Source organism: Vipera ursinii (genome assembly GCF_947247035.1).
Source record: "Vipera ursinii genome assembly, chromosome: W".
NCBI lineage: Eukaryota > Metazoa > Chordata > Lepidosauria > Squamata > Viperidae > Vipera > Vipera ursinii.
This window is the reverse complement of record NC_139522.1, coordinates 31,108,151-31,252,329: the sequence shown is the minus strand read 5'-3', so window position 1 is coordinate 31,252,329 and position 144,179 is coordinate 31,108,151.

The following is a 144,179-nucleotide window of genomic DNA, read 5'->3' as shown; positions in this document are numbered from 1 at the left end:
TCCCCAGCAAATCCTTTCGCCCAGCGCCCGGTCAGGTAAGTCCTCACCCGTGATCCTCCACCCCCGTGCTCCACCCCCACACCCCCTCCCGGCCCCACCCGGCTCTGGCCCCCTCCATGGCCGCCAGCGGCCGGCCCCTCTAGCCACCCGGGTACCACAGCGGGAACGAGCCCGTCCCCCAACAGACACGCCATGAAGCTCATCGGCACCTGGGCAGAACCGTCCTGCGCCTGCGGTGTCCCGTCCCGCCGGAAGTGGACCGGTCTGTCGAAGCACCCTGGTGAGCCGTGGGAGGACTGGCAACAACAGGTGGGCTCCCGAGGCAGCGGCCGCCGTCCGACGGCTGTGCGCAGCCGTGCCAGCCGTTCCAGTGCTTCCACTGGTCATGCCGTCGGCTGGGGTGTTCTGCGCAGGTGCGCCAGCCATTCCGGTGCTTCCGCCGGTCATGCTGTCAGCTGGGGTGTTCTGCGCAGGCGCGGCGTCAAACGGGGACAGCTGCGGTGGAATGGCCGCCCAACGAGCCTCCTGAGCCTCCCGAGCCGCCGAGGAGTAGGGTGGGTCCGGCGAACCGTCTAGGCCCCCGATGCGCAGTTCAGGGGGGCCGTAGGGGCGGAAGGCCCCCCCTCGAATGTCGGCCCCACGGGGCCCGACATGCTGTCCCCTCTACGAGGGCCCCACCTGGAATGCAAGGAGAGAGGGTTAAGTAATCAGTCACGCGTTCTGCGGTCTCCCCTTGGGCCCCACCCGGCTTCTCTGGATATTTCCGGTGGAATGCTCGGAGAAGACAAGGTGCACACACATCCCCTCCCCGCACCCAGGTGGCTTCCTCCATAGGGTATGCCTTCCAGGGCACCAGATATTGCACCCGCCCCCTCCGTTTCCTGGAGTCCAGGATCTCCTGCACTTCGTAGTGGTCACCGCGTACAGGCCCTGGGCCGCTCTCCCCCACCACCACAGAGGCAGTTGTCGCAGGCTTCAACAAGCTACTGTGGAAGACGGGGTGTATCCTCCCCAGGAGGGGGGGTAACCGGAGCCTGACGGTGACAGGGTTTACTACTTGTATCACTCGAAACGGCCCGAGGTACTGGGGCCCTAGCTTCTTGCAGGGAACCTGTAACCGCAAGTACTTAGTAGAGAGATAAACCAGATCACCTACTTTAGGGGGTGCGAACGGCCTTCTCTTCCTGTCTGCCTGCTCTTTGTACGTCCCTGCAGCCCGCTCCAACACCTTCTTCACCACCCCCCATACCTCCTCCAATTGGTGCATCCACTCCCCAGGTGTGCAGGACGCAGGAGCGCCCTGGTCACAGCCAGCGATGGGAACGAATTCGTAACCAGAGACCACCTTATAAGGGGAGAACCCAGTGCTGCTATGCACTGCGTTGTTGTAGGCTACTTCCGCGAAGGCTAGCAGGTCCACCCATTCGGACTGCTGGTACGAGACGTAACAGCGCTGGTATCGCTCCACCGCTGCGTTCACACGTTCTGCAGCCCCGTTCGTGCTTGGGTGGTATGCTGAGCTCAAACCTTGTGTCGCTCCGATGTAATGCACGAAGTCCTTCCAGAACCGGGCCGTGAATTGCACCCCACGGTCCGAGATAATACACCGTGGCACCCCGTGGAGGCGATAGATGTGCTGTACAAACATCCAGGCTAGCCGACGGGCCGAAGGCAACCCCTTACAGGGGATGAAGTGTGCCTGTTTCGAGAACAGATCCACTACTGTCCACAGAACGTTGTAACCCCTGCTCTCCGGTAGCTCGACCACGAAGTCCATGGCGATGTCCTGCCAAGGCCGCACGGGGTCCGCCACCTGTTGCAGAAGCCCTGCTGGTTTGGTGGTGGAGGGTTTGGTGGTTGCACATATGCGGCACCTCTGCACATAGTTCTCAATGTCTCGTCTCATGGTTGGCCACCAGAACTGGCGGCGGGCCAAATGTAGGGTCTTTACAAACCCGTAATGGCCTGCCTGCCTGGCGTCATGGCACTGATAGAGCGCCTGGTCCTTCACCGTTGCCGGTACGTACAACTTGGCCCCGTGCCAGGCTAAGCCGTCTCACAATGTAAGCGTATCAGGGTGCGCCTGCACCCATTCGTTGGTTGCCAGCGCCTCCTTGCAGGCCTGCAAGAAGTCATCCGTCAATGCGTGGGCCATGTGCTCCGTCCCCTCCATTGGGCAGGGTGGTACCAGTGCCTGTACTACCTCCTCTTTCCGGCAATTGTATTGAGATAGCCGTGACAAAGAGTCCGCCAGGAAGTTTCTACCCTTGGGCACATACTTGAGCCGAAACCGGAAGCGCTGGAAGTACTGGGCCCACCGCACGTGCTTCGGGGACAGACGGCGGGGCGTTTGCAGGGCTTCCAGGTTCTTGTGGTCCGTCCACACCTCGAACACCTGGCTAGCCCCCTCAAGAAGGTGTCTCCACGTCCCCAAGGCCTAGCGAACCGCGAAGGCCTCCTTTTCCCAGATAGCCCAGGCCCTCTCTGCGGTGGTCAGCTTCTTGGAAGCATAAGAGCAGGGCCGCAGCTCTCCCGTCGCATGCCGCTGCAGTAGGACAGCCCCAACGGCCACGTCGCTTGCATCGGCCTGCACTACGTAGGGCAAGTCAGGGTTCGGGTGTCGTAGGAAGGGCTCTTTAGCGAATTGGGTCTTGAGCGTCTTGAAGGCTCGCTGGCATGCAGTGGTCCATGCCAGCTTTTGCCCTGGCCACGGCGGTGTTGCTGTTTGCTTTGTTCACAGCAGATCCGTGAACAGCAAGGCGATGGAGGCGAAGCATGGGATGAACTGTCGATAGAAATTCGTGAAACCCAGGAAGCTCTGCAACTGTTTCCGGGTCCACGGAGCCTGCCACTGTTGGATGGCCTCCACTTTCTTCGGGTCCATCTCCACCCCGTTCGAGGACACCCGATAACCCAAATAGTCCAACCGGGGCTTGTGAAACTCACACTTGGAGAGTTTCACGTACAATTGGGCTTCCCTCAGTTTGGTCAATATGCACCGAACCAGGGTGACATGTTCCTCCAGCGTCGACGTATATATGAGGATATTGTCGAGATAGACCAGGCCCCCCCGGTACAAATGATTATGCAGAACTTGATTAATTAATTGCATGAAGACTGCGGGGGCCCCTTGCAGACCAAACGGCATCACCCTGAACTGAAAGCTCCCCAATGGGCAATTAAAGGCCGTCTTCCACTCGTCACCGGCTTTGATCCGTATACGCATCCCTGAGGTCTAATCTGGTTAATACCCGGCACTTGGTCAAATGGGCCAGGAGGTCCTTCATGAGAGGGAGGGGGTATAAGTGCTCCACGCATACCGCGTTAACCCCCCGGTAATCCACACACAGCCTAAGAGACCCGTCCTTCTTCTCCCTAAACAGGGCGGCTCCTTGCAAGCCTTCTGCCATGGCACACAAAGCAGAGAAAGAACACAGCAGAAAAGCCGAAGGGCCGCGACGCTAGGCCAATGCTGGCTTACTGTCAAAACTCGTCCTGCAGCAGGCAGAACGAAAAGCCAAAACAGGAATGAGAGACCTCCACTACGAGCTGAAAACGCTTTATTCTTCAAGGCAGCAGCCCTCAGCAGAAAACAAAGCCAGCGTTGGCCGCTACCTGCAACCAACGCTGCTATATACATGCTCAGAGCATACACCCATACTCCACCCAAACACGCCCATGGCCTTCCATTCCCTATATCCACTCCGCCCCTCCCCGGCAAATCCTTTCGCCCAGCGCCCGGTCAGGTAAGTCCTCACCCGTGATCCTCCACCACTGTGCTCCACCCCCACACCCCCTCCCGGCCCCACCCAGCTCTGGCTCCCTCCGTGGCCGCCGGCGGCCGGCCCCTCTAGCCACCCGGGTACCGCAGCGGGAACGAGCCCATCACCCAACAGACACGCCGCGAAGCTCATCGGCACCTGGGCAGAACCGTCCTGCGCCTGCAGTGTCCCGTCCCACGCTCCGGGCCACTCCGCCGGAAGTGGACCGGTCTGTCAAAGCACCCCGGTGAGCCGTCAGCTGGGGTGTTCTGCGCAGGCGTGGCGTCAAACGGGGACAGCTGCGGTGGAATGGCCGCCCAACGAGCCTCCTGAGCCTCTCGAGCCGCCGAGGAGTAGGGTGGGTCCGGCGAACCGTCTAGGCCCCCGATGCGCAGGTCAGGAGGGGCCGTAGGGGCAGAGGGGCCCCCCCTCGAATGTCGGCCCCAAGGGGCCCGACAGCTGGGGGGTGAAGACCTTGAGCATTTTCAGGCTCGCCATCTCCTGCTCCTTCGCGAGCTGCCATTTCTCCTGTTCTTCGATGGGCAGCTCCTGGATGTCAGAGAAGGATTTTGGGGTGACCACAACACTGTTGACGGACGCGATGTGCCCAATGTCGATTCTCTTTGGCGGGATCCCTTTGTTGGACCGCTTTGATGCCCTGATGACCAGTAAATGTATGTGAGGGGGCCAGCAGGTGTCATAGACATGCATATATACGTTCAGAAGACCAAACACAAACGCTTACACAGAAGGTTGTGCCGGTCAATGGGAACAGGTTTGGTGAACAGGTCAGCTATCTGGTCAGTTGTATGACAATGCTCAACATGTATAAACCCCATTTTGGCAAGCTGCCTGACATTTTTATAGCGTATGTCTATGTGGCGGGACCTAGAGCCCACTGCATATGCCCCCGAGATTGCAATTGCAGCCGTATTATCCTCTTGAATTTGGATGGGCAGAGGAGGAGGTGCCCAGATGCTCGTTATCAGAGCATTGAACCAAATCAAATCATTGGCCGTGTCTGACAGGCTGGCATATTCCGCCTCGGCCATGGAGCAAGAAACAAATTTTTGCTGCCTAACATGCCAATGGATAGGACAGCCATTTAGCAATATGAGGAAACCAGAGGTGCTCCGTCTACTCTTACTGTCGCCAGCCCAGTCTGCATCCGAGTAAGTGGAGAGCTGGGCCGTCTTCCGTTTCTCTGGCTCCAGCACAAGGAGAGCATCGGTCGTGCCCCTGAGGTACCTAAGTACCCTCTTAACAGCAGTCCAGTGGAATTCTCTTGGGTGTTCCACATGCCTGGACAGTAGATTCACAGCTAAAGCTATGTCAGGCCTGCTCCAATTGCTGATATATAGCAAGGAGCCGATCACAGATCTGTAAAGCCTATTATCTGTGAACTCAGGACTGTCCTTGTGAGTGTGATTGTAATAGTCCAGGGGTGTCAAACTCAATTTCATTGAGGGCCGCATCAGCATTGCGGTTGCCCTCAGAGGGCTGGGTGGGTGTGGCCTGGGTGGGCGTGGCCTACTGGGTGGGTGTGGCCAGAGTGTGTATGGCCTACTGGGTGGGGGTGGCCAGCTCTACATCGTTCGCCTCAAGGGTGCCTATGGGGGCCTGGGCAGGAGTGGGACAGATCTGAGGGTCTCTGGCAGGAGGAGGGTCTCTCGGCCAGGGCCAAGGCAGTGGGGGCCGTTCCCTCACTGTTTCCAGGATGGCTTCGCGGGCCACATGAAACCACTTCACGGGCCAGATCTGGCCCCCGGGCCTTGTGTTTGACATGTCTGTAATAGTCACTTTGTATCGGGCTACGCGTTGGGTTAGATTCTGCCATTTTGCATTTGGCCAATAACTCCTCAATCTTTTCTTTCTGAGATAGGGCGAACCCCCCCTTAGTGGCCAAGATGTGCACACCCAAGTACTTGTCAACCCGCCCCAAAGATTTCAGGGTAAACTTTTCCCCCAGGGCCTTGGCAAATTCATCACACCCTTCCTTGTCAGGCCCTACATATAGGAGGTCGTCCACATAAACTAACACCCGTTCTGTGGTACCCTTGGAGTTGTGTGTGAAAACACATTCATCTGCATGGGATGCACTGAAACCAACTCATTCTAAACTTTTTCTAAGGCAGTCGTACCATAGTTTCCCCGACTGCTTGAGGCCATATAACCCTTTTCGGAGCAGCCATCTATTTCCCCCTTCCTGCTGGTAGCCAGGAGGGGTCCTCACGTAGATCTGCCGGTCCAAGTTGGCGTGGAGGTAAGCCGTCTGGATGTCGAACTGGAAGACTTCCTCCCCCAGAGCGGCTGCAGTTACGAGGGCGGCCTTGACGCTCTCTGCCCGGACGGTTGGGGAGTAGGTCTCTACGTAGTCCTCCATGTAGCGCTAGGCGAACCCCTGAGCTACCAAATGGGCCTTATACAGGTAGAGGCCATTGGCAAGTGGTTTGGCCTTGAAAACCCACCTTGTGCCAATGACTTTCCTCTCCTTTGGTGGTTGCTGGGGGGTGAAGACCTTGAGCTTCTTCAGGCTCGCCATCTCCTGCTCCATCGCGAGCTGCCATTTCTCCTGTTCTTCGATGGGCAGCTCCTGGATGTCAGAGAAGGATTTTGGGGTGACCACAACACTGTTGACGGACGCGATGTGCCCAATGTCAATTCTCTTTGGCGGGATCCCTTTGTTGGACCGCTTTGATCTCCTGACCTTCTGCCACACACCGCCCTTTTCTTCTGCGGGTTACATGTCTGCCGGCATTTCATAATTGGGACGTGTAGACCCTCGGTTCCAGGTGCTGGGCATCATGGGTCTTTGAGGTGTCGCTGGGGGTGAAGACAGCGTGTCTTCCCCCTTGGGACTGGACGGCTCATCCTCCCCATCTGAACCAGGTAGGATGACATCTTCGTCTTGTTCCTCACTTTCGTCCGTGGCAGGTGATGTCGTGGTCGGTGTGTCCTTGCTGGGTCGGTTGACATATGGGCTCAGATCATTTGAGTGAATTTGGGTCCAATTGGAGTCGTCTTCGAAGGAGGCAGATTGGGAAGTCACAGTCCTGCCCCCCTCTCCCAGGAACCGGTAGGCCTTGGAACCAGGAGCATAGTCCAAGAACCTCAGTCTCTGGGACACAGATCTCCCCTTCTTCCGCAGCTGCTTGGGGATGTGCACCCAAGCGTAGGAGCCAAACACACGCAAGTGTCCCAGACTTGGTTTCCTACTGTGGACCAGGAAATATGGGGTCTGGTTCACAACACTGCTCCAAGTGCGGTTTAAGGTGTAATTGGCGTATTCCACCGCCTCTGCCCAGTATGATTCTGCGACCCCAGCGTCCGCAATCAGACTACGCACCATAGTTTGCAGGATTCCATTTCTTTTCTCTGCTACGCGATTCTGAGCAGGAGTGAAGGGCGCTGTAAGAAAATGGCGGATGCCCTTACGCCTTACCCAGTCCTGGAATTTTCGGGACATGAACTCTGCCCCGCGGTCGCTCTGCAGTTGTGCGATCTTGGTCTTATACTGGGTCTCTACAAGGTTGTACAGTGATTTTATGGCGTCAAAGGCTTCGGATTTTTCTGTGAGGGTATACATGTGGCCGTACCGTAAAAAATTGTCAACGGCAGTGAGAAAATACTGTCTTTTCCCTAGTGATGGTGTGAATGGCCCAACCAAATCAACATGTACTAGTTGGTATGGGTATTAGGTCTTACGCAGTGACACCTTAGGGATGGGGGCAGCCTTCCTCTTTGCCCTCTTACAGATGGCACAGTCCAGGAACACCTCACAATCCTTGAGCTGGACTCCCTCAGCAAACTCTCCCATCTTTTTAACCACAGGGAAGCTTGCATGACCTAATCTTATCCTGGAGCGGCTTCCCCACTGATACCCTCTTGGCTCTGGTTGCCTTGAGCGGTGCTTTGGGTGCCTGCTGAGGTTCGGGTTTCTTGTCCACACTGCCCTTGAAAAGCCGTGGGGCTGGCTGAGGTGGCTTGGGTGAAATCGCTTTGGCCTTGCGCTCCTTAGATAGCCTTGGGGCTGGCCGTGGGGCCTTTCTCTCTTTCCGTGCGCAGGCCCCTTCTGAGGTGGCACCCGGTGGACTGTCCTCTGTGGCTGGGTTCTCAGGGGAGAAGTATGGCAAACCATTTATGATGGCAATACTTCCAATGACCCTCTGGTTCCGGGTGACATGACCTCCCCCTTTGTGAAATAAAACTTCCACCTTGTCATCGTCACATAATTTGATAATGCTTAACAGATTGTTGGCAATGGAGGGAGCATGCAGTACCCCTTCAACATTTCCTAGTCCGGGTACAGAGACAGTGCCCTCCCCAACAACCAAAGCCTTATCACCATTGGCCACCTTGACAGATGAGTTAATTTTCTTGCTGCTCTGAGTTGTGCTCAGAGTTGTGGTGCCTCCTGCTGGCTCGCTGGGTGGTGGCTCTGGCGTATTCTCCTGCATCTCTTCGCCTACTGTCTTCTTCAATGAGCCTCCCTGTGAGGTAGGACAGAGTCATGAATTCCTTCGTTGTCCCCTCCAGTGAAACAATGAAACTGCTCCAATTTTTGTCCAGGGAAGACAGAATGACAGTGACCATGTTCGCCTCAGGTACAAGGTAGTCTCTGGACATCAGTTCTGCCCTGAGCGCCTTCAGTTTTCCCAGGTGCTCGGCCATGTTAGCCCCAAACCTCAGTCTGGTGGTGTAAAACTCAGTTGTGAGTCTGGTGATCGAACCGATGCTGTCACTGTTGAATAAATTGTATAATAACCCCCAAACTTCGCCAGCTGTGAGCCCATCTGGAATGCTGGGGTACAAGTTGCCATTCAGTGAGCTCAGTAGAGTGGTGTATGCTTGTCTATGGTACCACTCTTCTTGGGGTCCCCAGGGAAGAGGTGGAGGATTCAGAACCATCTCTAGAGTCCCATCCTTCAATAGACATACCTGCACATCTCTACTCCAACTGCTGTAATTCTCCCCCCCAAGGCGCAGTCTTTCAAATTTATTTGGGAGGGCAGAAGCAGATGAAAGAGAATTTTCCTTAGCTCTTTGTCCAATTCTATATATCTGGGAGCTCTCCATTGAGGTGAATGGAAGAGGGATCCCTCTGCTGGCAGGTAGAGGTATTTTTCTCTGATTTTTGGATGGCCCCGACTGGGCATGCTCAGAGTTAATTTGAGCCAGGATTTGGGCCTGAAGAGGGGCTGAAGGCCGCAGAAGCCCCGAAGATTCCTCCTGAAGCCCCCCCGACACTGGAACACTCACCGGGGGGCAAAGACTGCTGGATGGGGCCGGGATAGCCCAGAGATGCCGTGGATTGCCCGGAGGAGCCCATCGCTGGTCCTGAAGACCCTGGAGGCGGCTGAAGACAGCGCTGGAGGAGGGGGCCTCGTCCGGAGGCCCCCCGAGGACCATCTGGCAAGCAGGGCGTCTGGGCGGTGGCGAAAAGTAGGCCGGAGGGCCCGGGAGTTCACTGGGGGCCCTCTGGGGTTGCAGGACGTAGCTGGGAGGCTCCAGGCCGGACACCTCCTGGCAGTTAGGCCCCGGGGAAAGGGTTGGAGGCCTCGGAGCTCCTCCGGGAGGCTCCTGGGGGTAGCGAGGGAGGCTGGCTACCCCCGATGTCCATTGCTGGGCCTCGAGGCTTGGCTGAGGCCTATCAGACCACGTTGGTGTCCTGGGGGCCGCCATCTTGTTTCCGGTTCACCCCAGAAGTTGCAGATCACAGTTTGGCGGGAAATTTCCCGCTGAAAGCTCCGGGCCCCCGGGATCCCCCATGGTGGCCGGCGCCATGTTAGGGGGCCTCGTGGGTGCTGGGGAAGGACTTACCCGGTGTCCAGAGGCCCCCTGCGCTGGCATCCCTCGTGGAGAGGCTTGTGGCGTCCTTTGTGCTGCAAGGAACTTTAGGAGCAGCTCCTTGCGTTCCTGATCAGTCATCTGGTCCACGTGGCGCCTGTCTTGGGCCTGGGCCGTTTCTGCTGCATCTGGGCAGTCTTGGGTGGACTGCAAGCCTTCCATGCTTCCCTCTGTGGCTTGCAGCTGTAGAGAGGTATGCGAAGGGGTCCCTGGCGCTCCGCTGGGTCCTCTGGGGAAATAGAGGTCATCTGTGCTCTCACCTGCAGCGGAGCTTGCGTCAGGGGCTGGATGCAGGGCTGCCGTTCTTGATTGAAGACTCCTGGTCACAATCGGGGATCTCCTGCCATCCGTCTCAAATGGGTTCTTGCTGGAACCTCCAGGCATCTTGCTTGTAGCTGCTGGCTTGGAAGCGTTGCCTTAAACCATCCTCTCTCTACCAATTTGTGAGATGGCCTCACAAGATCGATGGTTCGTTAAGGTGCTTCCAAGTAAAAAGAGCAGCACGCAGGGATGCGATAAGATTAAGCTTTATTAACGATAGAGTAAAGAGAAAGAGCTCCCTGGCATGGAGGCATCCATGCCTGGATTGAGCTCATGGATCAGCAAGCAAGCAAGCAGAAGAAGGAACAAAGAGAGCAGAGAGAGCAGCCCCTGAGCAGAGGTTTTTATAGGGGGTCCTCAGCCCCTCCCTTACCAATTAACTCTCTCCAATGGGGCTGCAGGGGCCAGGGACCCCTGACCCACCAGTGGGAGCAAAGATGCCTCTTTGCTCCCATCTGATGACCTTTTTGGGGAACTGCCATGGCTGGCACAAAAACATCTAACAGTATTTGAGTTTTAGCTTCAGGATCTGGCCTTCTAAAGGGCAGTCAGGGTTGATCTCCTCTTGGACTGACCGGTTTGATCGCCTTGCAGTCCAAGGGACTCGCAGGAGTCTTCTCCAGCACCATAGTTCAAAGGCTTCAATTCTTTGGCGCTCAGCCTTTCTTATGGTCCAGCTTTCACTGCCATACATTGCAACTGGGAAGACCATAGCCTTGACTATACGCACTTTTGTTGACAGGGTGATGTCTCTGCTTTTTAGTGTGCTGTCTAGATTTGCCATGGCTTTCCTCCCCAGGAGCAAGCGTCTTTTAATTTCTTGGCTACAGTCCCCATCTGCAGTGATCTTGGAGCCCAGGAAAATAAAATCTGTCACTACCTCCATTTCTTCCCCATCTATTTGCCAGGAATTGAGAGGGCCAGATGCCATGATCTTGGTTTTCTTAATGTTTAGTTTCAACCCAAGTTTTGCACTCTCCTTCTTCACTCGCAACAAGAGGCTCTTTAGTTCCTCTTCACTTTCTGCCATTAGAGTGGTATCATCTGCATATCATAGGTTGTTGATGTTTCTTCTGGCAATCTTAATTCCAACTTTTGATTCATCTAGCCCTGCCTTTCTCATGATGTGCTCTGCATATAAGTTAAATAGGCAAGGCGACAGTATACAGCCTTGCCGGACTCCTTTCCCAATTTTGAACCAATCAGTGGTTCCGTGTCCAGTTCTCACTGTTGCTTCTTGGCCTGCATATAGGTTTCTCAAGAGACAAATAAGATGGTCTGGTATGCCCATCTCTTTAAGAACTTGCCACAGTTTGTTATGATCCACACAATCAAAGGGTTTAGCATAGTCAATGAAGCAGAAGTAGATGTTTTTCTGGAACTCTCTAGCTATCTCCATGATCCAGCGTATGTTAGCAATATATTTCAGTAATGCAACTTAAAAGGGGAAACTAATATATGAGATAGACTCATTACATGCAAAGCAAGATAGTTCAAGCCATGATTTGTCATAATTGTGATGATTATGGCTTAGAGCTCATGAAAACCCCAAATCCACAATCTCAGGAAATTAGAATATTGTGAAAAGGTGCAATATTCTAGGCTCAAAGTGTCCCACTCTAATCAGCTAATTAAGCCATAACACCTGCAAAGGGTTCCTGAGCCTTTAAATGGTCTCTCAGTCTGGTTCAGTAGGAATCACAATCATGAGGAAGACTGTTGACCTGACAGTTGTGCAGAAAACCATCACTGACACCCTCCATAAGGAGGGAAAGCCTCAAAAGGTAATTGCAAAAGAAGTTGGATGTTCCCCAAGTGCTGTATCAAAGCACATTAATAGAAAGTTATGTGGAAGGGAAAAGTGTGGAAGAAAAAGGTGCACAAGCAGCAGGGATGACCGCAGCTTGGAAAGGATTGTCAGGAAAAGGCCATTCAAAAGTGTTGGGGACTTTCACAAGGAATGGACTGTGGCTGGATTCAGTGCATCAAGAGCCCCTACACACAGATGGATCCTGGACATGGGCTTCAAATGTCGTATTCCTCTTGTCAAGCCGCTCCTGAACAACAAACAACGTCAGAAGCGTCTTACCTGGGCTAAAGAAAAACAGACCTGGTCTGTTGCTCACTGGTCCAAAGTCCTCTTTTCTGATGAGAGCAACTTTTGCATCTCATTTGGAAACCAAGGACCCAGAGTCTGGAGGAAGAATGGAGAGGCACACACTGCAAGATGCTTGAAGTCCAGTGTGAAGTTTCCACAGTCTGTGTTGATTTGGGGAGCCATGTCATCTGCTGGTGTTGGTCCACTGTGCTTCATTAAGTCCAGGGTCAACGGAGCCGTCTACTAGGAGATTTTGGAGCACTTCATGCTTCCTTCCACAGATGAGCTTTATGGGGATGCTGACTTCATTTTCTAGCAGGACTTGGCACCTGCCCACACTTCCAAAAGCACCAAAACCTGGTTCAATGAGCGTAGGATTACTGTGCTTGATTGGCCAGCAAACTCGCCTGACCTGAACCCCATAGAGAATCTATGGGGCATTGCCAAGAGAAAGATGAGAGACATGAGACCGAACAATGCAGAAGAGCTGAAGGCCGCTATTGAAGCATCCTGGTCTTCCATAACACCTCAGCAGTGCCACAGGCTGATAGCTTCCATGCCACGCCACATTGAGGCAGTAATTGCTGCAAAAGGGGCCCAAACCAACTACTGAGTACATATGCATGCTTATACTTTTCCGAGGTCCGATATTGTTCTATGTACACTCCTTGTTTTATTGATTGCATGTAATATTCTAATTTTGTGAGATTGTGGATTTGGGGTTTTCGTGAGCTGTACGCCATAATCATCACAATTATGACAAATCATGGCTTGAACTATCTTGCTTTGCATGTAATGAGTCTATCTCATATATTAGTTTCCCCTTTTAAGTTGCCTTACTGAAATAAATGAACTTTTGCACAATATTCTAATTTTTCAAGTTTCACCTGTATACCCAAACATCACATTATACCCAAAATTCCTTGCCCACTGAATCATACAGTGTTTTACATGTTCATTTTCCAAGTTCAGTTTTAATAATGTTGTATAGACCTTGGCAATTATATGATCGTCACTACCACATAGTAGGATTTCCAATTCATTTTTAGTGAACTCAACACCATGGCCTTTTTTGTCTAGTTTAAATCTTTCCTTCATTTGTTTATATGTAAACCAGTGACAAGCGTGACCTTCTAATTCTAATTCTTCCCTAGACTTAAGGATGGGGTCTCCAGAATTGAAAGATACTATTTTACCATACGTCCACCAGTCCGGTTTCACCACCGTTTCTTTTCTAAAAAAAGCTTCTTGGGGGGACACCCATAGGGGCAATTTCATAAAAAACCTTGTTTTATATTTATTCCAAACTCTTAACATGGCACGTCTAATAAAGTGATTATTAAAATCAACATTTACTTTAACTTTATTGTACCATAAATACCCATGCCATCCAAACCTTAATTCATGGCCTTCCAAATCGAGCAGCCTCTTATTCTGAAGGTTCACCCACTCTTTTAACCAAACCAAACAGCATGCATCAAAATACAATTTCAAATCTGATAAACCCAGACCCCCTCTTTCCTTGGCATCTTGCAATAACTTATATTTGATTCTTGGTTTCTTTCCTTGCCGTATGAATTTAGAGATATCCCTCTGCCACTGTTTAAATGGAATGTCCATTGCAAGTATTGGTATTGTCTGGAACAGAAATAGCATCTTTGATAAAACATTCATTTTAATTACTGAAATTTTGCCCAGTAATGATAAATGTAATTTGTCCCATCTTTATAAATCCGTTTTTATATCATTCCAAACAGGTACGTAATTATTTTGAAACAATTTTATGTTTGTATTTGTCAGTATAACCCCCAAATATCTCACCTTTTTCTCAACCTTGAAACCAGACCTTTTTCTCAATATATCACCATCCTGGGAGGACATGATCTGGATCAACATTGTTGTTTTCTGTTTATTTATTTTAAAACCTGCTAGAACCCCAAACTCATTTAATTTCCTCAACATATATTCTATCTTATTTTTGGGGTCCTGTAGGAATATAAACAAGTTGTCAGAGAATGCTCTCAATTTGTAAACTTCTTTCTTGATATTTATACCCATTATTCTCTCATCTTGTCTAATGTCTCTATTCAAAACTTCCCTTTCACTGAGGCTGGAGTCAGTGCATCAAGAGCTACCACACACAGACAGATCCTGGACATGGGCTTCAAATGTCGTATTCCTCTTGTCAAGCTGCTCCTGAACAACGAACAACGTCAGAAGCGTCTTACCTGGGCTAAAGAAAAACAGACCTGGTCTGTTGCTCACTGGTCCAAAGTCCTCTTTTCTGATGAGAGCAACTTTTGCATCTCATTTGGAAACCAAGGACCCAGAGTCTGTAGGAAGAATGGAGAGGCACACACTGCAAGATGCTTGAAGTCCAGTGTGAAGTTTCCACAGTCTGTGTTGATTTGGGGAGCCATGTGTTGGTCCACTGTGCTTCATTAAGTCCAGGGTCAACGCAGCTGTCTACCAGGACATTTTGGAGCACTTCATGCTTCCTTCCACAGACGAGCTTTATGGGGATGCTGACTTCATTTTCCAGCAGGACTTGGCATCTGCCCACACTGCCAAAAGCACAAAAACCTGGTTCAATGAGCGTGGGATTAGTGTGCTTGATTGGCCAGCAAACTCACCTGACCTGAACCTCATAGAGAATCTATGGGGCATTGCCAAGAGAAAGATGAGAGACATGAGACCGAACAATGCAGAAGAGCTGAAGGCCGCTATTGAAGCATCCTGGTCTTCCATAACACTTCAGCAGTGCCACAGGCTGATAGCTTCCATGCCACGCCGCATTGAGGCAGTAATTGCTGCAAAAGGGGCCCAAACCAACTACTGAGTACATATGCATGCTTATACTTTTCAGAGGTCCAATATTGTTCTATGTACGTTCCTTGTTTTATTGATTGCATGTAATATTCTAATTTTCTGAGATTGTGGCTTTGGGGTTTTCATGAGCTGTATGCCATAATCATCACAATTATGACAAATCATGGCTTGAACTATCTTGCTTTGCATGTAATGAGTCTATCTCATATATTAGTTTCCCCTTTTAAGTTGCATTACTGAAATAAATGAACTTTTGCACGATATTCTAATTTTTCGAGTTTCACCTGTACACATTAAACATGACAACCAGGAAGAGAATGGAGTAGACTGAAAGGATATCAGGGGATTTAGAGCTCTTAAAACCATTTTTTGATGAATATACAGCCAAGACACATGACCTAATTCAGAACTTGGAAAGAAGTATGCAGGCTAAATTTGATGCTTTGGCAAAAGAGTTGCATGGTGAAATACAACACTTGAGAGAGTAAGAAGGTGGAAGTGAGATCTGACCTTTTGGAACATGAGATGGAGAAGGTAAATAATTTGCTGGAAGGTGATTTGCATGAAAATGCAATTTTGGAATGTCAGATAAAACAGTTCCAATTTAGATTTCGAGCTATTCCCGAACAGTCAGGAAAAGACATTAGATTAAGGATGGTTAAAGCCCTGAGTCAGATGACCAATTGGGAAGAAAAAAATATGAATCTAGACATAGATAACGTATTCAGTGTAAACTCCAGATTTGCTACTATAAGAAGATTACCAAGGGATGTGTTAGTTCACTTTGTAAGAAGAACAACTGTAAGTTAAGTAGAAGTGGGTGGAGGGGCACAGTAGCTAAGTCCTTGCTGATTGGACCCTCTTTGCTTTTAAACTGCCAGAGGCCGCCGGGAAAAGCTACAAAACTGTAAGTTAAGGAGAAGTGGGTGGAGGGGCACAGTAGCTAAGTCCTTGCTGATTGGACCCTCTTTGTTTTTAAACTGCCAGAGGCCGCCGGGAAAAGCTACAAAACTGTAAGTTAAGGAGAAGTGGGTGGAGAGGCACAGTAGCTAAGTCCTTGCTGATTGGACCCCCTTTGCTTTTAAACTGCCAGAGGCCGCCGGGAAAAGCTACAAAACTGTAAGTTAAGGAGAAGTGGGTGGAGGGGCACAGTAGCTAAGTCCTTGCTGATTGGACCCTCTTTGTTTTTAAACTGCCAGAGGCCGCCGGGAAAAGCTACAAAACTGTAAGTTAAGGAGAAGTGGGTGGAGGGGCACAGTAGCTAAGTCCTTGCTGATTGGACCCTCTTTGCTTTTAAACTGCCAGAGGCCAGAGAACTTCCGGTTGGTCGCCATTCCTATCGGATGGGAGAGTTCCTTGCTCTGGAAATCTCTGTTGTGACTCAGGGCCAGCCTGTGGGTCCGACAGCCGGCTCCGATGTATCGGATGACTCAGATGTGGGGGAGGAGGGAAACGAACCGGCTGATGATGATTTGGAGGCTTTGCAGAGTCCTCAGCCGGGGACCTCTTCTCAGCTGCGTGAGCCCGAGAGTGCGGAGGAAGATGACCCACAGCTGGCCCTGTTCAAGGACGCCCGACGCAGGAGGCAGTCGAGCAGGAACAAACAAAGAAAGGCTGTGAGACTCCTCGGGAGGAGGCACAGGGAGACCACGCCCTGAGCTCTCTATAAAAGGAGTGTTTGGGGAGGGGCTGGTTGCTGAAAGCAACTTTTCCGCTTGAGAAGACAAGCTCTTGTGTTTTTGTTAACTGCGTAATTAAATCTTGGCAGATGCCTTTTAGCCTTGGAAGCTCTCCAGTCTCTTCTTCTTAAATAGGGGTTTGCCTTTACAAGGCCAGAAGAGGGCTGGTTCAGAACAGTTTGCTTTCAGCCCCCACCCCTTATTACTACGATGGAGCAGCTTCTTGCCGAGAATGCCCAGCTCACTCAGCAACTTACTTTGCTGGCAGCTCAGGTGGCTCAACTGCAAGCTCAGGTACATGCTGCACCCCCACCCAGGAGGAAATGTCAGACAGCTATGCCGGATAAATTTGCTGGTAATCCAGAACTGTTTCCTGCCTTCCTGGGACAATGCCAGCTTTTTATCAGCGTGAGAGCAGTTGATTTCCCCACTGACCGAGATAAGGTGGGATTCGTGTTGAGCCTTCTGTCGGGAGATGCAGCTCGTTGGGGCACGCCTCTGTTGGCACAGCCTAGCCCTTTGTTGGATAACTTTGGGGGGTTTTGTGACCATATGCGCCTCATGTACGAGGACCCGATTAAGGCGCAGACTGCCACCCGACGCCTGAAAGTTTTGAGGCAGGGTCAGCGCCCTCTACAGGCCTATATCAGCGATTTCCGGCTGCTTAGCCAGGATTCCGCCTGGAATGAGGCTGCGCTCGTGGATGCCTTTCAGGATGGCTTGTCAGAGGAGATGTTGGATGAGCTGGCCCGCGTGGACATTCCCTCAGATCTGAATGGGCTGATCCATCTTTGTCTGCGGATCGATGCCCGGTTGCAGCAGCGAAAGAGTCGCCGTGCCACCCCACAGACCCCTGCCGCCCCTGTTGTGCGTGAGCCCCCAGTCCAGAGGGAGGAGCCAATGGAGCTGGGTGCCGCCAGGTCCCGTCTATCGGTGACGGAAATGGACAGACGACGATCGGGGGGGTTGTGTTTTTACTGTGGGGACCCTGGACATTTGGCTGCTTCTTGTCCAAAGAAGCGTCAGCGGGCATCAGTGACCAAGCCGGCCCTGAGAAAGTCCCCTGCTTTGCTGTCGGGAAACGGCCCGAGCCCGATCTAGACGGTGTGAAAGATCGGGCGACCCACAACGACCACGCCGAGCGATGCCATTCCGACGGTGCCTGTGAACCTTCACGGCATTTGATTTTGGAGGCACGTCTGATCCTTCCTGGCAAGCCAGAGGGGATTCCGGTCCATGCCTTAATTGACTCTGGGGCTACCACTAACTTTATGGATTCGGCCTTTGTGGCCAAATGGGCTGTTCCCCAGTGTCCAGTGGATCCGCCCATGCTTGTGGAGACCATCGATGGTCGAGTGCTCCTGTCCGGGCCTATTACGGCCGCCACGCAACCCGTGTGTATGGCCATCAGTACCCATGTGGAGGCCATTCAGTTCTACGTCACTTCGGAACTGCACTTCCCCGTGGTCTTGGGACTGGCGTGGCTCCGGGCGCATGATCCACAGATCTATTGGTCTCAGAACTTGGTCACCTTCCCAAGTTTGCAGTGCATGGACCACACCCGCCATATCTGTGCCGGCCAGGTGGAGGGTTCCCCAGGGGTTTCCTTGCCTCCCGAACTGTCCGACTTTGCTGACGTGTTCAGCGAGTCAGAGGCGGACCAATTACCCCCGCACAGGCCCTACGACTGCTCCATTGACCTAGTCCCTGATGCGCCTCTCCCAGTGGGGCGTTTGTACTCCATGTCGGAGCCCGAGTTGGCTGCATTGCGGGACTTCCTGACAAAGAACTTGGCTCGTGGTTTCATCCGGCCCTCGTCCTCGCCAGTGTCTGCGCCCGTGCTCTTCGTCAAAAAGAAGTCGGGCGAGTTACGGCTTTGCTGTGACTACCGGAAACTCAACGCTATCACGGTGCGTAACCGCTACCCGCTGCCCCTCATCCCCGAGCTCTTGGACCGACTCCGGGAGGCTAAGATCTTCACGAAACTGGACCTGCGTGGAGCTTACAACCTCGTCAGGGTTCGGCCGGGTGATGAGTGGAAGACGGCGTTTGGTACTCGCTATGGACATTTCGAGTACACGGTGATGCCGTTTGGCCTGACCAACGCCCCCGCTGTGTTTCAGCATTTTATGAATGACATCTTTCGGGATCTGTTGGACCAGTTTGTTGTGATTTACCTGGACGACATCCTGATTTACTCCCCGTCGCGTGAAGCGCATCATCAGCATCTCCGTCAGGTCCTGCAGCGCCTCCGGAAACATCGGCTGTTTGCCAAGTTGGAGAAGTGCCAGTTCTACCAGGTGACCATTGATTTCTTGGGCCACCGCATTTCTCCTGAGGGCATCGCCATGGAACCGAGTAAAGTTGAGTCGTTGCAGAGTTGGTAACCCCCGTGTCGCGTGAAGGATGTTCAGCGACTTCTTGGATTTGCCAACTACTATCGGACATTCATCCCTGGCTTTGCTGCCTTGACAGCCCCCCTCACCCGGCTCCTGCAGAAGAAGACTCGGTTCCAGTGGAATGCCCCCGAACAACAGGCGTTCCAAGCTTTGAAGGACGCCTTCATGAAGGAGCCCATCTTGAAGCATCCTGACCCGCAACGGCCGTTTGTCGTGGAGGCGGACGCCTCCGACATTGCCATTGGGGCCGTGTTACTCCAGGCAGCGACGCCCAACGGTACCCTTTTCCCTTGCGCATATCACTCTCGGAAATTGAATCCCTCGGAGCGCAACTATACCATCTGGGAGAAGGAGCTGCTGGCCATCAAGGCGGCGTTCGAGGCTTGGAGGCATCATCTGGAGGGGGCGTGGCATCAAATCGAGGTCCGGACGGACCACAAGAATCTGGAAAGCCTGCAGACCGCTCGGAATTTGAACCAACGCCAGATCCGGTGGTCCCTCTTCTTTGCGAGGTTTGACTTCCGGGTGCGGTACATACCAAGCGGGCACAACCAGAGAGCGGATGCTCTGTCCAGGAAGCCCGAGTACACCCGAGTGGAAGACAAGCTTCCGCCCAGGACAGTGATCCCCGTCGAGTCTTTTGCTGCGGTGCGGGAGCCGGTGGATATACGGGCTCGGATCCGGGAGGCGCAGCAGCAGGAGGCGTGGGTGGCTCAGCGGAAGGAAGAGGTGGGGCCAGATTCGCCTTGGTCGGTCACGGATGGACTCCTGTATTATCGTGACCGGCTCTATGTTCCAGGAGGGCCACTCAGGGGACTCGTCCTCAGCCAATGTCATGATAACCCGGCTGCGGGGCATTTTGGCCTGTTCAAGACTCTGAACCTGGTCTCCCGTACATTCTGGTGGCCCCGAGTCCGACACGATGTCCAGTCTTATGTCACCTCCTGCGTCCCATGCAGGCAGGCCAAGTCAGCGACAGGGGCCCCGCCTGGTTTACTGCAGCCTTTGCCAACGCCCAAGAGACCCTGGGGGGCTGTGTCCATGGACTTTCTGACGGATCTACCCCCATCCTCCGGCTTCACGACAGTGTTTGTGGTGGTGGACATGTTGACCAAGATGGCGCACTTCATCCCCTGTCGCGGCTTACCGTCAGCTCGTGCCACTAGTCGCATGTTCATCCAACAGGTGTTCCGGCTGCACGGCCTTCCCGATAGAGTCGTCTCCGATAGGGGGGCCCAGTTTACAGCCCGCTTCTGGCAGGAGTTGATGCGGGCGTTGGACATTAAGGTTTGCCTCTCGTCCGCGCATCATCCTCAGACCGACGGGGGTACCGAGAAGGTCATCGGCATCTTAGAGCAGTATCTGCGCTGCTACGTTAACCTGCAGCAGGACAATTGGGTGGACTATTTGGCCATAGCCGAGTTTGCCTTTAACAACTCGCAGCACACCTCCACGCAGATGACACCGTTCTTGGCCAACGTGGGTTATCACCCCCGGTTTTTCCCCCTTTCTCCCGTGGACTCACCGGAGCCGGCAGCGAACGAATTCATGGCGGAGTTACAGGCGATCCATCGGTTGGTGCGACGGCAGCTGGAGAAGGCCAAGGCCGACTACAAGAGGTTCGCCGATCGGTCGAGAAGGGATACGCCTCCATTATCGGTGGGGGATCGGGTCTGGCTGTCCACCAGGAACCTACCATCCACTCGGCCGGCGAGGAAGTTGGACCACCGTTACCTTGGACCGTTCCCAGTCGAGGCCGTCATCAACCCGGTCGCCTATCGTTTAACTCTGCCACGTTCCCTGCGCGTGCACCCCGTCTTCCATCGGTCCTTGTTGGTCCCCGAACAACCGGCTTGTCCACTTCGCCAAGCGGAACCTCCCCCATCAGGACCTCGTGATGGCGACAGCACCCCCGAGTACGAGGTCGCCAGCATCAGGGATTCCCGCTGGCTGAAAGGTCGCTTCCAGTACCTGATCGAGTGGAAAGGGTACGGGCCGGAGGACTTCACATGGGAAGACGCGACCGCCGTTCATGCCCCTGCGTTGGTGACTGCTTTTCACGAACAGTTCCCATCCCGACCGCATCCGGATCGGCAGACCCGGGGGAAGGGCCCTGCGGTGCGGGATAGTGTTGTGACTCAGGGCCAGCCTGTGGGTCCGACAGCCGGCTCCGATGTATCGGATGACTCAGATGTGGGGGAGGAGGGAAACGAACCGGCTGATGATGATTTGGAGGCTTTGCAGAGTCCTCAGCCGGGGACCTCTTCTCAGCTGCGTGAGCCCGAGAGTGCGGAGGAAGATGACCCACAGCTGGCCCTGTTCAAGGACGCCCGACGCAGGAGGCAGTCGAGCAGGAACAAACAAAGAAAGGCTGTGAGACTCCTCGGGAGGAGGCACAGGGAGACCACGCCCTGAGCTCTCTATAAAAGGAGTGTTTGGGGAGGGGCTGGTTGCTGAAAGCAACTTTTCCGCTTGAGAAGACAAGCTCTTGTGTTTTTGTTAACTGCGTAATTAAATCTTGGCAGATGCCTTTTAGCCTTGGAAGCTCTCCAGTCTCTTCTTCTTAAATAGGGGTTTGCCTTTACAAGGCCAGAAGAGGGCTGGTTCAGAACAATCTCCTGCGCGTTGGAGGAGGGGGACACCGCAACAGCACTGCTATCTTCAGCGCGTGAAGCTGCAAGTTCCAAAGGACGTGGAACGACCAATTTCTCCATTAGAAATTAAGAGAATTTGGACAGTTGAATACCATGAGTAGAAGAATCTTAAAAACAAAATTTGGACTTGATTTGGATTGCGGAAGGGAAGCTAAAAACGGAGGTTGGTCCCTTTCCACTGCGACAAAACTGAAAGCAATTGCCTGATAAGCTGCAGCTGTAAAAAGACTCGAGCTTTTAAAACCTCCAAGCTTCTAAAAAAAACCCCTCCCCTGAAGCAGGGTGAGGGGGAGAGAGACTCTTTAGACTTAAAGTCCCTGCGAAAGCTGTGGAAAAAATATATATAAGTTAAGCCGACTCTCTTCCTGGGAGGGAGACCTGGTCAGGCAGCAGACTCCATTGTGATGCAATAAAGAGATCGGAAGTCTTTGATCCTCGTTTCCTATTGGAACTTTTGATGTTACTGTGACGGTCTGAACTGTTGCAATCGAACCTCTAAGGATTAGACTTGCTACATACTGACTTTTTTATTGGCTTTGTAACATAAATTGCTTCAAAAAAAAAAACCCGGCTGACTGCTAGTGACAAAATAGAGTCCTTGACATTTTAAACTGTTGAGCCTTTAGTTTATTATGGTTGCGGAGGCTACAACTGCACCAAAAACAAGAAGGAAACTTTCTGCCTCCCCAACCTTTGAAGAGGAAGTGCTTAAAATGTTAAATACATTAAAGGAGGGGTAGGATAGATTGCAAGAGACACAGGATAAACATACAGAGGAATTTAAAGAGATAAAAAAGGAAATTGGCTTCCTGAATAAGGAAATTCAACAGGTTAAGACAGAAGTTTCAGAAGTGGATACAAGAGTTACTCAATTGGAAATAGGACGTGTCCAGGATTTGGAAAGACAACAGTACCAAGCCCAGGTAGCAATTGCTTTCCTGCAGATGAAGGAGAGGGAAATGAACTTAAGAATTCGAGGGTTTCCCGAAATAGAACAAGATAACTTAAAGGCAACAATAATCCAGGAATTTGAAGCATCGTGGGATTTGACAAAAGAAGAATTGGAAACAATAATAGTGAAGGCCTATAGATTTGGAGCGAAACCAAAGAAGAGAGATTCGAAATTTATAAGTGATTGTATGGTGGTTTTTCAAACTAAAGAACAAAGAGATAAAATTTTGGGACTTCACTATCAAAAGAATTTGAAAGTCCAAGAGCAACAGGTGGTCCTTTTTAAGGATATCCCAAAAATTTTCTTGGATTTAAGAAGCAAATACACAGATTTGGTTAGTGCCTTAAGAAAGAAAAGGATCTATTTTCGTTGGGAATTCCCCGAAGGATTATATTTTAAATATCAACAGAAGAAGATTCGAATTCGAACATTGGGAGAGAAGGAAAGATTTCTGGAGAAGAACGTAAAAGATCTCGAATTGGAAGCAGGAGCAAGACCTGGTCCATAACTGGAATTACCACCTCTTTTTGACGTAGGGTTGCTAGCAGCCAGGGCAGGAGCTAAGCTAAGAGCAGTACAGTAAAACAATATGGCACTAAGAATTTTATCATGGAATGTGAACAGTTTGTTGAGAAGGCCCAAAAAACCATAAGAGACTATTTTGAAATAAATTTGAATACAGAGGTAGAAAAAAGGGTCATTTGGGACGCAAGTAAGGCGGTCATGAGAGGTTTTTTGATTCAACATAATGTAATAAGGAAGAAGGCTGCCGGGAAAAGCTACAAAACTGTAAGTTAAGGAGAAGTGGGTGGACGGGCACAGTAGCTAAGTCCTTGCTGATTGGACCCTCTTTGCTTTTAAACTGCCAGAGGCCGCCGGGAACAGCTACAAAACAGTAAGTTAAGGAGAAGTGGGTGGAGGGGAACAGTAGCTAAGTCTGGCAGTTTAAAAGCAAAGAGGGTCCAATCAGCAAGGACTTAGGCGCGCTGTAGCAGCCCGCGCGCCTAATGGCGTGCGAATCATATAAAAAAAATCAAAAATAGTGGTGGTATATTCAGGGCAAGTGCATCTGAGATTCCTTTCATCTCAGCATGTCTGGCTTAGTTCAGTGCAACACTTGTTTTGCAGCTGACTTTCGCAGCACTCTTTTCAAACTTGGAAACTGTCCTATATGTACACAAATTACTAGTCTACAAGGACAGATTATTCATCTAGGGTCTGTAATCTGCGCTCTTCAGGCAGAAATTAGGTGTTCAGTTCAGCCCTCCTACTCTACTGAGCCTCCACGCTATCAGCCCCCACTACCGCAAAGATCCTGCAGGAGAAGGGCAGTGTGGACAACTGTGGGATCTGGCAGGGTGAGAGCTGTGAACCATAAACCCAAAGCTTTACCTGTGTCCCTGCATAACAGATACAGTGCCCTTGCTGACCTTAACAGGCACATTAAGGAAACAGGTCAAGGTAATTGTGATAACTCAAATAAGCAGGGGACCATGGTCCAAGATGAACTTGTTTCTGACAGGGAGAAGTGTGAGTCAGGTATTACACATCAGTCATGCAAGAAAAGAAAGGTACCCAAATAGAGAAGCCACCTTCTGGTTGGTGACTCAATTATAAGGGATGTAAATTTAGGAAAGGATACAGAGGTTTCAAAAGAGGTCAGGTGTCTTCCAGGTGCTACTGCCAGTAGGGACAAGAAGCGTATTTTCAAAATAGTCAACAATGCCAGCAAAGTCTGTGATGTGGATGCCATTGTACATCTTGGCACTAACAATCTGTCCCAAAACGATGTACACTCTGTGCAGAATGATTTCCAGAGCTTGGGGCAGGAACTCAGCAGAATAGGCTGTAGGCTCACTTTTTCAGAGGTCTTACCAGTGTATAAGGAGCAAAATGGAAAAGGCCACGAGTTAAACTTAAGATTATGCAGGTTACTCGTGAAAGAGGTGGTCTTAAAATGCCTAATCTTAAATTTTATTATGAAGCTGCTACGTTGTCAGGAATAAGTGACTGGATTAATTTGACACAAGGGAGATTATTAAATCTTGAGGGCCACGACTTGTTATTTGGCTGGCATGCATATTTGTTGTATGATAAGAAGGTAGATAATGTGTTTAAAGTGCATATTTTAAGACAGGCATTGTTGAGAGTTTGGAAGAAGTATAGACATAAGTTAGACTACAAGATGCCGTTGTGGGCAATCCCGAAAAATGCAATAGAAAACATAAATGTTGGCTTCAAACATGATGTGACTACGTATAAGGAGATCTTAAGCTTGGAAAGGAACGTCTGGTGTTTGAAGCCGTACAATCTCTTGCGAGATGAGAAGATCGTTCAAACTTGGTTTCAATATACTCAGTTACGTGCCAGGTGGAAAGAAGATCAGAAAATTGGTTTCTCAATGACCGATGAAAATTTGATAAAGCAAATTAGAAACCAGGGTCCAGCAGATATCAAACGGATATATCTTGCATTGATAGAAATTGACTCAGAAACAGAACTTGTTAAAGAATGTATGATAAAATGGGCCCAGAATATTCAAGAAGTTATTACAATGGACACGTGGGAAAAGATCTGGGTGAGGAACGTAAAATTTACGCAAGCCCAAAACCTAAGAGAGAACTTTTATCAAATGTTTTATAGATGGCATTTAGATCCTAAAAAGCTTGCAAGTATGTATCCGAATTATCAACCTAAATGTTGGAGGTGTGGTGGTGAAGATGCAACGTATTTTCATATATGGTGGACCTGCAAAAAGGTTAAGGCTTTTTGGATAAAAATTTGGTGGAATATGCAGAAGATCTTTAAGCAAAGGATAAAGTTTTGTCCGCAATTGTTTTTATTGGGCATAATTACAGATGCTACTGTTGTGGACATTAAGTTGATGTTGAACTTAATTACAGCAGCAAGACTCTTAATAGGTCAATATTGGAAAAAGGAGGAACTGCTGACTATAGAAGAATGGACACTAAAAGTTTCTGACCTGGCGGAAATGGCAAAGATTTCGGCTTACTTGAAAGATCATTCGCAAGAACGTTATATTATGGAGTGGAAAAAGTGGATTGATTATATCCAGAACAAATATGGGACTAAAAAGTTTCATTTAGCATTTGAATAAGTCTTCTTTTTTTCCTTTTTATATGTAATATTAGTATTGCTTGTAGTCATTTCATATGAGCTAGAGTGCGATAGAATTAATAGTTTATTGTTGTTAGCATATGGATGTTTATGATTGTTCTTTGTTTTTATACCTTGTACTTAGCTCTGGGAAGTCGGGGGGGGAGGGGGGAATGGGGGGGAGGGATAGGGAGGGTTAGGTAGGGGTGGGTGGAGGGAGGGGGGGATTGTTAAAGATAAAATGTACTGTAAAACTTTTCAATAAAAAAGAAAGAAAAGGCCAGCGTATAGCAAAATTTAATATGTGGCTAAAGGAGTGGTGTAAAGGAGAAGGCTTTGGTTATATTAGTCACGATGTCTGTAGCTGGTCCAATGAAAAAATGTACAAAAGAGATGGTCTGCAGCCATACAAGAAAGGGACTGAGTTACTTGGCAATAAATTCACAGCTTTTCTGAAGGAATATTTAAACTAAACAACGGGGACAGTGAGTTAATTGATACAGAACATCACTGTCCCCGGCAATCTAAGAAAATAGGGGAACTTAGGCACCACACAAGTTATGTAGCAAGTAAACACAGGGTCAGTCATAAAGGACTCAAATGTCTGTACACCAATGCGCAGAGTATGAACAGTAAGCAGGGTGAACTAGAAATTCAGGTAAATGAGGGCGGATATGATATTGTTGCCATTACAGAAACATGGTGGGACGAAACCCACAAATGGAACACACAGCTAGAGGGATTTAAATTATTTAAAAGAAATAGACTAAACAAAAGAGGAGGTGGAGTTGCTCTATATATAACAAATAACTTTATCTCTACAGAAATAGAGCACAACAATGATGAAAATTGTAAACTTGAATGTATTTGGGTCAATATAAAAGGGGGAAAAATGACATTGCCATAGGTGTATATTATAGGCCGCCCAACCAAGCAGAGGAAATAGATGAACTTTTTGCTAGGCAGTTAACTTAGGTATGTAGGAAGCGCATCACAATAATAATGGGGGACTTTGATTACCCTGATATCAACTGGGAGACAAATTCTGCACCAAGTGGAAGATCTAACAGATTCCTGACAAACCTAGCAGACAATTTTCTCTCCCAAAGGGTAGAGAAGGGAACTAAGGGATTAGCCATGTTGGATTTAATTCTCACTAACAGAGATGAAATGATAGAAAGTGTCAAAGCCACAGGAACCTTGGGGGGAAGTGATCATGCAATATTGGAATTCAGCATTATGGAAGCACAAGCAATGGAATGCAGCCAAACTAGAGTCTTGGACTTTAAAAGAGCTAGTTGCAATAAACTTAGAGAGACCTTGGGAGGAATTCCATGGATGAGAGTCCTAAAGGGGAAAGCAACTCAAGAAGCTTCGGAAATTTTGAAAAGTGAGATAATAAAGGCCCAGTCTAGCACAGTGCCAACAAAGAGGAGAAATAACGGCTTTCAAGGGAGGCCAGCATGGCTGCATGGAGAACTCTCTGATAAACTGAAACATAAAAAGGACAAGTATAAGAAGTGGAGGGAGGGGCACATAACTAGGGCAGAATATCAGCAAACGGCCTGTGCCTGCAAAGATGGAGTGAGGGAAGCTAAGGCTCAAAATAAACTGGGGCTTGCGACCAAAGTCAAAAATAACAAAAAAGCTTCTTTCAACGTATAGGAAACAAGAGAAAAGTTGGGGAAATGATTGGTCCATTAGTGGGGGAAAGTGGCAGGAAGGTGATGAGCAACAGGGAGAGGGCAGAACTATTTAACTCGTTTTTTGCGTCTGTCTTTGCACAGGGGGAAAAGGCAGTCCAACCTACCAGGACCAGTGCCATGGAGAGCAGAATAGAAACGCAAGTTGAGATGGGCAAGAAAGTGGTGGGTGAGCACCTGTCCAGCCTGGACGAGTTCAGATCACCAGGACCGGATGGATTACACCCCAGGGTTCTCAAGGAACTGGCAGACGTGATCTCAGAACCACTGAACTATATTTTTCAAAGATCCTGGAGCACTGGGGAACTACCAGAGGACTGGAAGAGAGCTGATGTAGTTCCCATATTCAAAAAAGTGAAGAAAATAGATCCAGGAAACTACAGACCTATCAGCCTGACCTCAATACCTGGGAAGATTCTGCAAAAGATAATCAAACAACAAATCAGCGAACACCTTGATGCGAACAAATTTATCACTAAAAGCCAACATGGGTTTGTCAAAAACAGATCGTGCCAGACAAAACTTATTGCATTCTTTGACCAAGTGACAAAACTAGTGGACCAGACGAATGCTGTAGATATAATTTACTTGGACTTCAGTAAGGCATTTGATAAAGTAGATCACAACCTACTACTTGATAAGATAGAAAAATGTGGGTTAGATAGCATCACCACCAGATGGATTCGTAGCTGGCTGACAGACCGTACTCAGCGTGTGGTCCTCAATGGAACCGCATCTACATGGAAGGAAGTGTGTAGTGGGGTGCCCCAGGGCTCTGTTCTGGGCCCAGTGCTCTTCAACATCTTCATCAACAATTTGGATGAGTGGATAGATGGGGAACTCATCAAATTTGCAGATGACAACAAGCTGGCAGGAATAGCCAATACTACAGAAGATAGGCTTAAGATACAGGAGGATCTGGACAGACTCGAACACTGGGCACTATCTAACAAAATGAAATTCAATGGTGAAAAAAGTAAAGTTCTACATTTAGGCAGGAAAAATCAAATACACAGGTATAGTATAGGTGGTACCTTGCTCAATAGTAGTAACTGTGAGAGATCTTGGAGTCCTAGTGGACAATCACTTAAATATGAGCCAGCAGTGTGCTGCAGCTGCCAAAAAAGCCAACACAGCGCTAGGCTGCATTAACAGAGGGATAGAATCAAGATCATGTGAAGTACTAATACCACTTTACAATGCCTTGGTAAGGCCACACCTGGAATACTGCATCCAGTTTTGGTCACCACGATGTAAAAAAGATGTCGAGACTCTAGAAAGAGTACAGAGAAGAGCAACAAAGATGATTGGGGGACTGGAGGCTAAAACATATAGGGAACGGTTGCTGGAATTGGGTATGTGTAGTTTAATGAAGAGAAGGGTGAGGGGTGACATGATAGCAGTGTTCCAATATCTCAGGGACTGCCACAAAGAAGAGGGAGCCAAGCTATTCTCCAAAGTACCTGAAAGCAGGACAAGAAGCAATGGATGGAAACTATTCAAGGAGAGAAGCAACCTAGAACTAAGGAGAAACTTCCTGACAGTTAGAACAACTAACCAGTGGAACAACCTGCCTCCAGAAGTAGTGAATGCTCCAACACTGGAAGTTTTTAAGAAGAGACTGGACAGCCATTTGTCTGAAATGGTATAGGGTTTCCTGCCTTAGCAGGGGGTTGGACTAGATGACCTCCAAGGTCCCTTCCAACTTCTTCTTCTTCTTCTTCTTCTTCTTCTTCTTCTTCTTCTTCTTCTTCTTTTTCTTCTTCTTCTTCTTCTTCTTCTTCTTCTTCTTCTTCTTCTTCTTCTTCTTATTATTATTATTATTATTATTATTATTATTATTATTATTATTATTATTATTATTATTACAAGAGATATTGTTTTGCATTGCCATTTTAAATCGAAACTGAGAATGGAAAATGTGGTTACTATTGTTCTGAAGGAAATCACGTTGAGAATTTTGAGAAAAAGGAAAACCTATGCTTTTCTTACCGATATCTTAAAGAAGAGAAAGATCCCCTTTCGTTGGGATAAACTTGAAGGAGTGATATTTACCTATCAGGAACAAAGATTCAGACTGAACTCTATAGAAAAAGCCAAGGATTTTCTGATTAGATATAAACTAATTTTAGAGTCAGTTGAGGAACTGGATGGAGACAAGAAACCTGCAGCAGAACAACGCCAAGAGGGTAGTATGGAGATAGTGGTACAGGAATCTGTTACTTTGTGCAAAGATGGAGATTAAGGCTATCACCTGGAATATTAATGGGGCAAATGCCCCATCCAAACATAAAAAATTATTTCATTATTTGAGGAAACTTAATGTTGATATAATTTGCCATTAAGAAACAGGTTAAGAAATATTTAATAAATAAACAACTAGGGGAGGAATTTATTTCTGCTGGCTTAAAGAAGACTACTGGAGTTGTTTTATATATAAAACCCCAACTTAAACCTAAGCTACTTTTAGTAGATGGCTGTAGTAGATTTGTAGTAGTGGAAATTGAGCTCAATGGAATAAAATCAATAGTAGTAGGCCTATATAGGCCAAATGATGATAAATGCCACTGTGTAGACAGGGCCTGCACCAGGTGAAGGTTCCTTTCCGGCTGTCCTGGGACTTTCTCCACCCATGCCGATGGGGCTGCATTGCGGAAGGGAGATGGAAGCTCTGATTCCCTCCTGCTGATCCGCCCAGCCCCCTGCCTGGTGCCCCTTCTATGCAATCCTACGTGACTGAAGTGTGGATGAGAGGCTCGGCCGGCGGGGGGGGGGCGGCTTTCCTCTGTGGAGGTGTCCTGGCCCTCCCATACACCCCCAGCCAGACCCCTTCGCCTTCCCTCAGCCGGAACCTGATGACCCCCCACCCTCCTTCCCCCTTCCCAGTCGACCCCCCCCCCCAAGCAGCCCATCCTAACCAAGACAGAGGGAAGGCAAGGCAGATAACCAGTTGTTAAAATGATTGTAAACCCACCACTGGTCACTTCCAAAGGCCGCTCACTCACTCTCTTGCCAAAACTGCTCCTTTTATAGGTTCCCTGACCCTGCCCAGCTCTTGTAGCTGTTCCTGGACTACACATGTGTGGAGAGGGGGAGGGGAGCAGCACGGCAATAGCGTGTGTGCCCACAGGGATGGCTCTGTGTGCCGCCTGTGGCACGCGTACCATAGGTTCACTACCACTGAGATAGATCATCATCTAAGGGGATTAAAACCTCCCAGGGTAAACTACCGGAGATTTTCTTCAACATGATGGATAACTTAGCATTAATAGACTCATGGAGATATAAAAATGGTTTGGCTAGAGAATATACTTTTTTCCAGAAAGACATACAGTATGTAAAAAGAAATTAAAAGATTATTTTGATAATAATTTAGGTAGGGATACAGCTTTAACAACTGTGTAGGATGCAAGCAAGGCTGTTATGAGGGGTTATTTTATACAGTATAATTTTCTAGAGAAGAAGAAATCCCTGGAAGAGATGCAAAAAATACTAGATGAGATTAGGCAGAAAGAAATTGAGTTGCAAAAGACACCTACAGTATGGATATAAAAATTTCACATCAAATTAAATTGTTACAGCAACAATTGTCTATATTAACAGTTCAAGAAATAGAAACAAAAATGAAGTATGTAAAACAAAGACATTTTGAATTTGCAAATAAACCAGGGAGATGGTTGGCATATAAATTAAGGAAGGAAAGGGAAAAGTGTATGATTGAGAAAAAATTGTGAAGGGGATAAGGTAATAACTGATAACAAACTTGTTAAAAAGATATTCCATAATTTTTATTCTAATTTGTATAAAAACAGGAGTTAGATAGGTCTAAAATAGATGAATATCTTTTAAGACAAAGGTACCTAAATTATCACAATCCCAGAGGCAACTTATGAATGACCCAATAACAGTCTTCGAAATATCAGAAGCTATTAAAAAAATGAAACCAGGTAAAGGTCCAGAACCAGATGGCCTTACAAGTCAATACTATAAGTGCTTTGAGGAGGAACTTCAACAGCCACTAAAGGACATAATGAATGATATACTTCAGGAGGGAAGGATACCTCAAACATGGAAGGAAGCCAATATTGTGTTATTACCGAAGGAGGGTCAGGATCCTACAAAGACAAAGAATTACAGACCAATTTCACTACTGAACAATGACTTTTTGCTGCAATTCATGAAGATCAAACTGACAGTTAAGGGACAATGGGCAAGCAAGGGTAGTACAAATAGTAATAGGCGCCTTGAGTGCAATCCCAAAACAACTGGAGCACCACTTGAAAAGCATTAGCATTGACAAATTCACCATTAGTCAATTGCAAAAGGCGGCCTTCTAGGAACTGCTTCCATCCTGCGAGGATATCTATAATACCATCAAACATCCACATCTGCCTATCCCAGGTCCTTGGTAAGGACTCGATAGGTAGACAAAAATGCCAAATCCAGTCTGAACATCTGGCTGACTGTGCGATGATCACTAATAATAATAAAAGTTGGAAGGGACCTTGGAGGTCATCTAGTCCAACCCCCTGCTCAGGCAGGAAACCCTATACCATTTCAGACAAATGGCTGTCCAATCTGTTCTTAAAGACTTCCAGTGTTGGAGCATTCACAGCTTCTGGAGGCAGGTTGTTCCACTGATTAATTTTCTAACTGTCAGAAAATTTCTCCTTAGTTCTAGGTTGCTTCTCTCTTTGGTTAGTTTCCATCCATTGCTTCTTGTCCTGCCTTCAGGCGCTTTGGAGAATAGCTTGAATCCCTCTTCTTTGTGGCAGTCCCTGAGATATTGGAACACTGTTATCATGTCACCCCTCACCCTTCTCTTCATTAAACTCTTCATTAAAAGAGCCTTGGTGGAGCAGTGGGCTAATGCCTCCTTAAGTAACACCAGCTGCCTGCAATTAGTGCAGGTTCGCATCTCACCAGGCTCAAGGTTGACTCAGCCTTCCATCCTTCCGAGGTAGGTAAAATGAGGACCTAGATTGTTGGGGGCAATAAGCTGACTTTGTAAAAATGCCACTTGGGGGGGGCGAAAGCCCTAATAAGCAGGTATATACATAGAATGAAGGCTATTGCTAAGCACATTGTGCTTTAGATTGTAAGCTGCCCTGAGTCTTCGGAGAAGGGCGGGATATAAATGGGATTAAAAAAAAACCCTAGACATACCCAATTCCAGAAACCATTCCTTATGTTTTAGCCTCCAGTCTGCTAATCATCTTTGTTGCTCTTCTCTGTACTCTTTCTAGAGTCTTCAACAGCTTTTTTACATCGTGGTGACCAAAACTGGATGCATTATTCCAAGTGTGGTCTTACAAGGCATTGTAAAGTGGTATTAACACTTCATGTGATCTTGATTCTATCCCTCTATTAATGCAGCCTAGCACTGTGTTGGCTTTTTTGGCAGCTGCAGCACACTGCTGGCTCATATTTAAGTGATTGTCCACTAGGACTCTGAGATCCCTCTCACAGTTACTACTATTGAGCAAGGTAACTCCTATATTATACCTGTGCATTTGGTTTTTCTTGCCTAAATGTAGAACCTTACTTTTTTCACCATTGAATTTCATTTTGTTAGATAGCGCTCAATGTTCAAGTCTGTCAAGAACCTTCTGTATCTTAAGCCTGTCTTCTGGAGTGTTGGCTATTCGTGCCAGCTTGGTATTGTCTGCAAGTTTGATGAGTTCCCCATCTATCCCCTCATCCAAATCATTGATGAAGATGTTGAAGAGCACTGGGCCCACAACAGAGCCCTGGGGCACCCCACTACTCATTTCCTTCCATGTAGATGCAGTTCCATTGAGGACTATACACTGAGTATATCATTGAATACTTACAATACCACAATGAGAAAAAGGCAGCTTTAATATTCCTATATGCAGAGAAGGCCTTTGATAATTTAAATTAGGCTTTCATGTACAAAGTTCTGGAAGAAATGGACTTTAGAGAGAGCTTTATTCAAGGTGTTAAAGCTATTTACACATCACAGCAAGCAAAAATTCTTATTAATGGTGATTTAACTGATCCATGTGACATTCAAAAGGGTACGAGACAAGGATGCCCCTTGTCTCCCTTGTTGTTTATTTTGGTGTTGGAAGTTTTGAATAGAGACATTAGACAAGATGAGAGAATAATGGGTATAAATATCAAGAAAGAAGTTTACAAATTGAGAGCATTCTCTGACAACTTGTTTATATTCCTACAGGACCCCAAAAATAAGATAGAATATATGTTGAGGAAATTAAATGAGTTTGGGGTTCTAGCAGGTTTTAAAATAAATACCGTAAACAGAAAACAACAATGTTGATCCAGATCATGTCCTCCCAGGATGGTGATATATTGAGAAAAAGGTCTGGTTTCAAGGTTGAGAAAAAGGTGAGATATTTGGGGGTTATACTGACAAATACAAACATAAAATTGTTTCAAAATAATTACGTACCTGTTTGGAATGATATAAAAACGGATTTATAAAGATGGGACAAATTACATTTATCATTACTGGGCAAAATTTCAGTAATTAAAATGAATGTTTTATCAAAGATGCTATTTCTGTTCCAGACAATACCAATACTTGCAATGGACATTCCATTTAAACAGTGGCAGAGGGATATCTCTAAATTCATACGGCAAGGAAAGAAACCAAGAATCAAATATAAGTTATTGCAAGATGCCAAGGAAAGAGGGGGTCTGGGTTTATCAGATTTGAAATTGTATTTTGATGCATGCTGTTTGGTTTGGTTAAAAGAGTGGGTGAACCTTCAGAATAAGAGGCTGCTCGATTTGGAAGGCCATGAATTAAGGTTTGGATGGCATGGGTATTTATGGTACAATAAAGTTAAAGTAAATGTTGATTTTAATAATCACTTTATTAGACGTGCCATGTTAAGAGTTTGGAATAAATATAAAACAAGGTTTTTTATGAAATTGCCCCTATGGGTGTCCCCCCAAGAAGCTTTTTTTAGAAAAGAAACGGTGGTGAAACCGGACTGGTGGACGTATGGTAAAATAGTATCTTTCAATTCTGGAGACCCCATCCTTAAGTCTAGGGAAGAATTAGAATTAGAAGGTCACGCTTGTCACTGGTTTACATATAAACAAATGAAGGAAAGATTTAAACTAGACAAAAAAGGCCATGGTGTTGAGTTCACTAAAAATGAATTGGAAATCCTACTATGTGGTAGTGACGATCATATAATTGCCAAGGTCTATACAACATTATTAAAACTGAACTTGGAAAATGAACATGTAAAACACTGTATGATTCAGTGGGCAAGGAATTTTGGGTATAATGTGATGTTTGGGTATACAGGTGAAACTTGAAAAATTAGAATATTGTGCAAAAGTTCATTTATTTCAGTAAGGCAACTTAAAAGGGGAAACTAATATATGAGATAGACTCATTACATGCAAAGCAAGATAGTTCAAGCCATGATTTGTCATAATTGTGATGATTATGGCGTACAGCTCACGAAAACCCCAAATCCACAATCTCACAAAATTAGAATATTACATGCAATCAATAAAACAAGGAGTGTACATAGAACAATATCGGACCTCGGAAAAGTATAAGCATGCATATGTACTCAGTAGTTGGTTTGGGCCCCTTTTGCAGCAATTACTGCCTCAATGTGGCGTGGCATGGAAGCTATCAGCCTGTGGCACTGCTGAGGTGTTATGGAAGACCAGGATGCTTCAATAGCGGCCTTCAGCTCTTCTGCATTGTTCGGTCTCATGTCTCTCATCTTTCTCTTGGCAATGCCCCATAGATTCTCTATGGGGTTCAGGTCAGGCGAGTTTGCTGGCCAATCAAGCACAGTAATCCTACGCTCATTGAACCAGGTTTTGGTGCTTTTGGCAGTGTGGGCAGGTGCCAAGTCCTGCTAGAAAATGAAGTCAGCATCCCCATAAAGCTCATCTGTGGAAGGAAGCATGAAGTGCTCCAAAATCTCCTAGTAGACGGCTCCGTTGACCCTGGACTTAATGAAGCACAGTGGACCAACACCAGCAGATGACATGGCTCCCCAAATCAACACAGACTGTGGAAACTTCACACTGGACTTCAAGCATCTTGCAGTGTGTGCCTCTCCATTCTTCCTCCAGACTCTGGGTCCTTGGTTTCCAAATGAGATGCAAAAGTTGCTCTCATCAGAAAAGAGGACTTTGGACCAGTGAGCAACAGACCAGGTCTGTTTTTCTTTAGCCCAGGTAAGACGCTTCTGACGTTGTTTGTTGTTCAGGAGCGGCTTGACAAGAGGAATACGACATTTGAAGCCCATGTCCAGGATCCATCTGTGTGTAGGGGCTCTTGATGCACTGAATCCAGCCACAGTCCATTCCTTGTGAAAGTCCCCAACACTTTTGAATGGCCTTTTCCTGACAATCCTTTCCAAGCTGCGGTCATCCCTGCTGCTTGTGCACCTTTTTCTTCCACACTTTTCCCTTCCACATAACTTTCTATTAATGTGCTTTGATACAGCACTTGGGGAACATCCAACTTCTTTTGCAATTACCTTTTGAGGCTTTCCCTCCTTATGGAGGGTGTCAATGATGGTTTTCTGCACAACTGCCAGGTCAGCAGTCTTCCCCATGATTGTGATTCCTACTGAACCAGACTGAGAGACCATTTAAAGGCTCAGGAACCCTTTGCAGGTGTTATGGCTTAATTAGCTGATTAGAGTGGGACACCTTGAGCTTAGAATATTGCACCTTTTCACAATATTCTAATTTTCTGAGATTGTGGATTTGGGGTTTTCATGAGCTGTATGCCATAATCATCACAATTATGACAAATCACGGCTTGAACCATCTTGCTTTGCATGTAATGAGTCTATCTCATATATTAGTTTCCCCTTTTAAGTTGCATTACTGAAATAAATGAACTTTTGCACGATATTCTAATTTTTCGAGTTTCACCTGTAATGTGATGGGAGAATACGTGGATAAATGGTTTACAATTCACATTAAATTATAACCTAAAGGAAAATTTCTATAAAATGGTGTATCACTGGTATTTAACACCAGATAAGTTATCTAGAATGGATAAAGGTATTTCAAATGAATGTTGGAAATGTAAATGTAAAGAAGGGCCTTTTTATCTTTTGTGGTGGACATGTGATAAGGTAAAGAAATATTGGAGTAGGACACATATATTAATGGAGAAAATTCTTTAAAGACTAAACCAGAAACTTTCCTTCTGGGCCTAATGGAAAGAGAACTGGGGAAAAAAATTGGAACTCTGATTTTATATATGGTGATGGCAGCAAGACTGCTCTATGCACAAAATTGGAAGGATGCCTCGATTCCTACCATGGATGAATGGTTACAAAAGCTGATGGAATTAGCAGAGATGGCCAAATTGACTGTGCTGATAAAAGAAAAGAATATAAGTATTTTTGTTTCTACTTGGAAACTGCTTCTGGACTTTGTCCTTGAGGTGGAAAAAAATGATATCATGATTTTGGGTTTTACCGATTAGACTGATTTGCCAATACAGGAATAATTTAATTTAATTTAATTTAATAATATTTCTATACCGCCCTTCTCCCGAAGGACTCAGGGCGGTGAACAGGGCAAGAATAAAAATACAGGGTTACAAAAGTTAAAACAAGATTAAATAAATGCCCATATATTAAAATACATCTTAAAAACCCAATAAAATAACAATAACAACCCCCCCCCCCAATCCCCTCATCAGGCCAGGCCAGCTTGTTCAAAAAAGTATGTTTTTAGCTCGCGGCGAAAGGAGCTAGTGCATACAACTATAGAAATGTAAAAAGTTGAGATTTGATTTTAATGTCTGATTTTACTGCAACAGAGACAGTCGGAAGTCAATGCCTTTTGTTTCTCCCCCCCTTTCTTCACACCTTTTTTGTTTTCCGTTTTTCTACTGTTGTCACCTACTATTTGCTTTTGTATTTTCACATTTTATGTTATAAATGAATAAAACATAATAAAACATACTTAAATAATACTTAAATAATAAAGTATTAAGAACATGATGGTCCCACCATCACAACTTCTACATCCAAGTGATTATGTATTCCACCTGTTGAAAACCTTTGTTTTAGATCACCATTTGATAAATAGGGCACAGGAACTGCAGCAAGCTGTTCTGTAGTCATTAGCAGAATCAATTTCCCATGCATTCAGAAGACAGTGTTTCAACTATGTGGGATCCAGTGCAATGACTGCCAGCCTACTTTTTTTTTTACATAATGGATCTTGGGACTTACCTGGAGAACCACAAAGGATTTGTATCAAGTCATCATAAAGGATAAGTGTTGCAGGACGCTCTGGAAGCAGATAGAGACTTACAGAAGCATAAACTGCAAGGGAAAAAAACCCAAATTAATATAAAACTCCTTTTGTGGAAAGGAAGTTGGAGGCTAACTCTAACATACACCCTAACTTTTGAGACACACTAGAAATAAGGGATTTGTATTGGGGGCAGATGATGAAAAGAAAATCTGACCTAAATTATGAGGAAGTGTGCATGCTTGTATAGACTGGTTTTATCTTTTACAGTGGCTCAACTGAATTCTCACTATTCATGTCAAGGTTCCAACTAATGAAACTAAATAAATCAGAACTTGAGGCTTGAAGTTTCCTCAAAGCACATGTTTATTGGATACATAATATTGGCAGAGTCAAAAGTGAAACCAACTCTAAAATTCCCCCCAGGGATTCAATGTAACTAAATGTAACAGTTCCCTCCCTCCCCTCTACTATACTAGTGATCATGCTACCCAATGAAAGCAATTGGCGGGCTCCGTGACACTTCTTCTCTCCACCTTCCAGCTCCTGTGGGAATGACCTTGGTTCTCACAAGACTGCTTACACTGAACTAGATACTGTAACTTTCCTTTATACAATCTAGAATCAACAATTTGTTTTATCTCATAATGGGTGTCACCCTCTACCATAATGGGACCTGGGGCAGTTTGAGGTACTGCTGTCAATGTTGATTCTATTAATGGTTTCAACAAACTGCAATGAAAAACTGGATTTATTTTCCCCAAGAGTCGTGGGACCTTTAGCTCCACTGTGACAGGGTTTATGATTTTTATGATGGGGAAAGGACCAATAAATTTAGGACTCAGCTTTTTACACGGTAGTTTTAACCTTAGGTATTTGGTTGAGAAATAGACCTTCTGCCCTATATGAAAGGGTTTCTGGGGGGATCGCCTGTTATCGGCTTGCTCCTTTTGAATCTTTGCAGCTTTGGCTAAGGCATGTTTGATGTTTACCCAAGTGCTCTGCATCGAGTTTACCCATTCGGTCAGTGTTTTTGAGGAGGCAGGTTCTTGAGGGTATTCAGGCATGGGAAGGAACTCCCTGCCTGTAGCTACTTTAAAAGGAGTAAGTCCAGTATTGCTGTGCACAGTATTGTTGTATGCCACTTCAGCAAAAGGCAACAGATCTGCCCAGTTAGTTTGCTGATAGTTAAAATAGCATCTCAGGTATTGTTCCACCATTGCGTTCACTCATTCAGCAGCTCCATTCATACTCAGATGAAAAGCTGAACTGAGCCCCTTGGTGGATCCGATCATCTTCATGAACTCCCTCCAGAATATTGCTGTGAACTGGACTCCTCGGTCTGATATAATTCTCCTGGGTGCTCTGTGGAGTTGGTAGATGTGTTTTAGAAATGGTTTCACCAGTTTCTGGGCAGAGGGAAGACCAGGGCAGGCTATAAAATGAGCCTGCTTTGAGAAAAGGTCAATAACAGTCCAAATTATGGTATTTCCACTATTTTCAGGGAGCTCAATGATGAAGTCCATTGCAATTTCCTCCTAGGGCTGGGATGGTTCCGCTACCTGCTGTAACAGTCCAGGGGGCTTTCCTGGTGTCTTTTTCATGGCGGCACAGATGGCACAGCTCTTAACATAGCTTTCAATGTCTTTTTTCATTCCGGGCCACCAGAACTACTGTCTTACTAAGTGTAAATTCTTTAAGAATCCAAAGTGACTGGCCTGCTTGGCATTGTGGCATTGTTGCAGGGCTTGGACCGAGAGGGTGCTGGGGAGGTACAATTTGGAAACTTTCCATGCTAGTTCATCTCTACTGTATAAGTTAACAGTTGTCTATTCTCTTTGAACCAGGGGTTGGACTTCAGTTCAGTTTTGAGTTTCTGGGTCAAGCTGATGTCGGGGTTGACGGATTGTTTTTGGGCTTGATGTCTAGTGGTGAGGAGAAGGGATGATACCGTTTACCACTTCCTCTCGATGGCTCTTGTACTGTGACATTCTAGACAAGGCATCAGCTAGGAAGTTCTTCCCTTCAGGAATATACTTGAGAGAGAAGTTAAAACAATTGAAATGTGCCCATTGAACCTGCTTGGGGGATAATTTACATGGGGTTTTAAGCACTTCAAGATTCTTATGGTCAGTCCACACTTGAAAGGGTATCTTACTCCCCTCTAGGAAATGATGTCAGGTTAGCAATGCCCATCACACTGCAAATGCCTCTTTCTCCCATACAGCCCAATGCGGCTCTGTGTCAGTGTTTCCTAGAGGTATGCGCGCACAGTTGCAGGTCCCCCTTGTTATTTTTCTGAAGCATAACTGCTCCCACTGCAACATCGCTGGCATCCGCTTGGATGACGAATCCCCCCAGGGATTCAATGTAACTGAATGTAACAAATTGCTCCCCTCTACTATGCTATTGATCATGCTACACAATGAAAGCAATTGGCAGGCTCTGTGACACTTCTCTCCACCTTCCAGCTCCCATGGGAATGACCTTGGTTCCCACAGGACCGCTCCGTGTTTAGTCTAACAATACTTTCAGTGCCCCACTTCCCCCCAAACTATGTGGCAAGTTAGAACGACAAAGATGGCTTCAGCCAGGTTTGTTTCAGAAATTGATAATTCAAACAGTGGATTAAGCATCCATATTTGCAAGAGATAACTTGTGGCTTCAAGATGCTCACTGCCTTTCATTTTCTTCAGCTACAATCCTTAGGAGCAATAATTTCCAAATGAGGAACATTCAGGAAAGTTTTTTTTTAAAAAGGAAAGTCAATGATGCCAAAAGGCAGGAACAATCAGACAATGAAAGCCTCACACCTTTTTAATGTGCACTGTACATATATAAAAAGGGGCAGGGCTTCTTTTGTCCTCTTGTGACTGTCATTTTGACACTGTTGTGAAACAATGCCACTGCCCTGTTCGAAAAGCAAAGCACAGTTTATTGGTTCAAACATCACAGTAAATATTAGTTAATTTTATATTCAAACTTACAAGATGAAATACTAGCAACTAGCAACAACCTGTTCTGTCCCAGCCTATGTGAGTCCTTGTTATGCTCACAAGGAGAAACCCCTCTTCCAAGAAACAGGCAGGAACCGCAAGAAAAAAACAATCCCTTTTATTCTCACAGACCTGAGTCAATGTTCAAGGCAAACAAACACAGTCCACAGAACCTCGATCCTCAACATGAAGGGTTGCCTTCAGCAACCAGCACCTTCCACACCTTCCCTTTTATAATTCAGCCAAGGCGTGGCTTCCTAATGCCTTCTCCTTTGCCTTTGGAGCCACCCCATTGCATTACTCTGTCCTACTTGCTTCTCTTGCCTGTGCATTCCTGCATCTGGGATTTGTCCCAGCTGTTCTTCATCACTGTCCAACTCAGGCTCCCAGCACAGCCTGAGTGCGAGTAGAGGGGCCAGGCTCCTTGTCCAACTGTAAGTCTTGGAGCTCCTCAGAGCCTTCCTCTGACTCAGGCCCCTACTCCTCATCTGATTCCTCAGACTCAGCTACCAGATCCACTGGCTGGCAAGGAATCACAACACAACCAGCTGAAATCATTCCCAATTTTGGTTTACTGACCACACGATGTTACTAATTCAAACATTAGTCGTGGTGGTGTAGTGGTTAGAATGCAGTACTGCAGGCTACTTCTGCTGACTGCCAGATGCCAGCAGTTCCACAGTTCAAATCTCACCGGCTCAAGGTTGACTCACCCTTCCATCCTTCCGAGGTCAGTAAAACGAGGACCCAGATTGTTGTGGGCAAGATGCTGACTCTGTAAGGTTTAATTTGAAAGCTAACTGAAGTATTATGTTTATCCATCTCTTTTATTACTAGTTATCAGAGGAGGAATGTTTGGCTTCCTGTTTTTTTCCTTAAATTTTCTCAGTCTAATAAATTATTTACAGATCCAATAATTTAAAATAATTTACTGATCCAGTAATCTGATAGTAAGGGGAAAGCTTACTGGAAATACAATAGGAGAGTAAGAATATTGATTAAATCTACAATAGATTTTGAATATTCTATTCAAATAGAGCAAGTCTGTAACAAGTCAACCCATATTTTAATTAAAATTTGCAAATGGGTTTGAAAAATCTGATTCAGACAATTTCCTCAATAATATCTTATATATATTTTAGGGGACTTCCGGGTGGCGCTTCAGCGGTGTGGACAGTCGGGATTGACCGCCAGCCTTCTGATTTTGTTAAAGCCACGGAGCAGCCGACGATCAGCTGTTCTGTGGCTTAAAAACCCTTTCTCTCGGGCGAAGAGGGGAAGGCGAGACTCTGGGTAGGGGTAGAGCTCCCCTAGAGCCCCAGAATGTTTATTCTGGGGCTTGAAGGGCGAGAGCTCCCCCGAAGCCCGGAAAATACACCGGATCGGAGGACTTTTCTGCTTTTAAGCAGAACAAGATGCTGAATCCACTCCTGCTGGATTTGTTTATTATTTTGAGTAATTGATGCAGGCGGAGCAGATGCGGGAGCAATATAAACAGCAAGTATAAGACTTTAACTCTGGAACTTCAACTTTTTTCCTGTTTCAACGATCATTTTAAAAAAGAAGAGGAAGATGGCACCTGAGTTATTCTTTGTAACAAGAATTGAAAGCGTCTGGCTGGTGTGTTATTTTTTCTTCAAAGTGAAAGTGATTGTTTGGATATTGAGGAGGAATATGCAAAGTGGATTCTCAGAACTTTAAGATTTTGTTAAACTTTGGAGCTGATTATAAGACTGGGATATTTAATAGCTAAACTACAATAGCAAGTGGGGCAGAAAAGTGAAAGTGTGCAACAAAAGTTAATTAGGTATTAAAATGGCTTCCAAACCACCTAGAATTCCCGTTTCTAAAGGTCCGGGGGCATCCCCTGTTCAGCAATCTGGAATTCAATCTTTGATGTTACCTGCCGCAGCTGTTGCACCTGCACTGACTTTAAAAGATTTACAAGATGCTTTAAAAGATGCTTTAAAACTTCAGTCTGAAAAAATATCTGAGCAGGTGGCAGAACTTATTGAAGAAAAAAATAAGGAAATACGGGAGGATATTTTGATGGCATTTCAGGGGCTCTCAGGTTGTATTGAGAGTCTGGATGAACGTGTGGAAGAAGTGAAATAAAATAAACTGATGCTGGAGGCTAAAATGTGTGAAGTTGAGAATAAAATGGAAAAAATTGATGATGAAGTGGTGATGACACAATATAGAGACATGGAGTTTGCCCTGAGGATAAGAGTTTTAAAAGAGAATCCACAGGAAAATCTGGAGGAGATGTTGGTGGATGCTCTGGCACCTATTTTGGGAATTCAACCGGAAGATTTTTTTGTGGAGATAAAGTATTCCATGTTAATTCTTGGATTGCAAGGCAAAGGAAACTGCCAAGAGATGTGGTTGTGTATTTTACAAAGAGAAAGATCAGAAATGAGATCATTCAAGCTTTTTACAATAATAGATTTAAAGTGGCTAATCAAGAGGTTTTGATTCTGAAAGAGATTCCCCCAAGAATTTTGAGAAAAAGGAAAGATTTTGTTTTTCTGGCAGATGAATTAAAAAAACAACAGCTTCAGTTCAGATGGGAGATACCAATGGGGATTGTGGTGAATTATGCTGGAGTAAGATATCATCTTAATACAGTTCTGAAGGCACGTGATTTTGATTCTAATGTATTGAAAGCAGGTTTACCGCCATCTTCAGAAGTCAAAGGAGGGAAAGAAGAAGCTAAAGGAGGAGGAGGAGAAGAAGGAGAGAGACAGGTACAAGAAGTACAGCAAATCTCGGAAAGTGTGCAACCCCAGGTTTTATTAGAAGAATCTAAGATTCAAAGAGTGACACGGGCTGCATCTAGACATAAGGAACAACAACAACAACAACAGAAACAGTGTTCTATAACTACAAGTCAGGAATCTACTTCTAGTGAAGCAGTGGGAAGAGCTAGGCCAAAGAGGCAGATGCTTATGGATCTGCAAGAAACGCTCCAAAAGCTTCAAGTCGCAAAATATGGCGACAAAGTTTGTAACATGGAATGTTAATGGATTAAATTCACCACAAAAGAGAAAGAAACTATTTCAGTATTTGAAACAATTTAAAAATGATGTTGTATGTTTGCAAGAAACGCATATTCGCGCATCTGATCAAAAATATTTGATAAATTCTAGACTGGGTATACAATTTATTGCATCTGCTCCAGAGAAGAAAAATGGAGTAGTTATCTATGTAAAGAAAGACTTAACAGCTAATTTAATTGAAGCAGATAAACAAGGAAGATATATTATAATTGAACTATTAATAGAAGGGAAAAATACTTTTAATTGGAGTATATGCACCTAATCAACAGCAAGGAGAATTTTATAAACTGTTACATAATAAAATAATTCAATGGGATCATAAATCGAGTATTTTAATGGGAGATTGGAATGGAGTGTTGGATACTCAGAAAGATAAAAAGGTTCTTTTAAAACTACTCCAAGCCATGCTAGATTGCCAAAATCTTTTTTTGATTTGAAAGATGACTTGGAATTGTGAGATGTCTGGAGAGAACGAAATTTGGAAGAAAAGGATTTTACTTTTTTTTCTAATAGACATCAATCTTTTTCTAGCATTGATTTTATATTAACTACTAATATAAACAATTATGAATTGTTATGGCCAAAAATACAAAAAGAATTAGATAGTTAGAAAAAATTACAATTCTCCTTATTGGGAAGAATTGCAGCTGTGAAAATGAATGTTTTACCTAAATACTTATTCTTGTTCCAAATGATACCTATACTTAAAAAAGACTCAAATTTGGAGGAATGGCAGAGAGGTATTAATAAATTTATTTGGGCAGGGAAGAGACTGAGAGTTAAACTTAAGATAATGCAAGATGTACGTGAAAGAGGTGGTCTTAAAATGCCCAATTTTAAATTATACTATGAGGCTGCGGCATTATCATTAATTAGTAATTGGTTTAATTTAACACAAGGGAGATTACTGAATATTGAAGGATATGATTTGTTATATGGTTGGCATGCTTATTTATTGTTTGATAAAAAAGTGGATAATGTTTTAAGACACATATATTAAGATATGCCCTGTTGCGAGTTTGGAAGAAATATCGTTATAAGTTGAATTTTAAAATTCCAATTTGGGCAATACCTAAACATGCGATAGAAAATATAAATGTGGTATTTAAGCATGATGTGATTACATATAAAGAAATTCTTAGATTGGAAAGAAATGTATGGCAATTAAAGCCATTTAATATTTTAAAAGAAGAAAAGATAGAACAAACTTGGTTTCAGTATGGGCAGTTACAAGCTAGATGGAAACAGGATCAGAAAATTGGTATTTCCATAGTAGATGAAAATTTGGTTAAACAAATTAGAGATGAAAGTCCTGCACATATAAGAAGGATATATAATGCATTGATAGAAATAGATTCAGAAATGGAACTTATTAAAGATTGTATGATAAAATGGGCCCAGAATATTCAAGAACCAATAACGAAGGATACTTGGGAAACAATCTGGGTCAGAAATGTAAAATTTACACAGGCACAAAATTTAAGAGATAATTTTTATAAGATGTTTTATAGATGGCATTTAGATCCTAAGAAATTGGCATGTATGTATCCAAATTATCAGACTAAATGCTGGAGGTGTGGTTGTGATGATGCAATGTATTATCATATGTGGTGGACTTGTGAAAAAGTTAAAGCTTTTTGGATTAAAATTTGGTGGAATATGCAGAAGATATTTAAGAAAAAGATAAAGTTTTCTCCACAATTATTTCGGCTGGGTATTACTATAGACTGTACTGCTATAGAAACTAAATTGATGTTGTATTTAATAACGGCAGCAAGACTTTTGGTAGCGCAATATTGGAAGAAGGAGGATTTGCCTACTATAGAAGAATGGACTTTAAAAGTTTTGAACCTGGCAGAAATGGCAAAAATTTCAGCATATTTGAAAGACCATTTGCAACAAAGATATATCTTGGAATGGAGAAGATGGATTGATTGTATTCAGAATAAATATGGGACCAAAAAGTTTCATTTAGCATTTGAATAAGTAGTAGATTTATAAGATTTATTATTATTTAGTTATTTTTAAGGAGAGTTAAAGTTTGATAGTATTTAAAGTGTTATTATATTTAGTTAGCATATTATAGTTTAAGATTGTTAGGGTTAATACCCTGTATTACACTCTGGGAAGTCGGGGGGGAGGGTGAGGGAGGGGAAATTGGGTGGGGGCGGGGGAGGGGTGGGTCTTATGCTTATAATGTATTTGTAAAAAATTTTAATAAAAAAATATATATATTATATATTTTTTCTAGTATCACTCTGCCATCATGGGTGTTTCAAAACCTATCCTCATTAGTATTATATAGCCACAATGATGAGTGGATGACTCTGGAACATGCTAAAAATCACTAGTGGGAGAGCCCAGAATGATGGAGTAGAGCAGAGGTCCCCAACCTTTTGGGCACCAGGGACTGGTTCTGTGGAGAAAGGTTTTTCTGCGGACCAGAGAGTGCATGGTTTTGTGTGCTGCCTGCATCCCACAGATGGGACTTTGCTTTTTACTGGCATGCCGTGGCCTAGTACCAGTCCATGGGCCAGGGGTTGGGGACCCCTTGCGTAGAGGTAGCATCTGTTGTTAAGAGCTCCTTCTATAGCCTCTTTTTAATTTAATTTTTAAGTGGCTCTTTTGCTTTTATATTATTCCATTTTATTTTATTTTCATCCCTTTTACTCTCATGCCGGAGACCTGTATTTTTACTGTTTTTACTGGAGACTGGTATTTTTATCATCTATGCCATGGGAAAAAGGAAGAAGAGGCAGCACTTACATTCTGCTTCTCAGACTTCACTCAAGCCTACTAAATAGCTCAAAGCTGACAGACTCCTAAAAAATAAACAGCCACTTGCCATAAGTAACCAAGCCACTCCTACTTTTCCTGATAGCCTATCAAACAGATATGACCTCCCCCCTTTACAAATGGAGATGGAGAGCTCCCAAGTTTTAGATCTTTCTGCCTCTATCCCTGAGGAAGCTTCCCTTTCTCAGATTGCAGCCATTTGTCCAGCTGCTGCAAGACTTATTTTTTACATCTTTTTTATTTTATTCAAGACAAGGTTAAAATATTAAACTCCAAAAAAATCCAAAAAAGGACAAAAAGAAACAAAATGATCAAGACATTAAAATAGAAAAAAGTGTATCAAAAAAACCCAACACATACTACATAGACATATTATCCCCCCCAACTGAATACTGATTAATACATTACTATGACATTGGTTCTCACCCCTTGAGAAACAGGCCCCCTCAAAATTTTTAAAATGATAATTCTATTTGCAAGTTATTGACCTGTCTTCTATATATTTCAGTAGTGACAAAATAGTTAACAGGAAGAATACTACTACTAAAAAAAACCCTCTAAAGTTTCAAAACTGTCTGTTAACAAACTGTTATTATAATCCACTCATAGAAAGTTTACCACAGCATCTTATCTATCCCAAATCATCCCAAAAGTTAAAAATAGTTTGTCCTGGATCAAATATCCATGTTTCTTTCTTAAAACCATCTCTTATCAATTGTCTAATTAAATATAATAGATTCAGTCTCCACAATAAATCTGTCTTCCCATCAAAGTCCAAATAGAAGTGGTTTCCAGTTAGGTATAATTTTTGTGATTCAGGGTCAGCCTGTGGGTTCGGCAGTTGGGTCGGACGGCTCAGAGGAGGAGGAGGGGGGTGTTGAAGAGCTTGCTAAGAATAATATTGAGGCTCCACAGAGCCCTCAGCCAGGCCCCTCCCACCTGGTCATGACGCAGACCCAGCTGTGTGAGCCTGACAGCGTGGATGAAGATGACCCACAGCTGGCCCTGTTCAACGACGCCCGACGCAGGAGGCAGTCAATCAGGAGTAAACAGAGGAAGGCAATGGGGCACCTCAGAAGGAGGCAGAGAGAAGCCACGCCCTGAACTGTATAAAAGGGGAATGCGTGGGAGGGCTGGTTTGCTGAAGGCAACCGCTTGAATAGCTCCTGTTTCATGGTTCGTGTCTTGTTCTGTTTGCTTTTGTGTCAATAAATTTGGCAGGTTTAGTTCCAGCCTCTTGCCTTCTTGTAAAAGGGGTTGTCCCTGCCTTTTCTGCAGGGCCGGTAGCAGGCTGCTACAGAACAATAATAAATCCATCCAGTCTCCCCCAATCTTCATAGAAAAAGGGAATTTGTCACTTCCCCATTCAAACAGAGTCCTAATATTGTAGGGATATATAGGCTTAAACCTCAGAGAAACATGGAATCAACTCAGTTAATTCTCCAGCCGTGAGAATATTTCTTTGGTCTGGAACTGGATTGAAGTCTTTTTGTATATCTTTATCCAGAGTTACATGCCCCAGCATATTTTGCACCATCATTATCGTCTCATCAACCTTTTTAGAGAGACATTCAGGTAGAAGCTGCATACTACTCAACCGACTTTTCTTAGGTTTCAGCCACTTTTCAGCCATTCCTTAGTTTGTGAAACTTGATCAGGGAACAAAGAACACTGAAGCAAGAAGGAAACTGAAGGGATGTTTTCTAAATGTTTCTGTATATTTCAATTCAAGGTTAAAAAAAATTCAAAAAAGGTAAACTCCAAATATTTTGCAAATTCAAAAAGTACAAAAATCCTGTAGTGAGAGTCTAATATTGAAATAAGTCAAATGAAAACTCTTAACCCTCCAAAGTTGTGCTGTGCTTCCTTAATGGAGGGAGTTATCCAAAACAACATATATCAAAGGGGGAACCAAAAGAAAAAAACAGATTCCAGCAAGAGGTTGAAATTAAACAGTATCCAACCACTGATCAACTTTTAAAGCAAAAAACAAAATAAAACAATAAATTCAAAAAGTGAAAGTTAAGATCCCAGGCATTCTTAAGAAAACAAAACTGCTGACAGGAAGATGTATATGCCCAGTGACTTTTCAATTGCTTCCAGAGGGAACTGGAATCTTCAAGACTCCCCTTCTGAACTGGGTCCATGGTTGTTCAAAAGTCCTCTTGGGTCATTCCTAAGTGCTCCCATTCAAATCCAGGGAGCAACACTGCCAGAGAATCAGCTTTGGCAGTAAAATCAGCAGGTTGTCAGTAAAAGAAAAGAAAAGTTCTTACTGTGTAACAGCCATCTTGGGGAGGAGCCACTGCAAGACTTATGAAACAAGGGGATGAAGACTTAAAAAATAAAAACTGTGATGACTCCCCTGGATGCTTCCTCAGACACCTCTCCAGATGCTAGTTCGGAGGAGGATGAGCTGGTCCCAGGCACATAAGGAGGGGAAGCAGCTAAGGGCTATGAGCAAGGAGTGGAGGGGCCAAGCACAGGGGAGTGACCAGACCAGCAGCCAGCTGAGCTAAAGACAGGAGAGGCACAGCTGCATCTGGGAAGCCCAGAGGCTTTGGGTGGAATGGGCACACAGCTGCAGCTGGTCAGTGGAGATGAAGAAGAACTGCCTCCTCCTGCCGATCCGAGAGAATGTAGGGCTGAGGAGGCAAGCACAACGAGTCAGCAGCCTCACTCCTCTTGATGGGCTACACCAAGAAGCAATTATTTAGCTCAGCAAGCGGAGTGAAACAATGCTGGGAACGTGTGTTCTTCAGCCATTGTGATTCTTGCCTTGAACTTCAGATCATGCCTCTTCAACTGTGGATTTGCCTTTGCCCTGTAGACTTGCCTTTGCCTTGGGGACTTGCTTTTGCCTAGTGGACTTGCCTTGTCTTTGTGCTGTGGACTAATCTGGCTTCTTTTGAGTATCCTGTTGAACTCATTGGGGTTTGGCTGATGCTGGCAAAGGGAATTGCTGGGGAATGCTAATTCAGGCTTGGAAGCCTTAATAAAGACTCCTAACACTTGTGGGGGGGGTGTGCGAATGCGTGTGTGTGTGAGTGGAACAGCACAAAAATGTTACTGACTTTATAACCAGACAAATGTTACTGACTTTATAACTAGACAAGGCATACTGATGACACAAACAGTATTGTCAATTTTTGAGCTCCTGACCACAGTTAACAACAAAGTGAACACTTTAAAAGAATCTTTTATTAAGATTAAACATAGCCATCCAAATACCTCTGCTGAGTCAGTTAAAACAAACTCATGCAGAGGCAAGTGTGATTCAAAAGCAGATAACAGTGGTGAAAAGGTGGATCCTAAAGTTGGAACCTAAAAGGAGAGTAAGGAATAAGCTAAGAGATCAAAGCCTACATCCAGAAAAACATATAACAAAAGTTCCATGCCCCCCCCCCGGTAGCATTGCATGAATCATAACTGTTACCTACAGCCAAATCAGATTACTTTACAAGTCCAAAATAATAGAGGAAATAGAAGAAAATGGGGTTCCAGAAATGCAGCCATCATCTCCCTCAGTCAGCTTCTACATTGTGAAAGGTATATGGTCGATCTGAAAAAGGTTGAATGGCTCCCATCCAGGAGAGACTCTAGTCTAAATGTATCCTTCTTTCATTCAAACATTGTACTATTGCAGAGTCCTCCGAAAATGGTGAGCTGTGCAGTGGAGCGATCTTTTTCTCCTGTGGACAAACAGCTGATTTTGCCCTGAAAGCCAGTTCTTTGGTGGCATGCTACCCAGATTTGAATGAGAGCAACTAGGAATGACCCAAGACAACCCTCAGACGACCGTGGGCCTACCTGGGAAGAAGAATCTCAATGTTTGCAATTTTCAATGGGAACAGCCTGAGAGTTGGTCTGCATCTTTTCCTTTCAGCTGTTTATTTTAAGGACCTGCCTCAGCTAAACCTCCCAAGAAAGCAGAACTCTTGAAATGTGCATCATTTCAATAGGAACTTTTATTGGGGTTGCTGACTACAGGGAAGCTGTTAACTATGTTTTGGGTGGGAATGGTTACTTTAAATCTATTGGTTGCCGCCTAAAGGCAAACGTATATATAGCTGTTCAGCAGCCACTAGGGCTGCTTCTGTGGTTACTCAATAAACATGTTTGCTGTTCCACTGCTCTGCCTCGTCAATGCCTAACCAAACCAAGAACATAACAGTGGGATGTGCTGCTTAATCGAGAGAGCCTGAAGTCACTAGGGTGTGAGGCCAGCACCAGAGCCTGGCAAGAACTACGTTCCCCCCCCCTCGGTCTGCCAGCAAGCCATGCTGGAGACCGCCACACCCTGAGGATCCATCCTAGGTCCAGCACAGAAGCCAGTAGCACAAGGCATTGCGAGCAAGAAGCAACTCACTATGGCAAAAGTGGGAAAAGTGAAGGAATTCGATGTGACACACCCTGAGAGGTGGAGTTCTTACATCTCTCACGTCGAGAATTACCTCCATGCTAACCAGGTTAGCAAAGACGGGATGAAGGCCGCGAGACTCCTGTGCGTCTGCGGCCCGGCTACCTGTTCTGTTCCAGCCTACGACTGTCCTTGTTTGTGTCAAGGACAACCCCTTTTCTTTTAATCAATAGGCTGGAAAAACCCAAACCTTTTTATTTATATACAGTTCAAACACTTAAGTCCAAAAAACAACAGAATATTTTCCTGAGCAAATAAATGGTTCAAACAGCAAAAACAAGAGTTAAACAAGAAGTTCAGCAAGAACACAAACAGACCAGGATTTCCTTTGGAGTTCTACAAACGGTTGCCTTCAGCAACCAGCACCGTCCACACCTTCCTCTTTTATTAGCAGCCCCAAGGCGTGGCTTCTCAATGCCTTCTCCTCCTTTCACTGAGTTACCACATAGTCTTTCTCTGATATGCTCTGCTAAGCTGCCTTCTAAATCAAGCGTCTATAAATACATTCATCTGTGAAGCCTCAGAGTCTGAGTCATCCTCCCCACACAGCTGAGCCTCATACAGAACACGATTGGAGGGGCCCGGCTCTTCCTCTGACTGTGAGTCCTGTAATGCCTCAGAGCCTCCCTCCGACTCTGAAGGCTCTCCAAACCTCTCCTCTTCCTCCTCAGATCCCTTGGACTCAGCTGTTGGGAGCACAGGCTGACACAGAATCACAACACTACCTTCGACATAGCCAAGAACCTGTTTGCCCCTGCTCCACTCGAGTCGGTCACCTACACGGATCTGAAGAAGAAGCTCAGGGACCACTTTGAGCCGAAACTATCCATCATAGTGTGGAGGCACGCATTTGAGCAGCGGGAAGAACAGCCTGGCAAATCTGCAACAGAGTTCATAGCTGCCCTCCGACAGGCATCTCGGCTGTGCAACTTTGCAGACTTAGAGGAAAGACTGAGGGACCATTTAGTCTGCGGACTGAGAAACCGAGAGCTCCAGCAAAAGCTGTTCGCTAAGGAGACCCTCCCACTCCAAGATGCCTTGAGAAAGGTGACGGCCAACAAAGCTGCCAGAAGGGCCGTTAAAGCGTTGCGGCCCTCCAAGAGCACACCCAGCCCAGAAGTTGTCCACCATGAGGACGCCAAGTGCACAGAAGAGTCTGACTTGGACTTCAAAGTCGATCAGCTGTGGAAGCAACCAGAGAGGGGACAGAGGCCAGCTGAGAAGGCAGTTCCTTTCCCTAGATGCATGGGCTGCAGAGGTCGCCATCGACCCTCAGAATGCCGATTCCAAGCAGCAACGTGCCAGGCATGTGGCAAGCCAGAGGGATGGTCCACCAAAAGATAACAAATACGCATGCCCAAGATGGCGGACGTGCTCGGCTGAGCTCCGCGAGCTCCAGCTGCTAGGCGTCCCTTGGGAGCCCCTCACGAGCCCTGAGGCTTTCTGAGATGGGGATTGGGGGTTTGTGGTAAGTGGCAGAGAGGCAACTAGGAGGTTGATGAAGCTGGCAGTGAATAACTTGGACTCCTGTTCTCCAAGCTGCCCGGCTGCTGGCCCTGCTGTCCTCCGACTGTTTCCTCTCGCTGTTCACCTTTTCCGGACTGTCTGTGGCTGCTCGTGTCCGGCGCCGGCGTTTCCTGCTGTTTCGGGCCGTCTGGGCCGCCTTGGCGTTCTCGGGCTGGCTCTGGTCGGCGAGGAGGACGCCCGTCGGCGAGGAGGATGCCCGTGAGGCTGTTCGGGTGGCGGCGATGATGGCGGCGACGGCGTGGGCGTCGGCTTCGGCGCTGGTTGCGGCCCGTGCGGTGGTCTTTCGGGCCGCGCTCGGTGGCGGCGGCGGCCCGAGTCTGGCGGCGACGGCGATGGCGGCCTGTTCTGGGCGCTCTTGGTGTTTAACAGCTGATGGGACGTTTCTGGGGCCTGCTTTCGGGCCGCTTCCGTCGGCACCGGCGTTCTGGGACTGTTGCCCCGTCTGCGGGGGCCGGCTGCTGGCTTTGGTGCTTTTTGGGCTTTTGGCCCCTCTTGCCGGCGGTGGGACTCCCATGTTGCCCAGGCCACCTTGGGCCGCTTTCGGCGGCGGTGTCGCCCCCGGGCCGTTTTTGGTGGCGGAGAGGGCGACTATTATTCATCTCGGCGGTGATGGTGGTCTCTATCCTTGCTTCGGGCCGCCTTTTGCGGCGACGGCGTCTTCGGGCCGTTTCGGCGGCGAAGAAGACGACCGTGGGTCATCTTGATGGAGCAAGAACGACACGGGCTTCCTGCACCGCCTTTGGACTGCTTCTGCAGCGATGACGGCGACTTCAGACCATCCCTACTATCCTGGCCTGCCTACCCTTTTTGCCTTGGACATATATACTTATCATCTTCCTGCCTACCCCCCCCCCCCCTCTCCCCTTGGATTTTGGACACACCTGGGTACTGGCCACGGTGGGAGAGTGGCCTGACTTTTCCATCTGCAGCCCCATAGAGGTGGGAGCTCTATGGGGTTTGCCTACCCAGAGGATATCTGGTCCACCCCCAGGAACAGAGTTGCAACCCGTCGTGAGAGGGCGGGGGGCGGCCTGTCTCTGGGGGCACCCAACTGAGTGGCAGTGAAGTTGGGTGGGGACCCAGATATCTGTCTCCATGTTTCGATCCTCCCATGGACATAACTAATGGGATGCCTATCCTGGACTTGCTAGACCCATGCGACAATACACCAGCACGGACTTGTACGCCCTCAGGGGTGCCCCCCTCTCCTGGGTGCAACCCGCCTCCTTAAACACTCTTAACCTCGATGACGGGCCCGAGTTTTGGGACCCTGAGAGATGGCTGGGCAGGGGCAGGGGCCGTCAACACAAATTTAATAGGAGGCCTCTGATTACTTTTTTATCGAAATTTTTATGGGGTTAGGGAGAGGGGTGGGAGATAGGGGTTGTCTGGCTATGGGGGGTGGCCAATCAACCATGGCTCAGGCCAGACTTGGGTCTGACCGTGCGGGGGGAGAACAGGGTGTGGTTGCCTCCGGGGCTCATGAGCGGGTCGTGGGATTACCGATTCCCATGACGGGGAATGGCAGCAGGTGGATAGACAGAGGGCCGTATCATTACCGGGAGGGCCGTCTCCGCTATTTGCAAGTGGTGAGGCGCTCCGACCCTCTGCCTCTTCCCCGAGGTTCCGGGAGCGAGGATGTGCAGCCTCCTGGGCTCCGGCTGGTGTACCTGAATGCCAGGTCCATGGTTAACAAAGCTCCCCTCGTTAGGGATTTAGTTGAGGGTGAGCACGCGGACCTGGCTTGCATCACGGAGACTTGGTTTGGCCCAGAGGGTGGGGTCCCTTTGGTTGACCTGTGCCCACCAGGCTTCCGGGTGCTACACCGGCCACGAGCTCATGGTAGGGGTGGGGGTGTGGCGGTGACTATTAGGGAGACCTTATGTCCGCGGGAGACCACCGTTCCTCAGATAGTCGGGTGTGAGTCTCTCTTTGTGAGATTTGGTTCTGGGGCGCAGTTGGGCTTGCTGCTGGTGTACATTTTGCCTAGTCGCGCAGCGGCAGCCCTGCCCGAGCTGCTCGATATCCTCTCGGGGTTGGTGGTTGAGTTCCCCAAACTTATAGTTTTGGGAGACTTCAATCTACCATCCCTGGGAGGCTCATCTGAGCTAGCTCGGGAGTTCATGGCTTCCATGACGGCCATGGACCTGACGCAAGTAATTTCTGAACCAACTCATGAGGGAGGCCACACCCTTGACCTGATTTTCTTATCTGGGCGGTGGTTGGATGATCTTGGTGGGGGCTCTCCATTTATTATGCCCCTGTCATGGACCGATCATCACCTCCTGTGGCTGGTCTTCCGTTTTGCCACCCCCCCGCCGAGGGGGTATGGAGCCAATTATATGGTACCGCCCCAGACGCTTAATGGATCCTGATAGATTCCAAGCGGTGCTGGGGTCCCCACCTGCCTCCACTGCTCACAACTCGGCGGATGCCTTAGTGGAAGCCTGGGAAAGGGCAGCCACTGAGGCACTTGACCGGGTTGTACCCTTGCGGCCCCTGACCCGGTGCAGATCCCAACGAGCTCCATGGTTCTCCGCGGAGCTCCGGGAGATGAAGCGTCGGAAACGGGGCCTAGAGAGCTGCTGGAGGTATAGCCGATCTGAATCCGACCGGTTGCTGTTAAGAACCCATATTAGGTCTTATCTCGCAGCGATGAGGGTGGCGAGGTGTAATTACTTCTCTACCCTCATCGCGTCCGCAGATAATCGCCCGGCCGCCCTGTTTAGGGTGACTTGCTCCCTTCTTAATCAGGAGGTGAGGGAGGATCCCTTGCAGGGTCGTGCCGAGGAATTTAGTCAACATCTGTCGGATAAAATCGCTCGGATTCGGACCGGTTTGGACTCCAGCTGGGCAGAGTCTGGCGATCAGGACACGGGCGGTCTTGTCGAGGTTATTTGGGAGGAGTTTGATTCTGTGACCCCTGATGAAGTGGACAGGATTATGGGGAGGCTGAGCTCCACCACATGTTTATTGGATCCGTGCCCTTCCTGGCTGGTCTATGCAGCTAGGGAGAGGACACGAGGCTGGCTCCAGGCGGTTATATCTGCTTCTTTGAGTGAGGGTTATTTCCCCACCGTCTTGAAGGAGGCGGTGGTGAGACCTCTCCTCAAGAAGCCTGCCTTGGACCCAGCTGTATTGAACAACTTTCGTCCAGTCTCCAACCTTCGCTTTCTTGCGAAGGTTGTTGAGAGTGTGGTGGCGCATCAGCTCCCTCTGGTCCTGGATGAAGAGGATTATTTGGACCCTTACCAATCGGGTTTCAGGCCCGGGTACAGCACGGAGACGGCATTGGTCGCTCTGGTGAATGATCTCTGGAGGGCTCGGGATAGGGGATATTCCTCTGTCCTAGTCCTATTAGACCTCTCGGCGGCTTTCGATACCATCGACCATGGTATCTTGCTGCGGCGTCTCAGGGGATTGGGAGTGGGAGGCACAGTTCTTCAGTGGTTCTCCTCCTATCTCCTGGGACGCTCGCAGTCGGTGTTGGCAGGGGGGCAGAGATCGGCCCCTAGGTCTCTCGTTTGTGGAGTTCCTCAGGGGTCGGTTCTCTCGCCTCTCCTGTTCAACATCTACATGAAACCGCTGGGTGAGATCATTCGTGGTTTTGGAGTTGGGTATCATCAATATGCCGATGATACCCAACTTTTCATTTCGACCCCAAACCACCCCAGTGATGCCCTCGCTGTGATGTCCCGTTGCCTGGAGGCGGTTCGGGTCAGGATGGGGAGGAACAGACTTCAACTCAACCCTGACAAGACTGAGTGGCTGTACATTCCGGCATCCCGGGACATTCAAAATGTTCCATCGCTTTCTATGGGGGGTGAGCTCTTACCCCCCGTGGATAGGGCTTGCAACTTGGGAGTCCTCCTAGATTCACGACTTACCTTGGAAGACCATATAGTGGCCGTGACTAGGGGGGCTTTCGCCCAGGTTCGCCTGGTGCGCCAGTTGCGGCCCTATCTGGTCCGGGATGCCCTGTGTACGGTCACTCATGCGCTCGTGACCTCTCGCCTAGACTATTGTAATGCTCTCTACATGGGGCTTCCCTTGAAGACCACTCGGAGGCTCCAACTGGTACAGAATGCGGCCGCGAGAGTTGTCTTGGGAGTTTCCCAGTACTCCCATGTTACACCTTTGCTCCGCGAGCTGCATTGGTTACCAGTTGTCTTCCGGGTGAGGTTCAAGGTCTTGGTTATGATCTTCAAGTCCTTACATGGCATGGGTCCAGGATACCTCGAGGACCACCTGCTGCCGGCGTCAACTCCCCTCCGCCCTGTGCGTGCCCACAGAGAGGGCCTCCTCAGGGTGCCTCCGGTCAGGGAATGTCGACTGGTGGCCCCCAGGGGGAGGGCCTTCTCTGTGGGTGCTCCGGCACTATGGAACCAACTGCCGGTTGAGCTCCGGATGGCATCGGACCTCCGATCCTTCCGTCGCGGGTTGAAGACCCACTTGTTTGAGTTAGCTGGTCTGGCCTGATGGGGAATATGGGTTTTTAATTGGTTTTTATTATTCTATTATTGCTGTATTTTAATTGGGCATGGTTTAATTCTCTTTTAATTTTTGTATAGCTATTTATATATGCCCTGTGAACCGCCCTGAGTCCCTAGGGAGAAGGGCGGTATAGAAATCAAATAAATGAAATGAAATGAAATCAATGCATTCATGAGAGGTACCGGGGGCCCGGGGCAACACCAAGTAGGCTTTTGCTCCATCCGGAGGAGCGTGTTCCGCACTGGTGCCTATCGCCCCCTTAAGCAGAAGCTTAGACTACAGGTCAATCTTCAGGTAGTTCCATGCAACATGGAACTGGACACAGGGTCAGCCCTGTTAATTTCCCAGGAGACATTCAGACACATTTGCAATCGCAGCAGCAGACGGGCCAAACCTCAGCCGTCTAACCTACTGCTCATGGACTTCCAAAACTCCCATGTAGCGGTCAAAGGCGAAGCCACCCTTTGGGTGCAATTCAAGGGTTTTGAGGGTCCACGTGACATCATAGTGGTGGAAGGCCAATGCGCAAGCCTCATCGGCCTTGATTGGTTTGATGCCTTGGGCATCCAAGTAAGCGGCATTCACAGGACACAAGCAGCAGACCTGTCTGCAGTCTGCCAAGAGTTTGCTGATGTCTTCAGCTCAAGTTTAGGGAAGGACAAGGGTCCTCCTATCGCCCTTCATCTTGATCCTACTGTAACCTCAATACGGAACAAGCCTTGTAGAGTGCCTTTCGCCCTCAAACCCAAAATCAATGCAGAGCTGGACAAGCTCGTGCAACAAGGGGTATTGCAGCCTGTAGACAGTGGGGTGTGGGAGACCCCCATAGTTACGCTGCTTAAGGCCAATGGGGAGGTGTGCATATGCACAGATTATAAGTGTACTATCAACAGGGCACTTCAACAGCACGCATATCCGGTGCCAGTAGTCAGCCATATTTTGGCGTCACTGCAAGGAGGCCGCATGTTCGCCAAATTAGATTTGGCGCAAGCCTACCAGCAACTGCCTGTGGACGAGGCCACAGCAGTTGCCCAGACCATTGTCACCCATAGGGGGGGCCTTCAAGGTGAAGCGCCTACAGTTTGGGGTGAGTGTAGCCCCAGGGCTTTTCCAGGGAGTGATGGAACAAATGCTCAAGGGCATTCCAGGGGTGTGCCCCTATTTCGATGATGTCCTCATAGCTGGGGAATCAGTGGAGATTTTGGCCGAATGGCTTAAAGCCATCCTTCAGCAGTTCTGAGAAGCGGGGCTGAAATTAAAAAAGGAGAAGTGCAAGATTGGGGTAGACTTGACTGAGTTCTTCAGTTACCGGATAGATGCCACAGGCATTCACCCGGCGGATTCAAAGCTAAAGGCAATCCAGCAGGCTCCCAGCCCTAAGTCTAAGGGGGAGCTTCAGGCCTTTTGGGGACTCCTGAATTTTTATCATGCCTTCCTCACACACAAGGCCGCAGTGGCAGAGCTGTTACACCGGCTCTTGGACAAGAAGGCCCAGTGGCAGTGGACGAGCATCCACGAGAAAAGATTCGTGGCAGTCAAATCACTGCTGTCTTCAAACTCACTACTCACTCACTTTAGTGAAAAGCTGCCTGTCTGCATTGCATGTGATGCATCACTGTATGGGGTAGGGGCAGTGTTGAGCCATTTGAGGCCTGATGGGAAACAGACTCCCATTGCTTACTACTCTAAGGCTCTGTCATCAGTGGGGTACAATTACGCTCAAATCGACAGAGAGGCCCTGGCCATAGTGGCCAGCATAAAAAAATTCCATGGTTACTTGTATGGCCACCATTTCACGGTCTTCACGGACCACAAGCCACTTCTAGGGTTGTTCATGAACAAGCAGACACCTCAGATTCTGTCCCCATGAATGCTGAGGTGGTCTATCTTCCTTTCAGCTTACAGCTACGAGCTGATTCACAAACCAGGCAAGGAAATGTGCCATGCAGATGGCCTTAGCAGGTTGCCCCTGCCTCACATACAGCCAGACACCGCTCCGGCTGCGCGCATCCTGGCTATCCAGGAATTGCCGGAGTCTCCCCTTCACGCTGGAGAGATGGCTGCAGAAACAGCCACTGACAAAATGCTTAGCTGCGTGTTGAATTGGGTGCACACACGATGGCTGGACAAATGTCCAAAGCCGAAATTCCAGTGTTTTTTCATGAGGAGAGATGAGCTCTCAGCTCATAAAGGGTGCATTCTTTGGGGGAGTCGGGTCATAGTCCTGAGTTCTTTAAGACCCAGGGTGTTAGAGTCACTGCACAAGGGACATCCTGGAATAGTCCGGATGAAGGCACTAACAAGGAGCTACCTCTGGTGGCCTGGGCTAGATAAAGGTATCGAGGCCCAAGTACACAGCTGCTTCACATGTCAGGAATTGAGGCCAGAAATGCCTCAAGCCCCTGTCCACCAATGGGAAGCCACACACGCACACACACACACACACACCGTGGTCAAGAATCCACATCAATTTTGCCAGGCCATTTCAGGGACAGTTGTTCCTTATTGTGGTAGAGAGCCACTCCAAATGGTTAGAGGTCACAGCAGTCTCAACTATGACTACTGCCAGAACCATCCAGGAACTGCGCAGGATCTTTGCAATGCACGGGTTACCAGACGTGCTGGTCTCAGACCACCACAGAATTCCAGCCCTTCCTCAGAGCTAATCTAATAAGGCACGCCACTTCGGCTCCCTTTCACCCGGCCTCGAACAGCCAAGCGGAACACATGGTCCGAACGACCAAAGAATCCCTCAAAAGAATCGTAACTGGCACCATAGGCTGGCAGATTTCTTACTCTACCAACGCACAACTACTTGCACATCCATGGGCAGGAGCCCATCTGAACTCAGATGGGGCCAGCGCTTGATTACGAAGCTGGACCGTCTGCACCCTGACCGAGTTGCCTTGAACACAGCACAGCCAAAACCACCATGAAGTCTGCAAGTTGGTGACCAGGTTTTGGCCCAGAATTATGGTCAAGGGGCTTTGTGGGTGGTAGCTGTGGTTGCTAAGGTGTCAGGGCCACTTTCATACAAAGTGGCCTTGGAAGATGGTCGAGTAATTTGGCGGCAGATCGACCAACTGTGTCGAAGGCTAGTGAATCAGTCGCTGGCTCAGGGCTCTCAAGAGGGCCAACCACAAGGACAGTATGGCAGCGGCCCGATGGTGGAGCCTGCATGTGCCGACGGAACTCTCAGCTGAGGAGACGGCGGATCAGCCATAAGTTAAACCCACCCACCCACCCCCCAGTTACACTGACTGCACCCACTGAGCTCTGGATTCCAGGCCGATGAACTTTGCTCCTCAGATGGACTTTGGTTTGGGCCTACTGGAACAGGCCAGCCAAAGGGACCCCAGTCTACCTGAATCCACCAGGTCTCACAGTCCGGGTCTACCCAGCCTGGCAGGTGGGCGGGTAGACTGGAAGTCCCCAGCGACCCCATGATGTTCAGAATGCTCACAATGACCGCCTAAGTATTTGCAGGCCTATGTTCAGCATTTGAGAGTATGAGCTGTCTAGGGGGAAGGGGTGTAATGTATTGGCCTTAATTGCTGAAAGTAAGTTGCACAATGTAGTGACCTTAACTGCTGTACTTAAGTGAATGACTGCTTAACGGTTCTTGTTGCTGCAACCCAGACTGCCTGTCTCCAAGGTGTTAACTATGTTGTGGGTGGGAATGATTACTTTAAATCTATTGGTTGCCACCTAGAGGCGAACCGTATATATAGCTGTTCAGCAGCCACTAGGACTGCTTCTGTTGTTACTCAATAAACATGTTTGCTGTTTCACTGCTCTGCCTTGTCAATGCCTAACCGAACCAAGAACATAACAGGCTCAACAAGGCCATAATCACACAACTGATACAACAAGGTATTATGTGCAGTCTACAAGACCTCTACGTAGCTGCTATAACAGCTGAGTCTCAACTTGCAAAACTTAGAGCATTTTTCAGTGTGATGACCCAAGGCACAGCACAGAGGCCATGCAGTCAGCTGGCAATTCAAACAGCCCTTTAATTGCTCCAAATTTTCCCCAAATGCTCCCACATTTCTGGCAAGCCTCCAAACAAAAGAAGACACACACACCTTCAGCCAACTCTGGCTGCAAGTAGTTTCACATACAGTCTGATTAGAAGAGGAATCTACTCAAGGCCACAGAGATAAGACGGAATGACACATACATCATAAACCTAATGAGTCTGTGTGAATACAAGCTTGCCTGAGCAGTTTCAGAAGAGAAGCCAAAATACAGTCTGAGGTCTTTAAACATCCAAGCAACATTGTCAGTCAGTCCAATAGTCAGAATTTCCAGGTTTCCAAGCAGAAGTCACAGAACAAGAGATCAGTAGCAACACACAAAATTCCAAGGAGTCAGCGTTTGTTCCCAACAAATGCCTCTCCCCACAGCGTCTCCTTAAATCTCAGTCTCCAGGTGTGCATTGTGGAGAGGGGCGGGACACTCTCCTCCTCAGTAATTGAGCCTGCCTGCATTGTTCCCTCCTTCTCTCCACTCTCCGTGCTCTAGGATCAGGTGGGGGGGTGGCACTTCCTCATCTCCTGAACTCTGTCTCTCCTGTTCATCCTGTCCCAATCCTGAAGGGCCCTGGCCTGTCTCGGCCTGCTCTTCCCCACATTCCTCTGAAGCCACAGACACCTCTCCCTCGACTTCCATAGGGTCCAGTTCCAGCTCATTTTCAATCTCTCCACAGATTCAGGCTCTGACAGAGGCATGACATTCAGCAGCCCCAGCCAACCACTTCCAAAGCTGACTCCTCCCATCACTACCCCAAACCTCCTTGCTCCCTTGGATTTAGAAGCTGAAGAGCTGATGCAAATTGGAGAAGCCAGAAAAGTTGCAGGACCAGAAAAACGGCAACAGAGCAGAGAGCTTGCCCTTGGTTTGTATTGTGGAGAGCCTGGCCACATGGTCAAGAATTGCCTTACTAAACCTCCCAGGACAGGGAACAGACATCCTGACAATATCTCCATTACTCAATGCCTGGACAAAGCCCCAAGCCCAGGGAAATGAGAAATGACCCCCTCCCTGAGCTCAAAGGGGGGGCACCCAAGCACTGAACAGGGCTCAATTACCTCCACGCTCAGGTACGTTAATAAAATTTGATTCTATCTTGACACTTCCCAGTGGTCAGGAAAGCACCATCCCTGTTTTGATAGATTCAGGGGCAACCTCCGACTTCATAAGCCTAGCCACAGTCCAGAAATGTAAGATCCCGAAAGTTTCCCTGAAGTCTCTACTGCCAGTGATAGCTATTGATAGCAGAATTTTGAAAGCAGGCCCCATTACTCATGCCACAGTGCCTTTGAAATTAACAATAAATCACCATCCTGAAGAGTTAACCCTTCTTGTAGCTGACCACATCAATCTTCCAGTAGTGCTGGGAACCACTTGGTTACAACACCACAACCCCACTATTAAGTGGAAAGACCTGTCTAATGTCTTTGATAGTCCTGAATACAATCGACCTTCTGAAACCTCCCCTCCCCTCCCCAAAGGTGAACAGAGAGATTTCCAATCTGTCAAATACACAGAATTCACTGATGTTTTCAGGGAGGAGGAAGCCTCGACCCTCCCCCCCCACAGACATTATGATTGCACCATAAATCTGGTCCCTGGTGCCAAGATTCCCACCAAGAGACAATATCAAATGTCTACTACAGAATTAGAAACTCTACAGGTGAAACTTGAAAAATTAAAATATTGTGCAAAAGTTCATTTATTTCAGTAATGCAACTTAAAAGGGGAAACTAATATATGAGATAGACTCATTACATGCAAAGAAAGATAGTTCAAGCCGTGATTTGTCATAATTGTGATGATTATGGCGTACAGCTCATGAAAACCCCAAATCCACAATCTCACAAAATTAGAATATTACATACAATCAATAAAACAAGGAGTGTACATAGAACAATACTGGACCGCTGAAAAGTATAAGCATGCATATGTACTCAGTAGTTGGTTTGGGCCCCTTTTGCAGCAATTACTGCCTCAATGCGGCCTGGCATGGAAGCTATCAGCCTGCGGCACTGCTGAGGTGTTATGGAAGACCAGGATGCTTCAATAGCGGCCTTCAGCTCTTCTGCATTGTTCGGTCTCATGTCTCTCATCTTTCTCTTGGCAATGCCCCATAGATTCTCTATGGGGTTCAGGTCAGGCGGGTTTGCTGGCCAATCAAGCACAGTAATCCCATGGTCATTGAACCAGGTTTTGGTGCTTTCGGCAGTGTGGGCAGGTGCCAAGTCCTGCTGGAAAATGAAGTCAGCATCCCCATAAAGCTCATCTGCGGAAGGAAGCATGAAGTGCTGCAAAATGTCCTGGTAGACAGCTGCGTTGACCCTGGATTTAATGAAGCACAGTGGACCAACACCAGCAGATGACATGACTCCCCAAATCAACAGACTGTGGAAACTTCACACTGGACTTCAAGCATATTGCAATGTGTGCCTCTCCATTCTTCCTCTAGACTCTGGGTCCTTGGTTTCCAAATGAGATGCAAAAGTTGCTCTCATCAGAAAAGAGGACTTTGGACCAGTGAGCAACAGACCAGGTCTGTTTTTCTTTAGCCCAGGTAAAACACTTCTGATGTTGTTTGTTGTTCAGGAGTGGCTTGACAAGCGGAATACGATATTTGAAGCCCATGTCCAGGATCCGTCTGTATGTGGTGGCTCTTCATGCACTGACTCCAGCCTCAGTCCACTCCTTGTGAAAGTCCCCAACACTTTTGAATGGCCTTTTTCTGACAATCCTCTCCAGGCTGTGGTCATCCCTGCTGCTTGTGCACCTTTTCCTTCCACACTTTTCCCTTCCACATAACTTTCTATTAATGTGCTTTGATACAGCACTTGGGGAACATCCAACTTCTTTTGCAATTACCTTTTGAGGCTTTCCCTCCTTATGGAGTGTGTCAATGATGGTTTTCTGCACAACTGCCAGGTCAGCAGTCTTCCCCATGATTGTGATTCCTACTGAACCAGACTGAGAGACCATTTAAAGGCTCAGGAAGCCTTTGCAGGTGTTATGGCTTAATTAGCTGATTTGAGTGGGACACTTTGAGCCTAGAATATTGCCCCTTTTCACAATATTCTAATTTTCTGAGATTGTGGATTTGGGGTTTTCATGAGCTGTACGCCATAATCATCACAATTATGACAAATCACGGCTTGAACTATGTTGCTTTGCATGTAATGAGTTTTTAGGCATATGGTGATAGCCTATCTAGTTGGGTTGGAAATATATAAACTATGATGTTGTGTCTTTAAGATGTTAATTGGCTGATGGGTGTGTAAGTGTTCTCATGGCCATAAGAGGGAGCTAGTGTCGAGCCCCGCAGGCCCGACATTCAGCGGGGGTGTGTGGCTCCAGGACCTCTCAGCCCAGCCGCAGCCACTCCGACAGGCCCGCCCGGAACACCCGCAGACTCCCGGCCGTCTCTGGCAGCCATGTCTACATCGGGCGTCCCCCCTCCACCTCCGGACGCCGCGCCTGCGCACAGGAGGCCTGCAGGCGCCAGGACAAAGCCCCGACCGGCTCTGCAGGCCACGCCTGCGCAGGAGAGACCTGCGCACGACGGGGCAGGCTCCCGGCCATTTCCGGCGGCTGTGCCGGTGTGGGGAGGCCTTGCTGAGGGACCCAACGCCACGCCTGCGCACAGGAGGCCTGCAGGTGCCAGGACAAAGCCCCGACCGGCTCAGCAGGCCGTGCCTGCGCAGGAGAGACCTGCGCGTGATGGGGCAGGCTCCTGGCCATTTTCGGCGGCCGTGCCGGTGCGGGGAGGCCTTGCCAAGGGGGAAACAAACACGCAGCGGCTGTTCCGGGCTTCCCTCATTGTGCGGCGAAAGGACTACACTTCTGACTGGGGGGGGGGTTGTTTATGGAACTGCCTGGTTGGGGAGCTGGGGCGGCTTCAACGGGCGGAGGGGTCCCGGGGCCTGGGGACCATGAAGAGAACGGTCCCAGGTGGGAGAGGACCAGAGGTGGTGGGGCCTGGGGGTCTGGTGTGGGGGTTTACGGGGCTACATACCTGCATGTGGGGCACGGAAGAAGGGCGGAAGCCAAAAGGCCCTGGAGGGGAGGGGTAGCTCATTTATGGGGAGGTGGGCAGATGCCGGTTTGTTGGGGGGGCGTGGTTTTTTGTGCCGGAAGGCTTTAAATAGTGTTGCATGCGGAAAGCACCCAACGCTGACTTTGTTCCCGCTTCGGATTGTTTGTGCAAGAGAATAAACGTTTCCTTTGTGAGTTGTGTACCGTTCCTGCTGTGGTTTTTCCTGCCGTTCGCGGATGGATATTTTGACAGCTAGGAACGTAGCTTCTCTCTCTCTCACTGTTTTTCACTGTTAGTTACTCTGATACTGCTATTGTTGGTTTACTACTGTGTTAAACCTAAACAACTGTGTTTTTCACCTCTGGACGGGTAAGAAGATTTTGTATTTGGATTACTACTTGGACTGTTACTATTGTGTATGACCTGGACTGTTTATTTTTGACCGTGCTTTGTTTTTCAACCACAAAGTAAAATATTTTTCTGTTTATCACAACTCAGTGTCTCTTGTGGTTACTGTGTGACTATTACTGCTCTCAGTACCCTTCATTGTCTGTGCAACTTCTTGTAGTTCAAGGAGACCTCTGCACACTTACTGACATTTGGTTATGGGTTCAGGTCCGTACTGAGAGTTAGTACACACAGTATTAGAGCTGAGTTTGTGCTACCTATCCAAATGGAAACAATGGCACAGGAACAGTTGTCAGGCATCTCCTGGATAACCCGACTAGATGGGACCAACTACGTTACATGGTCGACAAAGTGTTGCTTGCTGCTGTGCAAGGAAGGACTATGGGCTGTAGTTGATGACCCTCCAGATGTGCCTGCTTGGGATCCAGAAGATGAGGACGATGCACAGAAGATAGCCAAGTTTAACCGTGACAATGAAAAGGCTCTATGCATAATTGGACTAACACTGAATGATCAGCAGCTTGTCCATATTCGTGGTGAGGTGTCTGCTGCTAGGTGTTGGGCCAGTTTGCGACATATCTACGTTCATGATAGTGTGGGCGCACACATACACCTCACACGTAAACTGTTTAGAGCTCGTCTTCAAAAGAATGGGGATATGTTAGCCCATTTGAACTTCATGAAGACAACTCTGCAACAGCTACACGAGAAGGAACGGATTTTTCCAGAGCTGCATCAGGTTTATATCATCCTGTCCTCCTTAGAGGACAGTTATGATGCATACGTATCTTCTTTGGACGTCCTGTCCAAAGATGAGATGATATTGCCAGGGATAACTGGAAGATTGCTGGAAGAGTCCAGAAGAAGGCGTGACAGAGACCAGCAGAGACAGCCATCTCCACAAGAGGAGCAGCATTCTACTATTTATTTATTTATTTATTTATTATATTTTTATACCGCCCTTCTCCCGAAGGACTCAGGGCGGTGTACAGGGCAATAAATATAAAAACGAAATACAAAAGTTAAAAAACATTTAAATATTATGCCCAAATTTAAAACAGTAATTAAAAGACATGTTAAAACCCCAACCCTAACCCATCAAACCAGGTCAGATTGCTCGAATAAATAAGTTTTTAGATCGCGCCGGAAGGAGCGAAGGTCGGGGGCCATCCGGAGCTCAATCGGCAAGCAGTTCCACAGGTCTGGCGCGCCCACAGGGAACGCCCTCCCCCTAGGGGCCACCAATCGACATTCTTTGATCGGAGGCACCCTGAGGAGGCCCTCTCTGTGGGAGCGCACTGGACGGAGGGAAGTTGACGCTTATACTGCTTATACTGTCAAGAAATGTTATTCTTGTGGGGCTAAAGGGCATATAGCTAGGTTCTGTAGGAAGGGTAGAAAACAGAATACAGATAGCAGTAGGAAGACAAAGGACATTGGTTTGGCTGTTTCTAGTGAACCAACAACCATAAACAATGAACTGTGGGTGGTTGATAGTGGGGCTTCTCAATGTATCACCAAAATCAAAGAGGGTTTTGTCCATATGAAACGCAGCAATCAACATGTTTCACTGGCCAATGGTTGGAGGATGAAGGCCTCTGGTGAAGGTAATGCATACTGCCCATATATAAATGAACGTTTACCAATGTTGTATGTGCTGAAACTACGATTTAACCTTTTATCTGTAAAGGCATTGGTTAAGGCTGGGTTTGTGGTAACGTTCAAGGGGGAGAAATGTATTATAGAGAGAAATGGAACCTGTGTTACTGCCAACCTAAAAAATGGTTTGTTTGTTCTCACTAGTAACCCGGTTAGTACTACTAATGCTAACTCTCTATGTGAGAAGAAGAAGCCGCATGATGAGTGCATACATTTGCTTCATCGGCGGTTAGGGCACATGAACTTTACCGCACTGCATAGGACTGTTGAATTAGTGCAAGGAGTAAGACTGAAGCCATGTAAGAGGTACCTGAATTGCAATGCATGTAATCAGGAAAAGAGCAAAGCAACCCCTGCAAACAGGGTAAACGGTTTCAAGACCACTGTCCCTTTGGAAGTTGTATTTGCAGATCTAATTGGCCCCATGAAGCCTAGTTTAGGGGGATCATGCTATATTCTAAGCATCCTAGATCATTACTCTCGTTATGGGTTTTGTTACCTACTTAAATCAAAGGCTGACACATTCCAACATTTTTCTAATTGGCTTAAAATTGCAGAGAGAAAAACAAAGCGAAAAGTTCAGTGTATAATAACTGATAATGGCACTGAATTTACAAACAAGCATTTTGTTGATATGCTACAATCAGCAGGCATTGAGCATAAACGTTCAGTACCTTATAGGCCTCAACACAATGCATTTGTTGAGAGATGTGGGCAAACATTACAAGTCATGATAAGGACTATGTTAACGGATTCTGGCTTAACAGACAGACTGTGGGGGGAGGCAGCAAAATGTGCAAACCATGTCCTAAATATAGTGGTGAATTCTTCTACCGGTAACATACCATACATGGTATGGCATGGTAGAAAACCAAAGCTGGATTACCTGCACACGTTTGGCACCCCAGCATGGGTCCACATTCCTGCTCAACTCAGGAATAAAGGCCAACACAGGGCAAGTCAATTGTTTTTTGTGGGATATGAATCTAATCATAAATCTTATCGTTTTTGGGAACAAGGCACCACTAATATATATTGTAGTGCAAGTGCCAAATTCCTTGAGCACGTTGGTTGGGATAGATTGGAGCAAGAAACTGTTAATACTGATCCTCTTGTATTTGAGGACTCCTCTGATAACATAACTAGAAGTGATAAAACATCTTCTGTACCTGTAAAAGATGAAGATGCGATAGGGGACATAAAGGAGGAGGCAGAGGAAACATCAATACAAAGCCCTGTACTACCTAGGCGTTCAATGCACATCAGACGTCCACCTGATCGCTATGAAGCCAGTGTAATATGCCAAGTTGGCTTACAGCCTTCTAATTATGATGAAATTAGATTGTATCCTGAAAAGGAACAGAAAGCATGGAAGGCTGCGATGGATAGGGAGTTAAAGTCTTTGCAGGATCTAAAAAAGGTCTACAAAAAAGCAAAACTGCCACCTGGTGAGCATGCAATAGGTTGCAAATGGATTTACAAGATAAAGAAGGGTGTAGATGGGACTGTTACCCATAAGGCACGTTTGGTTGCACAAGGTTTTGCTCAAACCACCGAGGACTATGATGAGGTGTTTTCACCCAGTCTGAGGGCAGCTACTTTAAGAGCAACTTTGGTATGGGCAGCTAAAAACCAATATACAGTAAACCATGTAGATGTGGAAACTGCATACCTACGTGCTCCATTACAACACACCATTTATTTAAAAACACCACCAGGATTGACCAATGATACAAACAATGATTGTTGGAAGCTAAAGAAAAGCCTCTATGGGTTAAAACAATCTGGTTATGAATGGAATAAGTTTATAGTCAATGAATTGAGTGTTTTGTGCCGGAAGGCTTTAAATAGTGTTGCATGCGGAAAGCACCCAATGCTGACTTTGTTCCCGCTTCGGATTGTTTGTGCAAGAGAATAAACGTTTCCTTTGTGAGTTGTGTACCGTTCCTGCTGTGGTTTTTCCTGCCGTTCACGGACGGATATTTTGACAGTAAGTCAGCGTTCCTCTGTTTTTTTTCCTCTTCCTGCTGTGCTCCTTCTTGCGGGAGGGCATGGCTGAGGGGACACAAGGGGCCATTCCGGATGGGGACAGGGACGGGGCAGCTGATGTTGCTGCTAATCCCCTTGCTGTGGCAGAGGTGGAGAAGCCCCAGCAGGTGGTGAGGGCCAAGGTCCGGGACCTCCCGCCGGTAGCCTCTGCAGTCGAGCACCCAGACGCCGGCAGCCACAACCGTGGAGGGGAAGGTTGGTTGGGCCCCGCCCTGGGGCGCACGGGACCTGGCCAGGGACGTTGATGGACTGGAGGGAGCGGCGCCTGACGGACAATGATGGAAAGGAATGGAGTTATTCCACCGTCCCCGGCAGCCACACCATGGAGATCTTATGAGACAGGTTCGGGGAGGTTGGCTGCCAGGAGCCCGGCCCCTGGGTGGCCGCAGACCCCGAGAAAGAGGCAGGACAATGGTCACTCGCGGGCACCCAGTCCATTTGTTCCGGGCCATCTTGCTTTTGGCTGGCCAGGCCGTGGTTCAGAGGTCCATCCAGCTGGAGCACGTCTCAAGCAAGAGCCCCAGGAGCACAGGGTCCCGCGACATCAGTGCAGAGCAGTGCAGAGTCCTGGTCAAGCACAGACAGGGGTCCCAGCTGGCAAACAACACGGCCAGCTGGTGGTGTCCAGGGTCCAGGAGTACAAGCGGGGGCCTGGGGCCCAGGCTTGGTATGGGGCCCACCGCCATTACCGGTAACGTATGACAGCCATCCTGACTGTTTGGCAATGTTTCTTGGTCAGGTGATTAACCACCTGGACATGTACACCCAGGCCTACCCATCCCAATGGGCAATGGTGGTGGCGGTGACGGCTTGCTTACAGGGTGTTCTGTACAAGCCTGCTACCGGCCCTGCAGAAAAGGCAGGGACAACCCCTTTTACAAGAAGGCAAGATGCTGGAACCAAGCCTGCCAAATTTATTAACATAAAAACATAAACAGAGAAAACAGAGCAAAGAGAGCAAACACGAACCATGAAACAGGAGCTATTCAAACGGTTGCCTTCAGCAAACCAGCCCTCCCACGCATTCCCCTTTTAAACAGTTCAGGGCGTGGCTTCTCTCTGCCTCCTTCCAAGGTGCCCCATTGCCTTCCTCTGTTTACTCCTGATTGACTGCCTCCTGCGTCGGGCGTCCTTGAACAGGGCCAGCTGTGGGTCATCTTCATCCACGCTGTCAGGCTCACACAGCTGACTCTGCGTCGTAACCAGGTGGGAGGGGCCTGGCTGAGGGCTGTCATCAGCAAGCTCTTCAACACCCTCAGCAACCTCTCCAACACCCCCCTCCTCCTCCTCTGAATTGTCCGACCCAACTGCCGAACCCACAGGCTGACCCTGAATCACAACACTATCCCGCACCGCAGGGCCCTTCCCTCGGGTCTGCCGATCCGGATGCGGTTGGGATGGAAATTGTTCATGAAAAGCGGTCACCAAAGCAGGGGCATGAACGGCGGTCGCATCTTCCCAGGTGAACTCCTCTGGTCCGTAGCCTTTCCATTCAATCAGGTACTGGAAACGACCTTTCAGCCAACAGGAGTCCCTGATGCTGGCGACCTCGTACTCGGGGGTGCTGTCTCGATCACGAGGTCCTCATGGGGGAGGTTCCACTCGGCGGAGTGGACAGGCTGGTTGCTCGGAGACCAACAGAGACCGATGAAAAACTGTGTGCACGCGCAGGGAATGTGGCAGAGTTAAGCGATAGGCGACCGGATTGATGACAGCCTCGACTGGGAATGGTCCTAAATATCAGTGATCTAACTTTCTAACCAGCCGTGTTGACGGTAGGTTCCTGGTGGACAACCAGACCCGATCTCCCACCGATAGTGGAGGCGTATCCCGCCTTGACCGGTCAGCAAACCTTTTGTAATTGGCCTTGGCCTTCTCTAACTGACGTCGCACCAATCGATGGATCGCCTGTAACTCTGCCATGAAGTCGTTCGCTGCCGGCTCCGGTGAGTCCACGGGAGAAAGGGGGAAAAACCGGGGGTGATATCCCACATTGGCCAAGAACGGTGTCATCTGTGTGGAGGTGTGCTGTGAATTGTTAAATGCGAACTCAGCTATGGCCAGATAGTCCACCCAATTGTTTTGCTGCAGATTAACGTAGCAGCGCAGATATTGTTCCAGGATACCGATGACCTTCTCGGTTCCCCCGTCAGTTTGAGGATGATGTGCTGACAAGAGGCAAATCTTGATATCCAATGCATGCATCAACTCCTGCCAGAAGCGGGTTGTAAACTGGGCCCCCCTATCAGAGACGACTCTATCAGGGAGGCCATGCAGCCGAAACACCTGCTGAATGAACATACGACAAGTGGCGCGGGCTGACGGTAAGCCACGACAGGGGATGAAAGTTTGGTAATAGTTGGCGAACCCAAGAAGTCGCTGAACATCCTTCACGCGACGCGGGGGTTGCCAACTCTGCAAAGACTCAACCTTACTTGGCTCCATGGCGATGCCCTCAGGAGAAATGCGGTGACCCAGGAAATCGATGGTCACCCGGTAGAACTGGCACTTCTCCAACTTGGCAAAAACGATGTTCTCGGAGTCGCTGCAGGACCTGATGGAGATGCTGATGGTGCACTTCACGCGACGGGGAGTAGATCAGGATGTCGTCCAAGTAGATCACAACAAACTGATCCAACAAATCCCGGAAAATGTCGTTCATGAAATGCTGAAACACGGCGGGGCGTTGGTCAGGCCAAACGGCATCACAGTGTACTCAAAATGTCCATAACAAGTACCAAACGCCGTCTTCCACTCATCACCCGGCCGAACCCTGACGAGGTTGTAAGCTCCACGCAGGTCCAGTTTCGTGAAGATCTTAGCCTCCCAGAGTCAGTCCAAGAGTTCGGGGATGAGGGGCAGTGGGTAACGATTGCGCACCGTGATGGCGTTGTTTCCTATAATCGCAGCAAAGCCGCATTTCGCCCGACTTCTTTTTGACAAAGAGCACGGGTGCAGACACTGGTGAGGACAAGGGCTGGATGAAACCGCGGGCCAAGTTCTTCTCCAGAAAGTCCCGCAATGCAGCCAACTCGGGGTCCGACATGGAGTACAAACGCCCCACTGGGAGAGGTGCATCAGGGACTAAATCAATGGGGCAGTCATAGGGCCTGTGCGGTGGTAATTGATCCGCCTCTGTCTCGCTGAACACATCAGCAAAGTCAGACAGTTTGGGAGGCAAGGAAACCCCTGGGGAACCCTCCACCTGGCCGGCACAGGTATGGCAGGAGTGGTCCACTCAGTGCAAGCTTGGGAAGGTGACCAAGCTGGGTCTGCGTCGTAACCAGGTGGGAGGGGCCTGGCTGAGGGCTCTCATCAGCAAGGTCTCCAACACCCTCAGCAACCTCTCCAACACCCCCCTCCTCTTCCTCTGAATCGTCCGACCCAACTGCCGAACTCACAGGCTGACCCTGAATCACAACACAGGGGGAGGTCTCGGCCTGGGCTGCTGACCTCTTCAGTGACCACGCCCATGAGCTGGGGGACGTTGGCCTCTTTCTGGAAGCCCTGCAGGTTCGGTGTGAGGACATCTCGCGGGTCCACCGTGCCGAAGCCGACGTGCTGACCCTACGCCAGCAAGGCAGACCGGCGGTGGCCTACATCAGAGACTTCCGCACGGTGGCCGGTAAACTGCATTCATGGCCAGAGCGCCTACTCGTGCACCATTTCAAGGCCGGACTCGACGGGGCTTTGCGTAGGGCATGTGTGGTGCGTGGTGTTCCAGCCCGCTTACAGGAATGGTTCCGGGTGGCTGTGGAGTTAGACGTCAGATTGCTGGACGTACGGGGGAGGCATGAGACAGTGCCTGGAGGCCGAAGGCCGACCAAGAGAGCAAGTCCGGAGGAGCAGAAACCTTTATCAGCGCCTCAGAGGACCCCCCCAGGTGCCAAGGCCAACAATACGGTGCTTCTGATGTGACCAGCCGGGCCATCGTGCAGCGGATTGCCCTCTGCCACCAGCTCGGGCAGGCCCCTCCACTCCTTCCACCCTCAAGAGGACTGTGGAACGGTCACGGGCCGCGTACCAGGCACCAGGCGATGTGCCCAGGACTCCAACCCCTCTCTGAATTGAGACACCGGCAGCTGCTCGGCCTGCCCTCTATGACAGTTCTGAGGAGCAGGAACAGGAGGAGGACCCCATGGTAAGCACCCCGGTGTGCCCCTTCATACTCCCGGTGTTGCTAGTAAGCCCTCAGATGGGACAGAAGAGGGAATATAGGGCCCTGATCGACACAGGGAGCACTCGTTGTCTCATAAGCCAGACGGTGGTGTCCGAAGTGGGTGTGTCATTGAAACAGCTGGCTGCCCCTCTTCGGTTCCAACAGGTAGACGGGTCTCTTCTGGGTGGGGCGCCCATAACCCACGTAACGGAACCCATCAGGGTGGAATTGGGGGAACACTGGGAGACCCTGAGGTTTATCGTAGTGCCCTCCATGACGGAGGCGGTTATCCTGGGCCTCACCTGGCTGGATAAGTGGGGCCTCACTATCTGGTGGGAGGGTGGTTGCCGACACCTCTGCTTAGGGACAGGCCCTCAGGCCTCCATGGAGCACACCTTTTGTGGGCCGGAGAGAGCAGAGGAAAAAGGAGAGAGCCTGCGGGGTCGAGCCCGAGCAAGAGGCTTGGGTGCCCCGGGAATATGCCGTCATGGCGGACGTGTTCAATGAGCAAGAATGCAACGTTTTACCAGCTCACCGGCCTACGGACTGTGCTATCGAACTGGAGCCAGGCGTTCGACTGCCAAAACCCCGCATGTATGCCATGACGCCTCGGGAGATGCAGGAGCTCCGAAGCTACATCGACAAAAACCTGGAAAGGGGTTTTATTCAGCCGGCTCGCTCCCGGATGGCAGCTCCTGTTCGGTTCCGGGAAAAAAAGGATGGGACCCTTCGTTTGTATGTCGATTACCAGGGGGTTAACGCGGTATGCGTGGAGCACCTATATCCCCTCCCTCTGATGAAGGACTTGCTGGCACATCTGGCAAAAGGCCGCGTTTTTACAAAACTGGATCTACAGGAGGCATATTATAGGGTGAGGATCAAGGCCGGGGATGAGTGGAAAACGGCTTTTAACTGTCCCTTTGGTAGTTTCCAGTACAGGGTTATGCTGTTTGGACTGCAGGGAGCCCCTGCAGTGTTCATGCAGCTGATCAACCAGGTGCTGCATGAATTCCTGTACCGTGGGGTCCTGGTCTACCTTGACGACATCCTCATCTACACGGCTACGATGGAGGAACACATCATCCTGGTACGGCAGGTTCTGGCCAGGTTGAGGGAGGCTCGGCTGTATGTCAAACTGTACAAAAGCGAGTTCCACAGAACGCGGTTGGACTACCTGGGGTACAGGGTGTCTGCAACCGGCATAGAGATGCACCCCAAGAAAGTCGAGGCCGTTCAACAATGGCAGGCCCCATGGACCCACCGCTGCAAAGCTTCCTGGGGTTCACTAACTTCTACTGGCAGTTCATCCCGTGTTTTGCGTCCATCACCCTGCCACTCACGGACCTCCTGCGTACACGGCAGACCACGGCGCAACCACGGCCAGGTCAGAAGCTGGCATGGTCTACGGAGTGCCAAAGGGCCTTTGAGACTTTGAAGGTTTTTTTACTAAGGAACTGGTTCTGCTGCACCCGGACCCCGATCTACCTTTTGTGGTCCAGGAGGACGCAAGCGATGTCACTGTGGGGGCCATCCTTCTCCAAAGAAACAGCAAAGGGGTGCTCCAGCCTTGTGCATACGCCTCGAAAAAACTGACCACCACCGAGCGAGCCTGGGCGATTTGGGAGAAGGAGGCCTTTGCGGTTCGTTGGGCCCTGGAGACTTGGCGGCACCTCCTGGAGGTGGCCAACCATCCGTTCGAAGTGTGGACAGACCATAAGAACCTGGAAGCTTTACAGATGCCCCGACGGTTGTCACCCAAACATGTCCGGTGGGTGCAGTACTTTTGCCGCTTTCACTTCGTATTGAAGTATGTCCCGGGGGGACAGAACTTCTTGGCGGACGCCCTGTCGCGCCTGCCACAATACGATAGTAAGAGGGAGGAGGTGGTGCAGGCGCTCGTGCCGTCCTGTTGGTCTATGGGGCGGGAGGAGACATCCCAGGCGGTGGAGGACGGTCTGCTCCACAATTTCAAGGAGGCCCTCAGGGGGGACGAGTGGATACAAGCCCACCCAAACCTGCTGATGACTCGGGACGGTATGGCCTGGAATGGAACTAAGCTATACGTTCGCACGCTGCACCTGTGCAGGAGAGATCTGCGCGCGACGGGGCAGGCTCCCGGCCATTTTCGGCGGCTGTGCTGGTGTGGGGAGGCCTTGCTGAGGGGGAAGCCAACACACAGCTGCTGTTCCAGGCTTCCCTCGTTGTGCGGCGAAAGGACTACACTTCTGACTGCGGGGGGTTTGTTTATGGAACTGCCTGGTTGGGGAGCTGGGGCGGCTACGATGGGCGAAGGGGTCCCAGGGCCTGGGGACCGTGAAGAGAACGATCCCAGGTTGGAGAGGACCAGAGTTGGTGGGGCCTCGGGGTCTGGTGTGGGGGTTTCCGGGGCTACATACCTGCATGTGGGGCACGGAAGAAGGGCGGAAGCCACAAGGCCCTGGAGGGGAGGGGTAGCTCATTTATGGGGAGGTGGGCAGATGCCAGTTTGTTGGGGGGGCATGGTGTTTTGTGCCAGACGGCTTTAAATAGCATTGGATGCGGAAAGCACCCAACGCTGACTTTGTTCCCATTTCAGATTGTTTGTGCAGGAGAATAAACTTTTCCTTTGTGGGTTGTCTACCGTTCCTGCTGTGGTTTTTCCTGCTGTTCATGGATGGATATTTTGACAGCTAGGAACGTAGCTTCTCTCTCTCTGCTCTCACTGTTTTTCACTCTTAGTTACTCTGATACTGCTATTGTTGGTTTACTACTGTGTTAAACCTAAACAACTGTGTTTTTGACCTCTGGACCGGTAAGAAGATTTTGTATTTGGATTATTACTTGGACTGTTACTATTGTGTATGACCTGGACTGTTTATTTTTGACCGTGCTTTGTTTTTCAACCACAAAGTAAAATATTTTTCTGTTTATCACAACTCAGTGTCTCTTGTGGTTACTGTGTGACTATTACTGCTCTCAGTACCCTTCATTGTCTGTGCAACCTCTTGTAGTTCAAGGAGACCTCTGCACACTTACTGACATGAGTCTATCTCATATATTAGTTTCCCCTTTTAAGTTGCATTACTGAAATAAATGAACTTTTGCACAATATTCTAATTTTTCGAGTTTCACCTGTATATTGAAGGAATGTCAATTCCAGTTTGATATTCCTATTCCAGCCTCAGTTTGGGAAGATTTTTATGAAAATCTATTTTCTAATTCTACTCAGGGCCTCTCACATAAGCAAATTACCAAAACTTTAGCATTTGAAAACCTCCCCCCTGGGCCTTCAGTGTCACTCTCAGAAATCAAATTTATCATTCAATCTCTAAAATCTAATGAGGCACCTGGAGAAGATTTTCTACCCCCTGAACTCTTCCAAGACACATACTGATTGGTGGGCCCATAAGCCTTATTGGAATTGTGGCTATAATGTATGCAAAACTTCTTTTGAGCAAAATAGAAGACTGGGTAATGGAAAGAAACCTCTTGTGGAGGAACAAGTCAGATTTAGACAGGAGCGCTCCACAATAGACAATTGTTTTATTTTACATCATTTCATAACAAAACAATTAACAAATGGCAAGAAACTGTTTACCGCCTTATAGATCTCATTGCAGCTTTGGATTCTATAAATAGAAACATTTTGTGGAAGAAATTGGCCAACTTAAATATAGAACCCAGACTCTTACCTACTTTTGGTTAAGGCCCTCTACTCAAACACCCATTTGAAAATCCATGCAGGTGTAAATGATTTTCTAACTAAGTATACCCACCCATAACCGTGTTACACAGGGTTGTATTCTAGCCCTGGTTAAAATGATTTTTAACTTTTATGTCAATGATATTCCAGGATTCCTGTACACTTCAGACACTCATATGACAAAGATCCATAATACATTTATTAATATCCTTTTATATGCTGATATGGTTCTAATGGTACATTCTCAAATAGGCCTGAGAAGACTGTTGTGAAAGCTAAATATCTACTGTGTTCTTAATTTTTTAAACATCAGTAAAAACAAATCTAAAGTGACAGTATTTAGAAAAAAAAGCATGAGATATAACTGGCAGATAAATGAGAAGCCTATTGAACAAGTGAATTATCTTACTTATTTAGGAGTGGTTTTTACCAACACAGGGTCATGGGTAAATCATTTTAAAAGAAGCTCAGCAAGGGCTGAGGTAAGTACTATAAGATTATATAAATTATTTAACTATAATTACCCAGGTACCTTGACCCCTTATAGTGAAAGTATTCAGGGCAAAAATAGTTCCAATGCTGACCTATGGTGCAGAATTGTGGGGCCTTCCCAAAGCTACTCCACTTGGACAAGTTCAGATCCATTTTTTAAGAGGCATATTGGGTACTGATAAGAACACATCTTCCCCTGCAGTCAGAGCAGAAACAGGTATCCATCCCATACATAGCCAATTAATAATTAAATTTTTCACATACTGGCAGAGGGTCCATTCAATAGACCCTGATAGGCTACCCAGAATATGCTTACCAGAACACATAAGTATGGCTCACCCAGTATTTACTCTCAACAGCCTCCCAGGCAAGGGAAGTTTTTAAATATCAGTGCTGAAACTGACATGGAGTTATTGGCCAAAAATAGATGTTTAAGTTGGTTGGCTAAAAACAAAACTATTTTCCAATTTGAAAAATAGCTGTCAGTGAGTTTAACACAATTCTCAAGAAGGGCCTGTTCTAGAGCAAGATTTGAATTGTTGGATTCCATGACCAAATATGGGTGCTTCTACCACTTGCCATATCATGAGAGGACAAGTATATGTAGTGCCTCAGCCATTGAAGTTATTGCTCATGTTTTGTTTCATTGTTAACTATATGCCTCTGTTAGGCTTATATACTTAATATCGCTACTTGAAAGAACAGCCCACTGGGATCTGAATTGCAGATTGTCTTGTTTCCTCCTGGGCTATACTGTATATATTGTAAGCAGAACTGCTAAGTTTATACAGTAGTTAAGGTAGTTGAGCTAAGAACCTGATACATTGAACAGACTGGGGTAAAGGTGACATATTTATCATATTTATTGTTGATTCTTTGTGTTACCACAAATGTATTTTATTGCTATACTTTCATCTATTTTACCCCGGAATTAGATCCTATATTTTATTTTTGTTTTATTTTATTGATATGGTTGTAAGACTAATTGATTAATAAACTAGTGAGAGAATGAAATACATTTTGCTGAAGTCCTGGAGGATAAGGCATCTTTTTTGTCTTCTTTATTATAGTAAGGTTTTGCAGATTTTTTTTGCATTAATTTGTAGTTTTCTTCATTTGTAGCTTTTCTATTAAGTCACTTTCATTTAATTTATATTCTGTAGTCTGATTTGTTTGTTTGTTCTTTGTTGTCATTTTTTGAGTGTCATTTAGTTGTAAATTTAAGTTAGAGATATGTTCATTATATTGTCAGACTGATTTCTAATCTCATCATGGTTTGAAACAATTATCATTTGAATCTGTCACAACACTGTGTATATTTTCTCCTGGAATGTATTTGTATTGTCTTGAGTCATTGTTCCTGCAGATCTTTGAATCTCCAAACTGGGTTCTTCAGGAAGAGGTGTTAGGTATGGTTTTATATTACTTTTAGATAGGTATATAATATCCATTTTATCTCTCCCCTCTAAGTAGTTTTCCATCGATGTCATAATCTTTTTAATTAGTTTTATCAAGCCAGTCCATCTTAAAATCCAAACAGCCAAATCTTGCATAGTTCTTATCTTTATATAATGGTTTTATAATCCAGTACGTTTCCAATTGTCAAGGTACCACTGAAAACAATATTTTGTGGCAGTTTTCTTTTCAGGGGTCTTATAATTATCAGCCAGTCAGGATTCAGTTCAAAGTATTTGACCATCTAAAAGTTTTCCATTAATTTCTCCCCATTAATTGCTCGATTCCTTGTTCTTTCTAACATGCACACACCCAGGATTCGCATTTTTAACCTTATTAAGGATATCTATGTGTGAGCAGTCTTGCTTCATGCTAGGAGATGGGAGAAGTTTGCACGGCACATGACAGCTAATTATCATAAGTTGGTGTTCCTTCATGACTGCATTCAGGGAGATTTGCCGCCCAAATCGCTATGAAGAAAACCTTCTGGTGGACTCTGTGGAGTGTCAGGCGGTGGTCCGCCAATTCCAGTGCTGCTCCATTCACGCCCTGATCAATGACTACCACAGGCGCATTGGAGCCTTGAAGGCTGGAATCCAAAGGTGCAAAGAACATTGCCGCAGGACGCTAACAAACCAACATTACCAGGCTCTTAACCAGCATATCCTCCAAGCCACCATGAGGGTTGGGCAACAAAAATCCGAGGTACTCCAACGCAAAATGGATATTTTACGGGCATTGGATAACCGCGGATATACCAACAAGCTGGTCCACAATCTGTCCTCTAAACTCTTGACTCACCAACAAACCAGCCTGTTACAACGTGACACAGGACATAATTTGACAGACACATGAGCGATTAACTTTGTTGCGACCCTGGAACCCACCATCCAGCAGATTGAAACCAGCAATGATGTCAGGAACTCAATTAGGCAACGTGTCACAGGTTTACTGATAGGACATAAGCGTTGCCAGGTACTACCTAGGGCAGAAAAGGAAGCCCTGGAACAGCTGAGACGAGATAATACCATCGTCATCCTCCTGGCTGATAAAGGTAGGGTGACTGTCATTATGGACAGGTCTCAGTATGTTGACATAGCCCTTGCGTTACTTAATGACACCGCTGCATACTGGATCATTACAAAAGATCCTATGGTAACGCTTAAGAACCATCTCAACAAACTCCTTAACACCCTGAAAAGTCAGGGAAGGATTGGTGATGACACTCTGAGGGCAATACGCCCAGGGGCCTAAGCAATGGTCAGATTTTACAGTCTCCCAAAAATTCACAAGGAGGGAGTTCCCTTACGTCCCATTGTGTCCTTTAGGGGCACACCTATCTCAGGGTTGGCTAAGTGGCTAAGCAGCCATATTGGATACCTAGTTGACAACGAGACCACAGTTAGGTCAGCGGAGGAGTTCCTAGACAAGATAAAATCCCTGAGAATAGAGGATGATGAGGTGATGGTATCCTTTGACGTCACCTCCCTTTTCACCTCTATCCCACAAGTCCTGGCGATTACCGTCATAAGGAACTGCCTACAACAGGAACAAGGACAACACCAGTACTCGCTCCCTGTCAAAGTTCTTGTACAACTATTGACCCTGTGTCTGAAAATGTATTTTACTTTCCAAGGTGTCATTTATGAACAGATCAAAGGGACACCAATGGGGTCTCCCATTTTGAGTGTCATTGCGGAGGCGGTCCTGCAGCAGTTAGAGACTGCAGTTATGACCACGTACTGCCCCAAGCTCTGGGTTAGATACGTGGACAACATATTTGTGGTTATTAAGAAACAGGATAGTGCCAGTTTTATGGACGAGCTGAATTCAGTCTATCCAGACATCCGTTTCACCGCTGAGGAGGAAGCCAATGGCTCTCTTGCCTTTTTGGATGTATTAGTCAGCCGTCAATCTAATGGCACCCTCCATACAACCGTTTACCGCAAGCCAACCCATACGGATAGAACCCTTCATTACAGGAGCAACCATCCCGTGGCACACAAAATCAGTTGCATTCGGACATTGTTTGGATGGGTCAACTCGCACTGCAATACATTTAGGGCCAAGTTGAGGAGAAGAAATATCTATACAATATATGCAGCCGTAACGGCTACCCTGCTGAGTTTGTTATGAGATACAGCAGGCCACACAAACCCCATGGTAGCCGACAGGATAACATATCAACAATGCTAACCACACAGACAACACTCCCATATATTAATGGGGTGCCCGAGGCTACTGTGCGGTTGTTGGCCCCTTATGTTAATGTCACCCATAGACCGGACCAAACCCTGCATGCCAGGTTAATGCATCCTAAAGAGCCGTTCCCCGATGAAGAAAGATTGTCAATTATATATAGAATCCAATGTAAAAATTGCCAATGCAATTACATTGGGGAAAAAACTAAGAGGGTCAAAACCAGGCTCCATGAGCATGAATTGGCAATCAAGAGACAAGAACAACACTCACAGGTGTGGACATATATGGCTAGTCACAACTATATATTTGATTTTGCCAACGCCGAGGCCATAGCCCAGGACACCACCAAGGGCGACCACTTGCTCGAGGAGGCCTGGCTATCTAACTAAAATTCCATTAAACATCATATAGACCAGGGGTGTCAAACTCAATTTCATTGAGGGCCGCATCAGCATTGCGGTTGCCCTCAGGGGGCCGGGTGGGTATGGCCAGGGTGGGTGTGGCCTACTGGGTGGGTGTGGCTAGAGTGCATATGGCCTGGGTGGGCGTGGCCAGCTCTACATCGTTCGCAGCAAGGGTGCCTATGGGGGCCTGGGCAGGAGTGGGACAGATCTGAGGGTCTCTGGCAGAAGGAGGGTCTCTGGGCCAGGGCCAAGGCAGTGGGGGCCGTTCCCTCACTGTTTCCAGGATGGCTTCACGGGCCACATGAACCCACTTCGCGGGCCGCATCTGGCCCCCGGGCCTTGTGTTTGACATGTCTGATATAGACCTTTTACCTGCTTACCAGGCGCTCAGGGGATAGGAAGAACAATGCTATGAATTACGATGGGCACAACGAGCCTGCTCTTTGCAGGACTTGAACAACGCTACTACAGGTAGAACAACAGTGATTCCAGGGAAGGACGAATTTTCAACGTGCCCTGTCAGACCTTGGGACATGCCCGGTATTAGACCCTGATTTGGAGGGCGTGGCCACAACAACGATCCCCAGGAAGGACGAATCCACAACATGCCCGGCTTTAGATCTTGAGATGGAGGCTCAGGTTCAACCAAAGAAGAGCGGGGGGAGGGAGGCACAAAACAACAGCAGCTGGGTAACCGGGCCCCTGACATGCAGACGCTCACCAGGAGAGTGACCGTGAATAAGGAAACAACTCTTGATTCTGCAAGTACGCAAAGAAATGCTGGACATTTAGAAATGCTACAGCCGATTGAAGTTAATAGACCAGTGACCCGCTCAATGAGCAGGGTGCAAAAGCAACCGGCTATATAGGCAAACTCCCCGGATCTCCTATTCTTGCTCTGATGATGTCGGCAGTTTGGCCGATGAAAGCTAAGTATTTTACATATTAAACAGTTTATTTACTTTTTTATCCTGGTGCTCAATTCCTTTTTCTTTCTAACATGCGCACACCCAGGATTTGCATATTTAATCTTATTAAGGATATACATACTGTATACATATATAACGTTTAGATATAAAAAGGGCCTAGAGAAAGATTATTAGATGGTGTATTATAGAATTAAATATTGTTGGAATATAGCCAAAAGAATAGATAAAGCTTGTAAAGGGGCCCTATAGTAAGAGGAATAAGATATATAAGTAGTATAATACTTTTAGAATATATGAAATGTTAAAACATTGAGAGGGTTTATTTAAATGAAAAGTTTGGATATTTAAAGTTAATGAATTTTGAGAAAACTGACTGATAAGACCTGTTTGAATACTGAGGGGAAACTAAGCTTCAATAAGAATCTTGAAAACAGGACATTATAATGATTCAATAAGATGACTTTTATAGATACAACGGAAATAAGCTCATTAAAAACATGGTATATGTTGATGTTATTATTATATGCATAAATACTAAAAATGTTCATATTCAACTTGGTTTGTACTGAAAATATTAAGAATTATATTTGTTTGACTTCCGGTTTGCCAAAGTTCTTTGACAAAGTGACTAAATTAGTGGACCAGCAAAATGCAGTAGATGTAGTGTACTTGAATTTCAGTAAGGCATTTGACAAAGTATACCACAACCTACTTCTTGGTAAGCTAAAAAAAATGTGGGATAGACAGCATCACTACCAGATGGATTTGTAACTGGCTGGCAAACCACTCTCAATGTGTGGTCCTTAATGGAACTACATCTACATGGAGGGAAGTAAGCAGTGAGGTACCCCAAAATTCTGTCTTACTATAGGCCCAGTACTCTTCAACATCTTCATAAATGATTTAGATGAGGGAATAGAAGGGAAACTCATCAAATTTGCAGATGAGACTAAACTGGTAGGAATACCCAACACCCCAGAAGATAGGCTCAAGATCAAGATGGATCTTGACAGACTTGAACACTGGGTCCTATCTAACAAAATGAAATTCAGTGTACAGAAAAGTAAAGTTTTACACTTAGGCAAGAAAAACCAAATGGTACAGGTACATTAGGTCAGGGCTTTTCAACCAGTGGTACACGTACCACTGGTGGTATGCAAGCACCTGGCTGGTGGTACACGGTGTTGCTTTTCTCCCCCTCACCTCCCCCCCACCTCCTCCCCCCCGCGCTCAGCTCCTTCCCAGCTCACTTGTTTGCAGAAAACATGCTGCTTGGCAGCGGCCTGCAGGAACCCTACTGAGGGCAAGCGAAGAGTGCAGGTGCAGAGCGAGGCCCCGCCCTCCCCAGGGACTCGTGCAGCAACTGGATTGGCTTCTGATTGGCGCTTCTTCGGGGAACACATGGCCAGGAAGGCGCATCAGGGTTCCAGGTACCAGTAAGGCCTGCTCCTCCCCCATCGCCCGCCAGCCCCAGGAGAGCCCCGTGCGAGTGCCTCACCAGCTGCCAAACCCTGGCTTTTGAGCAGGAGCGGCCTTGCCCTGCTTGCCCTTGCCCACCTCTGCGGGTGCCGCTCTAGCGTGGAGAGAGGGAGGCTGGTCCCCGTTCAGCCCACCAGCCCCGGGAAAGCCCCATGTGAGCTCCTCGCCAGCTGCTGAAACCTCACTTTTGAGCAGGAGCAACCTTGCCCTGCTTGCCCTTGGCCACCTCCGCGGGTGCTGCTCTAGCACGGAGAGAGGTAGGCTGGTCCCCGTTTGGCCCGACAGCCCTGGGAGAGCCCCACACCAGCCGCCGAACCCTAGCTTTCGAACAGGAGCGGCTGTCAGACCCCGGGCTCGACAATCAACCAGGGGGGATCATAGTCTGGATTTTCTTGCAACAACGGAAAGTGTCTTGATAATAGATGTATCTTTTATTATCTACCCATGAGGTGTCCACCACACACCCAGGCCTCTGTAATTTCCCAGTCACTAGGTTCTTTCAACCAATGGTTGACAACACTTACGTGGTAGCTTGTTGACATGCCAAGGAACAGAACTTGTAAGAAAGCCACGCTTGGAGGCCATGACAAGGACCCAGGTGCCCAAGTGATAGCTGATGGGGAACATAATGATACCCTCATGGTCAGTGGTGCCTGAAGCCAAAGTTGTTTGGTTGCCATACACTTCCACAGCTGCTTGGGAAAGTGGGGATAAATTGCCATTTTCATACACTTGGACTTTGATCACCACCTCTGTAGGAGAGAGAATGTAGAAAAGTACATGTTAGGATACAAATCTTCCTCCCACTACCCCATGATTTGTATATTTTATTTATTTATTTTTCATTATTCTTTCTAATCTTCCTTGGTAGTCATAGTGCCAAATCCAGTTCATTTAGAAATGTAGCAAAAATGCAACTGGTATGGGACATTCCAGTTTCATTCTATTTCTAAAGCCTCTATGTTCTACTTCCTTTCTGCCTACAGTATTTCATCTGTTTTTTTAAAGTTCCTTCCTACTTTGTTACCCAATAGCAATATATTACACCATCCGCTTCTACAGTGTTTGACAACAATATTCCTTCTGTTTCTGGGACTGCACTGCTGTCAGGACCCACTCCAATCCACATCTTAGGAAAATAAAGAACTCTTGGAGCCAGGGCTTGTCCAAAAGGAGGTTTTACTAGGATGTGATCGGTTGTGGAAATACAAGACAGGATCTGGCATTGTGTTACAATTTGATACTTTATAAAGAGTTCCCGGTTCAACCCCCTCCCCTCAAAACCCATTTGGTCAGACCCACATCAATTAAACTTCGGTGTCAACCCTTTCGTGGGAAAGAGGGAACTTCCCGTGTCTTTATGATTATTGCCTCCTTCCTTTTCAGATTCAAATGGAGATACAAACCAGATCCCCCCTCCCTTCCCCTCCTTTGTTGTCCTAAGATCAAAAGGGTTTTCCCTGGTCTTTGAATGCAGCCTCCGGCCAGGCTGAATAAACATCTCCTCTCCCCCTCGGACATGGATAATAAATTAGTGCTCTTCCAGATGTTGCTGAATTACAATTTCCAGTAGCTCCACCGGACATGCTGAGTTATGAGAGATGGGAGACACAATTCAAGAATATCTGGAGGGCCACAGGTTTTTCATCCCAGGTCTACATTTTGTGACAGGAAGGGCTGAATATAGTAAAATGGGGAGGAATAATGTTCATAAATAGTCATAACTATTTATATTCATTTTCAACAGAGCATGACATTTAAAAATTGGGCTAAAATATAAAAGATTTTTTAAGAGAAAGTAATGGAGGCATCTGCCAACAAAAGTGAGTATAGTCAAGGCTATGGTCTTCCCAGTTGCAATGTATGGCTGTGAAAGTTGGACCATAAGAAAGGCTGAGCACCAAAGAATTGAAGCATTTGAACTATGGTGCTGGAGAAGACTCCTGCGAGTCCCTTGGACTGCAAGGCGATCAAACTGGTCAGTCCTAGAGGAGATCAACCTTGACTGCTCTTTAGAAGGCCAGATCTTGAAGTTGAAACTCAAATACTTTGGCCACCTAATGAGAAGGAAGGACTCACTGGAGAAGAGCCTAATGCTGGGAAAGGTTGAGGGCAAGAGAAGAAGGGGATGACAGAGAATGAGGTGGCTGGATAGATCACTGAAGCAGTAGGCATGAGCCTAAATGGGCTCCAGAAGATGGTAGAGGACAGGAAGGCCTGGAGGAATGTCCATGGGGTCATGATGGGTCGGACACGACTTTGCAACTAACAACAACAACAACAATGGAGGCATACAGCTGCTCTGCAAAATGGGTTCAGGAATAAGAGGCAGCCAGGGGAACTAGCAGATTCATTTAGGCAGAATGAAACATTTAATAGAATAAGGAAAGGGCAAATGGTATTCACCACCCTTCCCCAAATCTGGTACCCTCCAGAAGTATTGAACTATAGTTCCCAGACAACACAGCCAATGCTGGCAAGGGGTGGTAGGTATAGTAAACCAAAATATCTAGAAAATATCATGCTGGGGCAGTGTGTGATATGCATTCAAAAAGTAAGCATTGACATTTCCAATTATCACAGTCAGGTGAAATCAAAATCCACTGCAATCAATCCTATATTCAGGCTTTACTTTAAGACAGCTGTTTTCTGTAACAATTGAAAACCAACACATTGATTATTTTGATTCAGTTTGTGGGTAAAGCCATTCCCAGTGTGAACAAATGCTAGGGGTCAGTACAGTTGAAACCAACTGCCAGGGTTTAAAACTGCCATGATGTAAAAAAAATCAAGATGGCAGCTGCACCACTGACACCCTACCCATAACCTGTACTCACAGGACTGCCTTCTTCTACCCTACTAAAGTATTGAGGAGAAACCCATTGTGGTCTCAAACATCTAGGAGATAAGGGAAACCAAAACTTCAGAGGCAGTGACACTGCTGTGGAATAAACTCTCCAAAGATCAAGCTAGCCTCCTCCCTGAAGGCTTTCAGTAGGTTGTTGTGGTAGAATGTAGTTGTCAATGCTGCTAGCATTGGATGTTCTTGCTTTGACAACAGATGAAAATGCAGCCATTTTTCTCTAATGCTTTTAGAGTTAGTTGATGCTGGGAGGGGAAATATGGATGAGAGTCCAGCTAGTCATAACAATAATAACTCAGCCGTGGGAACCCAAGGTCATCGGGCCCAGAGTCGATAGGGTTTTGGAGGGCTGGAGAGCAGAGGAGAAAGCCCGCGCTTCAAGCTAATTGGGGAATGTGATTTATGACTGTTTATTGGAGGAGGGAATTGTGCTTTGTTACTTTGTATCCAGGGGAGGGGAATTTAGTTTTTGGTTTTGACTATGTAGTGCCGATACTTTCTTTCTCGAATAAAAGATTCTTTAAGGTAAACAATGCCTCGACGTTCTTTTGAAGAGTTTCATCTGTTGGAACCATGACATTAAACCAAAAACTCCAATTTTTACTAACTATCTTAGGGTCTCGAGCACCAGTTGCTGTCCCTAGAATTGAGGGATAAACTGACAAAGATTCAGGGAAGATCTCAACATGGAGAAGGAAGGGGCACCTGAAAACAGCACCCCGGCAGTGGCTACTACCTCAGAGGAGGGAGCGCAGACCAGCGCGCTGGTGGAAAAGGAACTTTTTCAGGTCTCTCAGATAGGGGCAAGACCCAAGCCATGAGGACAGCTGATCTGGTCATCAGAATGGACCTTACCCAGTGGAGACTCTAGACACCTTGAGACAGCCTTGCCACAATCAAGTGCTTTGAAGGTGGACGAGATCAAGCTGCAAGGAGGGGCTTCCCGCAAGTCGCATTCCCCGGACCGGTGGAGAATCACGAAATTGACTACCGCCGAGGACTCGGGTGAGTGGATGTACCTGTCTGCAGTCCATAGTCAATCAGTGGAGAAGTTGGTGGAAAGATTTGAGGAGCTAGAGATGAAAAGTGGAGAACAACCCTCCCGTTCTCCATATGCGAGCGATCATGTTGATCGGCGAGGCAGCCACCAACTCATGCAAAGGGGAAGTCCCAGTCCCACCTGCACAGGTCAAGCAGCTTCCCCATCCTCAAAGCCACCTACCATGGCCTCCATCCCCGTGGGGAGAGACAGCTCCAGTCGTCGCCCCTCCAAAAGCCCAGATCACCGCTGGCGAGATAAGATCCCGAGCTGTCACCAGGACAGCTGAAGCCCGGATCGACTTGCTTACCGGCCACCCAGCCCGGGGCCCATACAGCAATGGGGCATGTCGCAGCCCCCACAGGTGGAAGGCCAGCAGTCACTAGCAGTGCAGAAATCGAACTGGGGGTGGCCGAAGCCCCTGAATGTGCAGTAGCAGATGGGGACCTTGCAGCAACTGGGGATGATGCAGCCGCCAGGGGGTCAGCAACCACTGGGAGTACAGCAGCAGCAGTGTGGCTGGCCACCATCTCTGAATGTGCAGCAACCACTGAGGGGCCTGAAACTGATTGGGATCTAGCAACAACAACCTCTGGGGCCACAGGGGGGCCTACAACAACTGGGCATGCCACAACCACCTGCAGGTCAGCAGCAGTGGGGGTGGCAATAGCCCCTGCACATGCAACAACCACTGGCAGACCCGCAGCAACTGGGGATGCCATTTCAGCAGCCTCTGAGACCATTGGGGGGTCATACAGCAACTGGGGATGCCACAGCCGCCAGCAATGCAGCAACAGCCATGGGGGTGGCAACAGCCCCCGAATGTGCAACAACCGCTGGGAGGCCTACAGCAAGTAGGGATGCAGCAGCTACCATGGGGAGGCCAGCAACTGTTGGGGGTGCAACATCCACAGTGGGGAGGCCAGCAACCACCAGGAATGCAGGCTCCCTGGGGAGCGCAGCAACCACAGATGGCGCCACCTCTTAGAGCAACCTTCGATGGAGACCCAGAGAAGCTGATCTTTTTCCTCAACCAGGTGCATTCTCACTTGAACCGCTGTGCCTATTTCTACTTGAACCCAGCCACTATGGTCAACATGGTTGCATCCAGCTTGGAAAGGGAAGCATCCAAGTGGCTTAACAATTTATACAACGAGCAAGCACCTGAGTTGGGGGACCCTCATCTCTTCCTCCTAGAACTGAGAGCAAGGTTTGAGGACCCATCCATTGCCCTCAAAACAGAGGAGCAAGTCCACAAGATAAGACAAGCTGGCAGGCCTGCACTGGAATATGTACGAGAGTTTTGTAAGATAGCCAGCCAAATAGAGAGGTGGCCAGAGCAATCCCTAGTCCATCACTTCAAGGAGGGACTAGATGACCACCTCTCCCAAGCTTGTGTCTATCGAGCAGTCCCTAATCAGTTGCAAGAATGGTGCAGAGGCAGCAGTAAGACTGGATGCCCAGCTTGCCATATATAAGAAGCCACCTCCACAAGAAGCCAAGCTGAGGCCAGATCAACCCAAATGGCAGCCACTCCCCCAAAAGCCTCCAACTGCCATGGCTACTGAAAATCCCAGCCCACCTGCAGGCCCACCGATCAGATGTGGACAACAGGGACATCGAACAGCGAGTTGCCCAGTCCCTTACCCTCAACAGCAGAATAGACTGGGACCACCAGTGAGAAAGAAACCAGCCCAGCAGCTGGCGAAAGAGAAATCCAACTGGATCGCACAGGAACCCATTGCCCAAATCATTTCCCCCACGCAGGAGAGTGCTGAGACCCAAGCCGGACCTGCCGCCGCTCTACCCTTCTACGACAATGACAACGAAGGAGAGAACGACCTGATGGTGAGTCAACACGTTCCACCATTTTAACTACCTGCCAAACTCATAATCCCCAAGACCAGGGCACAGGTAGATTTGAAAGTACTAGTGGACTCTGGATGCTCCTGGTGTGTTATTAGCTTGTCACTTGCCCTGAAAATGGGCATACGAGCAATGCTGCTCTCCAAACCCATGACGTTTGAGCAAGCCGATGGCTCCCTAATGGGAGGAACTTTAGTCACACAATTGACTGAACCCCTATGTTTAGAAATAGGTGAGCACTGGGAGTTCATTTGTTTCATGGTGGCTCCGAAAATGAGGCCGTGATCCTAGGGCTAGCCTGGTTAGACAAATGGAAGCCATTTATCTGGTGGGAGAAGGGAATGAGGACTGTGAGGTTACCTATAGGACCCAAGCCCCCTCTTAACTTGATGGATGTTACAGGAGAACCTAGCCCACCCAATGAGTTAGCACAAATAGCTGCTTTGTCTCAACCAGGCAAGCCAGTCATCCCCAGTGAGTACCAGGACCTACCGGAGCCATTTAGTGAGAAAGAATGCGACACCCTGCCTCCCCATCAATGCACTGATTGCTCTTTCGAACTGTTACCAGGAGCCAAACTCCCAAAACCGAGAATGTACGCTATGTCCCCCCCTGAAATGGAGGAGATGCAGCAGTATGTGGACAAAAACCTAGCGAGGGGATTTAGAAAATGGGCCAGGTCTGCCGTGGGAGCCCCAGTGTTATTTAAAGAAAAAAAAAGATGGGTCACTTCATCTCTGTGTGTATTATAAAGGTCTGAAAGCTGTGAGCATGGAAAACAAATACCTCCTCCCCCTCCTGAAGGACTTACTAACCCACCTGGCAAAGGGGAGTGGCTTCACTAAGTTGGACTTGAGAGAAGCATATTACCAGGTGAGGATAAAGGAGGGAGATGAGTGGAAGACTGCCTTTAACTGTCCCATGGGGAGCTACCAATTTAAAATCATGCCGTTTGGACTACAGGGGGCTCCAGCTGTCTTCATGCAGCTGATCAATCAGGTACAACATGATCATTTATACAAAGGAGTTTTGGTGTATCTTGATGACATCCTGATATACAGCACAAATATGACTGACCACTTAAAACTAGTGAGAGAAGTGCTAAAGAAACTGTTTAATGCCAAACTTTACGTTAAACTATCAAAGTGTGAGTTTCACCAGACCTGACTAGATTTTCTTGGCTACAGAATTTCCAATGAGGGCATTGAAATGGACCTGACCAAAGTGAAAGCTGTAATTGAATGGCAGCCCCCAAAGACTTGCAAACAACTCCAGAGCTTTCTGGGATTCGCCAACTTCTACCGCCAGTTCATCCCCTCCTTTGCTGAAATTGCCTTACTTCTAATGGAATTACTGAAAACAGGCAAGGAGGGAGGAAAGCCACATCTGGACCAACCATTAGCATGGACTATGAACTATCAAACTGCTTTTGAGAATTTAAAAAGGCTATTTGCTGTCAAACCGGTTTTAAAGCATCCTTGCCCAGGGAAGCCCTTTGTGATTCAGGCTGATGCCAGCAATGTGGCCGTTGGAGCTGTGTTATTGGAAAAGAACCAGAGTGGGACCCTACAACCCTGCACCTACACTTTTAAAAAAATCACTGAGTGCAAGAGGAGGTGGGCTGTGTGGGAGAAGGATGCCTTTACGATCCAATGGACTCTATTAAACTGGTGACACTAGAAGGGAGCAAGGTGCTTTTCGAGGTATGGACTGATCACAAAGACCTAGAAGCACTGAAAGCTCCCTGCAAATTGTCCCCAAAACAAGTACAATGGGCACAATAGTTTAACTGGTTTAATTTCACCCTAAAGTACATACTGGGGGGAAAAAATTCCTAGATGATGCTTTTTCTGGACTACCCCAGTACAAGAGCCAGCATGAAGATGTTAATGAAGCAATTATTTCCACTCCACAAACTGCTTCTCAACTCATGCTGTGCAGAGTCCCGCCTTCAAGAGCACAAAACCCCAATGACCCTGGGGCAAAGAAAATAAAATGAGAGCTCCTCACTGACTAATGGTTCAAGAACAATCAAACCTCCCTAACTTGCAGGGATGGTTTGGCTTAAAAAGGGGGAAAGCTGTACTTGCCCGAGACCGTCCACCTTAACGCCCTCCGTCAGGGCCATGATGTAAAACAGGCTGGACACTTTGGATATTTAAAAACACTTCACCTCATCCATTGACAATTTTGGTGGCCAGGGTTGAAATGGGACGTAGAAAATTATGTCTGGAGTTGTGCTGTATGTGCCATCATGAAAAGAATTCTGGGGAAAACCCCTGGGTTATTACAACTGGTGGCAGACCCTTCCCAACCATGGGAAGAAATTGCTATGGATTTTATAGTAGAGCTACCTGAAAGTAGGGGAAATACGGTCATCTGGACCAGGGCTTTTCAAACTGTGGTACGCATACCACCAGTGGTATGCGAGCACATGGCTGGTGGTATGTGAGCCCAGCCTTGCTAATTATAGTGAGGGAGGGAACCAGTTAAAACAGAGCCGGACAGACCTGGAGGAGATCAGTTGGAGCTGCAGAGCTTGCCAGAATCCCCAGGGTCTGCCACATGGTGACATACTAATTGGAGCTTCCGGTGCACCCGGAAGAGAAAAGAAGGAGGGCAGAGAGAAGAAAAGGTATAAAAGGGGCAGACCAACCTGTTTTCAGAGGAACAGCGAGCAAGGAAGGGTGAGTGAGCAAGTGGTGTGTTTTGGGGGGAAGGGGTAGCAAGCAAACGGCTCCTGCCCAGCTCGCTTGCGGAAAACATACTGCTTGCTAAGTGAAGCCCCAGGATCAGCGTCGGGTAGCCTGCTGATCCTGGGGCTTCACTCAGCAAGCAGCATATTTTCCACAAGCAAGTGAGCTGGGCAGGAGCCCGAGATCGGCGTGTGCAGCTACAGCTGAGCCACGCTTCTCCACGCTGTTTTGTTGTTTTTTGCAAAGTTGCCCCAGGTCGGTGGAAAAGCTGCCGGTCTCCCTGCTGCAAGCATGAGAAGCACCGGAGCTCCTGATGAATTAAGGGAGAGAGAGAGAGCGGAGCTTGACCTGCGTGGCTGGGCTGTTTCTACTTTTCCTTTGCAACTTGGAAGAATAATAGTAATAATCAGAGGAAAAGTTCTTGCATGATTTCCAGACATTTCCTCTCCGTCCCCCCACCCCATCCCAAGAAGCAGTATTTGTAGTTTGGAGTAGCAGGTTGCTTGGCTGCTCTCCTCCTTTGCTGATGCGGTGTGCACGCTGCCCTTTGCAAAAGATGGAGCCCCGCAGTTTTGCACTGCAAGGAGATTACTTTGCCTGAAGGAAGGGTGTGTTGTGATTCAGGGTCAGCCTGTGGGTTCGGCAGTTGGGTCGGACAATTCAGAGGAGGAGGAGGGGGGTGTTGGAGAGGTTGCTGAGGGTGTTGGAGAGCTTGCTGATGACAGCCCTCAGCCAGGCCCCTCCCACCTGGTCATGACGCAGACCCAGCTGTGTGAGCCTGACAGCGTGGATGAAGATGACCCACAGCTGGCCCTGTTCAAGGACGCCCGACGCAGGAGGCAGTCAATCAGGAGTAAACAGAGGAAGGCAATGGGGCACCTCGGAAGGAGGCAGAGAGAAGCCACACCCTGAACTGTTTAAAAGGGGAATGCGTGGGAGGGCTGGTTTGCTGAAGGCAACCATTTCAATAGCTCCTGTTTCATGGTTCGTGTCTTGTTTTTGCTCTGTTTGCTTTTGTGTCCATAAATTTGGCAGGCTTAGTTCCAGCCTCTTGCCTTCTTGTAAAGGGGTTGTCCCTGCCTTATCTGCAGGGCTGGTAGTAGGCTGGTACAGAACAGGGTGACTTGGTGGTGATGCAGGTTTGTCTCTCTTCCTTTGGAGGAGGGAGAAAAGTGTCGCTCTCTTCCTTTGGGCAGGTGCAAATTAATTTGAGAATGGTAGCAATGCGGGCAGAAATGGGCATTTCTCGACAGTGCTGGGGAGAGCTATGGGAAGAACAATGTACACAGAGAGGATCAGGAAACCTGGCTTGAACACTGGGCTCCGGTAGGGGAAAAATGACTGAGAGAAGTAGCTGGTTTGTAATGTACGTGCCTGAAAACGGGAGATGGGCAGGTTGTGTGAGGTGCACCGGTTGGGGAGAAACTTAGAATAGGAGGGCCTGGCTCCTAGTAGAGCACCTGCTTTGCCTGGTTTTGGCAGGCAGTGGCGCATTCTCCTCACCACACGGAGTGGCCAGGCAACGTGAACCGGCGACATCCAGGCTCTGCATGTGTGCGCGCAGAGGCTGAGGCACATGCATTCTCCTCTGCCTCTGCCTCTGCCTATGCATGTGCACAGGCAGGGCCATGATGTTGCCGGCTCACCTCACCCAGCTTCTCCGTGTGGTGAGAAGAAATAAATAAATAAAATAAAATAAATAAACCTTTATTGTCAAAGTACAACATGTGTACATTGAGATTAGCTGAGCCTCCCCCCGTGCTCTCTCCCCCCAACACACAGTGACAACAAACCCTCCATCCTACCACACCATGTGAACCAACTACACCACACACCGGCCTCCCAAGTCAATTCTGCATAAGTTCACAGAGATTATGTCCCATTTAAAAGCCTAACAGCCCACGGATAAAAGCTATTTTTCAGACTGTTGGTACGGCTGGCTATATTCCTATATCTCCTGCCGGATGGTAGGAGAATAAAGAGATACCATCCAGGGTGTGAGTCATCCCTGAGAATCTTCCTCACTCTTCCAAGGCAACGAGCCCTGGCGATGTCATCCAGTGGTGTCAGGGAACAGCCCACAATGTCTTGTGCTGTGCTCACTACCCTCTGTAATACTTTCCTGTCCGCGGCTGTCAGACCAGCATACCAAACCACAATACCATACGAGAGGACGCTCTCTATAGTAGACCGGTAAAAGAGGGTCATTAGCCGTTGTTCTACCCTGTGCCGCTGCCTGCCAAAACCAGGCTGGGGTCTGGCCAGCATAGTGCAGGACAATGGAAGGGAGGGAGGGAAGAAAGGAAGGGACAAAGAGGGAAGGAAGGAAGGAAGGAAGGAAGGAAGGAAGGAAGGAAGGAAGGAAGGAAGGAAGGAAGGAAGGAAGGAAGGGAGGGACAATGAGAGGGAGGGAGGGACAATGGAAGTGAGGGAGGGAAAGAGGGAAGGAGGAAGGGACAAAGAGGGAAGGAAGGAAGGAAGCAGGGGAAGGACAATGAGAGGGAGGGAGGGAGGGACAATGGAAGGGAGGGAGGGAAGAAGGAAGAGACAAAGAGGGAGGGAAGGAAAGGAAGGAATGGACAATGGGAGAGAGGTAGGGAAGGAAGGCATCCACCCCAGTCCCACCCCCCTCCACCAGAGACCCACAGATTTTGAAGGCCCACTAGATGTTGTAGTGGTGGAAGGCCAACACATGAGCCTCATAGGTCTCGATTGGTTTGAGGCATTGGCCATTCAAGTAACCGGCATTCACCAGACACAAGCGGCAGACTTGTCTTCAGTCTGCCAAGAATTTGCCGATGTTTTCATTTCAAGCCTAGGGGAGTACAAGGGTCCTCTGATTGCCCTCAAGCTTGATCCTATGGTAATGCCAATATGGATCAAGCCTCATTGAGTGCCTTTCGCCCTCAAATCCAAAATCGACACAGAGCTGGACAAGCTGGTCAGACAGGGGGTATTGCAGCCCGTAGACAGTGGGGTGTGGGAGACCCCCATAGTAACGCCACTTAAGGCCAATGGAGAAGTGCACATATGCGCTGACTATAAGTGCACCATTAACAGGGCACTTCAACAGCACGCGTACTGTATTTTGGCGTCATTGCGAGGCCACGTGTTCACCAAGTTAGATTTGGCACAAGCCTACCAACAACTGCACGTGGACGAGACCACGGCAGTAGCCCAAACCATTGTCACCCATAGGGGGGACTTCAAGGTTAAGCGCCTACAGTTTGGGGTGATTGTAGCCTCAGGGCTGTTCCAGGGAGTAATGGAGCGCACACTCAAGGGCATTCCAGGAATCTGCCCCTACTTTGATGATGTTCTCATTGCTGGGGAATCTGTAGAGATTCTGGCTGAACTGCTTAAAGCTGTCCTTCAGCGGTTCCGCGCAGCGGGACTTAAATTAAAAAAAAATAAAATGCAAGATTGGGGTAGAGTCAACTGAGTTCCTTGGGTTCCGCATCAATGCCGATGGCATTCATCCGGCAGACTCCATGTTAAAAGCGATTCAGCAGGCCCCAAGTCTGAAATCCAAAGGAGAGCTTCAGGCCTTTCTGGGCCTTCTGAATTTTTATCATGCATTCCTTCCATATAAGGCTGCAGTGGCAGAGCCATTACACTGGCTCTTAGACAAAAAGGCTCAGTGGCAATGGACCAGCATCCACGAGAGGAGTTTCAAGGCAGTCAAAGCACTGCTGTCCTCAAACTCAGTCCTCACACATTTTAACAAGAAGCTGCCTGTATGCATCGCATGTGATGCATCTCCTTATGGGGTTCAGGCTGTGTTGAGCCATTTGTCGGCTGACGGGAAACAGTTTCCCATTGTCTACTATTCTAGAACCCTGTCATCCGCAGAGCGCAACTACACGCAAATTGATAAGGAGGCTTTGGCAATCGTGGCTGGAGTTAAAAACTTCCATGACTACTTGTATGGCCGCCAGTTCATAGTCTGTACGGACCACAAGCCACTTCTAGGGTTGTTCAGTACGAACAAGCAGCCACCTCAGATTTTGTTTCCTTGAATGCTGAGGTGGTCTATCTTCCTTTCAGCCTACTAAAGGAACCCATTCCTGCCCCAAATCATCCAATGATCTTCTTGGAGACAACAAGTCTGGCTTAGTCAGTGACCATTACACAGGCACAGCATTGAGCAACCTTAAGCAGCATTCAAACAGACACATGAATCAGCTCAGGTACAAATCCCAATACATTACAGTGGGGACGGGATTGAGGTTGGGATCAGGGTTAAAGTTACGGTTAGGGTTTCTTTAAAAAAACATTCTCAATATTTAGCAAACAGCATAATGTCTGGGTTCATGTATTTGAAAAAAAACATTGAGTAGTAATTAATTATCATAAACAATATGTTAATTAATCGCTCGATGGTCTTCTTCTTGCTAATATATATTCAAAGTTACATATCACATTCCTTTCTCTCTAACTCGTTTTTCTAGCCATTGATAAAAATTATCCCATGTTCTAAAATACACTGAGTTGTCTTTCTTTTATCTTTAAAGACAATCTCTCCATTTCTGCACACTCTAAAGTTTTCTTAATTAATTCTTCTTCAGTTAGTAAATTTTCATTTTTCCAATGTTTGGCAAATACAATTCTTGCTGAAGTTAGTACACGTAGAGTTAAATATATACAGTCTTTCTCATAATTTGCTCCTATTATTCCTAACAAAAATAATTCTGGCTTAAAGTCTATTTGTTTTTCAGTCATTTTCTCCAACCATAAATGTATTTTTAACCAAAACCTTTTTGCTTTAGGGCATGTCCACCAGGTATGGTAATAAGTACCTGGTCTTTGTTTGCATTTCCAACACTTGTTTAAAGTATTTTTAAACATTTTTTGCTAATCTCACTGGTGTCATATGCCATCTGTAAAATATTTAAGTTTTCTTTATATGCCACTGCTTTCGTTAATTTGGCATTTCTTTCCCATAACTTTTGCCAGTTTTCTAATTCTATATAAGGGGTGTCAAACTGCCAGCCCATGGGCTGGACGTGTCATCCGGAAGCCACACCCACCCCATTACCGGCAATGGCAAAATAGTCCCAATATGTCTCGCGATGTCATGTGACGTCGCAAGTTTGACATGTCTGCTCTATATTATATCCAAAGTTCTTTGCCCATATTATCATTGTTTCTTTTACTTGTTCTTCCTCCATCTTTAAGCTTAACAGATATTTATAGAGTTTCTTAATCAACTTTTCATCTGTTTTTATCAGTATCTGGTCAAATTCTGTCTGTTCTTTATAAAATCACATTGTTTTAACACCTTTTTCATATCTCGTTTGGATTTGTAAATATAGCCACCATGATAGATCAATACCTTGTTCTTGTAAATCTTGTCTGTCTTTCAATTTTCCTTCATTGTCCAAGATATCTTTGTAGGTCAAAACTTTGTTGTAATTAATTAAATTTGGGTAAGCAAATGCTTCCATTGTTGAAAGCCATCCAGGTATCTTGATATAAATTTTTACTTTTATTTTTTCCCATTCTAAAAGAAGTGCATTTCTTATAAAGTGGTTTTGAAAGTATCTATGAATTTTATTCTTCCCGTACCACAGAAAGGCATGCCAGCCAAGTTGTAGGTCATGCCCCTCAAGGAATAATAGTCTTTTATCTCTAAGCATCATCCATTCTTTAAGCCATGTTAAAATAGTTGCTTGGTAGTATAACATCCAGTCCAGCAGTCCAAATCCTCCACTTTCTTTCGCTTCTTGTAGCATTTTCAGTCTAATTCTAGCTTTTTTTCCTTGCCAGATAAATTTCAGTATTGTTGTATTCAGTTCATCAAAAAAGGCTTTTCCCAGTCTTACAGAATTTTGATCAAAATAAAAGTTGTTTGCTTGCTGAAACCTTGGCTCAGGAGTTTCTTTGGCTCTTTTAAATTACTGAGTAATGCTGGAACAATTGTGAGGCAAAGTGCAAAACCTTACAAAAGAAAGAGTATTTTTGGTAAGATATTCATTTCCACTGTTGCTATTCTCCCCAGTATTGAAAGTTGTAAGTCTTTCCATTTTTCCAGATCCAATTTTTTTGTTTTAGCAATCTTACGTAATTATCTTCTTTTATTGTTACACATCTTGCTTTTAGATAAATTCCCAAGTATTTAACTTTTTAAACTATTTGAAGATTTGGTTTTTTTGCTAGTTGGTTTTTTTGTTTGTTTTTCTGTTTAATTTCTTGTTAGCAGTTTAGTCTTTTCTCTGTTTGTTTTCAACCCTGCCACTTCTCCAAATTGTTCTATTTTCTCCATAAGTTTAGTGCTTGTTTCAAGCAGATCTTCCAATATAAAAACCAAGTCATCTGCAAATGCTTGTAGTTTAGATTTTTCATCTTTTATCTCCATTCCTTTAATTTCTATATCTTGTCTGATGTTTCTATTCAATACTTCCAGTGTTAGTATAAATAATAATGGAGATAGTGGGCATCCCTGTCTTGTGCCTTTTTTAATGTTAAAGTTTTCTGTAAAATCTCCATTTACAACTATTTTAGCTGTTTGTTTACAATAAATGGTTTTAATTACATTTACAAAGTTTTCTCCAAAATCCATTTCCGCTAGTTGCTGAAACATAAATTGCAAGTTTACATTGTCAAACACTTTCTGTGCATCAAGAAATATTAAAGCCGGGGGAAACTCAGTGGCCAAACTTGAAATTACAATTGAAATTGCAATTTGATACTCTTAAAAAAAACACAGAGCGAGAGAAGAGATTTGGCTGGCTCCTTAGAAAAACAAGATAAGACTAGCCTTCAACACCAGATGTGAGACTTCGCCATGGAAGAAATGCAAAAACAAATCTATGTTATATTGAAAGTATCCTACCAAACTTATCAGTTTCTGTCTACAGCTGGCGATGAAATAAGAGCTTTTGGAAAAAACCAGAAAGTGTCTTGGAGAAGCAAACTCAAATTTTGACTACAACTAATAATTTATTGGGACAGAACACAACAGAAAAAAATGAACAATTAAATACATTGATGGAAGAATCAACTACTCAACAAACACAGACACTTGAAGATAAAAATGAGAAACAAATGGAAGAGAAATTATATAGTCCAGGACAACTACTGTATATCAAGAGATGAAAATAATGAGAGGATTTGGTTTTTTCATCAGACCCCTCAACCCTTCAAAAAGGAAGACTGGAGGACCACTTCAATATGATATAACAATACAAGAATTCTTTGATTACCCTGAAGCAAAGAAGCGAAAAATCATGTATATTAACTGTTAAATTGAAATACTGAGCTGTTTAAATGAAATTGATTAAGATGTATATATGTTAAGAGTGATATAAATGTAATCAATATATGTGGATGTAGTGATATAAAAGATGAAAGGATGTATTAAATGTTGAAATGGGAGAAATTTTTGGCTAATTTTTAATATGTGGAAGTTATAATAAAAACAAGAATATTATATTGTTTTATCAACTGGTTGATATGGAAATGAAATAGATAAAAAGTGTATCTATATTACCAGATATTAGAAATTGTGTAAAGGGAAGGGAGGTCACCTAGAAATATAAAATTGAGAAACTTTCAAATGTTTAATTTTAATATCAATGCAAAATTAAAGCTGCAAAAATATATAAGGTGTTTGATGTCTTAAAGATGGAATGTTAAAATATAAAATATATTAAAGTATTGATAAATGTAAGAAAACTACTTAATAACTGATGGATAAAAATAAGAAGTATGTTTATTTAGATAAGAGATAATATGTATCAAAGGAAAAAAGAGAGGAAATTTTGGTTATAATAAATTGGAGATTTGTAATAATATGTATTTGTACGAAATGGAACTATTGTAACCCAGACACCACGTTGCTTTTTAAAGATATTATTGTAATATTGGAAAATCAATAAAAAACTTATGTGTGTGTGTGTGTGTGTGTATAAAGAAATATTAATATCTTCTTTCTTATTTTGAAAAAAAAATCCATTTCCTTTGTCGCTAGTTGTATAAATTCTTTTTCTTTCAATATAGTTTTGTTCAAGGACCATCTTAATTTTTTCTTGGTTCCTCTCCAAGTTATCTTTATTAGGTTATGATCTACCCAAACATTAGTTTCTATCTCAATTTCTTGTATCATCGTATTAAGTTCCAAGGATGTCCACATCATATCAATTCTAGACCATGATTTATGTCTATTTGAGTAAAATGTATATTGTAATTTCTTTGGATTTTTTTCTTTCCATATACCTTGGATACAGAGTTCTTCTGTCATTTTTAAAAATGCTTTAGGTAATATATTTCCTCCTTTACTCCCTTGTTTAGCACTTTTATAGTCCAAAGTTCCATCTGTTATTGCATTGAAGTCTCCCATTATGCAGAGATTTTGATAGTTTAATTCTAATATTTTTTAATGTAATTTTTGGTAAAATTGTTCCTGTTTATCATTTGGTGCATATATTGCTACCATCAGTATCTGTGTTTGATCCATCATTATTTCCATCATTATTATTCTCCCCTCTTCATCCGCATAGATTTGTTTAGGGTTCATTGTTTCTTTAATGTATAAAGCTATTCCTCTTTTCTTTTGAAGTGCTAACGTAAAGTAAAGTTTACCAATTTTCAGTTGTTCTAACAACTTATAGTGTTGTCTCTTAATACTTGTTTCTTGGAGGCAAATTATATCCATTTTTAATTTTTGTAAACATGTAAAGAATGTTTTCCTTTTTGAGGGAGAATTTAATCCATTTATATTCATTGACAAAATCCCACTTTCCTTCTCCATCTCTTTCAATTATATCTAGGTCTTAATCTTCTAGTTGATCTTATTTGTCTCTGATCTCTTGGTCTTGCTCCTTCTTCTGTGTATGTGTTTTTAACTTCTTCCTCCTCTCTTGGTTTGACTGCTCCTTCTACTGCCATTTCTTCCTGTTTCTTTGTACCAGATTCAAAATCACCTCCTTTGTTAGATGTTTTTGTGCCAGCCATGGCAGTTCCCCAAAAAGGTCATCAGATGGGAGCAAAGAGGCATCTTTGCTCCCACTGGTGGGTCAGGGGTCCCCGGCCCCTGCAGCCCCATTGGAGAGAGTTAATTGGTAAGGGAGGGGCTGAGGACCCCCCTATAAAAACCTCTGCTCAGGGGCTGCTCTTCTCTGCTCTCTTTGTTCTCTCTTCTGCTTGCTTGCTTGCTGATCCATGAGCTCAATCCAGGCATGGACGCCTCCATGCCAGGGAACTCTTTCTCTTTACTCTATCGTTAATAAAGCTTAATCTGATCGCATCCCTGCGTGCTGCTCTTTTTACTTGGAAGCACCTTAACGAACCACCGATCTTGTGAGGCCATCTCACATCCTTCCAGAAATGTGTTGTGACTCAGGGCCAGCCTGTGGGTCCGACAGCCGGCTCCGATGTATCGGAGGACTCAGATGAGGGGGAGGAGGGAGACGAACCGGCTGATGATGGTTTGGAGGCTTTGCAGAGTCCTCAGCCGGGGACCTCTTCTCAGCTGCGTGAGCCCGAGAGTGCGGAGGATGATGACCCACAGCTGGCCCTGTTCAAGGACGCCCGACGCAGGAGGCAGTCGAGCAGGAACAAACAAAGAAAGGCTATGGGACTCCTCGGGAGGAGGCACAGGGAGACCACGCCCTGAGCTCTCTATAAAAGGAGTGTTTGGGGAGGGGCTGGTTGCTGAAAGCAACTTTTCCGCTTGAGAAGACAAGCTCTAGTGTTTTTGTTAACTGCGTAATTAAATCTTGGCAGAAGCCTTTTAGCCTTGGACGCTCTCCAGTCTCTTCTTTCTGATAAGGGGTTTGTTAGAAGAGGGCTGGTTCAGAACAAAATGCTCTATGATTGTCATAGAATTCCAATGCTTTAGGTAGCGTATCCAATCTATATCTTTTCGTATCCCAATAGATTAAAATCCCTTCTGGAATCAGCCATCTGAAATTCACTCCTTTTTCAATTAATTTTCTAGTTAGAAACTGGTATTCTCTTCGGGATTCGTTTGAGAACTACAATTCTTTTTCTTTGTATTTCAAAGGTTCATCTCTTACTCTTCTCAGAATCTCGTCTCTTATAGATCTTTTGAGAAATCTAACAAGTACTTCCCTGGGGGCTTTATTTCTTCTAGCATAGTTTGAGTTGACTTGATAGATCTGATCTAATTCTCCTTCCATTTCCTGTTTCCCAATTCCTAATGCATCTGCTAATAATTCTGTTATCAAGTTTAGGTGATCCTCTTCCTTATTGTATTTTGAAATCTTAAAAAGTATGAGGCTCTTTCCATCTCCATCCCAGCTATCGAGTCTTCTTGTTCTCCATTTATTTGCATCAATTTCTGATTTTCATCTTTTAAGACTTCTAATTTCTGGTCAACCTCAGTTGATTTATTTTCTATTTTTTGGATTGTTTGTTGGTTATCTGTAATCATCTGTTTAAAATTTTCAAATTGAGAGTCCATGTTATTAATTTTTTATTCATTTTATCAAGATCACTTTTCATTTCCTTGTGGTTTCTCATTGTAGCCATCATGTGAGTAGTGATTGCCTCTTGAATTGATTGTAACATTGTTTGAGTTTCCTTTTGGAAGTTATTAGCCTTTTCTTGTTGGAGCATTGTATCAATTGATCTCTGATAAACTGGACTTGCAGAAGCAGTAGAGGGAGCAGAGGTTACTTTTTTTCCAACTTTAGATACATTAGGGATGCTCAGCTTTATCTTTTAATCATACTTTATAATCCACCAAGTAAATCAGAATTTGTAATCCAATAGGCTCCTAAAAATAGGAGAGGTAAATAATAAATAATAATAAGTAATAAAAAGAACAAAAGGAAAAAAGGAAAAAATATACAAAAATTTGTAATCCAAAGTGTTCTGTTAGTAAAAATTTCTTGTTATGCACTCTGTCAAAACAGCTTGTAAAAATTCCAGGTCAAGCTGTTTTGTAATCCAGGGAAGTCAGATGACTTCAAAAACAATTTTTATTTATAACTGTAATCCATCCTGTAGAAAAGGACAATACAAAAAGAGTCTTCTCTTTTCCAGCCACAATCTTCAGGACTATAGATTCCAAGGACACCAAAAAGTTTAAACTATAAGCTTTTTCTGGGCATCTAACCAAGTTTTAGAGCTCCAGTCAAAACAACTTAGTAAGATAAAAAAAAGCATGGTTAAATGTAGTTCTCAATTTTGCCACTAGATGTCATTAGATGTCCATTCCCACCAAACTGTAAAAAGTTAAAATCCGATGGTTTCTAAACAAGGAATAAAAAAAAAGATTTATAAATCCAAAAGTTTCCCAAATTATCCTTCTTTTATCCCTCAATTATCTTCACAATATTGTTATAAGTCATTTTTAATTTCCCCACAGCTTAAACCATTGCTTATAGTTCAGGAGGGAGGGGTAGAGAAAAAAAACCCTCCCTAAAGCTTGGGGATTTCTTGCTTTTGAGTGCTTTTTTCCAGAACCAGTATTTTTCACTTGTAGAGAGGTAAGGAAAGTAGTCTCACCCGGATCAGCTGTTTTGCTTTCTGCTGTTAGTATTCATTGTCTCCCACGATCAACGGCTTCTGGCTGATCCCGAGGGATACTTTGGATCAAGCGGGTCATCTACTGCTGGCCTGCAATCTACAAAGTTTCGCCTTTTGGCCAATCGCCTCTATGGGGTGACTTTCGGTCCTAATGGACCCCACAGCTGGTAGAAATCAGACTTGGGGAACAAAGCCTCATTCCCCTGTGCCCGTGTCGCTGCAACGTCACTGGAAACTGCTGAGCCTACCAATTGCTTTTATTGGGTTGAGTGATCAATCGCATAGCAGAGGGGAGGGAATTGTTACATTTAGTTACATTGAATCCCTAAGGGGAGTTTTAGAGTTGGTTTCACTTTTGACTGTGCTGATATTATGTATCCAATAAACATGTTCTTTGAGGAAACTTCAAGCCTCAGAGTTCTGATTTATTTGGTTTCATTAGTCAGAACCATGACATTAAACCAACTCTCCTACAACCTTTTACTGCTCTAAGATATAAGGCTATCAAAGAGTAATCTGTGGGGTCCTGAGCCCCGACTGTATACCTGATTCTTTTGGGAGGATGGTAAAGACTCAGGGAAGATTCCAGGAAGAAAGGGGAAGCAACTACTAAACCTAACGCAACCCCTGCAGATAGAACACGGACAGCTGCCCAGACTGGGGATGGAGTTCCACTGAATGGGGCTCGACCAAAAATCCGTGCGGACAAGTCTGACAGGCCAGCAGTGCGAGAGGAAGCTCTAGCCATCAGGGATCTTTACTGAGCAGAGGAAGACTTCCAATGCAAAAGTACCCTTAAGGCTGCTGAGGCTGAGTTCCCCTTGGTCTTTTCCCATAGCACTCTATCTCTCACACCAAAGTGGAAAGTAAAGAGAGTAGCAGGATGGGATGAGTCGGCGGAATGGAAGTACCTGACACAGTCCATGGGCACTCAGTCAAGAAGCTGAAGGAGAAATTTGACCAGTTGGAAATTAGAGAAGTGACCCCCGATTGCATGATACAAGGTCTCATCTGGAGCCGAAGCCAGGACAATGCAACCGCTTCCCGCCCGTCGGAGCCTAAGTCCAGCCATCATGTCCTGTGCAGCTTTACCACTTCCCAGACCAGCAGCAGTGTCGAGCCCAGGACCCAGGTGAACTCCCCCGTGCCAGCAGCGAGCTGCAAGCCCACTGGGGCAACCAAGACAGTTCCAGAGATGGGCTCAACCTCAACCACAGCCTCAGTAACAGCGACCTGGTTGGCACCCAGCATGATGGGGACCCGGATAAGCTGTCACTCTTCATGAACCAGGTATGGGCTCACCTAGACTGCTATGCTCCTGCCTACCCTGATGAGAGGGTGATGGTGAACACAGTGGCAGCCAACCTAGAGAGGGAAGCTGCAGAGTGAATGACCAGCCTTCACGATGAGGACACACCAGAACTTGGAAGCATAGACCTTTTCCTGGAAGAGCTGAGAGCCAGGTTTGAAGATGAATCCCAGGCCCTTGAAGCCAAAGTGGAAATACACAACCTAAAGCAGAGAGGCCGGCCAGTGAAGGAGTTTGTTCGAGAGTTCTGAAGGGTCACAGGAATAATAAGACAGTGGCTGGAGCAGTTGCTAATCCACTGCTTTAAGGAGGGCTTGGACTGCGACCTGTTACAGGCATTCACCTACCAGGGGATTCCTGAGTAGATCCGCAAGTGGTTCCAGATGGCAGTAACCCTAGACATTGAACTTAAACGCTACAAGAAACCCAGTGCACCTGAATCAAAGCCAAGGCAAAGCCAGGAACAATGCCAGTTTGGACAGCCAGAAGCAGCTTCAGTAGCTGTTGCTCTCAGAGCTCCTGCTGGACCCCCTATCAAGTGCTTCAGGTGTGACCAGAAAGGACATCGGGTGGCTGAGTGCCTAGCACCAGCTCTGCAAGTGAGGAGCACCCCAACCACCATGACTAAGCTAAAAGGGCCACAGCAGAGAGGTTAAGAGAAGTCAAGCTGGGTACATCAGAACCAAACTGTCGAGGTCTCCTCCCCCCACAGGCAAAAGAGGGAACTCCAGTTGAACACCTTCAGCTACCAGCCCCCTATGACAGTGACAATGAAGGCAAAAAAGATCTGATGGTAAGTCAAGCCATCCTTCCTTTTGCCATCCCCGCTAAATCTATAGTGCCTAAAATAGGGGTCCAAACAGAAGTAGACGTCCTGATAGATTTAGGCTGCAACCGATGCCTAATAAACCTCCAAACAGTGCTTAAACTGGGAATCAGAGCCAAATGATTGCCCATGGCCATGAAATTTGGGTCATTAATTGGAGGGTCACCTGCAACACACTTAACTGAACCACTACAAGTGGAAATGGGACAGCATTGGTAAATTATCCAATTTGTAGTAATCCCAAAAATGAGCAAAACTGTAATCCTGGGGTTGGCTTGGCTTGGTAAGTAGGAACCTACCATATGGTGGGAAAACAGGGTGAAAACCATGAGATTAGGAAAAGGGCCCTCTCCTCTTACTCATAATGGTCAGGAAAGGAAAACCACCTCCTCTAAAGCTGGACATGGACGAACTGAGCCTTTGAAAATTGAGCGGTTGCCTGGGGTCCAACTTATTCCTAAGGAATACTGAGACCTAGACAAAGTGTTCAATGAGAAGGATTGTGATATGCTTCTCCCCCCCCCCCAATCGAGCCACTGACTGTGCAATAGAGATCCTGCCGGGAGCGAAACTCCCTAAGCCAAAATTGTATTGCATGATCCTCAGAGAGATGAACAAACTAAGAGAATACATTGACAAAAACCCTGGCTAGGGGTTTCATCCAGCAAGCTACAGGATGGAAAAAAATATTTGATCCCCTGCTGATTTTGTACGTTTGCCCACTGACAAAGAAATGATCAGTCTATAATTTGAATGGTAGGTTTATTTTAACAATGAGAGGCAGAATAACAACAAAAAAAAATCCAGAAAAACGCATTTCAAAAAAGTTATAAATTGATTTGCATTTTAATGGGTGAAATAAGTATTTGACCCCTTCACAAAACATGACTTAGTACTAGGTGGCAAAACCCTTGTTGGCAATCACAGAGGTCAGATGTTTCTTGTAGTTGTCCACCAGGTTTGCACACATCTCAGGAGGGATTTTATTCCACTCCTCTTTGCAGATCCTCTCCAAGTCATTAAGGTTTTGAGGCTGACGTTTGGCAGCTCAAACCTTCAGTTCCCTCCACAAATTTTCTATGGGAATAAGGTCTGGAGACTGGCTAGGCCACTCCAGGACCTTAATGTGCTTCTTCTTGAGCCACTCCTTTGTTGCCTTGGTCATGTGTTTTGGGTCAGTGCCATGCTGGAATACCCATCCATCCATGACCCATTTTCAATGCCCTGGCTGAGGGAAGGAGGTTCTCACCCAAGATTTGATGGTACATGGCCCTGTCCATCATCCCTTTGATGCGGTGAAGTTGTTCTGTCCCCTTAGCAGAAAAACACCCCCAAAGCATAATGTTTTCACCTCCATGTTTGATGGTGGGGATGGTGTTCTTGGGGTCATAGGCAGCATTCGACCTCCTCCAAACACAGTGAGTTGAGTTGATGCCAAAGAGCTCAAATTTGGTCTCATCTGACCACAACACTTTCACCCAGTTCTCCTCTGAATCATTCAGATGTTCATTGGCAAACTTCAGATGGGCCTGTACATGTGCTTTCTTGAGCAGGGGGACCTTGTGGGCACTGCAGGATTTCAGTCCTTCACAGCGTAGTGTATTACCAATTGTTTTCTTGGTGATTATGGTCCCAGCTGCCTTAAGATCATTGACAAGATCCTCCCATGTACAGTAGTTCTGGGCTGATTCCTCACCGTTCTCATGATCATTGAAACTCCATGAGGTGAGAGCTTGCATGGAGCCCCATACCGAGGGAGATTGACAGTTATTTTGCGTTTCTTCCATTTGCGAATAATCGCACCAACTGTTGTCACCTTCTCACCAAGCTGCTTGGCGATAGTCTTGTAGCCCATTCCATCCTTGTGTAGGTCTACAATCTTCTCCCTGACATCCTTGGACAGCTCTTTAATCTTGGCCATGGTGGAGAGTTTGGAATCTGATTGATTGATTGCTTCTGTGGACAGGTGTCTTTTATACAGGTAATAAACTGAGATTAGGAGCATTCCCTTTAAGAGAGTGCTCCTAATCTCAGCTCGTTACCTGTATGAAAGACACCTGGGAGCCAGAAATCTTGCTGATTGATAGGTGATCCAATATTTATTTCACTCATTAAAATGAAAATGAAAAAGGACATTGAAAGCTATGTAAAGAGCTGTGCAATTTGTGCTGCCATGAAGAAAACACCAGGAAAGCCCCCTGGACTGTTACAGCAGGTTGTGGAACCATCCCAGCCCTGGGAGGAAATTGCAATGGACTTCATCGTTGAGCTCCCTGAAAATAGTGGAAATACCATAATTTGGACTGTTATTGACCTTTTCTCAAAGCAGGCTCATTTTATAGCCTGCCCTGATCTTCCCTCTGCCCAGAAACTGGTGAAACTGTTTCTAAAACACATCTACCAACTCCACAGAGCACCCAGGAGAATTATATCAGACCGAGGAGTCCAGTTCACAGCAAAATTCTGGAGGAAGTTCGTGAAGATGATCGGATCCACCAAGGGGCTCAGTTTGGCTTTTCATCCGAGTATGAATGGAGCTGCTGAATGAGTGAACGCAATGGTGGAACAATACCTGAGATGCTATTTTAACTATCAGCAAACTAACTGGGTAGATCTGCTGCCTTTTGCTGAAGTGGCATACAACAATACTGTGCACAGCAATACTGGACTTACTCCTTTTAAAGTAGCTTCCCAGTTGCAATGTATGGCTGTGAAAGTTGGACCATAAGAAAGGCTGAGCGCCAAAGAATTGAAGCCTTTGAACTATGGTGCTGGAGAAGACTCCTGCGAAACCCTTGGACTGCAAGGCGATCAAACCGGTCAGTCCTAGAGGAGATCAACCCTGACTGCTCTTTAGAAGGTCAGATCCTGAAGTTGAAACTTAAATACTTTGGCCACCTAATGAGAAGGAAGGACTCACTGGAGAAGAGCCTAATGCTGGGAAAGGTTGAGGGCAAGAGAAGAAGGGGACGACAGAGAATGAGGTGTCTGGATGGAGTCACTGAAGCAGTAGGCGTGAGCCTAAATGGACTCCAGAAGATGGTAGAGGACAGGAAGGCCTGGAGGAACGTTGTCCATGGGGTCGCGATGGGTCAGACACGACATCGCAACTAACAACAAGAATCTATTTTTCCAGGCTCTAGAGGGGCCAAAGCTTGGGTAGAATGAACAGCCTTTACACATGGGGAAGAAAGAAGACAAGACACTATACGCAGAGGTGATTAGAAAAGAAGTGGCACCCAAGACCTGAATGCCACCTGCAAACACTTCAGCAGCTGCTACCATAAAATCGCTGTCATGAAAGTTGAAAAGCTGGCATTTACTACTTATTAGATCTATCATATTCTATGGTTGGAGGAGCTGATTTTTCCATAAGGCTAAGATATTTTCTGTACGACTAGTGGCTGCCTATAAAAACTGGGATCCCTTCCTCCAGGAAATAGAAGTCCTATCATGCAATATTCTTCCCAACCAAGCCAGAATCTCTGCCACAGGAAGTCCTGCCATACTTATTGGATGAAAATTTTATGGGAGCCAGGAAGTATGCCTTTAGACCTTACCTCAAAATTTGGATGGCCCTGACCTTGCTGCCACTTAGGAGGGCCTTGACAACCTGGGTTTTCCCATGGTCACAGGGCCAAGATGTTGTGCTATCCCACTACTTGAAGTGTATTTTGAGTCTCTCTAATGCACCAATGGTTGTCAAGTGCAGGAAATCAAAAGTCCAGGCAATTCAAAAGAATATAGGCTTATTGTACGCTAACACAGTCTACAAGAGTCAATGGAATTCAAGGTGGGCTGGACTTACATCACTTGTGGGCACACATATTTGACCCCTCCCTCAGGCTCAGCCTGGTCACCTCCTACATCAGTCACCACTCCACCTTGGCCTCCCTACTCTTCTATGGGTTCTTCAATGCCGCTTTCCCCCTCCTGCATCAATTCTTTGAAGTCCATGTTTTCTTGGGAACTTGGCAAGGGCAGAAAGGAAGCAGTTTCAAAGGAACCCACCTCCCCCTCATCTGAAGGAGCTGGTAAGCCAGGTGGTGGTTGCTGCAACACACAAACTTTGTTAGATGCTCCCTCCCCTACCCGGGAAGGGAAGGCAACATGTGGAAGGCCCATTGTAAGCAGGTGCCCCGCCTCCCCCCGGAGCAATCCAGAGGGGCTGGTTAACCTCTTCAACAGGTTCCTCAGGTGAACCTCGGTGGGGGGTTGGGAGCTTGGTTGGCCGTGGCTTATCAGAGAAGCACTGGTGAAATTGGTGAACCAAATCAGGGGCATAAACATACTGTGTGTTTTCCCAGGAGCAATTCACAACAGGGTAGCCTTTCCAATGAATCAAATGCTGAATGCCTTTGCCTCATTTCCTAGGGTCTAGTATCTCTTCCACTTCATATTCTGTTTCTCCCTCCACTATGACTGGTGGTGGAGTGGGGCACTTGGATCTTAGTGTGCTTGGGGGGGGCATCTTTGGAGAATAAGGATCAGTGAAAGACTGGAAGCACCTTCATTGATGGAGGTAATTGGAGGTGGAAGGCTACAGGGTTGATTTGTCAGAGAACCTTGAATGGTCCCACAAATTTAGCATCTAGCTTCTTGGAAAGTCTTGAACAGGCATGTCAAACTCGCAACGTCACGTAACATCATGTGACATATCCTGAGTTTTTCTCCATTGCCGGCAATGGGGTGAGCGTCTCTATCCTGGGGATTAAGTCCTGGTACAGTTGGGTAGCTTCCAACATCTCAGTGGATGGTGGCTGCTGTCAAGGCTGGAAATGCGAAGGCTGTAGAATTGTTGCTGGTATTGGAGTCTGTTGAACCTGAGAATATTGTGGTTTGCGAGAGAGAGCATCTGGCATCAAGTGAAAGCGGCTTAGTCTGTTGCAGGGTGTGTAGATTCTTGTGGTCTGTGTTGACTTCTATGGGAAAGTGCATGCCTTCCAGAAAGTGTCTCCAGTGCTGGAATGCAGATTTAATGGGAAGGAGCTCCTTATTTTAAATGTTTAGTTTAGTTTAGTTTAGTTTATTTGAATTTTTATACCGCCCTTCTCCCGAAGGACTCAGGGCAGTGAACAGGGCATATGAATAAAAATACAAAAGTACAAAAGTTAAAAAAAAGGATTAAATTATTGCCCAAATTAAAACAATCAAAATATACAAACATTAAAACCCTGACTCCCCATCAGGCCAGGCCAGCTTGTTCGAATAAATGGGTCTTTAACCCGCGCCGGAAGGAGCAAAGATCTGGTGCCATCCGGAGCTCAACCGGCAGTTGATTCCACAAAGCCGGGGCGCCCACAGAGAAGGCCCTCCCCCTGGGGGCCACCAGCCAGCATTCTCTGACCGGAGGCACCCTGAGGAGGCCCTCTCTGTGGGAACGCACAGGGCGGAGGGGAGTCGAGGCCGGCAGCAGGTGGTCCCCGAGGTATTCCGGACCCATGCCATGTAAGGACTTAAAAACCATCACCAAGACCTTGAACCTCACCCGGAAGACAACTGGTAACCAATGCAGCTCGCGGAGCAAAGGTGTAACATGGGAGTACCGGGAAACTCCCAAGAAAACTCTCGCGGCCGCATTCTGTACCAGTTGGAGCCTCCGAGTTGTATTCAAGGGAAGCCCCATGTAGAGAGCATTGCAATAGTCAAGACGAGAGGTCACGAGCGCATGAGTGACCGTACACAGGGCATCCCGGTCCAGATAGGGCCACAACTGACGCACCAGGCGAACCTGAGCGAAAGCCCCCCTAGTCACGGCTACTATGTGGTCTTCTAAGGTAAGCCGTGAATCTAGGAGGACTCCCAAGTTGCGGGCCCTATCCACGGGGGGTAAAAACTCACCCCCCATAGAAAGCGATGGAACATTTTGAATGTCCCGGGATGCCGGAATGTACAGCCACTCAGTCTTGTCAGGGTTGAGCTGAAGTCTGTTCCTCCCCATCCAGACCCGAACCGCCTCCAGGCAACGGGACATCACAGTGAGGGCATCACTGGGGTGGTTTGGGGTCGAAATGAAAAGTTGGGTATCATCGGCATATTGATGATACCCAACTCCAAAACCACGAATGATCTCACCCAGCGGTTTCATGTAGATGTTGAACAGGAGAGGCGAGAGGACCGATCCCTGAGGAACTCCAAAAACGAGAGACCTAGGGGTCGACCTCTGCCCCCCTGCCAACACCGACTGCGAACGTCCCAGGAGATAGGAGGAGAACCACCGAAGAACCGTGCCTCCCACTCCCAATCCCCTGAGATGTCGCAGCAGGATACCATGGTCGATGGTATCGAAAGCCGCCGAGAGGTCTAATAGGACTAGGACAGAGGAATATCCCCTATCCCGGGCCCTCCAGAGATCATTCACCAGAGCGACCAATGCCGTCTCCGTGCTGTACCCAGGCCTGAAACCCGATTGGTACGGGTCCAAATAATCCGCTTCATCCAGGACCAGAGGGAGCTGATGCGCCACCACACTGTCAACAACCTTCGCAAGAAAGCGAAGGTTGGAGACTGGACGAAAGTTGTTCAACACAGCTGTGTCCAAGGCAGGCTTCTTGAGGAGAGGTCTCACCACCGCCTCCTTCAAGATGGTGGGGAAATTACCCTCACTCAAAGAAGCCGATATAACTGCCTGGAACCAGCCTAGCTTCATAAACCAGCCAAGAAGGGTACGGGTCCAATAAACATGTGGTGGAGCTCAACCTCCCCATAATCCTGTCCACTTCATCAGGGGTCACAGAATCAAACTCCTCCCAGATAACATTGACAAGACCGCCCATGTCCTGATCGTCAGACTCTGCCCAGCTGGAGTCCAAACCGGTCCGAATCCGAGCGATTTTATCCGACAGATGTTGACCAAACTCCTCGGCACGACCCTGCAAGGGATCCTCCCTCACCTCCTGATTAAGGAGGGAGCGAGTCACCCTAAACAGGGCGGCCGGGCGATTATCTGCGGACGCGATTAAGGCAGAGAAGTAATTACACCTCGCCGCCCTCATCGCCCTCATCGCTGCGAGATAAGACCTAATATAGGTTCTTAGCCGCAACCGGTCGGATTCGGATCGGCTGGACCTCCAACAGCTCTCTAGGCCCCGTTTCCGACACTTCATCTCCCGGAGCTCCGCGGAGAACCATGGAGCTCGTTGGGATCTGCACCGGGTCAGGGGCCGCAAGGGTACAACTCAGTCAAGTGCCTCAGTGGCTGCCCTTTCCCAGGCTTCCACTAAGGCATCCGCCGAGTTGTGAGCGACGGAGGCAGGTGGGGATCCCAGCGCTGCCTGGAACCCATCAGGGTCCATTAAGCGCCTGGGGCGGTACCATCTAGTCGGTTCCGCATCCCCACGGCGGGGGGGTGACAAGACGGAAGACCAGCCGCAGGAGGTAATGATCGGTCCATGACAGGGGCATAATAAATGGAGAGCCCCCACCAAGATCATCCAACCACCATCCAGATAAAAAAAAACAGGGTGTGGCCTCCCTCATGAGTTGGTTCAGAAATTACCTGCGTCAGGTTCATGGCCGTCATGGAAGCCATGAACTCCCGAGCTAACTCAGATGACCCTCCCAGGGATGGTAGATTGAAGTCACCCAAAACTAGAAGTCTGGGGAACTCAATCACCAAACCGGAGAGGACATCGAGTAGCTCAGGCAGGACTGCCGCTGTGTGACTAGGCGAAACGTACACCAGCAGCAAGCCCAACTGCGCCCCCGGACCAAACCTCAAAAAGAGAGACTCACACCCGACTATCTGAGGAACGGTGGTCTCCCGCGGACATAAGGTCTCCCTGATAACTACCGCCACTCCCCCGCCCCTACCTTGAGCCCGAGGCCGGTGTAGCACTCGGAAACCTGGTGGGAAACGATCAACCAAAGGGACCCCACCCTCTGGACCCAACCAGGTCTCGGTGATACAAGCCAGGTCCGCATGCTCACCCTCCACCAAATCCCGCACAAGGGGAGCCTTATTAATCACGGACCTGGCATTCAGATACACCAGCCGGAGTTCAGGAGGCTGCACATCCTCGCTCCCGGCACCTCGGGGAAGAAACAGAGGGTCGGAGCGCCTCACCGCTTGTAAACAGCGGAGACGGCCCTCCCGGTAACGATACGGCCCTCTGTCCATGCGCCTGCTGCCATACCCCAATGTCGTGGGAATCGGTAGTCCCACGACCTGCTCCCGAGCCCCGGATGTAACCACACCCTGCTCCCTCCCAACGCAGTCGGACCCAGGCCTGGCCTGAACCACGGTTGTATGGCCACCCCCCATAGTCAGACAACCATTACCCCCCACCCCTCTCCCTAACCCCATAAAAAATTTCACTAAAAATTAACCAGGGGCCTCCTATTAAATTTATATCGAGGGCCCCTGCCCTTACCCGGCCATCTCTCAGGGTCCCAATAATTGGGCCCTTCATCGAGACTGGGAGTGGCAAAGAAGGCGGGACGCACCCAGGAGAGGGGGGCACCCCTGAGGGCGAACAAGTCCGTGCTGGAGTATCGATACATACAGTCCGAACAAGTCCAGAGAAGGCAGTCCCGTGGTTGCAAAGTCCAATAGGAGGTTCGAAGGGTGAGGAGTGGAACATTTGGGCCATCAACCAACCTACTGCCACTCGGTTGGGTGCTCCCAGGGGCAGACCACAACCCGTCCTCTCATGACGGGTCGCGAATCTGCTCCCGGGGATGGTCCAAAATGTACACCCTGGGTGGGGCATGACCCATAGAGCTCCCACCTCTATGGGGCTGCCGATGTAAAACAAGCCACTCTCCCACTGTGTCTTGTGCCCAGGTCCGTCCCAGTCCAAAGGGGAGAAAGGAGGCAGATGGAAAATTAATAAATAAATTGGTAGTCCGCCCGAACTGCTACGGCCACCGCTGACCAGACAAAGACGCCAGCCGCCGCCATGTCGCCGCCATCGCCACAGACATCGTCGCCGCCGATGGAACGGGCCAGCGGGCCTCGAAAACGCCGCCATCGCCATCACCATAAGCGGCTGGAACAAAGCGAGTGAAGTGCAAACACTGCCGCCGTCGCCGTGGTTGTCCTCTCCACCGCCCAAAGCAGCCCGAGGACGCAGTCGCCATAGCCGCCTCAGCCGCCGGCAGCGGCTCGAAACCAGCACAGGGGACATCCTTGCCAGCGAACTAACAAGCGGTCGTCTTCTCCACCGCCGAAACGGCCCGAAGACGCCGCAGCCGCCAAAAGCGGCCCGAGGCAGGCCAAGTAATACAAAATGTCACCGCCGCTGCCGCCGCCGCCAGAATAGTCCGCAGGCATCTCGTACAAGCTCTCCTCTCCTCTCCCGGAAGCGCCGATCAGCTGGAACTCCGAGGACGCCGAGGACGCCGCCAAAAACGCCCGAAAGCTGCTCAGGATGGCAACGCTGTTCCAACGCTGTTCCAACAGCCCATGGTGGCCCAAAACAACGGGAAACACCATCGCCGCCGACCACAGCCTCCCAGGAGAGGCCCGGAGATGCCGGGGCAGCAGAAACCGGCAGGCCGAAAAAGCCGAGCACAGCGAACACCGTGGAAGACGAGAGCAGATGGAAGGAGGCAACTCGCAGACGGGAACAAACAAAACAGTAAACTACCTCATTATTTGCCTCGTGGATTTAGCCTCATGGATTTAGCAATCCAAATCCCCTGCCCAGAGGGCCCAAAAGGACCCCTGAGGGGCTCCTAAGGGATGCCAACAACTGGAGCTTACGGAGCTCAGCCCAACTGGTGAATAGTGGAGACATTGCTGGGTTGTCTGTTTCCTCTTCTGGGAGGCCTAGTAGGGCAATCCTTGACCATGTGTACAGGTTCTCCACAGTAGAAACAGAGGGCGAGTTCCTTGTGTCATTGCTGTTCTCCTGCAGCAGAGATTTGTCTGGCTGCCCCAATCTGTATCAGTTCTTCACTGTCAAAAATCAGGGCAGTCAGGAGACTTGGAGTGGTAATAGGAGGAGGTACGGTAGCTGTGGAGGCAGCTGGTAGGAAGTGCTGAAGTGTGCCTGAATTTCTGTGAGTCAAGATTCAGCTGTTATAGAGGCTAGGTAGATGCCCTGTATAGTACAGGGAATTCTTCTTTGGGTGAGTTGTTTGGCAATGGTCTGGTTCAGTCCACTTCTGAACTGCAATATTAGGACTGGCTTGTTCTAATCTAGATTAAGGGCAAGGAGTTTGAATTCTTCCATGTAAGTCCTCATAGGGGTATTGCCCTGGCGAAGCTTGCGGATGTGTTGATCAGCAGTTTCCACCCAAATAGAGTCTCCAAAGTGCTCTCTAAATCTGGTGAGGAAGTTTGGGAAGTTATCTAGGACAGGGTCATTGCTCTTGATGAGTGGAAGTGTCCATATGGCAGCAGAGTCGATTAATAGGCTGAGGGAAAGTTGTCATCTGTCCATCAGAAACTCCCCTGGCAGGGTGCTGATGAATACTTTGCACTGGGCTAGGAATGTTCTTATCTTGTCAGGCTCTCCAGTAAACCTCTGTGGTAGGCAGCTGAGAGACTTGAGGATGAATGCAGTGGCTAGTGGCACTTGGCCTTGGGCAGGTGGGGCAGGTTGCTGGGGTTGCTGTGGAGGCATTTGTTGAATCAGGACTTGTACTTGAAGTAGCTGATGAACATTGGCCACTAAATTCCTCATCTCGCCTTCCATGCTTTTGTGGCACCTGCTGAGAGTGTGTATGTCTGGTTCATCTGTTGTTGCTGCAGCTCTGGGATCTGAAGTCATGGCTTAGGTATTTTGGACTCCGAGAAAAATTTTGGTGTTGAGGTGAGTAATTAGATTAATCTGAAGCAGGAGGCTTCCGGGTGGCAAGGCTCCGTTGACGGCAGCCATTTTGGCTGTCAGCCCCGCTGTCTCCGTAGAGCCGCCAAAAACAGCGACAATCAGCTGTTTGGCGGCTCGGAAAACCGCTCCTCGGGAGAAGAGGAGGGGGTGAGCGCCCAGGCAGGGTAAAGCTCCCCCAGACCGCCAGAGTTGAAACTCTTGTGGTTGAAGGGTATGAGCCCCCCCGAAGCCTGAGTTTGCTCCGGACTCTGGGGCGCCTCTGCTCCAAGGCTTTGGAGCAGAGCAGGATGCTGCAACCATCCCTGCCAGAGAGAGTGAACTTTGGATTACTTGGATGCAGGCAGAGCTGTGCAGGAGAATGCTGCAAGAGCAAGTATTTGAACTTTAACTCAGTAAACTTTGTGGGAAACTTCTAAGTGGTGCGGGAAGTGAAAGTGCGCAATAGAATTAAGTGGGTAAAAATGGCTGCTAAGTCAACTAAAGTTCCCAGAAGCGCGGGGGCTTCACCTGTTCAGCAATCTTCATTACAGGCTCTAATGCCCCCTCCTCCAGCACCCGCACCCACACCAGCTTTAACAATAAAAGATCTGCAGGATGTTTTGCAAGAGGCTTTGAAAAAACAATCTCAGCAATTAGCTGAGCTTATTGAGGAGAAGAATACAGAAATAAGGGCAGACATTTTGCTTGCATTTCAAGGAATGGCTGTTTGTATTGAACGTTTGGATGAGAAAGTGGAAGAACTTAGTCAAAATAATATCAGATTAGATGCCAAAATGATGGATGCTGAAACAGTGATGGAAAAAATGGATGATGATTTATTATTGGTGCAGTACCGCGAGATGGAGTTTGCTGTGAGAATTAGAGGCTTAAAGGAAGACCCTAAGGAAAATTTGAAAAAAGTATTTTCAGAAGCTCTTGAACAGATTCTGGGGCGCTCAGCAGAAGATATTATGGTGGATATAGATAAAATATTTCGTGTCAACTCCTGGATTGCAAGACAAAGGAAGCTACCTAGAGATGTGGTGGTTTATTTTACAAAGAGAGCAATTAGAAATGAGGTTATTCAAGCCTTTTATAATAATAAATTTACAGTTGCAGAGCAAGAAGTTTTAATTTTGAAAGAGATCCCTCCAAGAATTTTAAGGAGAAGGAAAGAATTTGCTTTTTTGGCAGAAGAATTAAGAAGACGGGATATCCAGTTTAGATGGGAGATCCCAGTAGGTATGGTGGTGATGCACGGAGGCACAAGATATCGTCTTATCACAGTTTTACAGGCACGAGATTTTTATGCTAATATTTTGAAGGCAGGCCCCCTACCACTTCTGGAATCTAAAAGGAGGAATGGTGAAGGGGAGCGTCAACCACAAAGTGAGAGTATACAAGGTGCTGAAGGAGTTACGCAGTTGAAAGATGGAGAATTCCAGAAAGCTACTGGAGTGGATCAGATTTCAGTTCCAACGGAGGAGGTTAGAGACCAAAGAATGACACGCGCTGCAGCTAGACGAATGAGACAAGAGCAAGAACAGCAGAGAGCCATGATTTCATCTCAAAAACTTACTTATAGTGAAGCAGTGGGAGGAGTGAAGCCAAAGAGAGTGCAGGTGATGTTGGAAGAGGCGCTCCAAAAGCTTCAGGTCGCAAAAGATGGCGACAAAGCTCCTTACTTGGAATGTTAATGGTTTAAATTCACCACATAAGAGAAAGAAAGTATTTCAATATCTAAAGCAATTTAAAAATGATGTTATTTGCCTACAGGAAACACATATTAGAGCGGTTGATCAAAAGTACTTGATAAACTTTAGGTTGGGCACACAGTTTATTGCTTCTGCGCCTGACAAGAAAAATGGAGTTGTTATTTATGTTAAGAATACTTTAACAGCGAGTTTAATTGAAGCAGATAAACAAGGAAGATATGTTATAATTGAACTATTAATAGAAGGCAAGAAAACACTTTTGGTTGGATTATATGCTCCTAATCAGCAGCAAGGAGACTTTTACAAATTACTACACAGCAAGATTATTCAGTGGGATTATAAATCTTGTATTTTTATGGGAGATTGGAATGGCATCTTGGATGTACAAATGGACAAGAGAGGTCTTTTTAGAAGTACGCCAAGTCATGCTAAACTGCCTAAATCTTTTTTTGAGATGAAGGATGACTTGGAATTGAGAGATGTCTGGAGAGAAAGGAACTTGCAAGAAAAAGACTTTACTTTTTTTTTCCAATAGGCATCAATCTTTTTCCAGGATTGATTTTGTGTTAATCACTAATGATTTTTTTTCTAGGATTAAGAAGATCAAGATTTGTCCAAGAACTATATCTGATCATAATCTAGTATGGTTGGAGATAGAAAAAGATAATGGAGACAGACGGTCTTGGCGTTTAAATGAAAATTTGTTTAGATACCAGGAAAATGTGGAAGAGTGTAAAAAACAGATGAAAGAATTTTTTAAAATTAATATGTATAAAGGTACTCCTATTGAGATGGTTTGGGATGCAAGTAAAGCTTATATGAGAGGGGTATTAATATATTTGAATAACAAACATAGACGTAAACTGGAATTTAAGAGGAAAGAATTAGAGGATGAAATTAAGGAAAAAGAAAAGGCTCTAATTCGGGATCCATCTGATGGGAAAATTAAAGAGGCAATTACTTTATTAAGAGGTCAGTTTGATATGTTAATGCGCATGCCCAAGATGGCGGACGTGCTTGGCTGAGCTCTGCGGAGAGTTCCAGCTGTTTCGGCATCCCTGGAGTTTTTTGGGAGTCCGTAGGGTCTGTGTTGGGGTTTGGTGAGATGGAAGAATGAAGAAGAGAGATGGTCAATGCCTTTCTGGGTTATGCAGTCCTCCGTTTTGGATCGTCTTTGTGAGCTCCAGCGTTTTCGGAGGCCCTCTGTGGAGCCGGGAGGAACCGCGGCTTGTAGGGCTCTGAACAGCTGATCTTCGGAGCCGATAAAGCCGCAGCCTAGAGTGGCCTCCGGAACGCTGGAAGACTGTGAAATGGAGGATGCAATGGCGTTGATGTGGAGCAGCAGGCAGAGAGGCGAGCTGGAGTGTTGTGGCTGTTTGGTGGCTGTTTCACGGCCGTTTCGACAAGAGGACCCATGGCTTGGCGTTGGAGTGTTGGCGGTGCATGTTGCTGGCCGTCGGACGGCACAGGTTATCTTATGTCGCCCGTGTTTTATGGGGCCAGCTGGACTCGAGCTGCTGAACTTCGCCAGCTGGTTTTGGTCCCGTTTGTTATCCAACCTTCCTCGCTTTGGAGAAGAACCTCTGCAACCGGAACATTTGTTATCTTCAGGTTTTTTATGCCTGGCAATTGCTGCTCAAACCCTTTTCCCCCACGACCCCACTGGACTCAGAAGGTCCCGGAGTTGAGTCACTGTGAGAGGGTGGCTCAGTTATACCATCTGCTGCCTCCCTAGAGGTGAGAGATCTAGGGAGGTATGCTTTTCCCGGGTTTGTATCCTGTTCCGCTGCCGGATAGGTCTGGGCCCGCTGTGAGAGGGCGGTGCCCGATCTGTTTCGGAAGTTACCCAGAAGGTACCCAGCTCAAGTGGCAGAGGAGCTGGTGGACTGGATATTGCTGACCTTCCGTTTTAGATCCTCCTGATTGACTATGGGACTGCCTTGCTGGACCTATCTGGACATGCCTTATATTTGCTATACTAGCACGGACTTGTTCGCCCTCAGGGGTGCCCCCCCTCCTGGGTGCGACCCACCTTTCTAGCCAACTATAATCTCGATGAAGGGCCCGATTGCTGGGACCCTGAGAGACGGCCGGGCAGGGGTAGGGGCCTCCGATATAAATTCAATAAGAGGCCCCTGGTTAGTTTCTTAGTTAATTTTTTTGTTGGGTTAGGGAGGGGGGAGGGAATTTCTTTTGGTTGTTTGGACATGGGGGGCAGTCCAACAACCGCTGTTCAGGCCAGGTCCGGGATTGATCGCGGGGGGGAGGAGCGGGGGCCGGTTGCCTCCGGGGCTCCAGGGCAGGTCGTGGGACTACCCATTCCCATGACGTTAGGGAATGGCAGCAGGTGTAGGAACAGAGGGCCGTATCGATCTCAGGGAAGGCCTCTCCGCTGCTTGCAAGCGGTGAGGCACTCCGACCCTCTGTCTCTGCCCCAAGGTCCTGGGAGCGAGGATGTGCAGCCCCCTGAGCTCCGGCTGGTGTCCTTGAATGCCAGGTCTGTTGCTAATAAAGCTCCTCTCGTCCGTGACCTGGTCGAGGGTGAGCAGGCGGACCTGGCTTGCATCATGGAGACTTGGTTGGGCCCAGAGGGCGGTATTCCTCTGGTTGATCTTTGCCCACCAGGTTTCCGGGTGCTACACCGGCCTCGGGCTCAGGGTAGGGGTGGGGGAGTGGCTGTTGTTATGAGGGAGACCTTGTGTCCGCGGGAGGCCACCGTTCCCCAGATAGTCGGGTGTGAGTCTCTCTTCCTGAGATGCGGCCCTGGTGCGCAGTTGGGCTTGCTGCTGGTGTACCTTTCGCCTAGTCACGCAGCAGCAGCCCTGCCTGAGCTTCTCGATATCCTCTCTGGGTTGGTGATTGAGTTCCCGAAACTTATAGTTTTGGGGGACTTAAATCTACCATCCCTGGGAGGATCATCTGAGTTAACTTGGGAGTTCATGGCTTCCATGAAGGCCATGGACCTGACGCAAGTAATTTCGGGATCGACTCATGTGGGAGGCCACACCCTTGACCTGATTTTCTTATCTGGACGGTGGTTATATGATCTTGGTGGGTGCTCCCCAATTGTTACACCCCTGTCATGGACCGATCATCATCTCCTGCGGCTGGTCTTCCGTTTTGCCACTCCCCACCGTGGGTGTTTGGAACCAATTAGATGGTACCGCCGCAGACGCTTAATGGACCCTGAGAGGTTCCAGGCAGCGCTGGGGTCCCCACCTGCCTCCTTCGCTCACAACTCAGCGGATGCCTTAGTGGAAGCCTGGGAAAGGGCAGCCACGGAGGCTCTTGACCGAGTTGTACCCTTGTGGCCCCTGACCCGATGCAGATCCCGTCGAGCTCCATGGTTTTTTGCGGAGCTCCGGGAGATGAAGTGTCAGAGACGGGGCCTAGAGAGCGGTTGGAGATCCAGCCGATCCGAATCCGACCGATTGCGACTAAGAGCCTATATTAGGTCTTAGCTCGCTGCGATAAGGGTGGAGAGGTCTAATCACTTTGCTACCCTTATCGCGTCCGCAGATAATTGCCCGGCCGCCCTGTTTAGGGTGACTCGCTCCCTCCTTAATCAAGAGGTGAGGGAGGAACCCTTGCAGGGTCGTGCTGAGGAGTTTAACCAACATCTGTCGGACAAAATCGCTCGGATTCGGACCGGTCTGGACTCTGACTGGGCAGAGTCTGACGATCAGGACACGGGCGGTCTTGTCGATATTACCTGGGAGGAGTTTGATTCTGTGACTCCAGAGGAAGTGGACAGGATTATGGGGAGGCTGAGCTCCACCACATGTTTATTGGACCCGTGCCCTTCCTGGCTGGTTTATGCAGCCGGGAGAGGACACGAAGCTGGTTCCAGGCAGTTATATCGGCTTCTTTGAGTGAGGGTAGTTTCCCCGCCGTCTTGAAAGAGGCGGTGGTGAGGCCTCTCCTCAAGAAGCCTGCCTTGGACCCAGCTGTGTTGAACAACTTTCGTCCGGTCTCCAACCTTCGCTTTCTTGCGAAGGTTGTTGAGAGTGTGGTGGCGCATCAGCTCCCTCTGGTCCTGGATGAAGCAGATTATCTAGACCCGTACCAATCGGGTTTCAGGCCCGGGTACAGCACGGAGACGGCATTGGTCGCACTGGTGAATGATCTCTGGAGGGCTCGGGACAGGGGATATTCCTCTGTCCTAGTCCTATTAGACCTCTCAGCGGCTTTCGATACCATCGACCATGGTATCTTGCTGCGGCGTCTCAGGGGATTGGGAGTGGGAGGCATGGTTTTGCAGTGGTTCTCCTCCTATCTTCTGGGACGTTCGCAGTTGGTGTTGACAGGGGGGCAGAGGTTGACCTCGAGGTCTCTCGTTTGTGGAGTTCCTCAGGGGTCGGTCCTCTCGCCTCTCCTGTTCAACATCTATATGAAACCGCTGGGTGAGATCATTCGTGGCTTTGGAGTTGGGTATCATCAGTACGCTGATGATACCCAGCTTTTCATTTCGACCCCAAACCACCCCAGTGATGCCCTCAACGTGATGTCCCGTTGCCTGGAGGCGGTTCAGGTCTGGATGGGGAGCAACAGACTTCAACTCAACCCCGACAAGACTGAGTGGCTTTGCATACCTGCATCCCGGGTTATTTCGGATATTCCATCTCTCTCTATGGGGGTTGAACTATTACCCCCCGTAGATAGGGCTCGCAACTTGGGAGTCCTCCTAGATTCACGGCTCACTTTGGAAGATCACATAGTGGCTGTGACTAGGGGGGCTTTCGCCCAGGTTCGCCTGGTGCGCCAGTTGCGGCCCTATCTAGGCCGGGATGACTTATGCACGGCCACTCACACGCTCGTGACCTCTCGTCTAGACTACTGCAATGCTCTCTACATGGGGCTGCCCTTGAGGACCACCCGGAGGCTCCAACTGGTACAGAATGCAGCCGCGAGAGTTGTGTTGGGAGTCTCCAGATAGTCCCATGTCACACCTCTGCTCCGTGAGCTGCATTGGTTGCCAGTTGTCTTCCGGGTGAGATTCAAGGTACTAGTAATGGTGTTTAAGGCCCTACATGGCAGGCGTCCGGAGTACCTTAGGGAACACCTGCTGCCGGCATCAACTTCCCTTCACCCTGTACGTTCCCACAGAGAGGGCCTCCTCAGGGTGCCACCGATCAGAGAATGTCGATTGGTGGCCCCCAGGGGGAGATCCTTCTCTGTGGGCGCCCCGGAGCTATGGAATCAGTTACTGGTTGAGCTCCGGATGGCGCCCGATTTTCGCTCCTTCCGTCGCGATCTAAAGACATTCTTATTTGAACAAGCCGGCCTGGCCTGATGGGGGATTGGTGGGGGTTTTTATTGTTATTTTAATATTTGTATTTACTGTTTTTAGTGGGCATATATTTAATTCTTTTTTAACTTTTGTAACTTTGTATTTTTTATTCTTGCCCTGTTCACCGCCCTCAGTCCTTCGGGAGAAGGGCGGTATATAAATAAAATTATTATTATTATTATTATTATTATTATTATTATTATTATTATTATTATTATTATTATTATTATTATTATTATTATTATTGGCAGATCAAGGGGCAACTATGAGGCTGCTGCTTTGTCATCGATAAGCGACTGGTTTAATTTAACACAAGGGAGACTATTAAATCTTGAGGGTTATGATTTGTTATTTGGTTGGCATGCATATTTATTGTATGATAAGAAGGTGGATAATGTGTTTAAGATACATATACTAAGGTATGCTCTGTTGCGAGTTTGGAAAAAGTATAGACATAAGTTAAATTATGAGATACCAATTTGGACAATACCTAAACATGCAATAGAAAATATAAATGTGGGATTTAAACATAATGAGACTACGTACAAGGAGATCTTAAGTTTAGAAAGGAATGTATGGCAATTAAAGCCACATAATATTTTAAAAGAAGAAAAGATTGTACAAACTTGGTTTCAGTATGGGCAGTTACAGGCAAGATGGAAAGAGGACCAGAAAGTTGGTTTTTCGATGATTGATGAAAATTTGGTAAAACAAATTAGAGATCATGGTCAAGCACATATAAAAAGGATATATAATGCATTGATAGAAATTGATTCAGAAACGGAACTTGTTAAAGATTTTATGATAAAGTGGGCCCAGAATTTTCAAGAAGTTATAACAATGGATACTTGGGAAAAGATCTGGGTTAGAAATGTAAAATTTATGCAGGCCCAAAATTTAAGAGAGATTTTTTATAAAATGTTTTATAGGTGGCACTTAGACCCTAAAAAATTAGCAAGTATGTATCCGAATTGCCAGCCCAAATGTTGGAGGTGTGGTGGTGAGGATGCAACGTATTTTCATATATGGTGGACTTGTAAAAGGGTTAAAGCATTTTGGATTAAAATTTGGTGGAATATGCAAAAAATATTCAAGAAAAGGATAAAGTTTTGTCGACAATTGTTTTTATTGGGCATTATCACAGATACTACTGTTATAGACACTAAGTTGATGTTGAATCTAATTACGGCAGCAAGACTTTTAGTAGCGCAATATTGGAAGAAGGAGGAACTGCCGACTATAGAAGAGTGGACTTTGAAAGTTTCTAACTTGGCGGAAATGGCAAAGATTTCAGCATATTTGAAAGAACAATCGCAACAGAGATATATTGTGGAATGGAGAAGATGGATTGAATATATTCAGAATAAATATGGGACTAAAAAGTTTCATTTAGCATTTGAATAAGTAGTGGTTTTATATGATGTATTATTAGTTATTTGTTATTTGTTAGTAACATAATTATGACTATGGAGAGTTAAAGTGCGATAGAATTTAATGTCTTATTTTTGTTGTTAGCATATTATGTCACAATTATGACAAATCACGGCTTGAACTATCTTGCTTTGCATGTAATGAGTCTATCTCATATATTAGTTTCCCCTTTTAAGTTGCCTTACTGAAATAAATGAACTTTTGCACAATATTCTAATTTTTTGAGTTTCACCTGTAAAAAACAGTATAATAAAGTACAAATACTACAGTGCACCCACACGCCTAGAGACCATTTTTATTACCTATATTTCTTCTCATATAACAACTAACAATATACAATATACAGTATTTTAACTGTGCCCTTATCTCCTTCAAAACAGCATATATTCTTGAGCAGGTTTATTCCCTTTGCCTTCCACCAAGACAGTTTTTATAAAATCATCCCATATTTCATTATAATTATTTACTTTAATCATCCCTTTTTTAAATTTAATTTCTGTTTTTAATTTATCTTTTATTGCCATATTCCATATTTCATTATACCACTCATTTCTTTGAATAACCCAATTCCGTCTCAAATATTTAACCATCACTAATCTAGCTGCCATTATCAAATTTACAATTGCAATCCCACCACATGTTTATATGTTCCAATCTCTTTCTCACACCGCCAGCAAATATTTGTATATTTAACATCTATTTTATTTAATTTACATGGTGTTAGGTGCCACCTCCACATCACTTTATACCCATTTTCCTTAACTCTAACTGACATATTCTTATATACAGTACTCTTCTGTTCCAAATATTTTTTCCAATCTTTATCGTTTATTTCTCCTAAATCTGTTTCCCAGATTAATTTTAAACCTTTTGCCTGATCTTCTATTTAATATTCTGTATATTTTCCCAATTCTTCCTTTACCTATATATTCTTCATTTTCCTCACTTTCTTTTATAATCATTTCAAATTTTGTTAACTGTCTATCTTTCACCTCGAATTTTTCTTCCATTTTTATCCATTTCTCTAATTCAACCAATTTAATTTAGTATCTGATAAAACATTCTTTAATTGTATTATATTCTTTATCTTGTTCTTCCAGTCTTCCCATTTATATATCTGATTCTTTTTAAATTTACTAATCCAATCTTTCAATTCAATCTTAGGGAATTTCTCCATTTCTACTACCGGTGTTAAAGGAGAAATTCCTGGCATTAACCGATATCTCCATTTATTCCATAATTCTATCAAGTTTTTAAAAAAGGGATTTTTAATTCTGTTCACAATTTTTTTAAATACCTTTTTTAAACCAATATGTTTCTATAGGATTGCCTATTTCCCTTAATTCCTTCAATTCTATATCACTCCATAATAAATCTCTATCTGGGACCACCCTTAATTGATTAGCTACCCAATAATTTCTAACATTTGGAAGACCCAGCCCACCCTTTTTTAATGGTTCCTACCATAAAGCTTTGCTTATTCTTGCTCTCTTGCCTCCATTGCAATACACCTCCAGCAATCTCTGTATTTCTTTTAATTCTTGATCCGAAAACTTAATTGGGATCATTCCCCCCAAAATTAATTTTTGGTAAAACTTTTTTTTATTGCTGCAATTCTTCCGAACCATGACAATTTTACTTTTCCATATTTATCCATTTTATCTTTTATATCTTTAAAGTAAAAGGTAAAGGTTCCCCCGCACATGCGTGCTAGTCGTTTCCGACTCTAGGGGCCGGTGCTCATCTCCGTTTCAAAGCCGAAGAGCCAGCGCTTGTCCGAGGACGTCTCCGAGGTCATGTGGCCGGCATGACTAGACGCCAAAGGCGCACGGAACGCTGTTACCTTCCCACCGTAGTGGTCCCTATTTTTCTACTTGCATTTTTACGTGCTTTCGAACTGCTAGGTTGGCAGAAGCTGGGACAAGTAACAGGCGCTCACTCTGTTACGCGGCACTCGGGATTCGACCCGCCAAACTGCCGACCTTCAGATCGACAAGCTCAGCGTCCTAACCCACTGAGCCACCGCGTCCCTTCTTTATATCTTTAACTTCTCATAATTTATCTTCTTTAATTCTTGAATATTTTTTGGGATGTCAATACCTAAATATTTCATACTATCTACTATTTTTAATTTATATTTTTCTTTCAATACCTCCATTTCTTCTTTACTATGGTTATATAACATCATTTCTGATTTTCCCCAGTTTATTTGCAATCCACTATATTTCCCAAATTCATTCAAATGTGAATAGACCGTCTCTATTGTAGCTATGGGATTTTGAAATGTTAGTAATGTATCATCTGCAAATAAATTTATTTTTGTTTTTTTATGTACACCAATTCCTTCAATCAATGAATCTTTCCTAATTGCATTTGCCAAAACCTCCATCAATAATACTAACAGAACTGGGGATAAGGGGCAACCCTGTCTCGTTCCCCGGCTTAAGGTTATTGTCTCTGTAACACCATCATTTATGGCTATTTTGCCTTGTTCTCTGAATATAGCTGATTTATCACCTTACTAATTTTTTTTCCGTATGTATAACTCTTCTGATTGCCATGTAATTCTCTCTAAAATCTTTTAATCTATTTCTATTAATAAATTTTCTTAAATCTGTATTATTATACTTTATTTCCTCTTTTGATGGATTAATTTATCAGTTCCTATATCCATAATCATATTATAATCACCTGCCATTATCACATACAGTAACCTTTTTTATTTCTTCTATCTCTTTATATACCCTATTATAAAACTCTCTTTGATTTGTATTAGGTGCATACAAATTTGCTAAAGTGACCTCTTGTCCATAGATCAAGCCTTGAATTATAAGAAATATTCCCATATCATCCCTTTTTATGGCTTTTATCTTAAATTCACATCTTTTAGCTACCATGATTGCTACCCCTCTTGCTTTTAATGTACCAAATGCCTTTTCATATACATCAGCCAAATATAACCTTTCATTCACCCCTTCTTACTTTTGATGCGTTTCTTGTAAAAATACAATATCTATTTTCTCTTTGTTAATTGATTTATTGATTCTTGCTCATTTATATTTTTCCCCCAAACCATGTACATTCCATGTAGCTACCTTCAACGATTTCCTCATCTATTCCTTATATTACATATTCCCTTTTGTCTCCATATGTGCTCTAACATAAATCTTACAAAACTAAAACTACAAAGTAAGCATATTGACCCAAAACATAAATGACCTCTTACCCACCCATATACATACTGTATATATTGTCTCCCTTCCCTTCTTCAGGAGATCTTCCTCCTCTCCGCCGCTTCGGGCCTTCGGGGGCAGGAGAGGAGCCATCCCTGCACAGACTTTGGTCACCCACTCCACCTCCCTTGACCATCTTTACCCTTAATTTCTACACCCAAACATATATTGTAAAATTACAAATACTTATATACTATCTCTACAATGAACTTGTAACTCCTGTTGCTTCATCCAGCTTCCCTTTCTCCTGTAGATCTTCTTTATTGATGATTCCATGCTCCCTTAATTTCTCCATCACCTCCTCCTTTGTTTCAACTCTGTTAAACCTTCCACTGTAAGAAAATCTCAAAAAAGCGGATATCCCCAGCTGTAGTTAATGTTATTTTTCTTAAATATTTGACAAACTTGATGCATCTCTTGTTTAAAAACTATTTATTAATTTTCCAATAATACAATTATATCTTTGAAAAACGGATATATCTTGCATTGATAGAGATCGATTCAGAAACAGAGCTTGTTAAGGATTGTATGATAAAATGGGCCCAAAATATTCAGGAAGTTATTACAATGGACACGTGGGAAAAGATCTGGGTGAGGAATGTAAAATTCACTCAAGCTCAAAGTCTAAGAGAGAACTTTTACAAAATGTTTTGTAGATGGCATCTAGATCCTAAAAAGCTTGCAAGTATGTATCCGAATTATCAGCCTAAATGTTGGAGGTGTGGTGATGAAGAGGCAACATATTTTCACATATGGTGGACATGTAAAAAGGTCAAGGCTTTTTGGATAAAAGTCTGGTGGAATATGCAGAAGATTTTTAAACGGAGGATAAAGTTTTGTCCGCAATTTTTTTTGTTGGGAATAATTGTTGACGCTACAGTTGTGGACTCTAAGTTGATGTTGAATTTAGTTACGGCAGCAAGACTTTTGATAGGTCAATATTGGAAGAAAGAGGAACTGCCGACTATACAAGAGTGGATTTTAAAGGTTTCCGACTTGGCAGAGATGGCGAAGATTTCGGCCTATTTGAAAGATTACTCGCAAGAACATTATATTATGGAATGGAGAAAATGGATTGAGTTTATCCAGAATAAGTATAGGGTCAAGAAGTTTTATCTAGCATTTGAATAAGTCTTCTTTCGTTTTCTTTTTTCTTTTTTTATTTTGTCTTCTATATATATTTAATAATGCTAAGTTTTGTCTGATCCTATATAAGTTAGAGAGTGATGGATTTTAGAATTTATAGTTGTTAGTATATGGTTGTTTATGATTGCTTTTTTATATATATATACCTTGTATTTAGCTCTGGGAAGTCCGGGGGGGAGGGGGGTTGGGGGGAGGTGGGGGGGGAGGAGGGAGGGGGGGAGGTGGGGGGAAGGGGGGAGGTAGGGAGGGGAGGAGGGAGGGGGAAGGGGGTTTTTTAAAGGAAAACTGTATTTTTAAAACTTTTCAATAAAAAAAAAAGAAAAACGTGGTGTCTGGGTTACAATAATTCCATTACGTACATATGTGTATTAATACAAATCTCCAACTGTTACAGCCAATATTTCCTCTTTTTTCCTTTAATATACACTGTCTCTTGTTTAAATTAATATACTTCTTATTCCATCCATCAGCTACTTAATAGCTTTCTTACATTTATCAATAATTTTACATGTCTTATTTATTTTGACATTCCATCTTTTGGACCATCAATAACCTTATAAGTTTTCCCAGCTTTAGTTTTTCATTAATATTTAAAATAAACATTTAATATTTATCATTTCCAAATTTTTATATGACCCCAGTTCCCTTTATCACAATTCCCCCCAACCTCTAATGTTCCAGATATGTATCTTGTCTATCTCACTTCCATATCAACAGATTAGGAATACAATGTAATATTGCTATTTTCATTATAATTTCCAAATATTATACGTTCAATAACCAAGATTTCTCCCATTTCAGCATTTAATACATCCTCTCTCTTCTTCATGTCCACTTTCTCATTGTTAAGCTTATAATTTTATTCTTTTCACTACGTCAAAACATATTACGTTGTATCACTCTTAACATATATATGTTTTAATCATCTTTATCTAACCTTTATAAACAACTCAATATCTCATTTTAACTATTGACATTCATGCATCTAGATTTTAATTAGCCAACATTTTTCTTTATCTTCACATCATAACAATATCTCATATTCAAGATACAAGTCTTGTCTACTTAGATATATTCTATTTTAAACCTCCTACATATGTCCACACTCCATTCTTCTTTAGTCTTATTCTGGCTTTTTTTCTTTGACAAGTCATCTTCCGTGTCCTTGCTTCAGGATCGTCAAAGAGTTCTTGTATTATTATGTCATATTGAGATGACCATCCAATTGCCATTTTTGAAAGGTTAAGGGGTCTGGCAGGACTACCAGATCTTCTCTTTGTTTTCTCCTCTTGACGTAGTTGTCCTGGACTGTTTATCTTTCCTTCCATCTGTTTCTCTTCTTGATCTTCAAATTCCTTCTGATTTATATAGCAGGTTTTTTCCTCCATCCAAGTTATCAGATTTTTTTCTGAATTTTCTGAATTTTCTATTGTCTGTACTTGTTGGGCAGTTAGGTCTTCTGTGATAATATTTAATTGTTCAATTTTTTCTGTTGTAATCTGTATAGATAGATTTTTAGTTATAGTCAAAGTTTGAGTTTTCATATCTAAGACGCTTTCTGATTTTTCTCCAAAAGCTCTTATTTCATCACCAGCTGTAAGAAGAGTTTGGTAAGTTTGGTAAGTTATTTTCAATATAGCAGAAATTTGTTTTTGCATTTCTTCCATAGAAAAGGTCTGTTCCTGGTCTTCCATAGTGATGAGTTGAATTGAAAACTTTTACAGTTCCCCCCCCCCATTAAATAAAAAACAGAGCTAAAACTCTCACAGCTGGTATTCAAGGTCACATGAGTCTTAACTTATCTTATTTTCTGAACTGTCAGCCAAGTCTCTTTTCTTTAAGAATAATAAATTGCAATTTCAGGTTTAGCCACAAGATGTCACTCCAGAGTTTAAGGAATTCCTTTAAATCTCAAAGTTATTTCAATCCTTTCAGGGGGGTTTTCTTCTATTTTAAGGGGAAAAACCCAGACTTCCAAATAAAAATAGAAGGTAAAAAGTAAATAATCAAAAATCTTTTAATCCACAAGCTTTAGAAAATAAAGTTCAAATTGGGATCCAATTAACGTTTTCAAAAAAAGCTCCCCTATATGTTCAATAGCCACTGTTTCTAGAGGGAGGGCTAAAATCCCCCTTCCCTCTCCACAGGGGGGAAAGTACTTTAGCAGCTTGAATAGGTACAAAAAAGCAATTAGGATTTAAGACCTGTGGAACCGCTTGCCGGTTGAGCTCCGGATGGCTCCCGACCTTCGCTCCTTCCGGCGCGATTTAAAAACTTATTTATTTGAACAATCTGGCCTGGTCTGATGGGTTTGGGGTTGGATTTAGTTTTAACACAGTTTTATTATTGTATTATATTGGGCATAATTATTTAATTCTTTTTAACTTTTTAACTTTTGTATTTACATTTTGATATTTATTGCCCTGTACACCGCCCTGAGTCCTTCGGGAGAAGGGCGGTATAAAAATTTAATAAATAAATAAATAAATAAATAAATAAATAAATAAATAAATAAATAAATAAATAAGAGGTAGATCTCACCCAGACCTTTCCACACTGCTTTGAAGTTGCCAGATGGTGAGTGTGACTTTGGCTGTCTGCAGCCTAGGGACAAGCTATATTTCTATGGCCAGTCCTTTCATCCGCCGATTTGGAGGGATTGCCAGTTCCAACGGGAGAGTTGCTGCTCTCCCGCTATCCAGAAAGAGCCCCTCCTTGCTGGATGCCTCTTCAGGGCGACTTTTGGCCCTTTTCAGGGGCCCCCAGTGATCCAAAACTGAATGGGGAAGAAAGAGTAAGTCTCCCAGCTGTCCATGGTGGCTGCGTGGCAAACTGGAAGTCAAACTTGATGCATCTCTTTCCCCCATTGTAAAGTCTCATTGCATAAATCTGGAAAAACATGTATCTGATGCCCCCCAAACATTATAGATGACATGTTTTGCAATTTGCACGTCAATTGCTCTTTTTTGCGTATGACCAGAGTTGCACCACAATATCTCTCAGCAATTTTCTTCCAAACCTTTTTGGGCCAACTCTATGTATTGCATCAATATCATATCTTGTAAAGGGGACATCTGGGAGGATCGAGGTAGCGCAATCCAGTACTGCTTGAATCAATTTTGCTTCATTTTCTTCACTTTTGTCCGGATATCCACGTATACATAAATTTGATCGGCGCTGACGATCACATATCTCAATCAAATCCCTTTTCACCTGATGCATCATAGTTGTCTGACTTTTTAACACCTTATCATGTTCTCCCATCTGGGTCTTCACTTCTGTAATATTTCGTGTCATATCCTGACTTTTTTCGCCAGATCTGTTATTTTTACCTCCATCTTGTCCATTTTATCTTTTATTTGCTTCAATTCCTCCTCTATATTTGTCTTTATTTCATTTATATTTATTTTCATTTCTCTTATCTCTTATAAGAGAATATCAAGTTTATCTGGTTGAGTCAGTGACTTCTCAGGCGATTGTTTCCTCACATCCATTTCTAAGGCTTTTTCCACTCAAATCAGACGTAAATCTGAAGGTCTAAGGCCTAATTTAGTCACTTTATCAAAGAAGACAATAAGGCTTGTTTGGCATGACGTGCTTTTAACAAACCCAGTAATCTTCTAGTAATCACCTTGTTCATTTCTAGGTGCTCACAAATGCTCTGCTTCATTACTTTTTCCAGGATTTTCCCAGGTATTGATGTCAAGCTGATTGGTCTGTAGTTTCCTGGATCCACTTTTTCCCTTTTTGAAAACTGGAACCACATCAGCTCTTTTCCAGTCCTCTGGTAGTTCGTCCATGCTCCAGAAGCTCTGAAAGCTTTCATTCAGTGGTTCCAAGATTACATCTGCCAGCTCCTTCATTACCCTGGGATTTAAACCATCTGGTCTGGATTGAGGACTAATAGTTACGTATAAGATGAGGGTGAAGGTTTGCTCTCCGAGCTTGTGGGTTGGTTTCCAAATGTTTCGTTACCATGCTAGGCAACATCTTCAGCAGAGTTTAAGGGATGTCTTTAGGTATTAGGAGGAATTCCCCCATTCAGGCTCTTCCAGCCGGGATTCTCACAAGCAGAGCAGAGGAGAACAAATAGAACGTAGAAAGAGAGGTTTAATCATGGAGATTAAAGTTGAGTGACAATTCAGCATGAATCCCCAGCTAGCTAGACAGAATGGTCCTCAAATGTGAGTTCTTATACCCTTTCATGGTTTCCAAAATTGTCATTTCTGATTTGTGAGTTTAAAATTTGTCTTTTCTGATTTGTTGGTCAGTGTCTATTGTTGGGTTAATTCCTTTAACAATTCTGTCTAAAAATTGTTAATTTTTGCTCCAGGAGGGATCTGGTGTAATTATTTTCTTCTTGTGTACTTTTTAGTGTTTCTGTTCTAATTCTGTCAATCCTAATTGCTGTTAGCCGGTTCTGCATTCCTGTGGTTTAGATTTGATACTTTGTAGCCAGTGTGCATTAAGTGTTTATTTAGCCTCAGCCTGACGCTGAGTCAGACTAGTTTGTATTGGGTTCTTCCTGTATTTGCCAAGGTATTTTCTCTTTTGGGGTGAGGAGGGGGTGTCCTGCTCTCATCAGTTCCCCCATTTTGGGCTATCACTGGTGTTTTAGTGATCAGCCCAACTGGTTCATATACTCAGTAGTGGTGGTCACTTTGGCACATCATGAGAGAGGTTTTCTTGCTCTGTTCTTTGCCTCTGATGGGAGTTGTGCAGATCTTTAGGCATCTCATCCCTAAAGGAATTAATTGGCATAGGCAACAAAGGAGGACTCCACCTACTATGACTGTGATTATGCTAGCAATGAGAATTTTCAACCAATCAAAGTCTGGTAACCATAAGAAGAGCCAGGAAAGGTCCCAGGATGATTAGTTCTGTGCTAGTTCTGTGCTAGTTCTTTTAAATGTTTGATATCTTGTTCAATTAGTCCAGATTGGTCGGATAGGTTGAAACAGCAAAGCCCATGGAATTCTTCACAGCCATGATTGTGCCTTAACAATAAGTAGTCAATAGCTGCTCTATTCTCGAGGGTTGCTTCTCTGACTTGCCTTAATTCCTTGTTTAAGGCATCTAGGGCATGGGAGGTGGCATTTAGGCTTTTAGCTAGGGTACATGCCATGCTGTTTATGTTCCTTGAATTTCGCGCTGCAAGCCCTGGCACTCCCACTAGAGAGACAGCCAATGAAACATATTCAGCCTTGGAGAGGAGGGGGGCCTTTGAGTCACAGTCAAGAGGAAATGTGTGGAAGCTCCTCTTTTGCCACCTTTGCAAGGAAGGCATTAACATGGTTAATCACCCTAACGTGCAAGGGCCCCCTGTGGAGTTTGGTGGCAGGTAGGAATAAGCTTTTAAGCCACACAGCAAAAACCATCCTGTAGGAAGTTTCATATGGCTGTATGAAAAGGTGATGGCCCTGATGTTGTTGCAGGCCAGTTCAGTGTTAGTGAGGTTGTAGCAATTTGAGACCTTAGGCATATGGCATCCGGTTAGTGTGAAGCAGGTAGCTGCTTGGGTTACAGCTGCCACCTGCAATATATACATGCTGTTGTCTTTTATGTCAGCACTGGTGCCCCAATCAAAAATATTGGAATATGAGGCTGTGAGTGGAAACTCTCTTAACTTGGTGTCATTAGTGATGGCTCATGGGGCTATTGCTATTCCCATCAGGCATGTGGTCAAGATGTCTTTTACTGACCTACCCCCAGCAAGGCAAAAATCTGTGGTGTTCAGCACCTCCCTTGCTAAATATTCCCATACATTACCCTTTTCTGGGAATAATTTTGGTTCTATGAACCCAGAGGTACATTTCAAATAAAAAATACAATACAAATAATATACAGGAATTTAACAAAGATGAACTTAATTCCCTCCCCCATTTGTTTCAGTTTCAAAAAGGGTCTTTAGCGTCCACTCTTTGGTTACTGGGTTTTTTTCAAAGTCTCAAGGGTGGAACCTTTGGTGTTGCTTCAGGTATAATGCTGTGGTCTACGACTGCTGGTTTGATGTGGGTCCAATGGATCCAGGCATTCCTTTCAGCTACCTTGATTGCTGTCTGGGTGGTTAGCAGAATTTGAAAGGGCCCATTCCACTTTGGTTGTTGCAGTGACTTGCAGCTGTATGACTTTATCCAAATCCAGTCCCCTGGTTCAAAAGGATGTAGGTTTTCTTCTAATGGTAACGTTTGCGTCAGGCGACTTTGCTTCCACAGTTCTTTGAGCCGTTGGTGTAGAGCAGTAAGATAGGATGATAAGACTACCTCCCCCTTTTCTAAACAAAGAGACTGGGGGTCTAGGCCTTTAAGTGTGTCAGGTGGATGACTAAACAATAATTCAAAGGGGGAGATGCCTATGTCTCACCTTGTCCGGGTTCTAAGGAACAATGCTATGGGTAGTACTTGGGGCCAGGGCAGGTGCGTCTCCTGACAGAGTTTACCTAAGAGGGTCTTTAATTCCCTATTCTGTCTCTCTACCACCACCCCCATGAGCAACTGGGCTGTCCCAGTGTGTGTAGGTCTTGTTTAATGCCCAACACTTGGAGGACATGTGTGATTACCTGTGACACAAAGTGTGTACCTCTGTCCATGTCTAAAATGCTTGGGACTCCAAACCTGGGCATAGGTTCTTTTAATAGGTGTCTTGCTGTCTCTAGAGCAGTGTCATGGCGGCATGGGTATGCTTCTACCCAGTGGGTGAGCTGGTCCCTACAGACTAGCACGTATTGGTAACCATTGGCTCTGGGGAGTCAAATGTAATCAAGTTGGAGTTTTTCAAAGGGGTGTTGGGCCCATGGTCTCCCCCCTGTGTGTGTTGCTTTTCTTGAGGAAGCATTGTTTGCTTGGCATCTTTGGCATGTCTTGGCTATCTGAGTTGCTTCACTGTAGACTCCTGGGGCATACCACACTCTCCTTATGGCATCTACTATTGCTTGTGTCCCACAGTGCCCTTTGGAGTGTAGCTGCTGACAGATTAGTTGTAGCAAGCGTCTGGGAGCTATGGGCCTCCCATCTGGGACCCACTAAAATCCTTCTTCATAAACTGCCTCACATTTCTCTTCCCAAGTTTTTATTTCCCCAGGTTTTAACAGATCTTGATATTGTACTGTTGGTCCTAATTGTAATGTAGGGAGGGTAGTGAATGCCTTCAGGGGTTGAGTGGCAGCCCACTTGGCTGTGACATCAGCAAATTGATTTCATCTTCTGACCCTTGAATCATCCTTCTGGTGTGCTCTACAATGGATGACTGCTAGGGATGAGGGTAATTGGATAGCTTTCAATAGGTCAGATATAAGGTCAGCATGGGCAATTGGTTGGCCATTGAATGTTAAGAAACCCCTCTGTTTCCCGAGAGCGGCGGTTGCATGTCAGACTCCAAAAGCGTATCTGGAATCTGTATATATATTGGCAGACTGGTTCTCTGCTATTTTGAATGCTTTTTTCAATGCAATAAGCTCAGCCGCTTGAGCACTGTAGCGCGGCGGCAGGGGAGAGGCCCAGACTGTCTCATGCAGAGACAACTGCAGCTCCTGTTACACGGGTCCCATCAAGTAGGTAGGAGGAGCCGTCAGTGAACAATTCTAGGTCTGCGTTTGGAAGGGGATGATCTATTAAGTTGGGACATGGTAGTTCAGCGTCTTGGTCTAGGTATAAGCAGTCATGTAATACTTCGTCTGCTAGATTAGCGGGCAATAACGTTGCTGGGTTGAGCATGTTGCAGCGTTCAAAGGTGATGTTTTCTGAAGTGAATAGTTCTGCTTCATATTGGGCCAAACGTTGTTGGGTGAATGCCTGAGTCTGTGACTTTAAGAGTATTGCAAATACATCGTGGGGAACTCTTAAAATAAGTGGCTGTCCTAAAACCAGGTCTTTTGATCGTTTAACTAGTTCTACGGTGGCAGCCACGGCTCTTAAGCACAGAACAGTTCTTCTGGCTACTGGGTCCAATTGGACAGAGTAATAGGCTACTGGTCTGAGTGTTGGACCACATCTCTGTGCCAGCACCCCTGAACCCACACCCTTACATTTGTGGACAAAAAGGAAAAAAGGCTTTTTGTAATCAGGGAGACCCAGGGCGGGGGCCGAGGCTAGAGTTTGCTTTATCCTTTGAAAGGTATTTGTTAATTCCTTTGTCCATTAAATAGGATCTGGTTGATCCTTTGCAGTAAAGGTTTTGCCATTTCCCCAAAGGAGGGAATCCAAGGGCGGCAGAATCCTAAGACACCTAATAGAGCACGGACTTGGCGTTTTGTTTGTGGGTGTTTCATTCCTAAAATGGTCTTAACTCTCTCTGGTGCTAATTTTCTAATCCCGGGGACAATAATATACCCTAAGTAAATCACCTCTTTTTTTAGGTACTGTAGCTTTAAGGGTGAGGCTTTGTGTCCTCTGTTACCCAAGCATTCCAATAGGTGATAGGTATCTGCCTTACAACTTTCCTCCGATTCAGAAGCCAATAATAAATCATCCACATACTGGATTAAAGTAGAATTGTGTGGCAGGGAAATAGAAGCAAGGTCTTCTTTTAAGATTTGGGAAAATAGGGTGGGGGACTCAGTGTAGCCTTGTGGCAGCCAAGTCCAGATGTATTGTTGTTTGTCCCATGTGAAGGCAAAGAGGTATTGTGATGCAGGGTCCACAGGGATACTGAAGAAGGCTGAGCAAAGATCCACTACTGTAAAGTGGGTGGCTGACGCTGGCACGTCTGTGATTATGGTGGCTGGGTTTGGTACTATAGATGCTCTTGCTACCACATGACTATTGATGGCTCTCATATTGTGTACAAAATGATAAATGGGCTTTCCTTTGCTGTCTAATTTGGGTTTCCGAACTGGAAAGATTGGAGTGTTACAGGGGGAAGTGCATTTGCGCAATACCCCTTGTTTTAGATATGCTGTTATTAGCTTCTGAATGGGCTCTATTGCTTCTGGCTGTATTTTGTACTGGGGAATGCATGGTGGTGATCCTGCCTTTACCTGAATCGTAACTGGGGTGGCTCCCTTCAGTAATCCCACTTTGGTGGGATCCCATCCCCATAGAGAGGCCGGTAGGCTTCTGAGATCTATAGGCAGCTGGATCTCTTTTTCAATTGAACATACCATGGTAAAATGTGCATGTTTGAATTGGATGTCTAAGTGGAGCCCTTCTGTAGTGCATTTAATGGTTGCCCCCAGTTTACAAAGCAAGTCCCTGCCCATGAGGGACAGGGGAGATTGGGGACAAACGGTGAATGGGTGTTCTAGGGAAAAAGGGAAAACTTCCACTTTTAGCTTGTTTGTGAATTCAACTGGGATAATTTTTCCTCCCACTCCCACTATGTTATCCTTGGCCCCAGGCACTATTGAATCTTTAAAGGGTGCCATAGTGATAAGAGAGGAGGTGGCTCCAGTGTCAATGAGACATTCATATGCCTTTCCCCCTATAGTTACTGTGAAAAGGGGCTCTCCATCGGGGCCGTCCTTTAAGGGAATAGCCAGCCCATGAAATGTGGCCTTATAATCGCTTTCTAGTCAGGACATGTCATGTTCCTGTTGCTCCCATTAGGGTTGGGGTCGGTCTCTATCTTCGTTCTGATGGTGTGTGGTTTCCCTAGGGAAGGGGGGTCTTGGTTCGTTATGACAATTCTGGTTTTCCCTGTTTTGACCTCCCTAGCAATTTTTGCTAAAATGTCCCTCCCTCCCACAATGGAGGCAATGCCTGCAGAACGTTTCCCTTTTAAATTCGCACTGCCGGCATTTTGTCCTTCCCTGGTGGGGTCTGTGTTGCCTTTGTCTACTATCCTTGTTTAACATTGCAAAGGCTTGTAAGTCCTCCCTTCTTTCTGCTCTACACGTCTTTTCCCTCTCCCCCTCTCTGTCTGCTTCCTTTCTTTCTTTTTCTTCTTCTGCTAATTTTTCCCTCTGGTCAAATACAAAGTTTGCAATTCTGCACAACTCTGAGATGTCTAATGTCAACCAGTTAGAGAGTATCTTATGAAAGTGCCCCTGGATATCACTTGCCGATTAACAAAGGCAGCAGCAAGAATTTTCTGCTCCTTTTGACAGCCTAGGTCTAAATCAGCAAATGTGACTCCGGCTTCTCAGAGACAGACCCAGAAAGCATCTGGGGGTTCCTTGTCCCTCTGCATTGTTTTTTTTTAATTCAGACCAGTTCAGGGGCCTTTTCTCTATCTCCTGGAGGGCTTCCATTAAATTATTTTTAGCCCTCGTATATTCGTCCCATTGGTTTTGATTGTTATAGTCCCAGTCTGGGCAGTTAAAGGGCCAGGCAACTCTAGCAGGGGCTACTTGCCCAGGTGTAATTATTATAGGTCATCTGGTTATCTCTTCAGTTTTTTCAAAAAGCTTCATTAGCTCTTTTGTTAAAAACACATGTAATAGCTGGGTCATGTCTGCCCAAGACGGATTGTGAGTTTCCACAATTGATTTTATAGTTGTTATGACCGATTGGGGGTCTGATCGGCAAGTAGGAGTGTCCTTTTTCCAAACAACCAAGTCAGATGGGGAGAAGCGGGTGTGGGTTAAAATATGTTCAGCCTGGCCCCTCAATCGCCCAGGTACAGGCCTGTTCAGTAGGGGGGGGCATGATTTTTGGTTCAGAGTCGTCTAAGGGAGGCTGAGTTTTGAACTCAATTTGAGCCTGGCTTTTTAATCTGGACAGTTCAGCCCAGCAATACCAATAGGGTAGCTGGGCTGGTTCTATTCTGGATCTAAGTGCTTTCAGTGCTTTGAATTCAAATGTGCCGCCTTCTGGCCAAATCTGTTTTCCGCACTCATCTTTAAGCAAAGCCCATTTTTTACATAATTCCTTTAACAGGTTCTTTTTCATACCTGCCTGGACAGGTAGCCGATTCCCGTCCCAGGCTTCAAGCAAGCTTTTCACTGGGGAGCCTATTTTGACCCTTGAACTTGAACACCCCATGATTCCCTTATTCCTGATGCAGGGGTTCACTTTGGTTCTATCGGGTCCAGTGCACTGAAGCCTCCTAGTGAGACTTTCGCCTACCACCACGGTTTTCATGCCAAAAAGGGGCCCGCTGAACACTCTGGATCCCTCACAAAGTACGTGCACTCCTTTAGGGATCTACCACCACGGTTTCAGACCAAAAAGGAGTCTGTCAAGGACTCTTCTGCTCCCCTGCAGAAGGTACGGGACGCTCTCTTACTGGCTTTACCTTCACTTTTCACCAGCACTGTTTGCGGACTTCAAATGTATGGGAGGACCTCTGCTTGCTTTCCAGAGGTAATGGACACTCCTAGCCCGGGGCTTAATTTCCTAACTTGGGGCTTTTGCTTATAAATTACTGGCAGAAGGGGTCCTGGTCTACCAATGTAAAAAAGGTTTCCAAAAGGGGTCCGGTCTACCAATACAAAAGATTTTACGACACTTTTACTGCCCACTCGGCTCTCCCTTTCTCAGAAGGTCTCACACTCCAATGTCCTCCCCTTGCTTTCCCAGGCCCTACCGGTCACGGCTCCAGGGGAGCTAGCAGCAGGCTGGGGTGCGGCTGGAGGGCATACAGAGGGGGTGAGATTCAGCTGATTTTCAGAGGAAGGTGCACCACACATACATCCACACTCTTCCTTTCGTTCTTTGGACCCTTTGAATCTAGGAATTTAAATTTGGTGGCACTTACCCTCTTTCCAGGTAGCTCTTAGAGTGCAAGACTCAAAAACTCCCTTTAATAACCGCTGCCGACTGGGCAGGGTCCGTGGAGACTTCCCCGTAGAACAAGGTGTCCGCTGCTGGCTGGGTGATGGCTCTTCCGGGCCCAGTCCAGTGGCTGGGTGAGCTGGAAGTCCCTTAATTGGTTGCCAGGTAATTGTTGGGAGGAATTCCCCTGTTCAGGCTCTTCCAGCTGGGATTCTCTCAAGCAGCACAGAGAACAAATAGAACGTGAAGCCAGCTACTGGAAAAAGAGGTTTAATCACAGAGATTAAAGTTGTGTGACAATTCAACATGAATCCGCAGCTAGCTAGACAGAATGGTCCTCAAATGTGAGTTCTTATACCCTTTCATGGTTTCCAAAATTGTCATTTCTGATTCGTGAGTTTAAAATTTGTCTTTTCTGATTTGTTGGTCAGTGTCTATTGTTGGGTTAATTCCTTTATCAATTCTGTCTGAAAAGTGTTAATTTTTGCTCCAGGAGGGATACGGTGTAATTATTTGTTGTGTACTTTTTAGTGTTTCTATTCTAATCCTGTCAATCCTAATTGTTGTTAGCCGATTCTGCATTCCTGTGGTTTAGATTTGATACTTTGTAGCCAGTGTGCGTTAAGTGTTTATTTAGCCTCAGCCTGACGCTGAGTCAGACTAGTTTGTATTGGGTTTTTCCTGTATTTGCCAAGGTATTTTCTCTTTTGGGGTGAGGAGGGGGTGTCCTGCTCTCATCACAGGTGTGGGTGTGTCATGTGGGTGTGTTAACTTAGCCAGCATGGGTTTATTAAAAGCCAGGGACTTTCATTGCTGCCATTTCCCACCAGCACAAGAAGATGCTTTGCTTTGCAGTGCTATTCCATAAATGACCATAAACCAGGGGTGGGCAATTAATTTTCCCAAGGGTCCACATGAGAAACTGGGACTGCTGTGGAGGGCCATACCAATAAGGCTGTGAAGGTGCATAGGCACGCACACATGCACATATGTAAATTGAAAAAAATAATAATAGCAGTCTCCTTCAAAATAAAAGCAATGCAGTTGTATTGTGCGCATGGTACTTATTTACATTTAATTTTTAATTTCCAATTCATCTCACACAGGCCGGACAGGGACAGCCAAAGGGCCAGATGTGGCTCCCCTACCTGTTGTACATGGTGCCAAGAAAGAAGAAAAGGACTGGGACCCAGAATTAAGTTATTGTGCCACTTGGAAAAATATAACTGTGGCTATCAAACAGGGATGGATAGAGGAAACAAAACTAAATGGGAGATAGAATGATTGGACACGGAAAGATAGAATGTTATATAAATAGCTAAGATTAAATTAAACTTACAGCTTCAGCCTACATGTGTGTTTAAATACCAGAAATCGGAAATGTCATATTTATTTCAGATAATAAAGCTCAATGGAAAAGCTCACACATTTAGTGACAATTCAGACAAGTATGTGTGTAGATCTATAAAAACTACTTTAGATAAACAAAGAGAATGCTAGAGCATCAACAGGTACACCAACAGAGGTCAGAAAGGATATATAGAGAACGAATGGGTGTGGACCAAGTAGGAATCTGGGTGGAAGAAGGCTGATCTGTGTGGATGGTTCAGAGGCAGGATGAGAAAACAGGCATATCTATCAGAGGAAAGGACAGAAGGGCAGACAAAAGTCCTGGAGAGGGAAATAGGAGAAAAAGACCTTGGATGAGGCAGTGTGGGTAAGGGAAATCAAGATTACCATGTAAGATGGCTGGGCAAAGTGGGGGAGGAGAAAAGGAGGATGTGAGGGATCAGGGAAGAGATGGGCAGGGGGGGTGCTACCCTGGCTGACTGCTAAGCTTGTAAGCCGCCCTGAGTCTTCGGAGAAGGGCGGAATATAAATGTAATAAAAATTAAAATAAAATAAAATAAATAAGATAGGGCGGAGGAAGAGATCAAGATTTACCCTAATCTTAAATAGACAGTCCTCCTGTCCTGTCCCCCCCGTCTTCCACGCCTAGGAGGTGCAGGTTGCAGTCGCGCGAGGATACACAAACAGACCCCTAGCAAGCAGCGGGTCCATTCCTGCCCCATTTTGACTTTCTTTGTCCAGGAGGGGCGCCCTCCAAGAGAAGACGACAATGCGGCTTCCAATATCAAGAACAATATCAAGAAGATAAGGGGGCGTGGGAAAAAACCGCGTGGACCTATCCATTTTACTTCCTTTCTCCTCTCGTGTGTCGCATCTCCTTCGTTCTGCTAGAACCGCCTCCAACCTCCTCTATCTGACTTGCAGAGAAAGTCGGAACCCCAAAAAAACGACGGGAGTAAAAGCTCCCGGCATGTAAACCCGCCCGCCCGGCACGCTTCACCTTGACCGAGAGCGTGATAGGATGAAGAGGCTACAATCTCAGCCTCCCGCCTCCCTCCATCCAAAGCATTTTAAGGCACTGCGACCATTCTTCCGAGCTGCCCCACCCACCCCAGCCGCGGAGAACCAGCGGAGCCTCGAAAGCCAGTTTTTTTTCCCTGCGGGGGCGCAGCCCTTTCACCAGTCTCGCAGCCACTCACTCTGCGGGATGGGAAGCTCGCCCAGCTGCGCCTCGTCCACAGCTGACCACCCGGGGCCAACGAGCAGCTGTAAGAGGATGGCGAAGCGCATCGCCACAGCCGGCGCCCGCAGCATTCTGGCCTCACCCACCAGCTCCTGCTACCCGGCCATGGCGCGTCCAGAGAATCCTCGGCGGCAACTGGGCTGGCTCTGCAGGATCCGATTATGCGCCGGTGACAGCAAAGGCAGTACTGCAATGCTGCCCGATTCCGGCAGCCCTTCCTGTCCAGCGAGACTGGGGGAGCTCAAACGGCTTCACCCACTGGGCGAAGGAACACCGCGACCGCCTCGCTCTTGCAGCAGCCACAGCCTAATTCTTCTCCAGCGCTCCGCCCTTGCCTAGAAACTGTAATCAATACCGACCTAGGGTCCTGAGGCACTTAAGG